Raw genomic sequence first — 144179 nt, 5'->3', positions numbered from 1 at the left:
AGTATTCTAACGTTCTCATTTTATAAACATTACTGTTGGATGGAGAAGTGAGCAATTGGTGGATTGGCCATACTAAATTGCCATTAGTGTCCAAAGTTAGGTGGGGTTACAGGATCCGGGTGGAGGTGTGGGCTTAAGTGGGGTGCTCTTTCCAAGGGCTGGTACAGACCCGATGGGTCAAATGGCCTCCTTCTTGACTGTAAATTCTATGATTCGATGGTGCAAGACTAATAATCTTTATTAGTGCCACAAGTAGGCAATGAAGTTACTGCAATGAAATTCCCCTAGTCGCCACACTCTGGCACCTGTTTGGGTGCACAGAGAGAATTCAAAGCGTCCAATTCGCCTAACCAGCACGACTTTCGGGACTCGTGGGAGGAAACTGGAGCACCCGGAGGAAACCCACGCAGGCAAGGGGAGAGCACAGACAGTGACCCAAGCCGGGAATCAAACCCGGGTCCCTGGTGCTGTGAAGCAACAGTGCTAACCACTGTGCTACTTGTTCATGGGGGTAATGTGAGGTTTTCTTTGTTGTGTTATAGTTTCCTTGTCATTATCTTTCCCATCAGTACAACAGGTTCTGCTGCAGTTTATCTATGGTGTGTTGCATTAAAAGAGAGCTGAATTGCTCCGTACTGGGAACCTTGGAAAACATTGTAAAATCACTGTTGGAATAGAATCACTGTGCCCTTGTAGTTGATGTCCTGGAAAATAACAGCAGTAGCAGGTCTCACATGAGATTTCAGATACTGACAAACAGTCCATCGCTTGATGCTGAGTTCATTTTATTTTTTTCAGCTCACCCGTGGGTTTTTCGAGATGCAAACAGTGGAGACAAATTGCTTATAAATCAGGATGAGATATATTTTCCATCGTCTGCACAATATGATGAAGATGGTCCTATTTACATGCCTATTTATGTTATAGTTCCAGGTAAATACAGCAGAAATAGCTTCATGTTTAGCTGAACTCACATCAATCACACATGACTGATAGTGGACCTGCTCTCCGATCTACTGTCAATGATGGAAACGTCTGCATTATCTGAATACCATGCTTGATGGGCAAAATGGTGATTTAATTTAGTACTGAACATTTTTCCAGCCATTACATTGAAATATTTCTCTAGCAAGTTAAAAATCGCCCCTCACAGTTCCATTATAATTCAGTTGGTAAATTATTGTGTAATTTCACCATTCAGACCTAAAATCCCAGATTGAATCCATTATTTTTAGCCTGTTCCTGCTCCCAATGAACTGATTTCGTCCTATCTCAACTCTATTTTTTTGCTCCTTGTCCAGTTTCTTCTTTCTTCATCCATGGCTCTTTCGATGGCCTCGTCACTTCAGCCATTTCCTGTTTTCTGGCCTTAACTGCTTCATGCTCACAATGGACATCCAAGTCCTCTACACCTCCTTTCCACATCAAGACGGTTTGAAAGCTCTCCTCTCCTTCCTTGAATGGAGGCCCAAGTATTTCCTCCTTATCTAATTTGAACCCTTCCAGGGTCAACGTTTCCTCGTCTTCACTTGGTCGAAACACTTGGTCGACATGGCCCACCTCCTTTCCAAGAGCCAGGCCCAACAGTGCATCCTTTCTTTTGGACTGGTCGCACACTGCTGCAGACAAATTTCCTGAACACAATCTAGGAACGTTTCGCCCTCTGCGCCCTTTACGTTACCACTGTCCCAGTCTATATTCAGGTAATTAAAGTCTCCCATTAAAACCCTCTCTATAATGTTTGCATCTCTCTGCAATTTCCCTGCAGATTTGTTCTGTATCCTTCTCACTAGCTGGCAGTCTATAGACTACATCGAGCAGTGTAATTGTACCCTTTTTGTTCCTTAGCTCCGCCAAATTGATTCTGCCCCTGATCCCTCTACGATATCCTCTTTCTCCAGCATTGCATGCTCTCCCTAAGCAGTACCTTGTACCCAGGAATATTTAACACCCAATCCTGCCCTTCCTTGAGTCAGGTTTCTGTTATCACCACAACATCATATTTCCACATACAATCTGCACCTGTAACTCCTCAATCATATTTACTATACTTTGTGCATTCACAGCCATGCACAGTAACTATGATTTAAACGTCATAACTTTCTCCCTTACTCCAACTTAATTTATTATCTTACTATTTTCTAATTTGGCGCTTTCTGCATCTCCTAGTATTTTGTGCCTCCTGTATTCCTCTCTAATATGTCGTCTTGGTTCCCACAGCCCTGTGAGTTAGGTGGAAGTGTTCCCCACAATATTAGCAAAACGCCCTGCAAGGTATTCAGTCCCACCTCTGTTTCCCATCTCTGTCGCATCTGTTTGGATGACACAACTTTCCACACCGGTACTTCTGAGATACCTTCCTTTTACCTCAACCAATGATTCTCCGCACAGTGGTTGATGGGGCATTTCACCATGTCCGTTTGATTTCATGAAATTCTGCTCTCAGCCCTTCCTCTCCCTCCCAGAACCATGATACGGTTTGCTTGTCCCCACCCCACCAGCCTTCCACGTTCAAAGAGGTCACCCTCTGCCATTTCCGCCTCATCTAACATGATGCCACGATCAAATGCCACTGGCAACCCCCCCCCCCCCTCCCCCCCACTCCCCACAACTCACTTTCATCATTCCAAAGGGATATCCCTCCTCATAAACCTGGTCCACCTCTCAACACCCATTTCCATGGACACACAAGAGATTAAACTCCTGCCCTTTTATCTATACCCTTCTCACAGTTTAAAGCCCCAAATGCTCCTTCCGAGTCAAAAAAATATATTAATTTTGGCTTCTTTCAATTTTCGGGGAAGATGGTTCCATAGTGGCAATATCACTAAACTAATAATGCAGAGGTCCAGGCTAATGCCCTACAACAACTTGTGAAATTTAAATTCCATTGATATTTATCAATTTATCAATTGTCATAAAATCTCATCTGGTCACTAATGTCCAGGGTCGGAAATGTGCCATCCTTACCTGGTTGGGCCTACATTTGACTCCAGATCCACAGTAATGGGCAGGATTCTCCCTTTTGGGGGACTAAGTCCCCACGCCCGCCGGAAAGCGGGCGAGAATCACTCCGGACCTTTTCCTCGAAAGTCCGGGATGATTCTCTGTTTTCCAGGGAGCTAGCAGGACCCCGGCGTGCGTCCCGCGGCTCTGGCTGCCGGCGGGGCCCTGCTGTCCAGACCGCGCATGGTGGCCGCACAGCGGGCCCACGCAGACGAAGATGGGTCGCTCCCAGATCGCGATGGCCCGTCGATCGGTGACCCCGATCACGGGCCTGCCCGTCATAGAGGCCCCCCCCCCCCCCGGGTGTCCAATCCCCCCCCCCCACCACCACCACCATAACGCCCACATCAGCCGCGACTCCGAGTTCACGCCGGGTGGAATCACATTAGAACCATGCCGACGAGCACTCGGCCTGTCAAGCGCGATGAAACGCCGGGGTGGGGGGCCTTTTCCAACGACCCCCGACTGGCGCCACATCGATCACGCGAACGGCGACGATTCTCCAGTCGCCGGAGAATCGCGTGCTGGCGTGGGAGCCTATTTTGGGTAATTCCCCGCCCCAAGGCGAGCGCGATTTCGCCGTGGAGGGTCGGAGAATCCCGCCCATGGTTTACTCTTAACTGTCCTCAGAAAGATTTCCGGTTGCGGCTGTGCCTGGGTAGGTCGCACGTTTGGCAGCTCCCGCCAAAAACAGACTTTTGGGCCCTTTTGAGGAGCCCCAGCGGCGCTTGGACGGCGATTCCCGGTGTGGGAAGGCAGCAGTAAGATTCCCCTAGCATTGTATGGAGTGGACCAGGAGTGGAGAGATTTTTTAAAAAAAAGTGGTTTTGGAGAAGAGAGGAGAGCTGGTGTGGAAAAGTAAGATGGCGGCGGGTGGAGACCAAGCAGCATGGGCGCAATGTTCGCGGGAGGAGCAGGAGTTCCTGAAAAGCTGCTTTGCGGAGCTGAAAGCAGAAATGCTGGCCCCAATTAAGGCGTCGATAGAAAAGCTGGTGGAGACCCAGAAGGCCCAAGGAGCGGCGATCTGAGAGATGTAGCAGAAAGCCTCTGAAAACGCGGACGCGATACTGGGCCTGGCGGTGAAAGTGGAGGCGCACGAGGCGCTGTACAGGAAGTAGCAGGAAAAGTTTGAGGACCTGGAGAATAGGTCGAGGAGGAAGAATCTCCGGATTCTGGGTCTCCCTGAAGGGGTGGAGGGGTCCGATGTTGGGGCATATGTAGCCACAATGCTGAACACGTTAATGGGCGCGGGAGCCTTCCCGCGGCCCTTGGAGCTGGGTGGGGCTCACAGAGTCCTGGCAAGGAGGCCTAAAGCCAATGAGCCTCACAAGGGCTGTACTGGTGAGGTTTCACCGCTTCATGGACAGGGAGTGCGTCCTGAGATAGGCGAAGAAGGAACGGAGCAGCAGGTGGGAGAATACGGAGATCCGTATTTATCAAGACTGAGATCCGGAGCTGGCTAAGAAGAGGGCTGTATTCAACCGGGCCAAGGCGGTGCTCCACCGAAAGAGGGTGAAGTTCGTGCTGTTGCAGCCAGCGCGATTGTGGGTCACGTTTCAAGATCGCCACCACTATTTTGATGCGCCGGATGAGGCGTGGACCTTTATACAAAACGAGAAGTTGGACTCGAACTAAGGGTTTGATGTGGGGTTGGGTTTGTTTTTTCGTTTTTGTGTGGGAAAGCTGGGGAGTGGGAAGGGGTGAGTGGTTGTGATATGTGGGTTTTGTGCGTCTGTGGGAATCGGTACTGTTTTGTAGGGGCCGGTCCCCGTGTGCGAAGGGGGGAGGGGGGGGGGGGGGGGCAAGAGGCCCTGGGTCGTGGGGAACTGGGGTGAGGTTGTAGGAGAAAGGAGCTGCGCCATAGGGGGCAGATCAGATGAGGCTGAGAAAGGGATGGGTAGGGCAGGTCTTTCATTCAGGTCTGGATGCGAAGAATAGAGGGGTTGCAATATTGGTGGGGAAGCGGGTGTCGTTCGAGGTGCTGAGTATTGTGGCGGATAATGGGGGTCGATACGTGATGGTGAGTGGTAGGTTGCAGGGGACCCGGGTGGTACTGGTGAATGTGTATGCCCTGCAGGGTTTATGAAGCGCATGTTGAGTCGGATCCCGGATCTGGAAGCGGGGAGCTTGATAACGGGGGGGGGGGACTTTAATACGGTGCTGGGCCCAGCACTGGACCGATCCAGGTCAAGGACGGGTAAGAGGCCAGCTGCGGCTAAGGTGCTAAGGGGGTTTATGGACCAGATGGGGGGAGTGGATCCGTGGAGGTTTGCCAGGCCGGTGGCCGGAGAATTCTCTTTTTTTATCCCATGTACATAAGGCCTATTCACGGATAGACTTATTTGTGGTGAGTAGGGCACTGATCCCAAGACTGGAGTGAGCGGAATATTCGGCCATAGCGATTTCGGACCACGCCCGGCACTGGGTGGAGTTGGAGTTGGGGGAGGAGAGGGACCAGCGCCCACTGTGGCGACTGGATGTGGGACTGTTGGTGGATAAGGAGGTTTGTGGGCAGGTCCGGGGATGTATTCAGAGATACATAGAGGCCAATGGTAATGGGGAGGTGCAGGTGGGCATGGTTTGGGAGGCTCTGAAGGCGGTGGTTAGGGGAGAGCTAATTTCAATTAGGGCTCACAGGGAGAAGAGAGAGAGGGTGGAGAGGGAGAGGTTGGTGGGGAAGATAGTAAGGGTGGACAGGAGCTATGCAGAGGCCCCCGAATAGGGGCTGCTGAGGAAGCGATGGAACCTCCAAATGGAATTTGATTTATTGACCACGGGGAAGGCAGAGGCTCAGTGGAGGAAAATGCAGGGGGCGGTGTATGAGTGTGGGGAGAAGGCGAGTCAGATGCTGGCGCATCAGCTATGTAAGAGGGAGGCGGCGAGGGAGATTGGAGGAATCAGGGATGGGGGGGAATACGGTGTGGAGTGCGGTTAAAATAAATGAGGTATTTAGGGATTTCTATGGGGACCTGTACAAGTCAGAGCCCCCGGAGGGGGGAGAGGGGATGCGGCGGTTCTTAGATCAACTGAGGTTCCCGAGGGTGGAGGAAGAGCAGGCGGCTGGCCTGGGGGCCCCGATGGGGCTGGAGGTGCTGGTTAAGGGATTGGGGAGCATGCAGGCAGGCAAGGCCCCGGGACCGGATGGGTTCCCGGTTGAATTTTATAGGAAGTATGTGGATCTGTTGGGCCCGTTGCTGGTGAGAACCTTCAATGAGGCGAGGGAGGAAGGGACTCTGGCCCCGACGGTCTCGGGCGCTGTTCTCGCTGATTCTCAAGCGGGACAAGGACCCACTGCAGTGCGGTTCGTATAGGCCGATCTCGCTCCTTAACGTAGATGCCAAGTTGCTGGCGAAGGTCCTCGCTTTGAGGATTGTGTCCCGGGAGTGATACATGACGACCAGGCGGGGTTCGTGAGGCAGTTAAATGCGAATGTGCGGAGGCTCCTGAACGTGATTATGATCCCCTCTGTGGTGGGGGGGGGGGGGGGGGGACCGGCAGAGATCGGAATATTTCAGATTGTACCGGGGGATGAGACAGGGGTGTCCCCTGTCCCCTTTGCTGTTTGCGCTGGCAATTGAGCCGCTGACCATGGCATTAAGGGAGCCTAGGAACCGGAGGGTGTTGGTCCGTGGAGGGGAGGAACACCAGGTGTCGTTGTATGCTGATGACCTGTTGTTATATATTGCAGATCCAGTGGAGGGGATGGCGGAGGTTATGCGGATCCTTGGGGAGTTTGGGGACTTCTCGGTCTACAAGCTCAACGTGGGGAAGAGTGAGCTCTTTGTAGTGCATGCGGGGGGCCAGGAAAGGCGGCTAGAGGAGCTGCCGTTGAAGAGGGTGGAGAGGAGCCGTCGATACCTGGGTATCCAGGTAGCTAGGAGCTGGGAGGCCCTGCATAAGCTTAATTTGGCATGGTTAGTGGACCAGCTGGAGGAAGACTTTAGGAGATGGGATGTGTTGCCACTTTCCCTGGCAGGTAGGGTGCAGTCGGTCAAGATGACGGTCCTCCCGAGGTTCTTGTTCGTGTTCCAGTGCCTGCCCATCCTAATCCCCAAGGTTTTTTTCAAGCGGGTAGGTAGTATTATGGGGTATGTATGGGCGAGCAAGACCCCGAGGGTGAAGAGGGTGTTTCTGGAGCACAGTCGGGACAGGGGCGGGCTGGCACTGCTGAATCTGTGTGGTTATTAATGGGCAGCGAATGTGCCGATGATCCGTAAATGGGTAATGGAGGGAGAGGGGGCGGCGTGGAAGAGGCTAGAGGCGGCATCTTGTGTGGGTACTAGCTTGGGGGCACTGGTGACGGCACCACTGACACGGTACACCACGAGCTCGTGGTGGCGGCGACATTGAAGATCTGGGGGCAGTGGAGGCGACATAGGTGTGAGGTGGGGGCTTCAGTTTGGTCCCCGATACGGGATAATCATAGGTTTGTGCCGGGCAGGATGGATGGGGGGTTCCTAAGTTGGCATCGGGCAGGAATTAAAAGGATGGGGGACCTGTTCATAGATGGGACTTTTGCTAGCCTGGGGGCGCTGGAGGAGAAATTTGGGTTGCCTCCCGGGAACACTTTTAGATATATGCAAGTGAGGGCATTTGTGAGACGGCAGGTGAGGATTCAGGACAGGGTGATTTCGGGTGTATGGGTGGAGAAGGCAAGGTCTCGGCGATTTATCAGGAGCTGCAGGAAGCGGAGGAGGCCTCGGTGAAGGAGTTGAAGGGCAAGTGGGAGCAGGAGCTTGGGGAGGAGCTGGATGAGGGTCTGTGGGCTGATGCTCTGGGCAGGGTTAATTCCTCCTCCTCTTGCGTCAGGCTCAGTCTAATACAGTTCAAAGTAGTACATAGGGTGCACATGACAGGGGCGAGAATGAGTAGGTTTTTTGGGGTGGAGAACAGATGTTCGGTGAGCCCAGCAAATCACGCCCATATGTTCTGGACGTGACCGTCGCTGGAGGGGTTTTGGAGGGGCTTTGCGAGTGCTATGTCCAAAGTTGTTAACACCCGGGTCAAGCTGAGCTGGGGGATAGCACTGTTTGGGGTATCAGATGAGCCGCAGGAGCCGAAAGAGGCCGGAGTTCTGGCCTTTGCGTCCCTGGTAGCCCGGCGGAGGATCCTACTAATGTGGAGAGATACAAAGCCCCCAAGCCTAGAAGCTTGGATCAATGACATGGCAGGGTTCATTAAGTTGGGGAGGATAAAGTTTGCCTTGTGAGGGTCTGTGCAGGGGTTCTCCAGGCGGTGGCAACCGTTCCTAGACTTTCTCGCGGAACGCTCGGTGGATAGTCGAAACAGCAGCAACCCGGTGGGGGGGGGGGGTTTGGTTTATGTTTTTGTTAAAAGGGGGCGTTTCCCCCACTTTTGTATTTATTTGTTAAATGGGGTTAATGTATCTTGGTTTGATTTCCTATGTACAATTTTTTTTTTCCTTTCTGGAGTGCTTGGTTGAAAATTGTTGAAAATTTTGAATAAACATATATATTTTTTAAACTCCTCAGAAATGGCCTCGCAAGCCACTCATTTCAGGGGCAATTAAGGATGGGTAACAAATCCTGGCCTTGCCAGTGTCACCCACCTCCCATGAAAAAGTAAAAGAAATGACTATATTGTGTCCACTGCACACAATGTGGTCTTATTTCAGAGACCAAACACCGACTGGATGACCGCTTTGCGGGATACCTCCATTCAGTCCATGAACTTCCTGCTCATCGTCATTTCAATCCTCTACCCTGCTCCCACTCTGACCTTGGCCGTGTTCCGGTGAAGCTCAATGGAAGCTCGAGGAACGACAACTACTCTTTCTGCTGGGTACTTTACAGCCACTGTGGACTCAATATCAAATTCAACAATATTATAACCTCTGCTTTGATTTGTATCCCTATACTTTGCATTCGGACATCCGCCATTCACACCTCATCAAGACACATCTTTTCTTTCTTCTTCTGTTACCGCTCCCTTTCTGTCACCTCCAACCCCCTCCCTCCCACCTCCCGCTATCATTTGATCAAAACCTATTATATTTCTAGCTTTTCTCAGTTCTGATGAAAGGTCGCAGACCTGAAATGTTCATTGTGTTTTCTCCCCACAGGAACTTCTTGAGTATTTCCAGCGTTTGCTCTTTTTGTTATTTCTAATGCAAGCAGGGGTATTTCAAATTATCTCTGCCCAGGGCTAGGCTGAGAAAAATCAGCCAAAGTTTCCACATCTCTTTGATACCAGTGATGACTTCAAATAGGTAGTAAATGTTTTTTTTTTAAAAAAGTCTCATTACTGAAAATCGATCTAGCTATGTCCCAAGATCAGAAAGAAAAATAATTTTTATATATATATATATATATATATATATTATATATTCCTGGTTTGCCCAATTCCTCAGGCTCCGCAGCCGGCTAAAAGATATTTTGAGTATGGTCCTGTACCTTCGGCTCACTGCCAAATGAGAACTGTTTCCATTCCAGCCTTATTCCTCAGGATTGGCTGTCAGCTGCAGATTCATCCCAAAGACATCCAGTCCAGATCAGAAAGGGTTTTTGTTTGTTGCTGCCTTGGGTATCACTGCCACACAGGCAGACATGGAACAGCGTGAACTAACTCTCAGAAAGTAAACCATTCAGGTTATCGACAAGAGTGCTGACATTGAAGCCAAATTCAGAACTATCTCTGATGGCTTTTTATCAAACATATGAAAGTGGGGGCGGGTAGAATTTCCATGGGATTACTCCCGATTTCCTTGTCATAAATGTGGTAGAGGTTAGACAGAAATGGCATTAAAAAGGCAAGATGTGGGGGAACTTTATCATGGAGAAGAACATAAAAGATTCCTTTCACTAAATATATACTTTTAGGAAAAGAATAAGCTTTGTTAATTACTGGAATCTAGCAGCCAACAAATAGCCAGAAGCAAAACCTTGACCAATGTAAAAATAGGAGGATCTATTTCCTCACTTGCCTGGACATTGAAGATAAATAGATGAACTCTCCATCGTTGGGCTGAGATAACCCAAGTCATTGCAAACTATGATTGAACAATGAATAGCAGAGTATTGACCTCTTTAAACTGCTTACTGGGAATGTCCAGCATTTTCTGTTTTGAGTCCATGGCTTTGTTTAGTTATTGGCCCTTAGAATTGTTTGAGGTCACGAGTCCTTCGTTTGCACCATTGGTTGACAATCCTGAATCTATTTTAAAACAATGCAAGTTAAATCCACTCATCCCAGCGTGTAATAAATTATATTTCTTTGCAGTATATTCACTGAAGGATCGTTGTTTGCAATGCGTTCGTAAACAAGTAAAGTCAGAAGATTATACTAAGTTGGAAATACCAAAATCGTTGCAAGCCGATCTCAAGAATTCTCCCGGTCTGCTGAGGGAAATTGAAAACCTAAGCATGAAGTACAGGAACAGTTAATGATTCCAAACTACACCATTTCTATTCACCATTGAAAACCTAAGCATGAAGTACAGGAACAGTTAATGATTCCAAACTACACCATTTCTATTCGGAACAGATGATAACGTTTCATTTTGCCATCTCGATCTTGTTTTAGCATTTAAGATTAACCTGGCTTTATTCCCGCCATTGCTCCTTTGTTAATGTAGGTTTGCTCTGTGCAAATTGTCTGCTGTGTCTCCTATGTTACAACAGTGACTACGCTTCGAAACTATTTCATTGGCTTCCAAGGGCTTTGAAATGTCGGACAGGCCTGAAAAATACAAGTCTTCCCTTTTTTTTTTTAGATATCTTAAACTGAGTAACTTTGTTTTGCTGGAGTTTTCTAAATTTAGAACGCTTTGCTGAAAGATTTAATATTTAAGGACATTTAGAGTCTCCTGAGCATTCTGGGCCACGCTATTCCTCCTGCTCTGTTCTTACCAAAGAAGTGAGCAGCAAAGTTGCACTCAAAGTCTGATTAACCCAATCGTATAACCAATAGAGCGGTCAGACGCTGGGCATTTTGACTGCTTGTTGAAGATTAGCAGCCAGGAAGCCATTTGACCCAAAGAACCGATGGGAGGCTGCAAGAGAATGGGAGCACTTGCTTTATGACCACACCGTAGAACCATAGAATCGCGCAGAAGAAGGAAATTCAGCTCATCGAGTCTGAACCGACCCTCTGAGAGAGCATACTAACTGCCCCCCACCCCCCAGTAACCCCACCTAATCACATCTTTGGACACAAAGGGGCAATCTTAGACATGGCCAATCCACCTAACCTGCACATCCCCGTCATCCTCAATCTGTCTGATTGGAGGGGTTCCTGCACTCCCCATGGAAATTCCACCTCAACTTTTAATATGTTTGTGTAAAAGACATAGCGATAGTTATGAATAATAAAGATGTTCTGAACTCAAGGAGGAAAAATATTAGGCCACAGCATTAGAGCTAAATATAATTCCCACAATAATGGCCCATCCTCATCTCATGAGCCAATGGATCAACAAAGCAATCTTCAGTTATTGATTGTTTTTGACACTAATATTGGGCCTGATTTTAACTCTGCAATTGGATGGGCTGTGATTATGTTAAAATTGAACCTTTTGAGTCAGTTCTTCATGGGGAGCAGATATTATACCATAACTATGTCAACTTCTTCCTTTTTCACCTGTTCTTTTTCTGGAAGTGAATGTTCTTGCCCTAGGATACCATCTACTTGAATACGAACATATGCGACCCAATCAGTTTTTGGAAGTGTTTCTTATTTTGGGTCCTATCAATAACCTTCAATTGTGTTTCGTGAGTCTTTCGAAAAATGTTTATCACCAATGAGTTCAATGAAAATGTGATTTATCAGCTTTTATATTTTCACGGCTTTGTATTGTGTAATGTCTATGTTTCAATACCTGTTGGAACGGCTGCATAGTGTCACTGGCACATTCGATTAGAACATTCTTCTACTTGCTTGGCTTCTGTCTGCTGTCTCTCATGAGGTCACATTACTCTGACTAAAACACACCACACAAATTCAAATTTCTGGTATAAAATTATCTCTCCCCTCAACAGGTCGCCCCACCGTCAACAACAATGTGCATTCATGTAGTGCCTTTAAAGTGGTAAAATATCCCAAGGCACTTCACAGGAGTGTTACTGAGCAGTGACAAAGTCATCCAGACTCGAAACTCCATTCACTCTCCACAGGCGCTGCCAGACCTGCTGAGATTGTCCAGCGTTCTTGTTTGGGATCATAGCGATCGGCAGTCATTTGCTTTTGTCGGATTATATAAAGTGGCTGATAAAAGAGGGTGCTGAGAATTTGTCTTGAAAAGGAGTGCACTGCAGATTGGCTGATCAGATGAAGTCCCCCCTGTTCATCCCTTGGATTAATCCATTGTGCAATTGTGTAAATGTTGAGAACTCTGGTCACTTTCTCTGCCACAGCCTGAGCTTTTCTTGCTTTAAACATTGGCTACACGTCGAGCTGCAGCAAGGAGCAGCTCCCCATTGATTCAGAAATTAAACTCAAACTTCCTGAGGCAAATCTCCCGAACGGATTCAGGAAACATGACTAGTTTGACACGTCATCAGGACAGGGCTTGAATAATCATTCTGACAGCATGGTCTAAGGTGAGCTCGGTGGATCCATCAGTGGAAGCAAATGGGCTCAGCTGTTTGTGCAAACACTTCAGAAGTAATCCCATAAGCTTGCTCTTGTCCCATAACCCTGTACATTCCTGAACTTCAGGGAAAAGAAACAGAATCTGAATTTGTTTAAACTCCTTAAGGATATCGGCAAGCTGGGATTTTGGCTGGGATTTTCAGATGTCATGTCAGAGGTCCTGGAAGGGAGGGTGACTCCAAGTCCAGAGATGGCAATATATGGAGTGTCGGAAGTTTTGGCCTTTGCCTCCCTTTTTGCTGGGATGGAGGGACTCGGAGCCTCCAAAGTCGGGGGGTTTGGGTCAGTGACATGGCAGGGTTTCTTAGGCGAGAGAAGATTACGTTTGCCTTAAGGGGTTCATTACAGGGGTTCACTCGGAGGTGGCAGCCATTCATCAACTTCTTCAAGGAGAATTGATCGCCAGCCGGGGGGAGTGGGCGTGGGAGGGGAGGCGTGGAAATGGAAGAATAAGGGCAGGGAATCTAAAGAATGGGTAGTTCGGATTTAGGGCTGGGGAAGTTGGGTATGTTATTGTGTTTTATTTTGAGTGTGATGGATCTCTTGTTTATAATGTGAAAATGTTAAAATTATAAATGCCTCAATAAAATATTTTCTAAAAAAAAAAAGAATATAGGCAAGCTGTACCCTGCTTACCAGGACTTCCAGGAAGACAATGAAGGGTCGTGGAATGCAGTTCGGAAGAGGGAAGGTGTATCGGACATAATAATAATATTTATTAGTGTCACAAGTAGGCTTACATTAACACTGCAATGAAGTTACTGTGAAAATCCCCTCGTCTCCACACTCCAGCGCCTGTTTGGGTACATTGAGGGAGAATTCAGAATGTCCAATTCACCTAACAAAGGGGCTGGTTTAGCACAGGGCTAAATTGCTGGCTTTGAAAGCAGACCAAGGCAGGCCAGCAGCACGGTTCAATTCCCGTACCACCCTCCCCGAACAGGTGCCGGAATGTGGCGACGAGGGGCTTTTCACAGTAACTTCACAGTAACTTGTGACAATAAGCGATTTTCATTTTTCATTTTCATTTCAAACACGTCTTTTGGGACTTGTGGGAAGAAACCGGAGCACCCGGAGGAAACCCACGCAGACACGGGGAGAACGTGCACGGACAGTGACCCAAGCCGGAATCGAACCCGGGTCCCTGGCGCTGTGAAGCAAAAGTGCTAACCACTGTGTTACCGTGCCACCCAGCTGAGGGTGAATATTTGAATTGGATTGCCTCAGAATACAGGATAAAAGAGCACGAGGGGAATGGCAGAGATGGAGGATGAAAGAGCACGAGGAGAATTAAAACAGCGTGGAAAGAAAGAGGAAAGTGATGTCACAGGAAAGTGGTACAAGGTAATTGCTCCCTGTGTGAAAGCAGAGGCAAGAGGAGCAGCAGCCAAACTATGGCCCAGCTCCTCCAAACTCGCAAATCGCCCTCCCAGGAACACATCTATCATTTCCTTAATCCCCCTCTCTTCCCATCCCCGAAATCTTGCATCCATCTTCCCCGGCTCGAATCTATGATTCCACCTGATTGGTATCCCTCCCCGCCAACCCAGCTCCCAACCTAAAATGCTGTCTAAACAGGTTCCAGATCTTTAACTTGGCCACCACCATCGGACTCACTGTCTACTTCCCTGGGGCCACCGGGAGTGGCACCATAGCCAGCACCTGCAACCCCGACCTCTTGCAAGAGCCCGGCTCCATCCTCACACACAAAGTCCCTCTCCATCCCTGCTCCAGCCCTGAACCTTCTCTCCATTTGCCACCCAATAATAATACAATAAATTAGGAAGGCCTAACCACCCCCCTCCCCCACCTGCCATCCTCTCTGCAATATCACCTTCCTAATGCTGGCCACCTTCCCCGCCCAAACAAACAAGATCAGCCTGTCTGCCCCCCTTTGAAACAAAAACAGGAATCGCGGAAAAACCCATCTTCACTGCCTGTGACAGAGGAAGATTGTCCCACCTCAGCAAATCAGCCTTCACCCGCCCCATCAAGCTAATGATGTTGAACTTCCGAAGCCCAATCCCATCCCAGCTGAACCCCAAATATCTAAAATGAGACACCACCAGGTAAAATGGCAGTCCCAACGGCTGTGCCCCCCCCCCACCCACCACATCCGCTCCCACTCCTGGAGGGGACCCCATTATACTCCCCACTGAAGAGCTCGACACATCAAACGCCTTATTAATCTGTTCGGGAGTCACCACCAACCCCTCCCTCCGCCATAATCACCCACCCAAACAATCTCCCTCACTGCGACTTCCCTCTGGAGCTGACCTGCCAACATGCGACCTGCCTTCTCCCCATATTCATAGGCAGCTCCCCTCGCCCTTCTCAATTGACGCACCGCTTTCCCCATGGATAACCGGTCAAACCTCACCTGTAACTCTTTGTTCTTTGCCAGGAGGTCCCCCGAGTACCTCCCATAGCCTCTTCTATCAGCCGCTGGCATTCCTCCCTCTCTTAACCTTAAACGAGATCACCTCCCCCCCCCTCACCACCGCCTTCAGAGCCTCCCAGACCACAAACCCAGGGACCTAAGGGACCACAAAGATGTCTGCATCACCAGTGCCACGACTGGAACCGACGATTGTCGGACTGCCCACCGACTGATTCGCTCCACTATCTCCACCACCCTGGCCCCAAACCGGCAGAAGCAGAAAAATCTCTGCCGCAGGAGATTCAATGTCACTGAACTCAATGACCCTGAGAAGAAAGAGCTACTCCGGAGCCAACCTGACGACAGTCAAGGAGCCAGAGCCGCAGACTGTCCACAGTGCCTGGTGCACCTTAAAAGCCATCTCAGTCAGCACCTGCGAGGAGACGCTTGCGCTCTTGACCAGGAAACACCTGGTTCGATGAGAACGATCGGGAGATCCAGGATCTCCTTGGCTGCAAACGCAAGGCATTCCTGAACTGACAGCTCCATCAAACTTAAGTAGAGGAAACAAACCTACAGGCAACTGAAGACTGAGATGCAACAGCAAACACGTGACCTAAACAACAGATGGTGGATGGTAAGGGTGCAGGAGATTGAGCAACTCAACGGCAGCCACAGTGTGCGCGACATTTTCAGCACAATTAAAATCATCTACGGTCCAACTACCCAGGGACCCAACCCAGTGAGAGCCAAAAATGGAGACAAAGAGGCAGTCAGCGCCCACTGGAGAGAGTGCTACGAGTACCTCCTCAACTAAAACACTGCCGACTTCCGGTTGCGGCAATGCGGAGCTAAGCCGCGCGTTTCGGCAGCTCCCGCGATAACGGACTTTCGGGCTCTCCAGAGGAGCCCCAACGGAACTTTTTTGATTTGATCCCGTGTGGGAAGGTGCAGTAAGGTCCCCGCTTACGGTATATGGCCGAGATCAGCGGTGGAGCGACGAGAAGAGGCTTTGGAGCAGCGGCAAAAATGAGGGGGTAAAAAGCAAGATGGCGGAGGGCAGAGATCGAGCAGCACGGGGGCCGGACCAGCAGGAGTTCCTTAAGAGCTGTGTGGAGGAGCTTAAAAAGGAGGTGCTGGCACCAATGCTGTTGGCGATCGAGGGGCTGAAGGAGACCCAGAAGACCCAGGCGGTGGAGCTTCGTGAGGTGAAAGATAAAATGAATGATAACGAGGACGAGATCCTGGGCCTGGCGGTAAAAATGGAGGCGCACGAGGCGGTGCACAGGAGGTGGGCCGAGAGAATCGAGGTCCTGGAGAACAGGCCGAGGAGGAAAAACCTCCGGATTCTGGGTCTTCCCGAAGGAGTGGAGGGAGCTGATGCCGGGGCGTATGTGAGTACGATGCTCCATTCGCTGATGGGAGCGGAGGCCTCTCCGACCCCCCTGGAGTTGGATGGGGCTCACCGGGTCCTGGCGAGGAGACCCAAAGAGGTGGCAAAGAGGAGAGCTGGCTTCAACCGGGCCAAGGCGGTGCTGCATAAAAAGAGTCAGGTTCGGCATACTGCAGCCTGCGCGACTGTGGGTCACTCATCAGGACCGACAACATTATTTTGAAACGCCAGAAGAGGCTTGGACCTTTATTCAGATGGAAAAACTGGACTCGAACTGAGGGGATGTGGTTGTGGGGAGAGATGTTGGTTGTATATGGGGTTGTAAATAGGGGTAAAGAATACTTCATGGTTGGGATGATGGGGATGTGGGTAGAGTTCTGGTTGAAATTCCTAAAATTCCTTTTTTCTTTTCTGTAGACGAGATGATGGTGATGGGGAATGTGGGCGTCGGTGCTGGAGGGAGGTGAGACTCTGGGATGAGGGAACTGGGATAATGGCCGCAACAGGAGCTGCGCCACAGGGGGGCGGGGCTGGTTCAGGAAAGCGCGGGCTTTTTCCCGCGCAAAAAAGGGGGGGGTGGAGGAAGGTAAGGCGGAGGAGAGACTCCCACGGGGGAGATCAACGGGAAGGCGGGGGAAGCCGGGGTCATCAGAAGACAGCTGACTCACAGAAGTAATATGGGGGGAGCAAAAGAGCTAGACATGGATCGGGCGGGGGGGAGGGAAGGGGGGGATTTTAGGGTTGCTGCTGCACTGTCCGAGGGGGAGCTGAAAATGGAAGAGGTGGTCGGGACGAGGGTTCCCCGCCTGGGGGGCTGGAGGGTGCGGGACGCGCGAGCACGGGACTGGCCTAAGATAGGAGATGGCTGGTCGGCAGGGAGGGGGGTGGGGGGGCGCGGCGGGGGTGGTAACCCCCCAATCCGGCTGATCACGTGGAATGTGAGAGGCCTAAATGAGCCAGTTAAGAGGGCCCGAGTGTTCGCGCACCTAAAGGGACTGAAGGCAGACGTCGTCATGCTTCAGGAGACACATCTGAAGGTGGCAGATCAGGTCAGGTTAAGGAAGGGATGGGTAGGACAGGTGTTCCATTCGGGGCTGGATGCGAAGAATAGAGGGGTGGCAATACTGGTGGGAAAGCGGGTGTCGTTTGAGGCCAAGAACATAGTAGCGGACAAGGGAGACCGATACGTGATGGTGAGTAGTAGGTTGCAGGCGACGGAGGTGGTACTGGTGAATGTATATGCCCCAAACTGGCACGATGCTGGATTCATGATGCTGGATGTTGGGGCGTATTCCAGACCTGGAGGTAGGGAGCTTGATAATGGGTGGGGATTTTAACACGGTGCTGGACCCAGCATTAGATCACTCCAGATCTAGAACAGGGAAGAGGCCGGCTGCGGCCAAGGTGCTTAGGGGGTTTATGGACCAGATGGGGGGCGTAGATCCGTGGAGATTTGCCAGGCCTTTGGCCAGAGAATTTTCTTTTTTCTCCCAGGTACATAAGGCCTACTCCCGGATAGATTTTTTGGTTTTGGGCAGGGCACTGATCCCGAAAGTGGAGGGAACGGAGTATTCGGCCATAGCCATTTCAGACTATGCCCCGCACTGGGTGGAGCTAGAGCTGGAGGAGGAGAGGGACCAACGCCCGTTGTGGAGGTTGGATGTGGGACTGCTGGCAGACGAGGAAGTGTGCGGGAGGGTGCGAGGGTGTATCGAAAGGCACCTGGAGGCCAACGACAACGGGGAGGTGCAGGTGGGAGTAGTATGGGAGGCGCTGAAGGCGGTGGTCAGGGGAGAGTTAATCTCCATCAGGGCTCACAGGGTGAAGAGAGAGGGCAGGGAAAGGGAGAGGTTAGTGGGGGAAATTTTAAGGGTGGACAGGAGCTATGCAGAGGCTCCTGATGAGGGACTATTCGGGGAGAGACGAAGTCTCCAGACGGAGTTCGACCTGTTGACCACAGGGAAGGCAGAGGCACAGTGGAGGAAGGCACAGGGGGCGATATATGAATATGAGGAGAAGGCGAGTCGGATGCTGGCACATCAGCTCCGTAAGAGGATGGCAGCGAGGGAAAAAGGCGGAGTCAAAGATGGCAGGGGAATTATGGTGCGGAGTGCGGGTAAAGTGAATGAGGCTTTTAAGGCCTTTTACGAGGAGCTGTATAGGTCCCAGCCCCCAGGGGGAAAAGAGGGGATGCAGCGATTCTTGGACCAATTGAGGTTCCCAAGGGTGGAGGAGCAGGAGGTGGCTGGTTTGGGGGTGCCAATTGGGGTGGAGGAGCTGGTTAAAGGACTGGGGAGCAAGCAGGCAGGGAAGGCCCCGGGGCCGGATGGGTACTCGGTGGAGTTATATAGGAAGTATGTAGACCTGTTAGCCCCGTTGCTGGTAAGGACCTTCAATGAAGCAAGGGAGAGGGGGCGTCGGAGGCGACGATCTCTTTGATCTTGAAGCGGGATAAGGACCCACTGCAATGTGGGTCGTATAGACCGATCTCGCTCCTTAACGTAGATGCTAAGTTGCTGGCAAAAATGTTGGCCACGAGGATTGAGGACTGTGTCCCGGGGGTGATTCACGAGGACCAGACGGGATTCGTAAAGGGTAGGCAGTTAAATACTAATGTGCGAAGGCTCCTAAATGTGATAATGATACCATCGGTGGAGGGAGAAGCGGAGATAGTGACAGCCATGGACACGGAGGCCTTTGATCGGGTAGAGTGGGAGTATCTCTGGGAAGTGTTGAGGAGGTTTGGGTTCGGGGGAGGGTTTATTAGTTGGGTTAAGCTCCTGTATAAAGCCCCGGTGGCGAGTGTGGTCACGAACCGGCGGAGGTCGGAGTATTTCCGGCTGTATCGAGGGATGAGGCAGGGTTGCCCCCTGTCCCCTCTGCTGTTCGCATTAGCAATTGAACCTTTGGCCATGGCGTTAAGGGAGTCGGGGAAATGGAAGGGGGTGGTTCGAGGGGGAGAGGAACATCGAGTGTCACTGTACGCAGACAACCTGTTGCTGTATGTGGCGGATCCAGTGGAGGGGATGGTTGAGGTAATGCAGATCCTACGGGAGTTTGGAGACTTTTCGGGCTATAAGCTCAATGTGGGAAAGACCGAGCTCTTTGTGATCCATCCGGGGGACCAGTGAAGAGGGACAGACGACCTACCATTGAGGAGGGCCGAAAGGAGCTTTCGATACTTGGGGATTCAGGTAGCTAGGAGCTGGGGGGCACTGCACAAACTTAATTTGTCGCGGTTGGTGGAACAGATGGAGGAGGATTTTAAAAAGTGGGACATGTTGCCACTCTCGCTGGTGGGTAGGGTAGAGTCGGTTAAAATGGTGGTCCTCCTGAAATTTTTGTATTCCAATGCCTCCCAATTTTGATCACTAAGGCCTTTTTTAAGCAGGAGCATTATGGGATTTGTGTGGGCAACCAAGACCCCAAGGGTAAGGAGGGGGCTCTTGGAGCGTAGCAGAGATAGAGGAGGGCTGGCGTTGCCGAATTTGGGTGGTTACTATTGGGCAGCCAACGTGGCAATGATCCGTAAGTGGGTGATAGAGGGAGAGGGGGCGGCGAGGAAGAGGTTGGAGATGCCGTCCTGCAAAGGAACGAGCCTGGGGGCGCTGGTGACGGCACCGCTGCCACACTCGCCGACAAGGTACACCACGAACCCGATGGTGGCGGCAACGCTAAAGATCTGGGGGCAGTGGAGACGGCACAGGGGTGCGACGGGAGCCTCGGTGTTGTCCCCGATCAGAGACAACCATCGGTTTGTCCCAGGAAGGATGGACGGGGGTTTCAGAGCTGGCATCGGGCAGGGTTTAGAAGAATGGGGGACCTGTTCATTGACGAGCTTAGGGGCGCTGGAGGAGACGTTTGGGCTACCCCCCGGGAAACGCTTTCAGGTACATGCAAGTGAGGGCGTTTGTGAGGCGGCAGGTGAGGGAATTTCCGCTACTCCCGGCACAGGGGATTCAAGATAGGGTGATTTTGGGCCTATGGGTCGGAGAGGGCAAGGTGTCGGCGATATACCAGGAGATGAAAGAAGAGGGGGAGGCTTTGGTAGAGGAGCTGAAAGGTAAATGGTAAGAGGAGTTGGGGGAGGAGATTGAGGAGGGGCTACGGGCTGATGCCCTAAGTAGGGTTAATTCCTCTTCCTCGTGTGCCAGGCTTAGGTGGTTCATAGAGCGCATATGACGGGTGCGAGGCTGAGTAGGTTCTTTGGGGTGGAGGACAGATGTGGGAGGTGCTCAGGAAGTCCAGCGAACCATGTGATAGTGAGATGAGGAATAGGGAGAGAGAGCATTTAAACACGTGGCTACAGGGATGGTGCAGGCGGGAGGGATTCAGATTTCTGGATAACTGGGGCTCTTTCTGGGGAAGGTGGGACCTCTACAGACAGGATGGTCTACATCTGAACCTGAGGGGCACAAATATCCTGGGGGGGAGATTTGTTAGTGCTCTTTGGGGGGGTTTAAACTAATGCAGCAGGGGCATGGGAACCTGGATTGTAGTTTTAGGGTAAGGGAGAATGAGAGTAGAGAGGTCAGGAGCACAGATTTGACGTCGCAGGAGGGGGCCAGTGTTCAGGCAGGTGGTTTGAAGTGTGTCTACTTCAATGCCAGGAGTATACGAAACAAGGTAGGGGAACTGGCAGCATGGGTTGGTACCTGGGACTTCGATGTTGTGGCCATTTCGGAGACATGGATAGAGCAGGGACAGGAATGGGTGTTGCAGGTTCCGGGGTTTAGGTGTTTTAGTAAGCTCAGAGAAGGAGGCAAAAGAGGGGGCGGTGTGGCGCTGCTAGTCAAGAGCAGTATTACAGTGGCGGAGAGGATGCTAGATGGGGACTCTTCTTCCGAGGTAGTATTGGCTGAAGTTAGAAACAGGAAAGGAGAGGTCACCCTGTTGGGAGTTTTTTATAGGCCTCCTAATAGTTCTAGGGATGTAGAGGAAAGGATGGCGAAGATGATTCTGGATATGAGCGAAAGTAACAGGGTAGTTATTATGGGAGACTTTAACTTTCCAAATATTGACTGGAAAAGATATAGTTCGAGTACAATAGATGGGTCGTTTTTTGTACAGTGTGTGCAGGAGGGTTTCCTGAAACAATATGTTGACAGGCCAACAAGACACGAGGCCACATTGGCCACAAGGGGTAAGTATACACCGCAGGGCAAGAGTTATAGCTGGGGGAAGGGCAATTATGATGCCATTAAACGTGACTTGGGGGGGATAGGGTGGAGAAGTAGGCTGCAAATGTTGGGCACACTGGATAAGTGGGGCTTGTTCAAGGATCAGCTACTGCGTGTTCTTGATAAGTATGTACCGGTCAGACAGGGAGGAAGGCGTCGAGCGAGGGAACCGTGGTTTACCAAGGAAGTGGAATCTCTTGTTAAGAGGAAGAAGAAGGCCTATGTGAAGATGAAATGTGAAGTTTCGGTTGGGGCGATGGATAGTTACAAGGTAGCGAGGAAGGATCTAAAGAGAGAGCTAAGACGAGCAAGGAGGGGACATGAGAAGTATTTGGCAGGAAGGATCAAGGAAAACCCAAAAGCTTTCTATAGGTATGTCAGGAATAAGCGAATGACTAGGGAAAGAGTAGGACCAGTCAAGGACAGGGATGGGAAATTGTGTGTGGAGTCTGAAGAGATAGGCGAGATACTAAATGAATATTTTTCGTCAGTATTCACTCAGGAAAAAGATAATGTTGTGGAGGAGAATGCTGAGCCGCAGGCTAATAGAATAGATGGCATTGAGGTACGTAGGGAAGAGGTGTTGGCAATTCTGGACAGGCTGAAAATAGATAAGTCCCCGGGACCTGATGGGATTTATCCTAGGATTCTCTGGGAGGCCAGGGAAGAGATTGCTGGACCTTTGGCTTTGATTTTTATGTCATCATTGGCTACAGGAATAGTGCCAGAGGACTGGAGGACAGCAAATGTGGTCCCTTTGTTCAAAAAGGGGAGCAGAGACAACCCCGGCAACTATAGACCAGTGAGCCTCACGTCTGTAGTGGGTAAAGTCTTGGAGGGGATTATAAGAGACAAGATTTATAATCATCTAGATAGGAATAATATGATCAGGGATAGTCAGCATGGCTTTGTGAAGGGTAGGTCATGCCTCACAAACCTTATTGAGTTCTTTGAGAAGGTGACTGAACAGGTAGACGAGGGTAGAGCAGTTGATGTGGTGTATATGGATTTCAGCAAAGCGTTTGATAATGTTCCCCGTGGTAGGCTATTGCAGAAAATACGGAGGCTGGGGATTGAGGGTGATTTAGAGATGTGGATCAGAAATTGGCTAGCTGAAAGAAGACAGAGGGTGGTGGTTGATGGGAAATGTTCAGAATGGAGTACAGTCACAAGTGGAGTACCACAAGGATCTGTTCTGGGGCCGTTGCTGTTTGTCATTTTTATCAATGACCTAGAGGAAGGCGCAGAAGGGTGGGTGAGTAAATTTGCAGACGATACTAAAGTCGGTGGTGTTGTCGATAGTGTGGAAGGATGTAGCAGGTTACAGAGGGATATAGATAAGCTGCAGAGCTGGGCTGAGAGGTGGCAAATGGAGTTTAATGTAGAGAAGTGTGAGGTGATTCACTTTGGAAGGAATAACAGGAATGCGGAATATTTGGCTAATGGTAAAGTTCTTGAAAGTGTGGATGAGCAGAGGGATCTAGGTGTCCATGTCCATAGATCCCTGAAAGTTGCCACCCAGGTTGATAGGGTTGTGAAGAAGGCCTATGGAGTGTTGGCCTTTATTGGTAGAGGGATTGAGTTCCGGAGTCGGGAGGTCATGTTGCAGCTGTACAGAACTCTGGTACGGCCGCATTTGGAGTATTGCGCACAGTTCTGGTCACCGCATTATAGGAAGGACGTGGAGGCTTTGGAGCGGGTGCAGAGGAGATTTACCAGGATGTTGCCTGGTATGGAGGGAAAATCTTATGAGGAAAGGCTGATGGACTTGAGGTTGTTTTCGTTGGAGAGAAGAAGGTTAAGAGGAGACTTAATAGAGGCATACAAAATGATCAGGGGGTTGGATAGGGTGGACAGTGAGAGCCTTCTCCCGCGGATGGAAATGGCTGGCACGAGGGGACATAACTTTAAACTGAGGGGTAATAGATATAGGACAGAGGTCAGAGGTAGGTTCTTTACGCAAAGAGTAGTGAGGCCGTGGAATGCCCTACCTGCTACAGTAGTGAACTCGCCAACATTGAGGGCATTTAAAAGTTTATTGGATAAACATATGGATGATAATGACATAGTGTAGGTTAGATGGCTTTTGTTTCGGTGCAACATCGTGGGCCGAAGGGCCTGTACTGCGCTGTATTGTTCTATGTTCTATGTCCATATGATTTGGTCATGCCCGGCACTGGAGGGGTTCTGGAGAGGAGTGGTGGGAACAGTATCTAAGGTGATGAAAGTCCGGGTCAAGCCAAGCTGGGGGCTATTTGGAGTAGTGGACGAGCCGGGAGTGCAGGAGGCGAAAGAAGCCGGCATTCTGGCCTTTGCGTCCCTAGTAGCCCGGCGAAGGATCTTGCTAATGTGGAAGGAGGCGAAGCCCGCCAGCGTGGAGGCCTGGATAAATGATATGGCTGGGTTTATCAAGTTGGAGAGGATAAAGTTTGCCTTGAGAGGGTCTGCGCAGGGGTTCTACAGGCGGTGGCAACCGTTCCTAGACCATCTCGCGGAGCGTTAGATGAAGGTCGGACAGCAGCAGCAGCAACCCAGGGGGGGTGGGACATCGTTGGTGGGGGGGGGGGGGGGGGAGAGGGAGGGGGAGAGGGAGGGGGAAGGGGGGTTTCTCTGGGGGGCATTTGAGCAAGAAAACACATGAATGATCCGGAAACTGACATGTACGGGAAGAATCCAATGTACAAAGTTCTGTATCTTATTGACTTGCCATGTTCATGTCTTGCCACGTGAGCTTTCTTTCTTTTCTTTGTTACGGGGGCGGGGCGGGGTTGTTTGTATGGTGGAAAATATAGTTGAAAAATTCTTAATAAAAACATATTTTAAAAATAACTAAAACACTGCCTTCCACGCAACTCCATTCCGCAACTCCATCTCAGCGCAACTCCAGCTTGCCGCGAGCTCGAAAAAGTCATCCGACACCTCCACGAAGGCGCCAATCACCTCAAGCATCACAGGGTGGAGCACGCGGAGGCAAAGCATAAACAGCGGAAAGAGAGCGCAAAACCCAGAGCGCTCCACCCACCCGTCTGATCAAATAACACCTGCCAAACCTGTGGCAGTGTCTGCAGATCCAGGATTGGACTATTAACTATTGCTAAGTTTGCAGATGATACAAAGATCTGTAGAGGGATAGGTAGTATGGAGGCAGTAGGGGGGGCTGCAGAAGGACTTGGACAGGCTAGTAGAACAGGCAAAGAAGTGGCAGATGGAATACAATGTGGATAAGTGTGAGGTTATGCACTTTGGAAGGAGGAATGGAGGCATAGACTATTTTCTAAATGGCCAAATGCTTTGGAAATCAAATGAACAAAGGGACTTGGGGAGTCCTTGTTCAAGATTCTCTTAAGGTTAACGTGCAGGCAGTTAAAAAGGCAAATGCAATGTTAGCATTCTTGTCGAGAGGGCTAGAATATGTGCACTTCTGAGTCTGTATAAGGCTTTAGTTATAGTACAGTGCAGTAGGAGGCCATTCGGCCCATCGAGTCTGCACCGACCCACTTAAGCCCTCACATCCACCTTATCCCCATAACCCAATAACCCTTCCTAACCTTTTTTTTGAACACTAAGGGCAATTTAACATAGCCAATCCACCTGACCTGCATGTCTTTGGACTGTGGGAGGAAACCGGAGCACTTGGATGAAACCCACGCAGACACGGGGAGAACGTGCAGACTCCAGACAGACAGTGACCCAGCGGGGAATCGAACAAGGGACCCTGGCGCTGTGAAGTCACTGTGCTATCCACTTGTGTTACCGTGCTGCCCGTCAGACCCCATTTGGTGTATTGTGAGCAGTTTTGGGCCCCGTATCTCAAGAAGGATGTGCTGGTCTTGGAAAGGGTCCAGAGGAGGTCCACAAGAATGATCCCTGGAATGAAGAGCTTGTCATATGAGGAACGGTTGAGGACTCAGGGTCTGTACTCGTTGGGAGTTTAGAAGGACAAGGGGGAATCTTATTGAAACTTACAGGATACTGCGAGGCTGGATAAAGTGGACTTGGAGAGGATGTTTCTACTTGTAGGAAAAACTAGAACCAGAGGACACAATCTTTGACTAAAGGGACGATCCTTCAAAACAGAGATGAGGAGGAATTTTTTCAGTCAGAGGGTGGTGAATCTGTGGAAGTCTTTGCTGCAGAAGGCTGTGGAGGCCAAATTGAGTCTATTTAAGTCAGAGATAGATAGGTTCTTGATTAATAAGGGGATCAGGGGTTATGGGGAGAAGGCAGGAGAATGGGGATGAGAAAAATATCAGCCATGATTGAATGGTGGAGCAGACTCAATACCATGTTAGATGGTGCATTTAGCCAGCCAACCACCAGTGGGAGCCCTCTACCCATGTCTAAAATAAATACATCCACAAGGTTGCAGAATAATAGGCTACCAAAGTAATGCCTGTAGGGAGCATTAGAAGGTTTAGAGGTTTAGAAATGCATGAGCTTGACTGAGTTCTTATCAGTGGCCCCATACTTTCTCATGTGACAGACTTGCAAAGGCAAATAAACAATAAAAAGAACAGAAATTGGATATGCTTGTAGTGAACCCACACACATTGAGATTCTGATCTCTAATTGAAGATTAAAATATGAAAAATAATCAAGCTGAAATTGTAAACAGTTTTTATTGTCACATTGTACGATAGCAACAGATAAGACAGCAATTATGAAGAATTTTAGATCTTTTTGTCCAACACCACCTTTAGTGCTTTGATTTGTTTTCCTTCAATTGCCCATCAAGATTAGATCATGATGCATTTAATGTTGGTCTTCAATGACAGGAAAACACATTGAACACAGCAATACTTCAAGATTTGACCTCCAGTACTTATACCACGTTTATTTTAAAACCTATTTACATACGGTAGGTCTTCTCACATTGCACATAATATAAAATGTTTTTAAACATCTTAATTTAAGAATAAATTATAACAAAATGGTCAGCATGGAATTTAACCTTTTCATTCTTTCCTGCTCCCTTTTGGTTTGCCGTGAACACTTTTGCTTATGTGGGGAAAATGGACCGTGGGGGTCCTCTCGGTCGGCCCGTACAATCCTAAATTCCTTGCCGCTGCCGATTTTCTGGGAGGTTTAACGCTTGGGAAAGGGCTGAATGCCTGAATCTTCAAAGTGCTAGTTCTGTGCCCTGGGTCTGAAGTTCCCTTTTCAGAATCTGAAGAATCAGACGAGTGCCTTTGGCTCGGCGACGGGCTGGGTGGCTCAGTTGCTGCGGCGGTCTCACTCTGGCTTAAATCTAGTCCTTTTAGCCGGTGCTCAATCACATTCACATTGTCATTGTCATCCCTGTAAAGCGGCTCGGAAGATTGCCCATCTGCCTGCGCCGACACTCGATCCTCGATGCTTTTGCTCTCTGCTTCCGTGCACTCTGTTGAGCTCAGAGACGATTCTTCCACTGGTTTATTACTTTTTTCTTCCGTCGCCTGGCTCGGCTCCTCCATTAGTCCGATGGTGTCGCTGTAGCTCAGCTGGGTCTTGGACCTCGCCAGGTTTTTCCGATGAACGCGAATGTGAGTGCGCCAGGGCGAGTTGAGCTTTGACTTTATGTCGTCCTGTGGGGCTTTCGCCCCAGGCACATGAATAACAGCATTCCTGGTGATCATGTTCGTCGTCCTCAGCTTCTTCCCGAGAAGCAAGTGATTCATCATTGGCGTCTGATTGATCTGTGAAGGCAGAATGGTGGTGGAAGGCCCTTCACCTGTGAAACACACAATTTAAAAAAAAAACAATCCCCTGGTTAATAAACGACAGGGTTGGTCATAACCTCTGACTGCACAGCTCCACTTTCGCATTTCTCCCACAGACTCTCAAAATAAGCCACAGCAGGGTCACAAAGTTCACATTGAACCTTCAAATAAAAACATAAATCACATATTTATTATGCATTACATTGTAATTTCATAAGCTTTGGACGAACTTTTAAACAAGGTGTAGTCGGAGTAAGGGCAGGTTTAATTCAGATCCTGCTGGGCACAAGTCCATAACACCTAGGTGCCTGCAATTCAACATGAGTTGGCAGTTGCACTCCAGTACACAAAGAAAATTCACATTATCATAGTGCTCCTTTGAGGTTAGACCGTAAGACGTCGGAGCAGAAGTAGGCCATAGACTGTGATCCTCCATTCAATGAGATCATGGCTCGCCTGATATCGTCCTCAACTCCACTTTCCCGCCATATCCCTATAACCCTCGATTCCCTTACTGATTAAAAATCTGTCTACCTCAGCCTTGAACATACTTAATGACCCAGCCTCTTTGCAGTAAAGGCATCCACAGATTCACCACCCTCCGAGAGAAGAAATTCCTCCTCACTGCTATCTTAAATGGGCGACCCCTTATTCTGAGATTTTGCCCTCTGGTCCTAGAGTCTCCCACAAGAGGAAACAGCCTCTCAGCATCTATCCTGCCAAGCCTCCAGAGATTCCTACATGTCTCAATAAGGTCACCTCTCATTCTTCTAAACTCCAATGAGTACAGGCTCAACCTCTCCTCATCACAAAATTCCCTCATACCCAGGATCAACCTAATGAACCTGCTCTGTGTTGCCTCAATGCCAGTATATCTTTCCTTAGATAAGGGGACCAAAACTGTTCACAGTATTCCAGGTATGGTTTAGCTCGTGTCTTATATAGTTCTAGCAGGACATCCTTATTTATTCCCTTTGAAATAAAGGCCACCATTCCTTTTGCCTTCCCAATTACCTGCTGAACTTGCATGCTAGCTTTTGGTGATTTAAGCATGAGGACCCCCAAATCCATCTGTGCTGCAGTATTCTGCAGTATTTCTCCAGTTAAACAATATTCAGCCCATTTATTCTTCCTACCAAAGTGCATCACTTCACATTTTCCAACATTGCATTCCATCTGCCAAGCTTTTGTCCACTCGTGGGTAGATTGAAAAGGTAGTTATTCAGGGACCCTGGGCTTTGTAAATAGAAGAACAGAGCATAAATACATGGATGTTATGAGGAACATTTGTAAAACACTGGTTCAACCTCAGCTGGCATATTATGCCCAATTTTGGGCACCACACTTTAGCAGGACTATGAAGGCTTTGAAGAGGATGCAACAAAGAGTTAGGAGAAGAGTTCTGGGGATGGGAGACTTTCGAGGATAGATTGGCGAAGTTGGGGCTATTCGGCGAAGGTAGATAGAGGTGCTTAAAATCACAAGACGTCTGCACAGAGCAGATGGTAAGAAAATGTTCCCATTGGTGAAGGAATCGAGATGCAGAGGACTCCATTTTAAATCTGATTTCAGAGGAACCAAAGGTAACATGAGGAAAAGCTTTTTTTAATGCAGAGAATGGTTAGGATCTGGAACGCTCTGCCTGAGGATGTGGTGGGAGGCAGATTCAATCAGAACTTTCAAAAAAGAATTGGATAATTATCCAAACAGGATATATTGCAGGATTATGGAGAAAAGGCAGGGGACTGTAACTAGCCGAGTACCTTTTACAGAGAGTCAGCAGGTAGAGATTCAGACCACAGACTGATGGCATTTTCTGAATGCGCATTGAAGCTACACTTAAAAACTGGGAACAATAGGGGCGTTGTTATCCATTTGCACTGAAGGGGTATGGGACGAGACATGAAACCTACTTTCAAAAGGAAAGAAAAATGGCAGCAGGTCTGATGAGCAACTCTTCTAAGCAACCTGTAGATAGGTGGATTGATCAGGAGCAAAAAACCTTTCTCAGAACAGGATGGAGGTGAATAATGACTTGTTAATAACAGTACAGGAAGCCATTCAGCCCATCGAGTCTGCACCAACCCTCTTAAAGGGCACCCTATCCCAGTAACCCAACCTAACCTTTTGGACACTAAGGGAAAATCTTTGCATGGCCATTCCAGGGAAGCTGCACATCTTTGGACTGTGGGAGGTTTTGGGAGCACCCGGAGGAAAGCCACGCAGACACGGGGAGAATGTACAAACTCCGCCCAGACAGTAACCCAAGGTTGGAATTGAGCCCGGGTCCTTGGTGCTGTGAGCACCAGTGCTAACCACTGTGCCACCGTGCTGCCCATATCTTCTTACGGGATCCCCTCCGCAACTATAGGAGTGCAATAATGTGAGAAGTAGGTACGGTTATTATTTCATGAGGTCACCTGAAAATGTTAAAATGGATCAGTACACGTGATTGCAACAAACATCATAGCAAGTGGTTTTAAAAAACATATGATTAAGCGGTCGAACTTATTTAAGCACTCATATTGTCAGACCAGTAGACTTGATGATTCATTATTCTGCTATGAGTTGCTTCCAGAACAAAATGAGAAAACAAAGTGCTTGGCTGAAGGGAGGAAGGAAGAAAGAGAGGAAGGAAGAAAGAGACAGTAGAGAAGTGCAGGGCAGGAAAAGAAAAGATTAATTCACATGAAGATGTTTCCATATCTAGTCCCTCAATATATTGTGATATGAAACAATGAAATCAAAATAAAATCATGAAACACTAACTTCTTCCAATAGCATTATTCAGCTGGTCTCTGGGATCTGGGATGATCCCAGAATTAATTTTGTCTTCTGTTCCTAATGAAAGAAACAGAACATTTAAAAATTGGACAAAGAGGGTTAGTCTGAACAGTGTTTATATTGCAAATAAGGTAACCAGAAGTCCTCCTTATGTTGAAACTGGTGTTATGCTTCTGAAAATGCCTGGTTCCAAATGCCCTCCTGTCTTTTTAAACGGGTATTTTGTGAATGCGTTTTTGCAATCGGACCTTTTTATTTTCCCTTTCCCTGCCATGAAGATCACCCACCTCCGAGTGAGCAAGTTCCACAGTCCAGGACCTTATCCAAATGACCAGTCCTCATTCATGAGCCCAGGCAGCAAGTCTCAACAACCAGGCTGTGTTACAGCCAGGCTTAATCTTGTTCCCCCAACGTCCATATATATGCATTTTCTAACATGCAGAGTCACCAAATCGCAATTAGAATTAATCCCTTCTGCTTAATTGACACTGTGGCCAATCTAGCACTAACCCATCACAGACTGGATATTGAACCAATGACCTTTTGGTCTAGATGACTTAGCCGCACATTTACTGGCGCTTTTATCCAGTAGGTCATTGGGAGGGAGTTCATGGTATATTTCAACATGGTTATCTTCAGTCACTTAAGGAAAATTCCAATCTAAGCTATCAGTTGCTGAAGTCACCTCATTAACCTCATAGAATCATAGAAGTTTACAGCATGGAAACAGGCCCTTCGGCCTAACCAGTCCATGCCACCCAGTTTTTACCATTAAGCTAGTCCCAGTTGCCCGCACTTGGCCCATAACCCTCTATACCCATCTTACCCATGTAACTATCTAAATGCTTTTTAAAAGACACAATTGTACCCGCCTCTACTACTACCTAACCGAGTAAGACAGCAGCATAAACAAATAGAAAGCTTTTTCTAGGGTCGGAGGTCTTGGACTGCGAAGTTAACTGCCACAGGAGCCTATGGAAAACTTTTGTATCTTCTGCACACTCTCTTGTATTCCGCAAGTGTAGTGGACAGTTCCAACCTCTGTCACTACCATGAACCGTTACTCTCACTGTCTGGAAAACTAGCAAAAACTGACCAACAACCTCAAAAACGTGGATACAATTACCCAGGAGCAGGTCACACTCAAATAACCCTGATGTTAAAGCAAATAATCACGTGGAATTTTATTCAGAAGTGGTCGGCTTATCCAAAATCTCAAAGGGAAAATGAGAAATTGAAGGCAAAACCCTGAGTATTTTTCAAATGCAGCACCCCGGTTCATTTTAAGCATTTTTATACTTCAAAATATGTAGGTTTTTAAACTAAAGAAAAGAAATACCATTTCTATCACATATGTCAGGGTTACTTTCTGATACCAAATTTCCCACTGTCCCTGTTCACAGAGGCACTCTACTCCTCCAGAAGCAGTTGCAGTGACAACGTATTCAGTCAACTCCCCCTCCCCATCATTTCACAGAGACAATTATAGTCTTCTCCTTTGAGCCCAAGCTCATACAGGAACAGGTCTCCTTTTCCCATCTAACATTGCACTTTCCTTCTCCACAAACTCAGTGAAGCACCATTCCCGGTTTCTCGACATTTATCCTAAAGATCTCAGGATCAGTCCATTTCCCTCTCATTGCCATCCATTCCCGTTTCCCCTCTATTGCAATCCATTTCCCCACCTTTAATGTTATCCAGGTCCCCATTCCATCACCCTTCCATGCCAATGTTATTGCATATGTTATTGCCAATTAACCTTCTGGAAAATCTTGAGCTATGAAATTGACTGATGAGCCAACATTTGGATTCATGTATTATTCATTATATTGATATAAGGGACTGAGGCTAAATTTATGAGATGCCTGAAGGCCTATTGTTTTCTGGTACAATCATTAATCACATCCTGACACTGTTAGTTTGGCTCCATGTCGTGTTGCTTTCTCTCGTCTCATCTTGCTTTTCTCTTTCCCAGAGAAAAGAGCCCAGCCGGTGCAGCCCTTCCTGACAGTTGCACCTTAGAACACAGAACATAGAACAATACAGCGCAGTACAGGCCCTTCGGCCCACGATGTTCCACCGAAACAAAAGCCATCTAACCTACACTATGCCATTATCATCCATATGTTTATCCAATAAACTTTTAAATGCCCTCAATGTTGGCGAGTTCACTACTGTAGCAGGTAGGGCATTCCACGGCCTCACTACTCTTTGCGTAAAGAACCTACCTCTGACCTCTGTCCTATATCTATTACCCCTCAGTTTAAAGTTATGTCCCCTCGTGCCAGCCATATCCATCCGCGGGAGAAGGCTCTCACTGTCCACCCTATCCAACCCCCTGATCATTTTGTATGCCTCTATTAAGTCTCCTCTTAACCTTCTTCTCTCCAACGAAAACAACCTCAAGTCCGTCAGCCTTTCCTCATAAGATTTTCCCTCCATACCAGGCAACATCCTGGTAAATCTCCTCTGCACCCGCTCCAAAGCCTCCACGTCCTTCCTATAATGCGGTGACCAGAACTGTACGCAATACTCCAAATGCGGCCGGACCAGAGTTCTGTACAGCTGCAACATGACCTCCCGACTCCGGAACTCAATCCCTCTACCAATAAAGGCCAACACTCCATAGGCCTTCTTCACAACCCTATCAACCTGGGTGGCAACTTTCAGGGATCTATGTACATGGACACCTAGATCCCTCTGCTCATCCACACTTTCAAGAACTTTGCCATTAGCCAAATATTCCGCATTCCTGTTATTCCTTCCAAAGTGAATCACCTCACACTTCTCTACATTAAACTCCATTTGCCACCTCTCAGCCCAGCTCTGCAGCTTATCTATATCCCTCTGTAACCTGCTACATCCTTCCACACTATCGACAACACCACCGACTTTAGTATCGTCTGCAAATTTACTCACCCACCCTTCTGCGCCTTCCTCTAGGTCATTGATAAAAATGACAAACAGCAACGGCCCCAGAACAGATCCTTGTGGTACTCCACTTGTGACTGTACTCCATTCTGAACATTTCCCATCAACCACCACCCTCTGTCTTCTTTCAGCTAGCCAATTTCTGATCCACATCTCTAAATCACCCTCAATCCCCAGCCTCCGTATTTTTTGCAATAGCCTACCGTGGGGAACCTTATCAAACGCTTTGCTGAAATCCATATACACCACATCAACTGCTCTACCCTCGTCTACCTGTTCAGTCACCTTCTCAAAGAACTCAATAAGGTTTGTGAGGCATGACCTACCCTTCACAAAGCCATGCTGACTATCCCTGATCATATTATTCCTATCTAGATGATTATAAATCTTGTCCCTTATAATCCCCTCCAAGACTTTACCCACTACAGACGTGAGGCTCACCGGTCTATAGTTGCCGGGGTTGTCTCTGCTCCCCTTTTTGAACAAAGGGACCACATTTGCTGTCCTCCAGTCCTCTGGCACTATTCCTGTAGCCAATGATGACATAAAAATCAAAGCCAAAGGTCCAGCAATCTCTTCCCTGGCCTCCCATAGAATCCTAGGATAAATCCCATCAGGTCCCGGGGACTTATCTATTTTCAGCCTGTCCAGAATTGCCAACACCTCTTCCCTACGTACCTCAATGCCATCTATTCTATTAGCCTGGGGCTCAGCATTCTCCTCCACAACATTATCTTTTTCCTGAGTGAATACTGACGAAAAATATTCATTTAGTATCTCGCCTATCTCTTCAGACTCCACACACAATTTCCCATCCCTGTCCTTGACTGGTCCTACTCTTTCCCTAGTCATTCGCTTATTCCTGACATACCTATAGAAAGCTTTTGGGTTTTCCTTGATCCTTCCTGCCAAATACTTCTCATGTCCCCTCCTTGCTCGTCTTAGCTCTCTCTTTAGATCCTTCCTCGCTACCTTGTAACTATCCATCGCCCCAACCGAAACTTCACATTTCATCTTCACATAGGCCTTCTTCTTCCTCTTAACAAGAGATTCCACTTCCTTGGTAAACCACGGTTCCCTCGCTCGACGCCTTCCTCCCTGTCTGACCGGTACATACTTATCAAGAACACGCAGTAGCTGATCCTTGAACAAGCCCCACTTATCCAGTGTGCCCAACATTTGCAGCCTACTTCTCCACCCTATCCCCCCCAAGTCACGTTTAATGGCATCATAATTGCCCTTCCCCCAGCTATAACTCTTGCCCTGCGGTGTATACTTATCCCTTTCCATCATTAACGTAAACATCACCGAATTGTGGTCACTGTCCCCAAAGTGCTCTCCTACCTCCAAATCCAACACCTGGCCTGGTTCATTACCCAAAACCAAATCCAACGTGGCCTCGCCTCTTGTTGGCCTGTCAACATATTGTTTCAGGAAACCCTCCTGCACACACTGTACAAAAAACGACCCATCTATTGTACTCGAACTATATCTTTTCCAGTCAATATTTGGAAAGTTAAAGTCTCCCATAATAACTACCCTGTTACTTTCGCTCATATCCAGAATCATCTTCGCCATCCTTTCCTCTACATCCCTAGAACTATTAGGAGGCCTATAAAAAACTCCCAACAGGGTGACCTCTCCTTTCCTGTTTCTAACTTCAGCCAATACTACCTCGGAAGAAGAGTCCCCATCTAGCATCCTCTCCGCCACTGTAATACTGCTCTTGACTAGCAGCGCCACACCTCCCCCTCTTTTGCCTCCTTCTCTGAGCTTACTAAAACACCTAAACCCCGGAACCTGCAACATCCATTCCTGTCCCTGCTCTATCCATGTCTCCGAAATGGCCACAACATCGAAGTCCCAGATACCAACCCACGCTGCCAGTTCCCCTACCTTGTTTCGTATACTCCTGGCATTGAAGTAGACACACTTCAAACCACCTACCTGAACGCTGGCCCCCTCCTGCGACGTCAAATCTGTGCTCCTGACCTCTTTACTCTCATTCTCCCTTACCCTAAAACTACAATCCAGGTTCCCATGCCCCTGCTGCATTAGTTTAAACCCCCCCAAAGAGCACTAACAAATCTCCCCCCCCAGGATATTTGTGCCCCTCAGGTTCAGATGTAGACCATCCTGTCTGTAGAGGTCCCACCTTCCCCAGAAAGAGCCCCAGTTATCCAAAAATCTGAAACCCTCCCGCCTGCACCATCCCTGTAGCCACGTGTTTAAATGCTCTCTCTCCCTATTCCTCATCTCACTATCACGTGGCACGGGCAACAACCCAGAGATAACAACTCTGTTTGTTCTAGTTCTGAGCTTCCATCCTAGTTCCCTGAAAGCCTGCCTGACATCCTTGTCCCCTTTCCTACCTATGTCGTTGGTGCCAATGTGGACCACGACTTGGGGCTGCTCCCCCTCCCCCCTAAGGACCCGGAAAACACGATCCTTCACAAGGATGTAACTAAAATTGAAAGTCTTTTCTCCTCTGTCTACAATGCTTCAGCAAAGACCACAGCTGCACACAGTACTACAAGCATGCTGTAACCAAGACGCTTCTAACCCCTCCACTCCTTCATCCCTTCCTCTCCCTCTCTTCCCCAACTTATTCGGGGGGGGGGTTGTTGAAGTCCCTCATGATTCTGTGCTGTTACTCATTTCATCCTTCCTTGCTTCTCCTGAATAGTTAGAAATCTACTCCGTGCTATTTTGTTGCTTAAATATATCAAAGCCATAATTGAAAGCAAGGCATAGAAGCTCCAATTGGGACTGGAGCTGTACTGAAGCTTCACGTTCAGTTGTCTTCTGGTGACATAACTGGTGATTAAAGGGTGCGATGACCTGGTGTCCTCACATACTCAACAAGCATGTTGGCATTTGAGTTGTGTGCGACCAAACAATGCTAATAACCAGTTAGCCACCTAACTGAACCTTCATCCCTTATCGCCACAAATATCAATAGTAGTTTCTAGCTTTCCGAAGTGGTCAGTAAGCAGTAAAAATGGAAACACGGCACAGAGCCAAACTAACAGTGTCAGGATGTGATTAATGATTGTAACAGAAAACAATAGGCCTTCAGGCATCTCATAAATTTAGCCTCAGTCCCTGATATCAATATAATGAATAATACATTAATCCAAATGTTGGCTCATCAGTCAATTTCATAGCTCAAGATTTTCCAGAAGGTTAATTAACAATAACATATGCAATGTTGGCATTGGAAATGCAGGCTTTACGACAGCATGAACTTTTTCATTTTTTTTCAGTATTTTCCCTTTCACAAATGAGAGGCAGTCATATTTACCAACATAAATGCAGGTAGGTGAGTTTGCCTTTTATAAACTAAATGTCTGTCGACATCCTGGAGCCGCTGCTGTGGTTCTGAGTGATACTTCACCTGCATTGATGAAGATGAGCTGGGCCTGTTGTTCCTGTTGCTTCTTCTTTATCCGGATATACTGTCGCCTCAGCGCATTGATGTCAGTTGTCATGCGTTCCATCATCATGCTGTTAAAAACAGAGTGGTGCTCACTGCGGCTTGCATCGATAGCCCCGGGGCTGAGCTCTGCGATGTTGCTCGATTTCAGGATTTGCTGATCCTGCTGATCTGGAGAAACCACAATGAGAAAAATGGAAACGTTTAAATCTCTGCATCATATTATTCCTCTCAGGTGTAGGCTCAATGCAAGGACAAACTGCAGATTTCATCAGTAATGTGCAAACATTTATGGTTCCTTGCACTGCACCATAGAGACAGAGAATAAGAAAAATGTGATTGCAAATGCAATATTTCTGCAGCCATTAAAATGTACTGTAGATGCTGCTGTGCAAATTTCACATTTACACAAGCTGGTATTGGTGACAAGGCTCGATTAACATCCGTTATTCCATTTCACATGAACAGAAAAAGCAAATCATCTGCATGAAATAGCAACTTGTTCTACGACACGAGTTGAAATAATTCAGCTTTTATAAATGTCCCAGCTGTTTTGAAATATTCGCTCTCAGTTCAGTGTGTTGACCTTGCAAACAATGACAATAGATTTTTTTTCTATTGAATATGTTACGTGATTAAAAGCGACGTAAAGTATGCCCATGAATTGCCTCCTGTCATCTCCTGCTCCACAGCAGTTCCTTTGGCAGAGACCCCATTCGCATGAGCCCTGGCCTGCTTACCTGACAATGACTGCTGGGATCTATCTTTACAGGATCTGGGTCAGCAGAGATTTCCGCCATAAATTTCCTGAGAACTGCTTCTACTCCTCTGCTGGAAGTACAATAGAAATCCTGTTTACAAGTTTTAATGACGTTTCTGCCCAACCTTTGTGGAGTCACAGCGATCCATTCAAGAGGAAAGTCCTGGCCACTGAAGCAAATGTATGTTGCTTGCTGCACGAACAATTGGCAGTGACCAGGCAGAAAAGGGCATCTTGTACAACAGCTAACTGCAGTGTTGAACCTGGGTACAAGATGCAATTACCACTGTAATGCAAGTACCACCTGCACAGAAGTAAGAGCGATGTTTAAGAAAGGTACTTCCTCATAAAAACATTAATTCCACTTTAGCTGGCATCAATGGAAGTATCTGCTGTGCCATTGTAGATTCATAGAATCCTTACAATGCAGAAGGAGGCCATTCGGCCAATTGAGTCTGCACTGACCCTCGAAAAGAGTACCCCACCTAAGCCCACTCCGCTGCCCTTTCCCCGCAGCCCCACCTAAAACTTTGGACACTATGGGACAGCCTGACATAGTCATATTCACCGAATCATACCATGCAGATAATTCACCAGACACCACCATCTGAGCCTGGGTATGTACCGTCCACTGGAAGGACAGAACCCTGGTGGAACACTGGTATATAGTTAGTAGGCAGTTACCCTGCGAGTTCTCAACATTGACTCCAGACCCCATGAGATTTCATGATATCACATCAAACCTCCTGTTTATAACCAGCTGACTGTGCACTGCGACCCACCTGATGAATGTCTCCTTGAGAACAAAATTTGGGGGGAAGTACTGAAGATGTCAAGGGCACAAAATGCACCGAGTGGGTGATTTCAATATCCATCAGCAAGTATTGCTAGGCAATGCCAATACTGACCAAGTAGCTGAGAACTAAAGGACATATCAGCTAGACTGGGTCTGCGGCAGGTGATAAGGGAACCATTAAGAGGGGAAAACCTCCTTGACCTTAAACTCACCAATTTACCTCTCAGAGATGCATCTGTCCATGACAGTCTATGTAGGAGTGATCACCGCACAGACCTTGTGGAGACAAAGGGCTCGATCTAACGGCTGCGCGCGGCTCCGTGCGAGCCGATTAGATTGCAGAAGAAACCAAATTCAGGAACCGTGCCGGGCACTGATCGGTTTCCAACCTAACCAGCCCCCTCCCGTTGGCGAGAACCGGATTTAATTGTGACATGATGAAAAATCAATAATCACCAATTAAGGCCAATCTTGTTAATGGGAAGGACCCCCTATCGAAGGGTATCCCGTGATCTAATCGTCCCCCCAGTGAGCGGTCACGCGGGTGCTGATTCGCACTATTCCACACTGATGTGGGCCAAGCGTCATGGCACTGGTGGTCTCCCAGGCCACAGGACATCCCTGGGTGGTTGGGGACACGTCAGGGTGGCACCCCGGCTCTTCCTCTGGCACCCGGGCACCTTGGCACTGTCAGACTGGCACCTTGGCACTGATACCCTGGTACTGACAAAGTGCCCAGGTGGCACTGCCAGGCTGGCAGAAGCACTGCCAGGGTGGCAGTGCCAGGGTCCCTGGGTATCAGAATGGCACTGCCAAGGGTCAGGATCTGAGGGGGGGCAATGCACAGGAAAGGAGGTCATGAGGGAGGGTATGAAGGGTGGGGGGTTGAAGTGTGGGTATGAAGGGGCCTCTGGGAAGTTGGGGGGTAGAAGGTGGGGGCCATGAAAGGGGGGGCCCTGAAAGTGGGTGCAGGAAGGTCTGAAAAGGGGGGCCCCCAGCGACCCCATAGAGGGGTGTCCTCATTTGGGGGCAGGGAGGGGTAATGGCCATGTTTCTAGGGAGTGACATTGCCTCTGTGGGGTGTTGTGTGGGGAACTTGCTGACGGAGCTGGTGGGGAAACCTCCAGCAAAACTGGCCACAAATGACACTTAGAAATTAACGGAAAAATTTCTCTGTCGCATCTTCATATTGAGGATATCCTCCATCATGTTCTGTGGCAGGTGACCTCCTGGTGTGGGGGATCCGACTCCGGGGGGGGGGGGGGGGGTCGTCCACAGTGGCCAGGCCCACGATTGGGGCCAACCGAACGGCGGGCGGGCTAATTGTGGGGTTGGGGGGGGGGGGGGGGGGGGGCTACGTTCCTCCGCGCCGGGTCTCTGTAGGGCTCCACCATATTCCTCGGGGGCCAGTGCGGAAACGGCAACCCATGCGCATGCGGGGACCCACGGCGCATGTGGCATATATGCGCGGACCCGCGCCGCCCATATCGGCAGCTGGAGCTGCGTGAGGCACCCTGTGCGGTGCAGGATCGCTGCTCCTAGCGGCCAGATGACACCGACGTAAAACGCTCCGGCATTTACGACGGCGTCAACACTTAGCCCCATTGTTGGAGAATCCCGCCCCATACTCCGAGCCAAGTTGTTCCAGTGCATCTACAACACTGGCATCTACACAGCTTTACACATTTTGGGAAGTTACCCAGTTAAGCCCAACCCACTAATGGCAGGGTAAATCCAACCTGGCCGATTACCGGCCCATCAATCTACTCTCAATCATCAGTAAAGTGATGGACGGGGCCATCAAAAGTACTATCAAGTGACACTTACTCAGCAATAGCCTGCTCTCTGACGCCGAGTCTGATTCCACCAGAGCCACTCAGCTCCTGACCTCATTACTGTCGTGGGTCAAACACAGACAAACAAGCTCAACTCCAGAGGTGAGGTGAGAGTGACTGTCTTTGACATCAAAGCAACGTTTGACCGAGCATGACTTCAAGGAGCCATAGCACAACCGAAGACAATGGAAATCAGTGGGAAAATTCTCCACTGGTTAGAGTCAGACTAGGCACATAGGAAGATGGTTGTGGTTATCGGAGGCCAATCATTTCATCCCAGGACATCACTGCAAGTGTTCCGAGACCCAACCATCTTCAGCTGCTTCATCAATGATCTTCCCTCCATCACAAAGTCAGAATTGAGGATGTTCGCTGATGATTGCACAATGTTCAGCACCAATCATGACTCCTCCGATACTGATGCAGTCTGTGTCCATATACAATAAGACCTGGACAATATTCAGGCTTTGGGTGATATTTGGCAAAGAACATTTCCACCACACAAGTGCCAGGCAATGACCATCTCCAACAAGAATCTAACCATCTCCCCTTGACATTCAATGGCATTACTATCGCTGAATTCCCTAATAGCAACATTCTGGGCGAGGTGGGTGGGTGAGGGGGGAGGGCGTTACCATTGATCAGAAGCTGACCAGGACCACCCATTGAACCAGTGCATACTGTGGCTACAAGAGCAGGTCACGGGTTGGGAATTCTGTAACTCAACCCCTGACTCCCCAAGACGTGTCCACAGTCTACAAAGCACAAGGCTGGAGTGTAATGGAATACTCTCCACTTGCCTGGATGAGTGCAGCTCCAACAACACTCAAGATGCTTGACACAATCCCTGACAGCCCACTTGATTGGTGCCCCATCCACCACCTTAAACATTCACTCCCTCCAACACCAACGCACAGTAGCAGCAGAATGTATCATCGAGAAGATGCACTGCAGCAACTCATCAAGGATCCTTTGACAGGACCTTCCAAACCCATGACCACTACCACCGAGAAGGACAAGGGCTGCAGACTCATGGGAACAGCCACCATCCTTACTGGGACAATATCACCGTCCCTTCACTTGATTAAATGCTGGAACTCCCTCCCTAACAGCATCGTGAGTGTACCTACACCACAGGTACTGCTGCAGTTCAGAATGGCAGTTCACAACCCACCTTCTCAAGGACAAATAAAGGTGGGCAATAAATGCTGACCTGATCAATGATGCCCACATCTCTTGAACAAATGAAAATAAATCTGAATTGGTTCAATTTAGGGCATTTAATTTCGACTTTGTTTTAATCATTAAATTGATACCATTGTTGAATTGTTAAGTTCATATTTTCCAAACCAACCTTTTTGCTGTTATCCCTTCAATGTTTTCAGTTTTTAGAAAGATCATCAAGAGTTAAATTAAAGATTACCTTTGACTTGTTTCTGATATTTCTGCAGCTCTGGTACAAGAAGGCTGAATGGTCCCAGACAGCCAACCGCAGAAGCGATTATATCCTCATCATCCAAATCAATCTCTTCATCACTGTCTTTTGTTTTACTGAGATTCCTGTAATAAATATCAGGGGAAGGGAAGGACAATTCAATTTAAATCAAATAGTGTGATCCAAAAATGTTGCAATCTCAAATGGTACAAAACATGAGGCAGATCAGAATATTTTTTTTTTAAATCACCCATTCTGTTGAGTGAAAGACTCCCAGTGCAGCTGTGATGCTATATTTTAAGATCCGTTTATTTCTGGCTAACTTTTAATTCAGAAGTATAGTTTGTGGTTGTGGTAACTTGGCCAGAAAGTGGTAGCCGAAACGCATTGTTAATAAAGTTAATAAGGGCGGCACGGTGATGCAGTGGTTCGCACTGCTGCCTACAGCGCTGAGGTCCCAGGTTCGATCCTGGCCCGGGTCACTGTCCGTGTGGAGTTTGCACATTCTCCCCGTGGGTCTCACCTCACAACCCAAAGATGTGCAGATTAGGTGGATTGGCCACGCTAAATTTCCCCTTAATTGGAAAAAATAATTGGGTACTCTAAATTTATATTTAAAAAAAAGAAAAAATATAAGTCAATAAAGTTAATTCTCTTTAATATATACATTAAAAAACCAAAGTTCAAAATACAGTTAAACATCAAAATAACAATAACTGAATGGAATTGGAACTAATGACAATTATATATAAAATTACACAGGAACCAACAACAACTAATGATGTCACAGCACTTACTGATGACATCAGCAATGGATTTAAATAAGAAGATGCATAATAATAACATTCCAAAGCACTGGTCATTCAAAGTTACATTGGTTATGGGAGTAAAACAGTGCGAAAGCTCAGATAATTGAACTTATCTCAAATATATCCCATCAATAGCAACTTTAACTTCTCTCGTACAAGGGACAAAGCAGAGGCCACAGGAGCTTCGAACGAGGTAGCGGAATGGTGGAAGCAACATATTCTGCAAGTCGCAAGAATTTGATGGTATATTAAGGTTGCAAACATCTTTTTCCAATGTGAATATTTAGAATAGCCAATAATCAAACTTTGTACCAATTGCGAGATAGCTCTTCGGCTGAACATTATCCAATGATCACAGCATTTGTGTGCAATGAAAAATCTCCCTTACCGTTGTGATTCAGATGACTTCACAGGGGCTGGAAATGGATTGATATTGTAAGTGTATTTCTCCCTCAGTTCAGCCAGTTGTGGAAAGGGGAATGGGGCCATTGAATAAAGGGTCTATGACACAATAAAATGAAAGATGATGCCTCAGGTGGGCTTTCAACTCATGCAGCATGCAAGTTAACACGTTAGTATAACAGATTCGAAATTCCTCTCTTGTTCGGCACAAATACGCTCTTTAAATTCTTAATATTTATGTTTAGAAATATCAGTGGAGTGGTGAAAATAAAGAGATTCCCTTCCTCCAATAGTTTCTCCTCAGAGACCAACCTGCGGGATGACTGATCACCCCCTCATTTCCTTGTCCTGGCGAATTCTTGATTTTATAGAATCACTACAGTGCAGAAGGAGGCCATTCGGCCCATCGAGTCAGCACCAACCCTCCAGAAGAGCACCCTAACCAGGTGCCCGCCCTAAACCTGCAACGCCATTTAACCTGCATATCTCTGGACACTAAGGGACAATTTATCATCGCCAATCGACCTAACCTGCACATCTTTGGACTGTGGGAGGAAACTGGAGCACCCACAGGAAACCCACGCAGACACGGGGAGGAAGTGCAAACTCCAGACAGTCACACAAGGTCGGAATTGAACCTGGGTTCCTGGTGCTGTGAGGCAGCAATGCTAACCACTGTGCCACCTTGCCACTCTATTGTGCCACCGTGCTGCCCTATATTCATGGTGGTAGCAATAAAGGATGCATGAAAACAAGAAGTAAAAAACTTAATCTGGTAACCGACTTGCCCAATGAGTCAGGATAATGGGATATGAAAACATGATTTGACTTTGAGGACCTTGATATTATCCGCATATACCATTGAGGTGTAATGAGCACAAAAGGAAAGGGCTAAATTATGAGGTCATGTTACTTAGAGTAGGCTCGTAATCCTGTACATATAAAAGATAAAGACATAATGTAACTGAGGTGTTTAAATGATTCAGGATCTGATGGGGAGGATGAAAATTAATTTCTTTGTCAGGGAGTCTAGAATCATAGAAAAGTTACAGCACAGGAGGAGGCCATTCATTCCATCTTGTTCATGCCAGCCCGAGGACACACAGGTACCCTTTCTAGAACCAAGGGAGCTTAAAATCAGGGGCGGGATTCTCCGACCCCCCGCCGGGTCGGAGAATCGCCAGGGGCTGGCGTGAACCCCGCCCCCCGGCGGTTGCCGAATTCTCCGGCACCGGATATTTGGCGGGGGCGGGAATCGCGCCGCGCCGGTTTGCGAGCCCCCCCCCCGCAATTCTCCAGCCCGGATGTGCCGAAGTCCCGCTGCTGGAATGCCTGTCCCGCCGGCGTGGATTAACCCACCTCTCTTACTGGCGGGACAAGGCGGCGCGGGCGGGCTCCGGGGTCCTGGGGTGGGCGCGGGGCAACCTGGCACCGGGGGGTGCCCCCACGGTGGCCTGGCCCGTGATCGGGGCCCACCGATCCGCGGGCGGGCCGGTGCCATGGGGGCACTTTTTTCCTTCCACCTTCGCCACGGTTTCCACCATGGCGGAGGCGGAAGAGACCCTCTCCACTGCGCATGCGTGGGGATGCCATGAGCGGCCGCTGACGCTCCCGCGGATGCGCCGCCCGGCAAAGTCATTTCCGAGCCAGTTGGCGGGGCACCAAAAGCCTTTCCCGCCAGCTGGCAGGGCGGAAATCAGTCCGGCGTGGGCCTAGCCCCTCATGTTAGGGCTCGGCCGCTCAAGATGCGGAGGATTCCGCACCTTTGGGGCGGCTCGATGCCGGACTGATTCGCGCCGTTTTTGGCGCCGGTCAGCGGACATCGCGCCGATTGCGGAGAATTCCGCCCCTGAGCTGTTCAGGGGTTATGTCACAAAACACTTCATCAAACAAAGGGTAGAGAAAATTTGGAATTCCCAACCCCAAAAAGCCATTAAGACTGGGTAAAGATGTACTATTCTATAATGCAAGATAGATTATTGATAGGCAAGAGGATGCAGGATTATGGAACCAAAGTTATGGATCAGCCAGACATTGCCACCGTGTAAATGATTTTGGTAGTGTTCCCAAAATACTGGGGACACATGCATCTTTCTTTGCAGAGAATTATGGCCAAAAATTTAGGATCCAGTTGTTTGGAAAGATGAACTGGTGCAGATAAAATCTGTAGCTTTTTGATTTATGCCTCATAATTGCTCTGGGAGATGTAAGAATATCTGCCTTAACAATATGTGTTTTGATCTTGGATTCCCATCAAAATCAAACCAGACTATCCCACTGGAGCTGGCGAATGGGCTGAATGGGGCTCCATTGATAACCCCAGCTGATGGTTTCCAGAACTCAATGACGCTCTTCTATTTAGTTGCTAAGGGAGGCAGCAATGTGTACCATCTACAAGATGCTCTGCATGAACTTTCCAAGGCTCCTTAGACAGCACCTCCCAAACCCACCCAGTTAGAAGGACAAGGGCGTCAGACACATGGGAACACCATCATCTGAAAGTTCTCCTCCAGGCCACTCACCATCCTGAATTGGAACTAAATCGCTTTTTCTTCACTTGTCGCTCGATCAAAATCCTGGAACTCTCTTCCAAGCAGCACTGTGGGTGTACCTGCACCAGGTGGACTGCAAGAGTTCAAGAAGGGGGCTCGCCAACACCTTCTCAAGGGCAACTAGATGAGCAACACAGTGCAGACATCCCATGAAAGAATAAAAAAAGAATGGACTGCCTGAGAAAGTGACGGAGGCAGATTCAATCGAGGCTTTGGAAAGATAATTGGATAAATATCCGAGGAGGGGAATCGGGAGAGCCACAGAGACAAGGCTGTGGAGTGGGCCTAGGTGAGATCTCTTGCAGAAAGTCGACACAGACACAATGAGCTGTACGGATCCTTCTGCACTGTAATCATCTTGAATCTCCTCTGCGAGATTGGAACTTGGCAACTCAGAAGACGGTTAAGCAGTTGTGATGTTGCATAATGCATCAAGCCAAACATAAAGTACAATGCTTAAAATTTCATAGAAATATTCCCGGTCATTCTTCATTCAGCCAATGTGCGGCACAAGTCAATTATTTAAAAAATTATGCACAATGTGGATTAGAGTGAAAATTGCTTGAAGCTAAAAACTAACATAAGACACATTAAAATGGAAATAGTGAATGGGTCATTCAAGAACTATTCCTTACATCATCTTGCTCCTGCTTAATGTACAGAAGCAAACGGCGACTGAATAAGTAACTGTTTTTAGGAAACAGGATTCCAGGAATTTGGCTGGTGTACTGCAGATCAAATTCCACAATTTCTTCTATTTCCCTCTGACAAATGAATTACCAATTCCAATGAGATACTCTGAACAATGATATACAAAAGGGCTGATTTTCCCAAGAGTCAAGGCCACCAGCTTATAGGAGCAAATCAAAGTTAATTTCCTTATTTGGTTGCTGTAGTTTGGGCTTTACAAGCCATTATTCAATCTATTTTCCATCAAAATGAGTTGCCTTGGTAAGGGGGTTTGCACAATCATTAGATCATTGATAGAAACACAAAGATTAATCTACTGCTTGCTGCATTTCTAGAGCAAAATCTGCCCTAGAAATAATAGGAGGTTAAGACCATAAGAAATAGGAACATGAGTAGGCTGTTCGGCCCCTTGAGCCTCCTCCTTCAATAGAACAAAGAACAAAGAAAAGTACAGTACAGGAACAGGCCCTTTGGCCCTCCAAGCCTGTGCCGACCATGCTGCCCGTCTAACTAAAATCTTCTACACTTCCTGGGTCCGTATCCCTCTATTCCCATTCTATTCATGTATTTGTCAAGATGCCCGTTAAATGTCACTATCGTCCCTGCTTCCACCACCTCCTCCGGCAGCGAGTTCGAGGCACCCACTACCCTCTGTGTAAAAAAACTTACCTCGTACATCTACTCTAAACCTTGCCCCTTGCACCTTAAACCTATGCCCTCTAGTAATTGACCCCTCTACCCTGGAAAAAGCCTCTGACTCTCCACTCTGTCTATGCCCCTCATAATTTTGCAGACCTCTATCAGGTCGCCCCTCAACTTTGTCGTTCCAGTGAGAAAAAACCGAGTTTATTCATCCACTCCTCATAGCTAATGCTCTCCATACCAGACAACATCCTGGTAAATCTCTTCTGCACCCTCTCTAAAGCCTCCACATCCTTCTGGTAGTGTGGCGACCAGAATTGAACACGATACTCCAAGTGTGGCCGAACTAAGATTCTATACAGCTGCAACATGACTTGCCAATTCTTATACTCAATGCCCAGCCAATGAAGGCAAGCATGCCGTATGCCTTCTTGACTACCTTCTCCACCTGTGTTGCCCCTTTCAATGACCTGTGGACCTGTACACTTATATCTCTCTAACTGTCAATACTCTTGAGGATTCTACCATTCACTGTATATTCTCTACCTGCATTAGACCTTACAAAATGCATTACCTCACAATTGTCCGGATTAAACTCCATCTGCCATCTCTCCGCCCAAGTCTCCAAACGATCTAAATCCTGCTGTATCCTCTGACAGTCCTCATCGCTATCCGCAATTCCACCAACCTTTGTGTCGTCTGCTAACTTACTAATCAGACCAGTTATATTTTCCTCCAAATCATTTATATATACTACGAACAGCAAAGGTCCCAGCACTGATCCCTGCGGAACGCCACTAGTCACAGCCCTCCAATCAGAAAAGCACCCTTCCATTGCTACTCTCTGCCTTCTATGACCTAGCTAGTTCTGTATCCATCTTGCCAGCTCACCCCTGATCCCGTGTGACTTCACCTTTTGTGGCTGATCCGATATTCCTCATGTCCACTTTCCTGCCCTTTCCCTTAACCCTTGATCCCTTTACTGATCGAGAATCTATCTATCTCAGCCTTAAATATACACTAGGATTCTGCCCCCACAGCTCTCTGTGGCAAGGAGTTCCAAAGACTCACAACCCACTGAGAGAATAAATTCCTCCTCATCTCAGTCTTAATTTGGCACCCCTTTATTCTGAGACTATGTCCTCTGGTCCTGGACTCTCGCATAAGGGGAAACATCCGCTCAGCATTTACCCTCAGCCCCTTAAGAATCCTATATGTTTCAATGAGGTCACCTCATTTCTCTAAATTCCAAAGAGTAGAGTCCCAACCTGCTTAACGTTTGCTCAAAAGACAATCTCTCCATACTGGGGATCCTATGTCATTGGTACCGATGTGTACCATGACCACTGGCTGTTCACTCTCCCCCTCCAGAATGCCCTGTAGCCGCACTGAGATACCCTTGAACCCTTGGCGGCATGGTGGCACAGTGGTTTCACTGTTGACTCACAACACCAGGGACCCGGGTTCAATTTCAAGCCTTGGGTGACTGTGTGGAGTTTGCACATTCTACCTGTGGCTCTGTGGGTTTCCTCCCGGTGCTCCGGTTTCCTCCCACAGTCCAAAGATGTGCGGGTTAGGTGGATTGGCCATGGCAAAATTGCCCCTTGGGTGTCCAAAGATGCGCAGGTGAGGTTGGGTTACGTGGATAGGGTGGGGGAGTGGGGGAGTAGGGTGCTCTTTCAGAGGGCCAGTGCAGACTTGATGGGCCGAATGGCCTCCTTATGCACTGTCGGGGTTCTATGGATCTCTTGATTCTAGCACCAGGGAGGCAACATTTGCGGCCACAGAAATACCTATCTATTTCTCTTACAATCGAATCCCCTACACCCACAGCACTCCCACACTTTTTAAATATTCCATTTACAGATACGCATATCAAAATTCTTAAATGTAACATTAGCCCTTCACTCCGTCCTGATTCTCCTCATACGCTTGAGGAAAGATTAGCTCTGACATTTCCGAAGCATTTCATCGTACTGAGCCTGGCTGTCAGATTAGTGACCCAACAACAACAAAATTAATACTGAACTGTAAACATTTGCTAAGTGTGTCAAACTGATTCACAAGTAATGTCACATCACAATCCATTCAAATGATCTTTCTCTTCCATAGGGCTGTTGAAAATCTCCCTGCATGGCTTTAGTATTTGCGTTGAAAATGTGCTCAATTGGATCAATTTCCTACTATCAAGAAAGAATGACGCACTGCCCCACAATTAAGGTGCCAAAATTGTTTAGCCAGATAGAGACAACACATTATTATTTCCTCGATTGAAAAGTTACATTTTACCTTTTTTATGACCGATCTACTCACTGGTCCGTGATCTGTGGCTTTTACTCTCTAGTATTTTCCCCCCAGAATAATGGAACATTGCTGAGTAGCTAGCTGTTTCAAAAGCCTAAAGGGCAGGCGTCTGTTTTCTGTGAAAACACTGCCACGTATATCTCAGGAAACCATGCTCCCTTTGAAGAGAAATGGCTTGTTTGCTCTGGGCTGATGATATGGCTGTCATCATTACTGACAATCTCCAGCGTACAGAAGTCACAGGCTAATAATTATTCAGAAAACCATTCGACAAGTGTTCTTTGCTTTTTTAACCTATTTCAGCAGATAACGTTCTTTGACTGTAATAAATCCAGGTTTTATAAAATAAAGCTTTTTTTCTTGTTACCGCTCTCCCCTCCATTCATGAAAGTCATCACTCACACAGGGGTACGCCTGCAATGGTGATGGCAGTATCAGTATTGCATATTCTAGTCGTGAGTCCCTAAACAGTTACTGCAAGTTAGGATAGTCAGTAATGGTGGCCAGCCCAGTCAAGCTTGGTTGGTCATTTCTTAGCCAATCTTCACACACGTGGGCTGGGAGTTTACACACGGCCAGGGTCTCCCTGCCATAAATGTCGGTGGTGAGCCCAGCTGGCAACTGACTTTTCCCGAAGTTCCTTCATGGTTGGTGGGCTGATAATGGGGTGGAAGTGGGCCTTTGCCCCCATCGGGATGACTGTCCTGTCTCCAAGAGTTGCCAGCGCCTTCGCAACGTCACTGAGAATGCTGGCCACTGCTGGGCCTGTATCAAGTCCCCAACACCAATGATTGCTGATGCAAAGTTAAGTGAGTGTGTGTGTGTGTGGGGGTCTCGCCGAGGCCATGATAGCAAACTTGAGCAAGGAGATGGGGCGGTGCTGGGTGGACAAGCCATGTTGTGGTGTGGGGGGGGTGGGGGGGGGGGGGCAGGAAGGGAAACATGGTGGGGGGGGGGTGAGAGGTGAAGGCCATGGGGAGGCCTCCAATGAGGGTCCAGAGGTCCTGTAAAGGGGTGCCCCTTCCACAATCTATGCCCGCCCATGAGCCTGAACAGTGAAAACTATTGGACTTCACACCTTGTTCCGGCCTCTGGCCACCATGAGCTGTATTGGGGTGGGGAATAATTGGAGTTGAGGGTGCAAAGAGGCTTTAATTGGCACTTGAGGGCATCAATTGGTTCATGAGTTTGCTGACCGTCCAACATCTCACCGGGTCCGCGTAAATTTCTCAACGGCAAATGCCGGAAATGGCACCCAGGGCCTTGCCCCAATATTAGGCATGCCCTCCACTTGCCAACCTACCCCAAGGCACAGGGAGTAAAATTCAGCTAAAACTTCATGCTAGAAGTCACTGCAGTAATTAATAGCAGAATTCCTGCCTGGATATTTCCCTCTGAAGATAGCATACAGGCCTGTCCAGATCAGCCATCTCAGGAAAACTTAGACATCGCTGAATTCTAACCATTGGGCTGTTGAGAGAACTCAGGATTTTTTTAAAAATCAAAGTGGGCATTTAAAAAAAATTGTTATTCACCATTCATATTTTAGTGTATATTAGACCAAATAGTTGTGAGCACTTAGAGCACTCCAGGGCTGCACGTGGCACAGTGGTTAGCACTGGGACTGCGGTGCTGAGGCCCCGGGTTCGAATCCTGGCCCTGGGTCACTGCCTGTGTGGAGTTTGCACATTCACCCGTGTCTGCGTGGGTTTCACCCCCACAACCCAAAGAGGTGCAGTTTAGGCGGATTGGTCACGCTAAATTGCCCCTTAATTGGACAAAAATAATAATTGGGTATTCTAAATTTATAGAAAAAAAAAGATTAGAGCACTCCTATTTTAGGCATTTAGCTTCAACAATGAACATCCCATGTTACTCATTGTGCAGCAGTTCGCAGAGTAAAGTTAGCTTGATTTAACTCCAACCAAGTTCCAGCCTTGGAAGAGCACTCTCCACTACACCAGTACGTAATTTTCCATTTCTTATGAACACCATACTAATGGTAACTCTGTGAGTATGCGATATTCTTATTTTGTAGTACAATGTTCATCAAGAGATCTTGTGGCGCAGTGGGCAACGTCCCTGCCTCTAAGCCAGAAGCTCCAGCTACGAGTTCCACTCCAGGACTTGATGGCCAAGGAAGTTGCACCCATAACATGGCCAAATAGGTTGAATATCAACCTGCAAAACCTTTCCTTCAAATGCCATTGACAGGCGGTAAGAGCAGGAGAGACTCCTGGTCAGCCATACCTGAAGTGGAGTGGCGCCCCTCAAGCTATAAGCCCTCTGCCAGCGACGCGAGGAAAAACCTCGTGCTGGAAGCAGATAGAAAGTCTACCAGTAGACCACCAGGTGCGTGAAGAGAAACAACAGTACTCATTAAAGCTGGATTTAAGCTGCCTAAATTCCTTTCACGTCTGACTGGCTTTGTCAATAATAAAGGGTGGTCTTTTACCCATTAGCCTAGAATGGATTCAACCCAGATCGTAAGAGCGTAGGAAATAGGAGCAAGAGTAAACCATACAGCCCCTCGAGTTTGCTCCGCTATTCATTACAAATATGACTGATCATCTCTTCAAATCAAATTCCTACCCACTCCCTGAATTCCCTGGAAGATCAAAACACTGCCTACCCCAACTTTGAATACACTCAACGATGGAGAAATCCAAAGATTCAGAACCCTCTAAGTGAAAACTTTTCTCCTCATCTCAGTCCAAAGTGATTGACCCCTTATCTCCTGAGGCTGTGACACCCCCCCCCCCTCCTCCCTCCCCTCCATACTCTAGATTGTCCAGTCAGGGGAAAACAACCTCTCACCCCCTAATTCAAAGAAAGGCCCAATTTACTTAGCCTCTCATCATTGAACCATCCTCTTATCCCAGGATCCACTCCAGTAAACCTCCGCTATTCCACACAGTATTCCTGGTGTGGTTCCACCAAAACCCTATGCAATTGTAAGGCTTCTTTATCCTTGTACTCTAACCTCCTACATTAAACGCCAATGTGTCGTTTTACTTCCAAATTGCTTGCTAACAGTGTGTTCTTTTCACGAGTGCATTCAAGCCACTCTGAACATCAACATTAAAAAGTTTCGAGCCTTTTAAAAAATATATTCTGATTTTCTATTCATCCAGCCAAAGTGAATAAATTCACATTTCTCCACACTATTCTCCATCTCCCATCTTGTTATCCACTCTGGAAGCGTCCTTCCTGTTTATTTCCTTTGTTCCCAATTCTTTTATTTTATTTTTATTATTTTGGCCCGTGGAACCATAATCGGGATGTGCCAATAAGCGGGAGACTCATAGTTGAAACAGCTTGTTTATCAGGACACTGTGGGCGGGATTCTCCGACCCCCCGCCAAATTCTCTGGCACCGGATATTCGGCGGGGGCAGGAATCGCGCCGCGCCGGTTGGCGCCCCCCCCCCACCCCCCCGGCGATTCTCCGGCCCGCAATGGGCTGAAGTCCCGCTGCTGTCAACCCACGCCAGCCGGCGTGGATTGAACCACCTTTGGGACGGCGGCGCGGGCGGGCTCCGGGGTCCTGGGGGGGGGTGCCCCCACGGTGGCCTGGCCCGCGATCGGGGCCCACCGATCCGCGGGCGGGCCTGTGCCGTGGGGGCACTCTTTTCCTTTCGCCTTCGCCATGGTCTCCACCATGGCGGAGGCATAAGAGACCCCCTCCACTGCGCATGCGCGGGAATGCCGTGAGCGGCCGCTGACGCTCCCGTGCATGCGCCGCATGGCAAAGTCTGTTTCGCGCCAGCTGGCGGGGCACCAAAGGCCTTTCCCGTCAACTGGCGGGGTGGAAATCAGTCCGGCTCAGGCCGAGCCCCTCAAGGTGAGGGCTCGGCTACTCAAGATGCGGAGACTTCCGCACCTTTGGGGCGGCGCGATGCCGGACTGATTTGTGCCGTTTTTGGCGCCGGTCGGCGGACATCGCGCCGATATCGGAGAATCCCGCTCAGTGTTCCCAGATGTGATTGGGAGAGTAGAAGCCAGACTCCTCGGCACCGGGTGGATCTTAGGAACCAGCTCTGGAGGCAGTCAGATTGGTTGATTAACTGGCATCCGGTGGATTGGCCAAGGCCGTGTTCTGCCTGACAACCGTCAGTGATTGGTTCCTGCGTGATACTTTCTGAGAGAACTGGGCAGATCTTGTAAGTGAAAGGAATGCTTTCTCTCTCTCTCCTTTGCTGAAGTAAGAGAACTGCTCTATTGTTCTGAAAGCCTGGCACATTCTCTGATGTAAATCTGAACTAACGCTGACTCTGCAGAAAAGGTAGACAACCTTGCCAGAGAAAATCATCTCAAGCCTAAAAGGAAGGAAATACCAAAACGAAAGCCTGAACTTTAGAAAGACATTAACTGGAAGTCATCCCAGAGCATCAAAGATCCTTATCCTTTTATTTTCAATATATCTTTTCCTCTTTCTGCCACCCTTTCCCCTATGTGTTGTTTGTCTGTGTGTGTGTGTATTGTGAATGAGTCAAGTTAGAAAAGGGAGGTTGGGAAAGTTGTCGTATTAATCAGTTACACATTCATAGAATTTACAGCATGGAGACAGGTCCTTCGGCCCAAACTGGTCCATGCCAACCAAAAGGTCCATCTAAGCTAACCCCATTTGCTTGCATTTGGTCCACATCCCTCAGAACCGTTCTGTCTGTTTAATTATAATACTGTCCATAATAAAAGGTGAGCTGTGTTTTGAAGCTATAAACCTGGTGACTGTAGTTTATTGGACTCAACCAAGGACCTTGGATATTTAAATAAAATCTAATTTCACCTGTGATGCGACCCCGGGACCAGTGGGGCTGGAATTGACCGCGCACAAGCCCAGAGTGTTGTGACAACTCACTCAGTCTGTTTCTCTCTATTTGCAGGTTCTTTGTATCCTCCTCATAGCTTACTTCACCGAGCTCAACAAACATGGATACATTACCCTCCGTCTCTTAGTTTAAGTCAATATTGATTGTGAATAGCTGAGGTCCTACAGTGATTCTTGTAACATCCACTTACAGCCCGTCAAGGTGAAAATTATCCATTAAATTCCTACTTTCTGTTTCCTGTCCATGAACCAATCTTCCAGCTGTAGGTCCTTATCACCTATTAACATAGTGCAGCACTTTACTGAATACCTTTTGTAAATCCACGTGTCCTTCTACTGGCTCTTTATCCACCTGACTAGTTATATCCTCAAAGGGGAGGGGTGGCACAGTGGTATTACCATCCAAAGGCCCAGGGACACGCTCTGTGGACACGGGTTCAAATCCTACCATGGCAGATGGTGAAATTTGAAGTCAATAAAAACCTAGAATTAATGGCAATTCCTTTCCAAATATCCTGAAGGATGCCCGGTATTTGAAATCTCCTTGAGACAAACATCTAAAACAACACCACAGGGTTCAAATATCTCAAGTTGCTAAGTGGACGCAAACGTGTTCAGGAAGATTTTCTTTGTTTGGCCCTTTCAGAGAAATGGTCACCACGTTCCATTGGAAAGCATTTACACTGCCTGCAAAAACTGCAAACAGAGGAAACCTTCAGGGAAGCCCGGGGATGTTGTTACAAGTGGTGACTGGAGGAATGCGAAAAAAGTAGGAGCAAAATTACCGACCTGCATCAGCTCATTGCAGTCAATCAGACTGTCCTCCAGCATCCCTTCAGTCAGTTTTCCCATGGTGCTGTAGAACTCGTCCGCACTTTGGCAGCTTTCAATTCTTCTGTTAAAATAAAAGAAAATCCCCCCCTATCATTACATTGACTATAAATAAAGATAACTGATTATTTTTTTCATGGTATACATTCACTATGTTTCCACATGGACAATGTACTGCCAGTTTCAGCCTGACATGAATAGCGCCAAGTGGATGCTGACTGCCGCCGTGCTGCCGACAGATCATAAAAGAGTTTACCGAGGGATTGAGATAGGGCAGGCGAGTGGGCAATAATTTGGCAGATGGAGTGTATTGTGCCAAAATGTAAACTTGTCCACTTTGGCAGGAAGAACAGAAAAGCAGTGTATTATTTGAATGGAGAGCGATTGCAGGACTCCACGGTACTGAGTGATTAGACTTTCCCGGTACATGAATCACAAACAATTGATATGCAGGTGCGGTAAATGGTTAGGGTGGCAAATGGACTGTTGTGCATTGCAAAGGGAATGGAAATAAAAATAAAAATAAAAGAATAGGGGATTTTGTCACAGTTGCGAAATCACATTGGAGTGTACATTTCTGGTCTCCAGACTTAAGGAAGAATAGAATTGCATTGAAAGCAGTTCAGAGAAGGTGTGCTTGACTAATTCTTGGGATAAAGAGGTTATTTTATGATGACAGATTGAGCAGATTGGGTCTATACCCATTGGAGTTTAGAAGTATCAGAGGTGACCTTATTTATCTTGAGGGGGCTTGAAAGGATGTTCCCCCTTATGGGGAGAGTCTAGAGTCGGGAATCACAGTTTAAAAATTGGGGACGAGATCTTCCGGCTGTTCGTGCCAGCGGGATCTTCCTATGTGCACCCCTACCGTTGGTGTACCGGCGGCGGGGGGGGGTGGATTCAATGGGAGATCACTCCAACAGTGGCGGGGCTGGATGATCCCGCCACCGGCCAACACCAGGCCTCCTCCCACTACTGAAAGTCACGTTGTGAGGAGGCCAGAGAATCGCGCCCCAGGAGTCTACCATTTACGATTGAGATGAGCAGAATGTTGGTTTTTAGAGTATGTGGAATTTTCTTCTCTTGGGAGCAGTGGAGCTGATTATTGAATATGTTCAAGGTTAAGTCAGATAGAGTCTTGATTAATAATGGAGTCAAGAATGGTGGGAGACAGGCAGGAAAGTGGAGTTGAGGCCACAATCAGATCAGCCATGATCTTATCGAATGACAGTGCAGGCTGTAGGGACCTACTCCTGCTCCTGATCCTTGTGCATACTTGTGCTCTTGTGGGTGGAAAACCAACAGGGAAAGTAGCAGCAGGTAGGGATTGATATTTGTAGAAGCTACAGAGATTCATGCAGTCATCCAATTGTATCTTTAGTCAAAGAACAAACTTGATGGCTGTGAAAGATGATGGTGTGGAAACAAATCACAATAGCCAAATAAATTTCTTCATCAAAACTATGATAAGGAGGTGGGAACATCCCTTTTTTGATTTATCCTTTAATGCTACACATTTAGTAAGTTACCTTAACCCCAGCCTGAAATCATCGAAAAGAGACATAACCTTTTTTTTTTGTAAATTATAACAGATCTCTACTGTCCCAATTGGCTAGGTGTAGTCAGAGCAGATTTTCAGGGCTATGGGGGAAGAACTGGGCAGCAGGTAGCATTGTGGATAGCACAATTGCTTCACAGCTCCAGGGACCCAGGTTCAATTCCGGCTTGGGTCACTATCTGTGTGGAGTCTGCACATTCTCCCCGTGTGTGAGTGGGTTTCTTCCGGGTGCTCCGGTTTCCTCCCACAGTCCAAAGATGTGGTTAGGTGGATTGGCCATGATAAATTGCCCTTAGTGTCCAAAATTGTCCTCAGTATTGGGTGGGGTTACTGGGTTATGGGGATAGGGTGGAGGTGTTGACCTTCGGTAGGGTGCTCTTTCCAAGAGCCGGTGCAGACTCGATGGGCCGAATGGCCTCCTTCTGCACTGCAAATTCTATGATAATCTATGATAAACTGGAGAGTAGGATTAATTGGGCAGCATTTACAAAGAGCTGGCAAAAAAGAGTTTGTTTTCAAAAATAGAGTGACTGTCACAATATCTGACTGTCATCGAAGAGAATTAGTACTTTGATTAGCACTTAACAATTTCCCTCAGCTGGTCAGTCAGTACTAATCGACGTTGAACACCACTGGGGAGAAGCACTGCGGATAGGAAGGGCACAAAATGCACTCCACTACCCATCTCTAAGAATGGCTCAATAGAACCACCACTGACTAAGCTGGCCAAGTCCTGAAGGGCACATCCGTCAGACTGGGCCTGCAGCAGCTGGTGAGAGAACTGACAAAAGGGGGAAAACCTACTTGACCACTGAATCTGTCCTTGACAATAATGTTGACCAACCCCACAGACCTTGTGGAGATGATGTCCCATCTTTACACTGGGGAAACTCTCTGTTGTGTGCAACTACCAGGAACAAAATAAAATAGACTAAGGACAGATCTAGCATTTCAAAACTGGCCATCCATGATACACCGTGGGGCATCTCAGGCAGCATAATTGTATTCAATCATGATCTGTCAACTCCAAGTTTAGCACAGCCCTCACTCTCCCGGTACAACCAAACTAGGCGATCAGACCTGGTTCCGTGAGAAGTGTAGCAGAGTACACCAGCAACACCATCAGACATACCTAAAAATGAGGTGCCAACCTGGTGAAGATAAGGCACAGGACTAGAAGCACGCTAAACAGCAGAAGCATCAGACCTTAGAAGAGCTAAGCCCACAATCAGGTCTCTGCAGTCCTGGCTCCTGACATCCATCCCCATGCTCAATGATGGAGGAGCCCAGCACACAACAGTGTAAAAGACAAGGCTGAAGCACGGTAGCATAGCGGATAGCACAATTGCTTCACAGCTCCAGGGTCCCAGGTACGATTCCAGGCTTGGGTCACTGTCTGTGCACTGTCTGCCACGTTCTCCCCGTGTGTGCGTGGGTTTCCTCCGGGTGCTCCGGTTTCCTCCCACAGTCCAAAGATGTGCAGGTTAGGTGGATTGGCTAAATTGTCCTTAGTGTCCAAAAATTGCCCTTAGTGTTGGGTGGGGTTACTGGGTTATGGGGATAGGGTGGAGATGTGGGCCTGGGTAGGGTGCTCTTTCCAAGAGCCGGTGCAGACTCGATGGGCTGAATGGCCTCCTTCTGTACTGTAAATTCTATGATTTGCAATCATCATCCAGAGGTGCTGAATGGATGATTCATTGGGAAGTCCCCCAGAATCGCAGATGCTAATCTTCAACCAATTCAATTCACTTCAGGTGATATTAAGAGAAGGTTGAAGGTGCAGCAAAGACCAAAAGTCCTAACAACATCCTGACTGTAGTACTGAAGACTTGTGCTTGAGAACTAATCGCACACTTAGCCAAGATGTTCCAGTACTGCTGCAACATTGGTCTATCCAACAGTTTTGAAAATTGCCCAGGTATGTGATGTCCACAAAAAGCAGGACAACTCCAATCCAGGAAATGATTTACTACACCATCAGTCTACTCTTGATCACCAGCAGTCCATGACTGTAAGTGACAAAATCTGGACAACATTCAGACTTGGACTAATAAGCGACAAGTAACATTCAAACCGCCACGTTGCAGAGAATCCAAACATCTCCTCTTGACATTCAATGGCATTGCCATCGCTGAATGTCCCACTATCAACTTCCTGGGGGGGGCGGGCGGGGAGGTTACCATTGACCAGAAACTGAACTGGACCAGCCATATAAATGGTTCATTAGATTCACTAGATTGATCCCAGAGGTGAGGGGTCTGTTGTATGACGAAAGATTGAACGGTTTAGGCCTATACTCTCTATAGTTTAGATGAATGAGGAGAGATCAAATTGAGGTGTACAAGGTGATAAAAGGTATGGATAAAGTAGACATGGAGAGGATGCTTCCTCTTGTGGGGCATTCTAGAACGAGATAAGAGATAGCACATTTAAAACAGTGTTGAGGAGAATCTACTCCCAAAGGGTTGTGAATCTGTGGAATTCGCTACCCCAGAGTGCTGGGACAATGAGTAAATTTAAGGAGTTAGACAAATTTTTATTTGGTAATGCGTTGAAGGGTTATTGAGAACGGGCAGGACGCTATGGGCCGGTGGCGCACTGGATAACGCGCCTGACAACGGATCTGGAGAACGGGCAGGACGGTGCAGTTAAGGCCAGGATGGGATCAGCTATGGTCGAACGGCGGAGCAGACTCGATGGGGCAAATGGCCTAATTCTGCTCCTATATCTAATGAACTTATAAATACTGTGGCTACAAGAGCAGCTGAGAGGCCCCGAATATTGCACCGAGTGCCACACCTCCTGACTCCTCCAAGCCTGTCCATGACTGGAAGCAGGAAAATCTGGACAATATTCAGACTTAGACTGATAAATGACAAGTTACATTCACACCACTTAAGTGCCAGGTAATGACCATCTACAATGAGAGGGAATCCAACCATCTCCCCTTAACAAGCAATGGCATTACCACCTCTAAATCCAACACCTTCAATATCCTGGGGTTTACCATTGATCAGAAAGTTAACTTAGGGTGGCATGGTGGCACAGTGGTTAGCATTGCTGCCTCACAGCGCCAGGAACCAGGGTTCGATTCCAACCTCGGGTAACTGTGTGTGTGAAGTTTGCACATTCTCCCCGTGTCTGCGTGAATTTCCCCCGGGTGCTCCATTTCCTCCCACAATCCAAAGATGTGCAAATTAAGTGGATTGGCCAGTGGGCAAAGCGTTCCTGGCATTTTGACAAGTATGCACAGCATTTGTGTGTTTCAAATAGCAATCACTAAAGCTCAATGATAATTTTTGTAAATGGAACCTTGATAAGGAAATGCAGTTATCAGAGTAATAGGAGGGGAAAAAAGTGAAAAACTTCTTGCAATTTGTACTTTTATATTCTCCAAGCTTCACTTAGCTAGAATGATGAGCAACTGCACTGCACCTTCCCTGTACAATATTCTCATCAGAAATATTGGGCGGGATTCTCCCGCAATTGGCAGGCAAGGCCGGTGCCAAGAACGGCGCGAACCGCTCCGGCGTCGGGCCAACTGGAAGTTGCAGAATCCTCCGTGCCTCTGGGGGCTAGGCCGGCGGCGGAGGGGTTGGCGCCACACCAACCGGCAGTGAAGGGCCGGCGAGTTGGCGCATGCGCAGAACGGCCGCCGTGTTTCTTGCACATGCGCAGGGGGGTTCTTCTCCACGCCGGCCATGGCGGAGCTCTACAGAGGCCAGCGCAGAAGGAAGGAGTGCCCCCACGGCACAGGCTCGATCGCGGCCAGGCCACTGTGGGCCACTGTGCCCCCCCCCCCCCCCGGGGCTGGAACCCCCTGCGCCCCAGTGAGGACTCACCTAGCCGGCCTACAAGCCAGGTCCCGCCGTGATGGACCATGTCCATTTCACGCCGGCGGTACTGGCCAGAAACTGTCAGCCGCTCGGCCTATCAGGGCCCGGAGAATTGCCGTTGGCAGCGGCCCCCCACCGGCGCGGCGTAAACCCCGCCCCTGCCCGAAAACCTCCGCCGGAGAATACGGCAGCCAACGTCGGAGCAGGATTCACGTCGCCCCCCCCCCCCCCCCCCCCCCCGGGGATTCTCCGACCCGGCAGGGGGTCGGAGAATCCCACCCATTGAATCTGTATGATAACAATTTGTCAACAATCTGGCAAAAAGACTCAAATTACCAATGTAGTGTAATGCCTTTTTTTCTGAGGCTGAAAAACAGTATAGGTTTAATTTATTGGATGTTATAGATACACTTACTCTACAAAGAAATTATATTTCCTATAATTGCATGAGATCTTTAGCCAAAATATTTGACTGTTAACAGAGATTTCCCAAAAAAATGTTTTTATTATGGCTTTACTTTGATCCATCTTAAACAAACAAAAGTCAGTAAGTCTAGCAAAATATGTTTCCAGAGGTTCAAGGGAAATGAGCATTTCCTTGTGATTATTTTCTCTTCAGCCCAAGCTCTGGAAATTTAACAGCTGCTACTTTAGTAAGCCCTCACACCAAAAACAAAGGGTGGAACGGATTTTTCTCTAATGCTGTCACTGGCTTCATTTTTTACAAAGACTTTGCCATATACAATCCCCAAAAACCCCCAAGACAAATCGATTTCCACAGAGGCTGTCTGAACTGCTGAGCATTTCCAGCAATTTTTGTTTTTAATTCAGATTTCCACCATCCACATTCGCTGCACAAGTTGATTGCTGAGTTAGTGGAGTGTTTTTGTTTCCTGAGAGGTTGCAAAGTCACAGTGATCTTTCTATTGCTGTTTCAAGTCAGATTAAAGTAGGTCAATAGAGTTGTCATCTATTCCATGTTGGTTTATATTTTCTCAGCCATGTCTTATTTCGTACAGCATTCTTTCACGGGATGTAGGGGTCACTGGTGAGGTAAAACTTCCCTCACTGCAATTGAGAAGGTGGTGGTGCCTTCTTGAACTGCTCCAGTCCACAGTTGTAGGTACACCCACAGTGCTGTTAGCGAAGGAGGTCCACAATTTTGACCCAGCCGATAGTGAAGGAATGGCAATATAGTTCCAAGTCAGGATGGTGAGTGGCTTGCAGGGGGACTACCAGGTGGAGGTGGCCCCTTGCGTCAGCTGCCCTTGTTCTTCTAGGTGGTTGAGGTCGTAGGTTTTGGAAGATGCTGTCGAAGGAGCCTTGGTCAGTTGCCGCAGTGCATCTTGCAGATGGTACACACTGCTGCCACTGTTCGTCAGTGGTGGGAGGTGTGGATGTTGAAAGTGGTGGATGGGGTGCCAGTCAAGCAGGCTTCTTTGTCCTGGGTGGTGTTGTGTTTCATGAGTGTTGTTGGAGCTGTGCTCATCAGGCAAGTGGAAAGAATTCCTTCACACTCCTGACTTGTGCCTTGTAGATGGTGGACAGGTTTTCGGGCGCCAGAGGCAGCCTGAACTGGTAGCACAGTGGTTAACACTGTTGTTTCACAGTGTGAGATCCCAGGTTCGATTCCCAGCTTGGGTCACTGTCTGTGGGGAGTCTGCACGTTCTCCCCGTGTCTGCGTGGGTTTCCTCCAGGTGCTCCGGTTTTCTCCCACAAGTCTCGAAACACATGCTTGTTAGGTAATTTGGACATTCTGAATTCTCCCTCTGTGTACCCAAACAGGTGCCGGAATGTGGCCACTAGGGGCTTTTCACAGTAACTTCATTGCATGTTAATGTAAGCTTACTTGTGACAATAAAGATTATTATTATTACTTCGAGCAATTTTTTTTTTTTGTTTTTATTTCAGATTTCCAACATCCACAGTCTTTTGCTACTACTGCACAACTGATTGCTCAGATAGCGAAGTGTTTTTTTATTCTCAGAGGTTGGAAGGTCACAGTGACCTTTCTATTGCTGTTTCAAGTCAGATTAAAGTAGGTCAATAGAATTTACATTTGTCTTTTATTCCGTGTTGGTTTACATTTTCTCAGCCACGCCTTATTTTCTGGTACAGCATTTTTTTAAATTCCGAATAATTCCCAGCCTCTGACCTGCTCTTGTAGCCGATAGTATTTATATGACTGATCCAATTCAGTTTCTGTTCAATGGTAATCCCCGGGATGTTAAATGTGGATTCAGTGATGGTAGTACCATTTGAATGTCAAGGGGCAATAGTCAGATCCTCTCTTGTTGGGGGCAGTCATTGCCTGGCATGTTAATTTTTTTAATTGTTTGCTTTTTTATGTTCAGTGAATCGATATCACCTAGGGTGAGCCAGCTGTTTGAAGGAGTGGAGGATGTCTGTGAACAATGCGGGAGGGGCCCTGCGAACGATGTGCATATGTTTTGGGCCTACCCAAAGCTGGAACGGTTTTGGAGGAAGGTGTCCAGCACCATTTTGGGGGTTATACGTGGAATCTAGTCCTCTCGCAGCCATATTCAGGGTGTCAGGCCAGCCGGAGCTGCAGGTGGATGTGGGGCAGAGGTTTTAGCCTTTGCCTTGCTGATTGCTCGTAGGTGGGTCTTGTTGGGTTAAGAGGTCAGCTTCTCCAACCTGTGCCTTGGTGTGGCAGAGGATCTGCTGGAGTTTCTGACCCTGGAAGTGGTGAAGTTTGCTCTGAGGGGGGCGAGTGATGGGTTTTCCAATTGTTGGGGTTTGTTCATCATGTATTTTCAGGAGTTGGTTACTGTTGACTGTTGAGGGAGGAGGGGGTTTGGGTGGGCTGCGTTTTTTTGTGGGGAAGTTTTGTATGGTAAAATTGTTGAAAATTTGTTGAATAAATATACTTCTTAAAAAAACACTTTCATGGTCACTATTACTGAGACTAGCTTTTTAGTTCCAGATTTATAAACTGAAATTTAAATTTCACCAGCTGCTGCAATGTGATTCAAACCCATGCCCTGAGAGCACTAGCTTGGGCCGCCTCTGGATTACTGGTCTAGCGACATTACGACTACACTGTCGTTCGTCTCTGCCCGTTTAGTTTTGTTTAGTCAAATCAAAAATGACCAAACGGGAGATAAAATGCAGAATTGAGTGGACTGAGAGGAAAATAGATGTTTCTCTGGGAGGCGGGGAGAGAGCTAGCAGGAGGGAAAATAGATGTTTCTATGTGGGGGAAGGTAGAAGAGGGGGGATTGGGCATTTCCAAGGGAAAATGGGGAAGGAGAGAGGTCGACACGAGAAAATGGTTTTCACACAAATCTTAAATTTAGTACCTCTTTCTTACACTTTGCCCAGGCTAAACAAAGGTAAATCACAGAATTGCTTGCAGTTTGTAACTTACTCTCCAAGTTTTGCCCAGATCACCAGGGCTACTCGTAGGATCACCTCAGATCCTTCAAAGAACACAGAGTCCCAGATGCGTAGCACAGTGTGATTAGGAAGGCAGGTAGCAAATAAAGTTAGGAACCACTGCATGGTGAACACATTGGTCAGGGGCGGCTCATAGCTGCCTGTCAAAGAAAGAACCACAGTACGAACAGATTAAATATACATATTATCACAGTTAAGGCAAAACGTCATGTTCTCAAATCAAGTAATGAAAGTATCTTTCCATATACCAAGATATTATTACTTGGAAACTTTTATTAAATTTAAGAGATCAAAATATGGTGTACACTTTTCTTGACAGTCCAGAAATATTTAATCTGGTAATGAAAACATTGCATTTATTTAAAAAATTTTAAATAACTTCAGGAATTTAAAATTATCTTTTTAAAAAATCACATGACAGGTATCAATTGAAATAATTTTATTCAAAAATTCGAATTCATCTAAATATTTTTTGTTTGGAGTTTTGGCCCCTCCTTATAGTGACAGTCATTGAGCTAAAAAGCTGAATATCGCGGAAAAGACTCCCCTTGATCAGAAAGTGCTTCAGATTGCCCCTTTTGTCAGCTTAGTAACACTCAAAGTCCATCCAGGGCGGGGTTTTATGGTTAAAAACGATAGGCTGCCCACCCCCCCCCCCCCCCCCCCCCGCCCACCAACCATGTCCCTCCGACCCCTGACGTCCTCCGGTCTCTGATGATAGAGAAGGTGGCCCCCAGTGCTAAAATATGAAGCTCACCTGTCCTTTTGAAAAAGGACAATGATCAAGCTAATAGGCTCGTTAAAAAGCCAATTGTCTGCAATTTGTTTGTTACCTGATGCACGATCAATTGCACAAAGACTTGAGTTGGGTACAACTGAGGCTTTATTGCTCTAAGATGTGTGGCCTCCCACAGCAGCTGGCAAAATGGCTGCAGCATGGAGGACACACATATTTATACTCTGCCTACTGGGCGTAGTCAGCAGGCAGGGACTACCAACGTACCTGTAGTACAGGCCCTACCGTCCATCACCTAATAGAGGCACAACAGTGGTTTACCACATTCACCCCCTGTTAAAATTGAGTCCGGCGGGGGTGGTGGAGAACTATATACAACAAATGGTTTTCTTTTTTACATTTACATTTACAATATTTGACAGAGAGAAAAAAATATCTTTTGAAGTCCAGTGGACCAGTTAGAGGTTTAACCGGTCCGGGGCCTTGATGTGCCGCTGGGAGCGACGTTCTGGTGGCGGCGATGTAGATGCTGGTCTGATGTCAGGTGCCTCCGGGAGCATGCCAAAATCCTCTTCATCCTCGGTCCTGGGCAGGGGGAGGACGGATGGTCCCAGGGGTGGTTGCTGCTGGGAGCGCCTGGGGAGGGGAGGGTGTTGCCGGGCTGGGGGGGGGGGGCTGTGTGTGTGTGGAACCTGCTGGTGCCAGGGCTCTGAGGGAGACAGTATTCTGGCGGCTGTCGGGGTACGCCATGTAGGTATACTGGGGGTTTGCATGGCGCAATTGCACCCTTTCCAACAATGGGTCCGCTTTGTGGAGTCGGACATGCCGACGGAGTAAGACGGGTCCTGGAGCTGCGAGCCAAGTCGGGATGTGGACTATCTGGGGAAGGCAAAAAGACGTTCATGGAGTGTGTTGTTAGTGACGGTGCACAGTAGTGACCGAATGGAGTGTAGTGCATCAGTGAGGACCTCCTGCCAGCGGGAGGCCGGGAGGTTCCTGGACCTTAGGGCCAGTTGGACGGCCCTCCACACCGTCCCGTTCTCCCTCTCTACCTGTCCGTTTCCCCGGGGGTTGTAGCTGGTCGTTCTGCTGGAGGTGATACCCCTGCTGAGCAGGAACTGACGCAGCTCATCACTCATGAAGGAGGATCCCCTGTCACTGTGGATGTCGGCGGGGAAACCGAACAGAGCGAAGATTGTGTTGAGGGCTTTGATGACGGTAGCAGACGTCATATTGGGGCATGGGATGGCGAAGGGGAATCTGGAGTACTCATTGAACACACTGAGAAAATACGTGTTACGGTTGGTAGAGGTGAGGGGCCCTTTGAAATCCACACTGAGGCGCTCGAAAGGGCGGGAGGCCTTCACCAGGCACGCACGGTCCGGCCGGTAGAAGTGCGGCTTGCACTCCGCACAGACCTGGCAGTCCCTGGTGATTGTCCATACTTCCTCGATGGAGTAGGGCAGATTGCGGCCTTTATGAAATGGTACAACCGTGTGACTCCCGGGTGACAAAGGCTGTCGTGCAGGGTCCGGAGTCGGTCTACTTGTGCGCTGGCACAAGTACCTTGGGAGAGGGCGTCTGGAGGCTCGTTGAGCTTGCCGGGGCGATACAACATCTCGTAATTGTAGGTGGAGGGCTCGATCCTCCACCTCACGATCTTATCATTCTTGATCGTGCCCTGCTGTGTGTTATTGAACATGAAGGCTACCGACGTTTGGTCAGTGAGGAGAGTGAATCTCCTGCCGGCCAGGTAATGCCTCCAATGCCGCACAGCTTCAACGATATCTAGGGCCTCTTTTTCGACGGATGAGTGCCGAATTTCTGAGGCGTGAAGGATGTGGGAACAGAATGCCACGGGTCTGCCTGCCTGATTGAGGGTGGCGGCTAGGGCGACGTCTGATGCGTCGCTCTCTACTTGAAAGGGCAGTGTCCCTTCTACTGCGTGCATCCCGGCCTTGGCGATATCGGCTCTGATACGGGCGAAGGCCTGTTGTGCCTCGGCCGTCAGGGGAAAATGGGTTGACTGTATGAGTGGGCGGGCCTTGTCCGCATAGTTTGGGACACACTGAGCGAAGTACGTAAAGAACACCAGGCAGCGTTTGAGGGCCTTGGGGCAGTGGAGGAGGGGGAGCTCCATGAGGGGGCGCATGCGGTCGGGATGGGGCCCCAGAACTCCGTTCTGGACCACATAGCCAAGTATGGCTAAGCGGGTCGTGCTAAACACGCACTTTCTCGGTGCGGAGAAATTTGGCAAGTTTGGCATCGTGGTCCTGCTGATCATGGCCGCAGATGGTGACGTTGTCTAGGTACGGAAAGGTGGCCCGCAAACCGTACCGGTCGACCATTCGGTTCATCTCCCTTTGGAAGACCGAGACCCCGTTGGTGATGCCGAAGGGAACCGTGAGGAAGTGATAGAGGCGGCCATCTGCCTCGAAGGCAGTGTATGGACGATCCGATTTACGATTGGGGAGTTGGTGGTAGGCGAATTTGAGGCCTACCGTTGAGAAGACCCGGTACTGTGCAATCTAATTGACTATATCAGATATGCGTGGGAGGGGGTACGTATCGAGCTGCGTGTACCGATTGATGGTCTGGCTGTAGTCCACGACCATTCTGTGTTTCTCCCCAGTTTTAACTACTACCATTTGGGCTCTCCAGGGGCTGTTGCTGACCTCGATGATGCCTTCCCGAAGCAGCCGCTGGACCTCGGACCTGATGAAGGTCCTGTCCTGGGTGCTGTACCGTCTGCTCCTGGTGGCGACGGGTTTGCAATCCGAGGTTAGATTTGCGAAGAGGGAAGGCGGATCGACCTTTAGGGTCGCGAGGCCGCAAACAGTGCGGGGTGGTAGGGGCTGGCCGAATTTCAGGGTTAGGCTCTGGAGGTTGCACTGGAAGTCCAGGCCGAGTAGTAGGGCAGCGCAGAGGTTAGGGAGGACGTAGAGGCGAAGCCGCTGAATTCTACACCCTGGACCGTGAGTGTGACCGTACAGTACCCCCAGATTGCCACGGAATGGGGTCCGGAGGCCAGGGAGATTCTTTGGTTGGCGGGGTGTACCGCGCGGGAGCAGCGCCTTACCGTATCCGGGTGGATGAAGCTTTCAGTGTCCCGGAGTCCAGCAGGCAAGAGGTCACGTGTCTGTTGATTTTAACGCTGGTCGATGCGGTGGCCAGGTTGTGTGGACGAGACTGGTCGATGGTCACTGAGGCGAGTCATGGTCGGTAGTCGCTGGTGTCGGATGATGGGGAGCCCGGGGAGCACAGGTCCTGGAACGCTGGCCATGTGCAGCCCATGTGCTGTGGGGGAGACAAGATGGCGGCGCCTGAAGATCTTGAGGAGGACAAAATGATGGTGCCCATGGGCCGCATGTGGCGGGGGTTGAACAAGGTGGCGGCGCCCATGGGCCGCACGTGTTGCTCGGAGGGGAAGATGGCGGCGCCCACTGGCCGCGCTTGGTCTGGGGAGGTGAAGATGGCGGCGCCCACTGGCCGCGCTTGGTCTGGGGAGGTGAAGATGGCGGCGCCCATTGTCCGTAAACGAGGAGGGTGATAGCGGCGACTGCGCGGGCCTGGCACACCGCGGTGAAGTGCCCCTTCTTGCCGCAAGCCTTACAAAGAGCCGGGCAGCGTTGGCGGGGGTGTTTCTGCTGGCCGCAAAAGCAACATCGGGGACCCCCCCCCCCCGGGTTTCACTGGCTGGCGCGTGGCGCAGGCGTATTGGCTGGGTAAGGCCCCCGTTGGGCGACCGTCTGTGGGGTCCACGATGCGTAGGAGGGGTGGGCTGCGAAGCTGGGGGTGTAGGCATGAACGTTGCGCGAGGCGACCGTCATAGAGAACGCTTGTTTGTTTGTCTCTGCTAGGTCGAGCGTGGCCCCTTCTAACAGTCACTGGCATATGAGGTCCGACCCAATCCCCGTAACAAACGCGTCCCGCATAATGAGGTTTGGATGTTCAGTGGCCGTAACGGCCTGACAGTCACAGTCCCGGACAAGTGGGATTAGAGCCCGCCAGAAGTCTTCTATGGACTCACCAGGGAGTTGAGAGCGAGTGGCGAGTATGTGCCTGGCGAAGAGCGTGTTCGTCTTCTGAGAATAATTCTCTTTAAGAAGCATGGTTTTGGCGTAGTTCGGCGCGTCCTTGATTAGCGGAAAGACGCTGGAGCTCAACCTTGAGTCCAGGATCTGTATCTTCTGAGCCTCCGAGACAGGCCTGGGCGCTGAGTTGATGTATGCCTCGAAACAAGCTAGACAGTGCTGAAAGTCCTTTTTGGTGTCGCTTGAATGCGGATCCAGCTGCAGGCGATCCGGTTTGATATGGCGGTCCACCTTTTGAAAATCTTAGAGCAATAAATTGATGCACGATCAATTGCACAAAGACTTGAGTTGGATACAACTGAGGCTTTATTGCTCTACGATTTGTGGCCTCCCACAGCAGCTGGCAAAATGGCTGCAGCATGGAGGACACACATATTTAAACTCCGCCTACTGGGCATTGCCAGCAGGCAGGGACTACCAACGTACCTGTAGCACAGGTCCTACCGTACATCACCTAATCGAGGTGCAACAGTGGTTTACCACATTACCCACTACAGATGGGACCATGGCTTAAGTAGCAACAGAGTCTGCGGAAGGTGGCAGCGTTCGACTGTTAGCGGACCTAATTTTTTCTACATATATCAATCAACACATTCCATGCACGACTTTCCTTTCTCAGCATAAAGTCCTTTCTCTGAAGAAGAATAAAGCACAGTGGAGAGAGAAAACTTGGCCAGAAATGAAAAATGATTTCTGATGAAACTGAAAAGAAATGTACCTGCACTTTCTTTGTTGGCACCCTTTTGGAGGTTATCAAGGTACCGAGCGAGCTCAGGTAGTTTTATCCGCAGGAGATCTCGAAAGACAGCCATATCCACTGATAATGCACGTAGATTATTGGCAAAATAACTCTCAGGGAGTACTTTGTCAATCAAGTAAATCATTACCTACATATTAAAGAAAGACAAAAGAAAACAGGATAAGTATTAATCTATGAAGTCCACATAAGAAAGCAACATTTAGGCAGAATTTTCTGCTTCTCCCAACGGTGGCCGACTGGGACACTAAATTGGTGTGATGGAAAAAGTCAGTTTCCTGCCAGCAGGAATTTAGTTTGGTGTTTTGTTCTCCCAACTCTGGTGTCTGGTTTAAGGCGGGTCGGATTTCCCACTGATCTATGTTGGGAACCAGATTTGCATTTATTTCCATCTCAGGAATGCTCATTAAAAGGCCAACTCACCAAAATGACATTCCCCCCCCCCCCCCCCCCCCGGTCTGAATTATGTGCCCCGTCAGCAGTTAATTAGAATACTTTATCTCCTGACTGTGTATAAGCAGCTCACAACTAGTGGCCTTCATTTCATCGATGAGTTTGAGGTATGTCGATTCTGCTTTCACCTACCTTTAAAAGTGTTGCTGAGCGATATCGGGTGTCGGTGTCACAATCTGCACAAAGCTGGACACTGCAGGCAATACCAGTGGGGGAGGCAGAGCCAGGACTATGGGGTGGCCAAGGGACAGGGTAGTAAAGACCTTCCTGGGGCAAGAGTTATAAGATTGTTCAAGGAAGAGTCAGATTGTCCTGGGGCTGAGGCCACACTGTCGAGGCATATTCAAATTAGATATAGCTCTTGGGGTTAAAGCGATCAAGGGATAGGGGGGGCTATTGAACTCCATGATCAGTCATGATCATAATGATTGGAGGAGCAGGCTCGAAGGGCTGATGGACCAGGGAACCAAATGTGCTATCTTCAAATTTGCAGATGATACCAAGTTGGGTGGGAGGGTGAACTGTGAGGCGGATGCAGAGATGCTTCAGCAGGATTTGGACAGGCTGAGTGAGTGGCATTTGATTGGCAGATGTTGTATAATGTGGATAAATGTAAGATTATCCACTTCGGCAACAAAATCGGAGGCAGATTATTATTTGAATGGGTGTAAATTGAGAGAGGTCGATACACAGCAAGACCTTGACGCCCTTGTGCATCAGTCGCTGAAAGTAAGCGCACAGGTACAGCAGGCAGTACAGAAGACAACTGGTATGTTGGCCTTCAAAGCATTTGAGTATAGGAATAGAGATATTTTGCTGCAATTGTATAGGGCATTGGTGAGGCCACACCTGGAGTATTGTGTGCAGTTTCTGTGTCCTTATCTGAGGAAGGATGTTCCTGTTATGGAGGAAGAGCAGCGAAGATTTACCAGGCTGATTCCTGGGATGGCGGGACTGTCATATTAGGAGAGACTAAGTTGGTTAGGATTATATCCATTGGAGTTTAGAAGAGTGAGAGGGGATCTCATATAAACTTATAAAATATAAACTAGAGTAGACAGGATAGATTCAGAAAGAATGTTCCCGATGGAGTGAGCTTGGCTCATTTAGTAATGGGCCACATTCAGGCAAGAATCCATTATGTGTAGGTGCTACAGTGGACATGGTCTTAACTGGCATCAGATCCTTCCATAAACATGTCAGAATGGATGTTGGGTCAAAAGATCAATGACCACATCTGCTGTTCAGAGGCAGCATGAAGCCTACAGGCCTTTATGTTCCCAATACAACGGTCATGACATTCAAGGCACTATGCTTGCATACATGACATAAGTGCAAGTATTGGGTATCGATTGTTATTGTCAAGGCAGTGGGGGATAACCAACACAAGGCTGCCTTTTGATGTTAATGAGCACCCTCACTGTGAATGCACAGCCGCATCTCAGGGGAAAGTCATCCTGCAATGTGTGACCGGATGTGATGTGTAGACTGAGGAGAAAGTCAAGGGCTAGGAACTGCATTCCTGCCTTTTAAATTGGGAGAATTGACTGCTCAATTATATCCACTCTCAGATACAAGGGGCTGGATTCTCCGTCAGCGGGATCCTCCATTTTGCCGGCAGCACACTCATGCCCGCGGATTTCCCGATGGCGTGGGCTGCTGAGACGAAAAATCCCACTGTCGGCGGGGAAGGGGGAATGAGAATCCCGCTCAAGGGAATGTGAATCCCGCCCAAAGAAGTGAAGAATGCTTTGGGGGGGGGGGATGGTCAGGAGGTGAGTTACTCACCGTTCCATTCCTAGCCTTTAGCCTACTCTGGTAGCCACAGTATTAATGTGGCTAGTCCAGTACAGTTTTTGATTAATGGTAAACCCCAAGATGTTGATTGTGGGGGATTCAGCGATGGTAATGCCAGTGAATGTCAAGGGGCAATAGTTCGATCCTCTCTTGTAGGAGATGGTCATTGCCTGGCACTTGTGTGGCGTGAATGTAACTTGCCACTTGTCAGCCCAAGCTTGGATATTGTCCAGATCTTGCTGCATTTGGACATGGACTGCTTCATTTTCTGACGAGTCGCGAATAATGTTGAACATTGTGCAGTCATCTCTGACATCCCCACTTCTGACCTTATGATGGAAGGCTGAAGATGGTTGGGGCTAGGACACTATTCTGAGAAACTCCTGCAGTGATGTCCTGGAGCTGAGATGATTGACCTCCAACCACCACAACCATCGTCCTTTGTGCCAGGTATGACTCCAACCAGCAGAAAATTTCCCCCCTGATTCCCTGAATGCTGCCTTGATGTCAAGTGCAGTCACTCTTAATTCACCTCTGGCATTCAGCTCTTTTGGCCATGTTTGAACCAAGGCTGTATTGAGGTCTAGAGCTGAGTGACCTTGACGGAACCCAACGGAGCATCTGTGAGCAGTTTATTGCTAAGTAAATGCTGCTTGATAGCACTGTTGATGACTCCTTCCATCACTTTGCTTCTGCTTGTGACAATAAGTGATTATTATTATGATGGAGAGTAGGTTGATGGGGTGGTAATTGGCTGAGTTGGAGTTTGTCCTGTTTCTTGTGTACAGGACACATCTGGGCAATTTTCCACATTGCCAGGTAGATGCTAGCGTTGTAGCTGTACTGGAACAGCTTGGCTAGGGGTGCGGCACATTCTGGAGATTAAGTCTTCAGTACTATTGCCAGAATATTGTCAGGGCTTATAACTTTTGCATTATCCAGTGCCTTCAGCCATTTCTTGACGTCATGTGGAATTAATTGTATTGGCTGAAGACTGACATGTGATGCTGGGGAGCTCTAGAGGAGACCGAGATGGATCATCCACTCGGCATCTCTGGCTGAAGATTGTTGCGAATGCCTCAGCCTTGCCTTTTGCATAGTTGGGCTCCTCCATCACTGAGGATGGGGATATTTGTGGAGCCTCCTCCTCCAGTGTGTTGGTTAGTTGTCCACCACCATTCATGGTTGGATGTTGCAGGACTGCAGAACTTAGATCTGATACGATAGATTACTTGTACAATCGCTAACTCTGTCTATTACTTGCTGCTTATGCTGTTTGGCACACAAGTAGTCCTCCGATGTAGTTTCACACTTCCCTTTTGTTTAGGTATGCTTGGTGTTGCTCCTGGCATGCTGTCTCGTATTCTTTATTGAATCAGGGCTGATCCCCTGGCTTGGTGGTAGTGGCGGAGTGGGGGATATGTCAGGCCATGAGGTTACAGATTGTTGTTGAGTACAATTCTGCTGCTGCTGATGTCTCACAGCACCTCATCGATGGCCAGTGTTGGATTGCTAGATCTATTTGAAGTCTATCCCATTTAGCACGATGGTAGTGCCACACAACACGATGGACGGTAACCTCAATGTGAAGATGGGACCTTGTCTCCACAAGGACTGTGTGGTGGTCACTCGTTCTGATACTGTCAGGGACAGATGCATCTACAGCAGCAAGAAGTGAGGATGAGGTCAAGTATGTTCTTCCCTCTTGTTGGTTCCATCACCACCTGCTGCAGTCCCAGTCTAGCAGTTATTTCCTTTAGGATCTGGCCAGCTCGGTCTGTGCTGGTACCACTGAGCCACTCTTGATGATAGACATGGACGTGCCCCACCCAGGGTATATTTTGTGCTTGGCCACCCTCTGCACTTACTCCAAGTAGTGTTCAACATGGAGTAGTACTGATTCATCAGCTGATGGTGGACAGTGCGTGGTCATCAGCAGGAGGTTACCTTGCCGACGTTTAACGTGAAGCCATGAGACTTCATGGGGCCCAGAGTTGATGTTGAAGACTCCCAGGGCAACTCCCTCCCGACCGTATACCACTGTGCTGCCACCTCTGCTGGGTCTGTCCTGCCCGTGAGACAGGACATACCCAGGAATGGTGATCGTGGTGGCTGGGACATCGTCTGTAAGGTCTGATTCTGTGAGAATGACTATGTCAGGCTATTGCTCGACTAGTCTGTTAGACAGCTCTCCCAACTTTGGCACAAGGCCACAGATGTTAGTAAGGAGGACTTTGCAGGTTTGGCAGGGCTCGGTTTGCCATTGCTGTTACTGGTGCCTAGTGCGATGCAGGGTGTTCCATCCGGGGTTTCATTCATTTTTTGTGTCGCGTACCAGTTGAATACAACTAAGTGGTTTGCTAGGCTATTTCATAGGGCATTTAAGAGTCAACCACGTGTAGGCCAGACCAGGTACTGCAAAGTTCCTTCCCTAAAGGACATTAGTGGACTAGATGGGTTTTACAACAATCAAAAATGGTTTCATGGCCATCATCAAACTTTTCATTCCAGTTATTTTGTTGAGGTTAACCTATCTGTCCTAATTCAAACTAATTATTACCCTGGGTCTCTGGGTCACTAGTGCAGCGACAATACCAACTCCACCACCACCTACCCTCAACAATGCCTCCTTGACACTCAACTACCAACAATAAAAGCTGAAATTGCTAGATGATTAGTGTATGATTCAGTTTAAGTCACCACATTGTCAATAAAATGTCAATAAACATGAGCTGATAAAGGTCACAGTAAAAGAAGTGTGAAGCTTCAGCCTGAAGATAAAACAAGAATCCGATCTGAACCGTACATCTTTGTGTTACAGTACCAATTTCTCTGACTAAGTAGATCTAATCAGCAAATCTGTATCAATGCAGTTAGAATTCGCAAAAATGTGATGGAGCACTATATATATTGGAATTTTCTGCTTTCTTTAACGGCATCAACAAATTTGTTCTGCATCATTGGAGTTACCTTCAGTGCGTCTCCTTCATTCCCTTCCATTACTTCCAATATAAGCGCAGCAAGTACATTGAAGCCTTGGCAATAGCCTACAAATTTGTTCCAGCGAGCATATGCAAGAAGGACTCGCTTCAGCATCACACGATCCTGCTCAGCTTCTTGTCCGCAGTAAGAACTGCAACCGGTTCTGTGAAGATCCTGGAAGCAAACAATTCTAAGTATAAGTGAATCTTTATCTACATTCTACGGCCGTATCTTGAAGGGTTCAGAACAATGACCAATTTATGAGCCTCTCTTTGTCCCCCGCACAATAATGTTAATAAATCTGTAAAGGCTTTGTTGGTAAATGTGTTTTTAGATTGTTATAATTCCTATAGAGATGGATAACTTTCAACAAGAGATTTGAATTCCCAGCTGCCAACTTAAATCTCACAAGGTTTCGGGCAGGATTCTCCCAATCGGTGACTAAGTGCCAGCAGGGAAACCAGAGTGGTTCCTGCTGGAGCTCGGAGCGACCCTGGTGTGCCATGCAATGGCACTTACAAAGGTTTTTACACTCAATCGGGTTTTCAGTGCCATTCCATGGCACACCCTGCTTCTTGCTGGACCTGAGAAGGGCAGGGTTCAATCTCTCTGACAGATCCCGCTCCCCTGGGATCGGAATGCCACTTTTAAAGGGCACACCAATATCAGAATGCTGCTGCAGCCTGCCCCATCCCCACCACCACCGATCGCTGGCAAGTGTCACGCCCTCAGTAGCCCCTCTCGCCCCTCCTCATTCCTCCCCTTGGGGCAGCATGGTAGCATTGTGGATAGCACAATTGCTTCACAGCTCCAGGGTCCCAGGTTCGAGTCCGGCTTGGGTCACTGTCTGTGCGGAGTCTGCACATCCTCCCTGTGTGTGCGTGGGTTTTCTCCGGGTGCTCCGGTTTCCTCCCACAGTCCAAAGATGTGCAGGTTAGGTGGATTGGCCATGATAAATTGCCCTTAGTGTCCAAAATTGCCCTTAGTGTTGGGTGGGGTTGCTGGGTTATGGGGATAGGGTGGAGGTGTTGACCTTGGGTAGGGTGCTCTTTCCAAGAGCCGGTGCAGACTCGATGGGCCGAATGGCCTCCTTCTGCACTGTAAATTCTATAATTCTATAAACCCCTTTCACTCCTCTCACCCTCCCTTCAGGACACCCCTCATTTCACACCTTGCCCCCCCCCACCCTCCCATCTCACCCTTCAGTCCCCCAATTCCCCCCTTCAGGTCGCACCCCTTGGCAGTGCTAACCTGGCAGCTTGTAGTCTGAGGGATTGCAAGGGGCTAGGTAATCTCCCTACAGGTGCCTCCAGGTTGTCTATCAGGGTCCTTCATCAGAGGTGGAGATCAGGGAGACTTGCGCTGGGCTGGAGGGGATCCGGTTGCAGATCTTTCTTGGGATGGGGCTCATTTGGCTGCTTTTCCCATTTACAGCCTTTAAACCCCTTAAACAGTCAGCCAGTATCTAAAACTTAAAGTTCTCTCATAACAAAGTGAAAGTGTTCCCATTTGAACCCCAAAACCGTTTAAACAATCTGTCAGTATGCCAAGTACAAAGGTCTGTTAAGATGAAGGTAAAAGTAGTCCCTTTAATGAGATTGAAGCCTTTGAAATGATTTCTCACAGTCAATTTCATTGCCCTTTAAAGTATTGAAGACTCTGTGCCTAGAAGGCTAAAAGCTTTGAACTGCATCGTTTACATACAATTTCAGCACCATTGCCTCCTAAAATCTTTTTGATCGACAGGCATTTTCAAAGGGGGGATTAAGATTGTTTATTTAAATATCTCTGCAGGGATCCATTAAATCAGGGGAGCAGGTGGTTTTCCTACCACAGTTTTTTTTTAAAGACTGCCTTTTTGTTGTCAAGTGCTGCCTAGAAAGAGCAGGTGCTGTCCTACATTTACCAAGACCATGGCTGATCTGATTGTAACCTCCCACCTACTCCTAATAACTTTTCACGCCCTAATTCATCAAGAATCTATCCAGCTCTTCCTGAAAAATATTTAAATTCTCTGTTTCCTCTGCCTTATAAGGAAGGGAGTTCCAAAGACCCACTATCCTCTGAGAAAAATTAATTATCCTAATCTCTGTCTTAAATGGGCGACCTCTTCTTTTTAAACATTGTCCCAAGTTCTTCCACAAGAACCAACTCTTCTAATCTTTAGTGAATAAAACCTAACCCCTCCAACCTTTCCTCATAAGATAACCCGCCCATTCCTGGTATTCGTCTAGTAAAGCTTCTCTGAACTATTTCTAATGTTTTCTTCCTTTACATTCTTCCTTAATTAAAGATTGAGGGCCGGTTTAACTCAGCTGGCTGGATAGCTGGTTTTTGATGCAGAGCGAGGCCAACAACGTGGGTTCAACTCCCGTACCGGCTGAGGTTATTCATAAAGGCCCCGTCTTCCCAACCTTGGTTAAATCCTCAGGTTAAATCACCACCCCTCAAAAGGGGAAAAGCAGCCAATGGTCACCTGGGACTATGGCGACTTTACTTACGAAAGAAAGATGTTTGGAGCTGCTGTCTTTTGTCTAAGCGTTGGATTAAGTTCACATCTGCCTGCACAAGTGAACGAGAAAGTTCCCATGAAATTTTTCAAAGATGACTAAGTCTCAGTGTCCAGGCCAACATGTATCTCACAATGAATCTCACCAAAAAGTGTATCTGCTACTGGCTGTATGGTAATTACATTACATTTCAAAAGGACTTATGGCTGAAAGCATTTGGAGGATGCTTGAGGTTGTGAAAGGTTCTGTATAATTGTAGGATTATTTTATTTGCACACTAATTGAAGTTGAAGTCTTTCGAGCAAACGGAGTGATTTCATCATTGGCAATGATTGCTTTTAGATAAATTCACTTTTAAGCAATTGGATATTTCATTGGCAATTGCTCAGATAACTTCAAATTTTACCCAAATCAGCCCAAGAGCCAGCACAATTAGTATAAAAGAGAAAGAAGGATCCAATCGGGTCAGTTATTCGTCAGGATAATAAGGTTAAATTTATGTAATTGAGTCTTAATTGCCCTCAGAGCAATTATGGATGGAAAATTAACCCTGCTTTGCTAATGTCATACATTCTATGAACAAACTTTACAACAACTAAAAGTATCACCAACGTGGAGTTATACAGACATCCCTGAATCAAGGTTAAAAAGAAAAAAGGTCCTGATTTGCATTTTTCAATTGATGTCAGTACGTTCACAGATACTCTGCATTTCAACCTTCATGTAACAAAAAAGCAAATTCTAAATGCCAAACCATGGAAGTGGGAGACCAGCAGTGTTATTTACGCAAGTACTGATACATGTTTCGCAGCAGTAGCCATCACAATGCACGTCATGGAAGGACACTGTTGTTAGGTTACCCTGACATCCTTTGAATGCTTTCCTTTCCGGATACTGAACCTGGAGTTACCGTGGGTATTAACAGCTTACAGTGAATACAAACAAACATGCAGCAGTTATTTGTATTTTGACAGCTGGATAATAATAATAATACCTGTAAGCAAACAAAGATAAGCAAACAAGGCAAAATTTGAATACGAGGATGATCAATTGTCCATGAAATCATTTCGTCTTCATATGAATGTACAGCTATTGGAAATATTAAATGATGATTGTGAGAGTTTTTTGCTGGAAAGATAATGGCCTAGAGATTCAATTGTCCCTGGAAACTAGCATGGAGAGAGCAGGACATGCACAACATGCACCTGTACAGGTGGTCCCAGGCAACCAAGTAAATATATGTTGGGAATTCATTTAGAAGAAGATTTTTAAAAAATTCTTTCATGGAATGCAGTCATCACTGGCAAGGCCAGCATTTGCTGCCCATCTCTAATTGCCCTTGGACCGAGTGGTCTGCAAGGCCATTTTAGATGACAGCAAAGAGTCAGCTGGATCTGGAGTCACATGTAGGCCAGACCAGGTAAGGTCAGCAGATTTCTTTTCCCAAAGGAAATGAGTGAACGAGATGCATTTTACAACAATTGTGATAGCTTTATGGTCATATTTCTGAATCTAGCTTTATATTCCAGGTTTTAATTAATTGAATTTAAATTCTACCAGCAATTAACCCATGTCCCTCGAGCATTAGCCTGGGCCTCTGGATTAGCAGTCTAATAATATTACCACTACACCATCATCTTCCCGAGGAAATACCCAGACGGACAGCCAGCATTACCTGTGCTATCCATTGGCTAGATACCCTGTCTGAGATCAGGGTAGCCAGAGGGAAGAATTCAGACATTTCTAACACCACTTAAAGAAACTTAGCACCCAGGTCATGGTTAAAATGCCAACATTAATTCAATGACATAACAGAGTTATCAAAATAAGAAAACAACTCCCTTACTCGCTGCTCAAACCTTCAGCACTTCCAGCTTTATACTGAAAATACTCCCATTCCCCCACTTTTCTTCACTCTTGTGTGTATTGAGATAGGGCTAATTAGGAATCTTAGAGTAAAGAATTCTCTTGCTGTCCTTCATTCTCCACTTCTACAGCCAGATCTACCAGCCACTCAAGAATGAAGTAAAACTGTTTTGAAGGTAGTGGGCAATGTTAATTCATAAAAGAGAACAATTAGAAAACAATGTGCATTCGATTTCTTTCACAAAACGGATGGGGAGTGAGAGGAGGAATTGCTCAGTGAATCATTCCAAAACCTTCAAAAAACATTCCAAATAAATCCAAAGTTTCCAGTTTCTCACAGTCACAAGCGTTAAATCAATAGACACAATACCAATAAATGTCTTAATGTACACATCCATCATTATAAATGTTCAAATTATCTTGCGTGAAGGATATAAGTTCGACTTCAAAATTGGAAAACGTATCAAGAAAATTGTCAAAAACAAAACGTTTTAAAGTCAATATATTCCCAGTCCCCCTAGATATACAGTATATCCACATGTCAATTACTGCTGCGCATGCATATGTATGCACAGGGTTAGATTTGGCATTACCTTCACTATTTGAATGCCCATAGAATCATCATCAGGGTTGCTCCTATCATTAAAAGCAAAACGCATAGTCTTCTCCCAGTCAATTGAGATGCTGTGCAAGTACTGATCTGCTAGAGTCAGCCAAACCTGAAGGGGAATAGATACTACAATAAATAATACAGCTCATTAAAATTCAAGAAGCTTTAACAGATACACTAGAACTATCAGGATCTGAGCAGCTAAACTTTTTGTGTCAGAGATGAAAGCAAAGAGCGCCCTTGTTTTAATGCTCAGCTCCTTGAGCTTTCAGAAAAATGCAATAGTTAGCAAAATTTGGAAATAAATTTGATATTTAAATTTGTATCCATCATGATCACTCAGTTGTATAAAGTTTATTTTAATGAAAGTACAGCAATGTTGCGTTATATCAAAACGAATATGTCCTGTAAATAGGCCACAATTGATTTCAGTGTCAATGTGGTCTGCCTTTTTCACCCTTTGCTTCATAAAGTCTCATTAGATCAATGTAGTTGGCAACATGATGAAAGGAATGTGTTAACCTTATGAAGGGACAACTTATGTTTATATATTACATGTAATATAGACAAGCAACCACAGAAGCTTAGTCAGAAATTATTACCAAGCCAAAGCAGGAGATATTAGGAGGTGTGACTATTCTAATTAAAACATTTTATATTTATAGGGTGGCACAGTGCGCAGTGGTTAGCACTGCTGCCTCACGGCGCCGAGGACCCGGGTTCGATCCGGACCCCGGGTCACTGTCCATGTGGAGTTTGCACATCCTTCCCATGTCTGCGTGGGTCTCACCCCCACAATCAAAAAATGTACAAGGTAGGTGGATTTGCCACGCTAATTGCCCCTTAATCGAAAAAAACATTTTACATTTACAAAAGGCTTAACTGGTATGAAAATACAACAATCAGTAAATATTCACTTGTTCATAAAATTTGGTGACTGCTGACCACATTGCTGTGAAATGGCCTAAACTATGAAAGCTTTGTATTTGGTAAATTGTATCCTTTCCAATCATTTAATTTAAATTTAAAACATCACTGGACTGATTACTTTTTGCTCCATACAATTGCACTATTTCCAGATGTGTAATGCATTCCGCATTTATAAAGTGCATTGCAATGATTTTAAATTCTTGTTCCCGAGTGGAACTAGGTTGCGTACTGAATTAATCATTCTGCTGTGTCACAGCACATTTAATGGCAACTGATAGTATTTAAATAACCAAGTTAGTTCTGGACAATAAATGTTTCGGCCAAAATTATTCTGAACAGAGCACAGTTAGAGTAAATTCAAAAGATACAAAAGTGCTTTAAACGCTGAAAATCTGGAAATGCAATTAACATTTAAGCACTAAATTCTCTTTGCACATCATGGCTCAGAGTAACAATGAGTAATTTACATGTGAAGTCATTCGGGGCAACACTGACTTCCAAGATGGTGCTTAAACCAGTATAAAGATGGTGATAACTACCACTGTTGTTAACCAGTCCTGTACTTAATGTCCTACTATAGCTACTCATGAAGATTCAGAAAGATCTCCTTCAGCACTGTAACCCACTGCTTTTGAATGAGATTTTTGCTGTTGCTCTATGAGTTTTTCACACTCGGTGACATATTGTTGCTTTATAGTAACACTTGGATGAAGTAATCTCCTTAAATTTCAATGGTGATGATATTGTGTATGGCAATAGAAAAATAAGCTAGAGATAAGTAAAATAGTCCACATTTAAAATTAGCATGTCACTTCTGGTGGCAGCTTTGAGTTGAACGGTCACACGAAAGGCAGCTTTCATCTAAGAATCTCGACTACGGCCTTTTAACCCCAACAAATAGGCACCAAAATTACCTATAACCACCCCCCTTCCGGTTTAACCTCCCATCGGCCGCACTGCCAAGCAGGATGGGAAGGAACCAGCCCCCCAGCCGAAAAGCCAGTAGAGACGAAGGGAGGGATACCTCAGCCTGGGAGCAGGGAACTGTACGTGGAGGTACAGAATCGGTGAGGGCCAACCCCACACAGCTCCCAGTGCAGACCCAGGCGCTGATGGACAAATTGACCAGCTTCATCACCCCTGAGCTCCAGAGACACAGGGAGGAGATGAGAAGAGACTTCCTGGTAGCCTTTAAGACGGCAGTGGAAGCCGCGGCCGCCCCCATGAAGGAGGCAATGGACAATATGGAGCAGTGGTTGAGGTCCAGGAGATGACAGCTAGGGACCTCAAAAAAAGCCACCAGGGACCAAGGGCACCGGATTGCGGCAATTGAGGCCGAGGTTGCGAGCCTTGTCAGAACTCAGAAAGGGCTGAAGGACAAAATCGACGACCAGGAGAACAGATCGCGTTGGCAGAAGCTGAGAATTGTGGAAGTTGCCGGAAGGAATGGAGGGGAGAAACTATAAGAATACATAGCAGCGATGCTCGGGAAGCTGGTCGGCGAGGAGGGCTTCACCAAACCCCCGGAGGAAGACCATGCCCATAGGTCACTTCAGCAGCAGCCCAGGGCTGGGGAACCACTGCAGGCGATAACCGTGTGGCTCCACAGGTATCAAGACAAAGAGCGGATCCTGAGGTGCAGCAAGGGCAACAAGTGGGAAGGATATTCCATCCACTTGTACCAGGACATTGGTGCAGACCTGGCCAAGCGCTGGACAGAATTCAACAGTGCCAAATCCGCACTCTACCAAGGTGGGGTGCAGTTTGGTATGCTCCACCCTGCCAAATTATGGGTCACATGTCAGGATAAAGAGCATTACTTTGACAGCCCAGAGGAAGCCAACAAATCTGTACAGAAAAATGGATTAGGCAAACAACGATAGAGAGCAGAGGCCAGAACACAGACTGTAAGAGGTTGAGAGGGGCAGGAATGAACACAAATAGAGGCACGGAGAGAGCGGGGATGGGGGTGGGGGGGATGAGGTAGTCAGGGGGGTTATATAGGGGAAACCGACTGTTAGGGGAGCCGCTACACTAGAGAGCAGGCTGGTGTACGGGAGTAGAGAGGAGGAGACAGCGGTACACCTCTCGGGGGAGGGGGTGGGTAGAATCTGGCGAAGGGGAAGGGAAAAACAGAGCTTCAGGGGAAACAAAGGGCGAACAAAGAGGTGGTCGGGCAAGTCAGAGAAGGGGGTAAAGCCAAGGAGAGGCTAGAAGGGGGGAGCAAAAGGATAGTGGGGTATCAGAGGGGAAACAGGGGGAAGGGAGGAGGGAGGGTAGAGCGCTGGTTGCAACGTGTCAGACGTGGCAGACGGTGAAAACGAGAAAATAGTCGGCGGTCATCTTGAATAGCCCATGAACAAGGGCAGACCCAGACGATCAAAATGAACGTACGGCCTAGGTTCCTCTTCATATTCTGATCACTTCTGATCTTCATTCCAAAGTCCTTCTTCATCAGGGTTGTTAAGTTAATCATGGCCTTCATTTGGGGGTCAAGAGTCCCTAGGATTCGCAACACCATCTGATAGAGAGGGCGACAAGTGGGAGGCCTGATCCTACCAAACCTCCAATTCTACCACTGGGCGGCCAACGTGGAGTGGCTGAGGGGTGGCGAAAGGAACTGGAGGCAGACTGAGTCCTAATGGAGGAGGCCTCCTGCACAGGGATGTTTCTCTGAGCACTGGCCACCAGTCCATTCCCCACCATACACATACTCCAGGGGTCCGGTGGTAGTGGTCACACTAAGGATATGGAACCAGTTCAAGCTTGGCGCGATGTCTATAAAGGCCCCCATATGCAACAGCCATGTTTACACCGGCAAGGGTAGGCACCATATTTGGGACATGGCGGGAGGACAGAGGGGCACTGTCATGTACATGGGCGATAGACTGCTGACCCTGGGATAACTCTCGGAGAGGCTCAGCTGCGTGATTTCCTCCACGAGGAGAAAGAAAACGTTCCCCAGAGATCCGGACACACATTTCTGGACACAATGGTAGGGCTGGACTGGTAGGGGATGACAAATGCGGCAACATCTACGGGTGACTCATGGAAAAGGTCAGGACCCCACTGAACGAGACCAGGCAGAAATGGGAGGAGGACCTGGACATGCAGATAGGGGGAGGACTCTGGATCGAGGCGCAGCACGGAATCAACTCCTCCTGCGTTGGGCTAAGCCTGGTGCAGCTCAAGGTGGTGCACAGAGCGCACCTTACTAAGCCACACATAAGCGGGTTCTTCCCGGAGGTGGAAGATAAGTGCAAGCGGTGTCAGGGGGTCCCGGCCGACCACACCCACATGTTCTGGTCCTGCCCCAGACTCAGGGAGTTCTGAACGGACTTTTTCAAGGCCATGTCCAAGGTGGTGGGGTCGAGATGGAGCTGTGTCTGTCTGTGGTGGTCTTCGGGGTGTCAGAGCATCCAGAGCTCAGAAGAGGGAAGGGGGCGGACGCCCTGGCCTTCGCCTCACTAATCGACAGGCCGAGACCTCTGTTGGGCTGGAAGTCAGCAGCACCACCCAGGGCTTTGGAATGACTCTCAAATTTGGCCGAGTTCCTGCAACTAGAAAAAATAAAATTCTCGATAAGGGGATCCGAAGAGAGATTCCACGACACATGGAAGAAGTTCAGAAACCTTGTATTAGACCAGTTTGCAACCAGTAACAAACTAGGGGGAGGGGGGGGGGGTGACCTGTGGTTCATGTGGATTATTATTGTTGTATCTGTATTGTTCTGCAAAGTTTGGACATTAAGTGCAAAATGCCAATAAAAATATTTTTCAAAACGAAATGAGCATGTCAATTTTTAAAATCATTTTTATTCTTTAGTTGGAACATAATGTGAATACAATATATAACAAGATATGGGCAGCACGGTAGCATTGTGGATAGCACAATTGCGTCACAGCTCCAGGGTCCCAGTTTCGATTCCAGCTTGGGTCACTGTCTGTGCGGAGTCTGTACATCCTCCCCCTGTGTGCGTGGGTTCCCTCCGGGTGCTCCGGTTTCCTCCCACACTCCAAAGATGTGCAGGTTAGGTGGATTGGCCATGATAAATTGCCCCTAGTGTCCAAAATTGCCCTTAGTGTTGGGTGGGGTTACTGGGTTATGGGGATCAGGTGGAGGTGTTGACCTTGGGTAGGGTGCTCTTTCCAAGAGCCGGTGCAGTCTAGATGGGCCGAATGGCCTCCTTCTTGCTGTAAATTCTATGTTAAAAATATCCTACAGGACATCTTTTATAGTCCACTCAGCACTGAGATTTCATCCATAAATACATTAGTCATCATTTATAAATTGTGGAATAAAACCTCATCAAGCCTTTGTAATATATATCTTCGCAAGTCACAAATTACAAAAGAACTTTCGATCAAATCTGAAGGATATTTGCGAGAGATTATTGCTCATTGTAATTCTATCTAAAGTAACTCTGATATTTGTAATCTTAGTCAATTTTAATAGTCTTTTACCCAGCTTATGTAAATTCCTTTGTGATATGCAGCTTTGAAAGAGAATTGACCATGTGTAAATAGTTTTGGTAGTAACAGAAACAGATGTAAAGAGCACCCAGACACAGCCTCCACAATTGAGAATGATTTACCCTTTTCCTCCAATCCTTTGGAATTCCCGTTGGTAACCGAGCAACGGCTTTCAGAGCATCATACCACTAAAAACAAAGAATAAGTATGAATTAATTCTCCAAAAATGTCTTCAGGGAAGTTTCATATTATAATTTTCAGCAACTATTATCTATGAAGTAAAATCAAATTATTTGACTAATTTGTCTCCCCCCCCCCCCCCCCCCCACCGTGCTTCAGAAGGTAGCCATTTATTCTGGTGTTTTTTTTAAACTCACTTGTGCGATGTGGGCATCGCAGGTTAATCCAGCATTTATTGCCCAACGCTAACTGCCCTTCAGAAGATGGTGGTGAGTTGCCTGCTTGAACCGCTGCAGTCCCTAAGGTGTAAGTACATCCACAGTGTTGTTAGAGAGGGAGTTCCAGGTTTTAGCCCCAACAACATGAAGGAACGGCGATATATTTCCAAGTCAGGATGGTGAGTGGCTTGGAGGGGAGCCTCCAGGTAGTGGGGTTCCCAGGTATCTGCTGCTCTTGTCCTTCTAGATGGTAAAGTAGTTGTGGGTTTGGAAGGTACTGTCTAAGGAACCTTGGTGAATTACTGCAATGCATCTTGTAGATGACACACACGGCTGTCACAGTTCGTCGATGCTGGAGAGTTTGAATGTTTGTGTAAGGGGGAGCAATCAAGCAGGCTGCTTTGTCCTGGACTGTGTCAAGATTCTGGAGTGTTGTTGGAGCTGCACTCATCCAGGCAAGTGGAGAGTCTTCCATCACACTCCTGACTTGTGCCTTGTAGATGGTGGACAGGCTTTGGGGGTCAGGAAGTGAGTTATTCACCATAGGATTCCTAGCATTTGACCTGCCCTGGAAGCCACAGTATTAATATGGTTAGTCCAGTTCAGTTTCTGATCAATGGTAACCCCCAAGATGTTCGATTGTGGGGAATTCAGCAACGCTAATGCCATTGAATGTCAAGGGGGCGATGGTTAGATCCTCTCTTGTAGGAGATGGTCATTGCCTGGCATTGTGTGGTGTGAATGTAACTTGCTACTTGTCAGACCAAGCCTGGATATTGTCCAGGTCTTGTAGCATTTGGGTATGGACTGCTTCATTATCTGTGGAGTTGCAAATGGTGCTGAACATTGTGCAGTCATCTGAGAACGACCCCACTTTTGACCTTATGATGGAAGGGAGGTCATTCATGAAGTAGCAGAAGATGGTTGGGCCGAGGACACTATCCCGAGGAACTCCGGTAATGATGTCCTGGAGTTGAGATGATTGACCTCCAACCACCACAACCATCTTCCTTTGTGTCAGGTATGACTCCAACCAGCGCAGAGTTTTCCCCCTGATTCCCATTGACTCTAGTTTAGCCAAGGCTCCTTGATGCCATATTCAGTCAAATGCTGCGTTGATGTCAAGGGCAGTCACTCCCACCTCACCTCTGGCATTCAACTCTTTCATCCATGTTTGAACCAAAGCTGTAATGAGGTCAGGAGTGTAAATTATAATCATGCATGCCGTTAGCCCTGCAATGTTTGCTGAAGTTGTCATTTTTCAGGTGTGAATCTAAACAGTGAATGCTTACAAACTATTTGACCATGTGAGCATCATAGCGAAACACTCTCTGGTCCCAGTGAATGTGCACTTTTCTATCTGGAGATGATTGGGCTGTCCACAGACTCTGCCTGGTTTTTGGTCCATGGACAATGATGGCAACTGCAGCACTCCCACTGCTGGTCTAGGAGATTATTAGAGAATTCAAAATAGACTGAACATTGAGCTTTCCTGGTGTCTTGGCTCAGCCAGCACATGGTGTAGCACTTTTACCTCATCCGACATTGGGCAACATTTTATTGAAGAAGGCTAATTTTCAACTCGAAAATTGAAATGACATTTAAAAAACAGCAACACTCCCATATAATTCATATTTATTTGGTGGCTCTATCAGAAGAAGCTCTTTTGGTAACCATCTGGAATTTCAAAGTTGTGGAATTTAGAACACCCAAGCTGCACAGGTTGGGCAGGATTTTATGGCATACTGTGGTTCCAGCCAAACACCCCTCAACCTCCCCCCCAATAACCCCAACCCACTCTAACCCTGGCCAGCTAATGTTTGTGGCGGTGGTTTGGGGTGAGCCCATCCAGGTAAAGGTTAGCCGTTAATAGACTGCAGAAAGGACTTCAGCCCCACAGGGATAGGAGGGCCTGCCTCAGAGGGTTACTGAGCAACACTGGGAGTGGTGGTCATTGCTGGTACTGCATTTGAGGCTTGAACTGCACAGCATTGTGACTTTCTCAATGTTTGGAGGATGGTGAGGGGGTTGTGGCGCTGAAGTTTGAGAGGCCTTGGGGGAAGCGAACCAGGGGTCCCTCCAATAGATCCAGGGGCTCCCTGAAGAGAGATCCACCTGCCCTCCAACAGCCCATTTAGCACACTGGGCTATCGCTGGCTTTTAAAGCAGGCCAAGGCAGGCCAGCAGAGCGGTTCAATTCCTGTACCAGCCTCCCCGAACAGGCGCCAGAATGTGGCGACTAGGGGCTTTTCACAGTAACTTCATTTGAAGCCTACTTGTGACAATAAGCGATTTTCATTTCATTTTCATTTCATTTCATTTTCATTTCATTCCCATGTGGGGGAGTCTGCGGCAGGCCGTTTGGTGTGGGGCCCGTCTCGTCACTGGTTAAATCCAGGTGCTGACCACTTAAAGGTCTCAGTTGTCCCACTGGTGTCACTGATAAAATTGGAGTGGGCGCTGGGTGAGCAGGTACACAATGGGCAAGTCGCATCTCCCAAGTTCAATCTAGCTGGTTGGGGAGTGTACCATCCAGCTCATTGACTTGATCATTTATCTTATGATTTTCCATTCCATTTTTGCTCTGTTGGGGACATCAATATCAACCCTGTGAATTTAACCAACCGTATATGCTGTGTCTTTCCTGTTGGCGCTTGTAATAATTTTTCAAATTATTTTCTTGACAATGGAAAAATTAAATTAAAACTTATCTCAAGCCATTCCAACTGTTATTTCATGAATACGGAAAAGGTGTTGGATGATTTATATGAAAATCAAACTATGGTTGGGAACTTCCTAATAATACATGGAGCTAAGCATTTAATTATTCTGGTTCAGTCTTAATTGTTCACTGTTCAGCTCTGAGAATGACTTCATATATTCCAGAATAAGAAATAAAGATTGGCATTTCTTTTGTTTAAATAAATTTAGAGTACCCAATTCATTTTTTCCAATTAAGGGGCAAATTTAGCTTGTCCAATCCACCTAGCCTGCACATCTTTGGGTTGTGGGGGCGAAAGCCACGCAAACATGGGGTGAATGTGCAAACTCCACACGGACAGTGACCCAGAGCCGGAATTGAACCTGGGACGTTGGTGCCGTGAGATAGCAGTGCTAACCTCTGCGTCACCGTGCTGCCCCAAGATTGGCATTTCTATAGTGTCTCTCATGACCACCGGACATCTCAAAAGTGGTTACCAGCCAGTGAAGTAGTTTTTGATGAGTAGTCAGTGCTTCAATGTAGAAAACACCGCAGCCAATGTGTGCACAGCAAGCTCCCACAAACAACAATGTGATAATGACCAGATAATTTATTTGTGTGATGTTGATCAGGGAAGAAATATTGGTCAGGGCAAGTGGGTAAACTCCCCGTTCTTCTTTGAAAATGTGCCCTGTGATCTTTTACCTGAGACAGCAGGTGGGTTCTCAGTTTTGATGCCTCTTCTGAAAGACAGCACTTGGTGCTCAAGTTCTGGACTGGAACTTGAACTCAGAACCTTCGGACTCAGAAGCAAGAGTGCTACTGAAGTTAGAGCATAGATAATATCAAAACAACAATGGCACTGTCATCTGGTTCAGGCCTGTTTGATGCCAGCCTGTGACATAACTGTAAAATACTGATACTAAATCAGTATCTGCAGCATAGATTCTCCTCCAAACCACACAACACCCTGACTTTGAAATATATGGTTATTCTTTCACTGTCACGGAGTTAAAATCCTGGAACTCCCCTCCCTAACAGCCTTGTGGATGTACCTGCACCACATGGACTGAAGTGGTTCAAGAAGGCAGCTCACCATCACCTTCTTAAGGGTAATTAGAGATGGGAAATAAATGCTGTCCTAGCCAACGATGCCCACATCATTGCATGGATTTAAAAAATAGGTGCAGTCTGAAAGAGTTAAATAGTCCAATATTACATCAAACAATTTTTAAAAATTAAACATTTTTCATTGTCTGGATATGACGATCACTAGCATTCATTGCACATCCTTAATTGCCTTTGAGTAGGGGTCAGTACACTTTCTGCTTGAACTACTGAAGCATGTGTGGAGAATACCATTGGTTATGGAGTTTCAGGATTTTGAATTCACGTTGATGAGGAAATGGTTTATATATGTCCAGTTTAGCATGGTGCGGGGTTGGAGAGGATATCTGCAGCCCTTGCCTTCTAGTTGGTGGAGCTCACAGATTTGGAAGGTGCTGCCAAAGAAGCCATCGTGACTTTGCTGCAGCACATTTGCCAGCAAGTCAGTCATATCCATTTATGTGGCTGCTCCACCCAACCTGGTGGCTGCCCAGGTCTCCCTGCACAGCAGCATGACCTGCCTCATCATCTGCAGAATAGCCAGTAGACTGTTGACCTTTTGATGGAGGAATTGAAGATAATGAAGACTGGGAATTTTTCCACCTGGGCCTCCTGCAGTAAAGTCCTGTGATTAAGATGACTAGGCCCCCAACAACGTAAACAGGAATTTGAAAATTGTTCAAAATGACTTACCTGCTGAAATCCATGCTTGCTTACTGATGGTTGGATTGTAAATTTCAGTTTTGTATCAACTCCTGAAAGGGGACAAAGGACAATGTTAATGCGAAAAATGGATTAAATGTACAAACAGCCAAAGCATGTCCAGCTCTTGCATGGAAAAAAAACTGGCAAATTTGTTTCACACAATAGCTTGTCAGTTAAACTATGGGACCGTTTGCCCTGCTGTAACCCTGCATCATTAAAAGACACCAACAACGACCAATTATTGTCATCCCAACAGTATTTATTCGGTATTCTCGTAATGCAGCACGCCACCTGGCAGAGTAACAAAAGACAGGGCTTGTACACCATCGCGGTGCTGACTTGATATAGGGGGAAGGAACTAACTGCCTTCAGCTCGCCTGCGTTTTACACTCACAGGCTGGGACCAGAGGAGGTGCCGTGACCCACAGACCGGTCCCCCCCGCCATTGCGCTGTCCACAGATCCGCGGTGCTGAACATGCTGGAGGCCAGCATGAAATCACTGCTGTTTCAGCGAGGTTGATGTTTGTGGCGGATCCTTGTCATTACGGAAGGCCAATTGTGATCCCCCCCCCCCCCCCCCCCCCCGCCCCCATCACATTATCCAGAGCTCCTGTGTTCAGGGCTGGAAGCTGGGCAGGGGGAGGGAGGGGGGTTATTTGTGTGTTGCTGATAGCGTGTGTGTCGCCAGAACCTCCCTTTTGCGAGCAAACCATCTGTCCAACATCAGCACCATGCACACACATACCCCATCCCCACACACACAGACCCACACACACACAGAATCTCCACCCCAGGCCCCCCCCAACCCACACACCGATACACACAGGCCCACACACCAGACCCCCACACACAACCATACACACACAGACCCACACGCACACAGACCTCCTCCCACACACAGACCCAAACACACACACACAGACCCCCACACAGACAAACACAGTCATACACAGACCCCCCCCCACACACACACACAGACCCCTCATGCACGCACACACACACAGACCCCCCACACAGACCAACACACGCACAGACACGCACACACAACACCGTCACACACACAGACCCCCCCCCCAAACACACACACACAGACCCACACACGCAGACCCTCATGCACGCACAGACACACACACAGACACAGCGTTATCCCAGCTCCCTCCACACCTGCTTCCATTCCACCCCGCTTCATTCCTCCCCCTCCCCATGCCTGCGGAGGCTTCCTTTGGGCGGCTGTGTTTCCGCCAAGACCTTACTCCTGAAACCTAATCGGCTCAAACCTACTGCACACCCCCTGGGCTGACATTGTTAATACACAAACTGCAATTCCCCATCTCAACCAGTAATCCCTTTGATCTCGATAATGGGGGGGGGATCTGTAAATCTGCTGATTGCAGCTATTCGTTCTCCTTATACCAAATGTAAAAGGCTGATTCTATTTTTTAAACCTTAATAACAGATTGCTCGCAGGCCAAGTACAGTTTTGATTATCATACCCATGACACACCTACACTGCGCCTGTTAAGATTTACAACACGTCGGACGGTAGGGCATTTAAATCCCCTTTTAAAAAGTCCTGGTTTGATTGTTTTTTTTTAAACAGAGGCTTCACCTGGTTCGAGTGTGCAGAGCAGCCGGGGGGCAGTCCTAGCGATGCAGCTCCTCTTCCTCAGCACATTGCTGATGATGTTGGTCATACCGGTGGTGTTTTGCCTTTTCAGGCATTTGCCAGCGCGTTTGCCTGAAGACAGGGAGTGTTTACCCTTTTTCATTGCGAATCCTGGTCCAAAGGCAACCGACCACGAAATCTTTATTCCCCAGAAAGGGATGTGCGTCGACTGCTCTCGCTAGACGCTGGGTCCCATTCAATGATCATTCCAGGGGTATTTTTTTTGTTGTAATAGGTGTATACAGGAGGGGCTGTGCATCTACACGTCAATCAAAGGCAGCCCCTGTCCGTGGTCCGTGGAAGATTGTTGTGAATTGACCCCTGTGAGCGTCTCCCTTTGTCCAGAGAGAGATTGAACTGCAGAGCAGCATTGCTGACTCCGGCTCTGATTCACTGCAGTCTCTGTAACCGCCCACCTTCACACAGCATCAGCCCATGGGGATCATTGACTGACAAAACCCAGCCACACCTTCCTGGCTGCCGGTCCGTGCAAAAAACACGCCGGGGGTGGAAATGAAAAGAGACACTCCGAGACAAAGAGAGACCACAAGCCGCAGTCAAATCTCACGCAGTTTGGGAGCTGCCCCACTCTGGTGTCCAGATCATCGGTGTCTGAGCGAGACCGGCAAAACATTTTAAAACAAAAACCTCCTTTGGGAATACGTGTTACACACAAATGTAGGAACAATCGGCATTTTAAAACGAGTACTGCTCCCAAGAAATGAAATGATTTCCCTGATCGCTGAATTTAACGGTGATTTTAAGGGAATTATCCCGCCTGAATTGAGTTTCCTGAACAGTTCCTGTAAGAGTCTCAATCCTGATCACTTGACCTCTCCCAACAGTGACAATGGCTCATTTTACTTCCTGCCACCGCTTTGGAAAAGGTGAGCAATTAGAATTGCAAAATCTGTGCATAACAGTCTTATCTCTGTTTCTGCAACCCAGCTGAAAATCTCTTAAATGCTGCTTTATGATGGCAACAGATTTTTTTGATGCAGAGTGCCTGTCTGAACAGGTCTTCCAAATACATTTTGCACTCAACAAAGCCGTTTCCATTTGCTCACCATCCCACTTGTATTGGGTTGGATTGCAACAGTCAGGAGCTCGAGTAGGATATGGTCCTGTCCACTTAGTGTTGGTTTCAGGGTCAGAGTGGGGTAGTCTGTGGTATAAACATCTGGGCGTGCCGGTCCAAGTTCCCTAAAAGTGGCAACACAAGTGGCCAAGGTGATGAAGAAGGCATTTGGCATGCTTGCCTTCATCAGCCGGGGCATTGAGTACAAGAGTTGAGAAATCATGTTGCAGCTATATAGAACCTTGGTTAGGCCGCATTTGGAGTATTGAGTGCAGTTCTGGTCACCACATTATCAGAAGGACGTGGAAACTTTGGAGAAGGTGCAAAGATGGTTCACCAGGATGTTGCCTGGTCACAAGGGTGTTGGCTATGAGGAGAGGTTGAATAAACTAGGATTGTTTTCGCGGGAAAGATGGAGGCTGAGGGGAGATCTGATAGAGGTCTACATAATTATGAGAGGCATAGACAGGGTGGATAGTCAGAAGCTTTTTCCAGTGGTGGAAGTGTCAATTACAAGGGGGCACAGGTTCAAGGTGAGAGGGGGAAAGTTTAATGGAGGTGTGTGGGGTAAGTTTTGATGCAGAGAGTTTTTGACACCTGGAATGCGCTGCCAGAGGATGTGGTGGAAGTAGGTATATGAGCAACATTTAAGAGGCATCTGGATGGATACATGAATAGGGAGGAAATAGAGGGATACGGACCGAGAAGAGCAGAAGGTTTGTTTTTTAGTTAGAGCATCATGATTAGCACAGGCTTGGAGGAACGACGGGTCTGTTCCTGTGCTGTACTTCTCTTTCTTCTTTGTTCAAAACCTTTGTGCCCATTGGGACTGGGCAAGGTACGTTCCTATGTTATAGTCCAAACGCGTACAGAACAATAAATCTCCAACTGTCCATCGATACTTGGCGGGTAGGAGGCATTAGGCATACCTGCCTGTGAGAAAGCCTTTAAAGTACCTGCATGTTTTATAGATAAATGGTTTTAGTTCTTTTACAGGGAGAACCAGCAGATGTGTATTTGGATTTTCAGAAGGTTTTTCATAAAATCCCACAAAAGCGGTTAATGCGCAAATTTAAAGCACCTGAGATTTGGGGGTAATATATTGGCATGGATTGAGAATTGGCTAGCAGGGTGGAAACAGACGATGGATGATGACTAGTGGGGTCCCATAGGGAGCAGTGCTTAGGCCTCAGCTACTCGCAATGATTTGAATTAGGCAACCAAATGTAATATTTCCAAGTTTGCTGTTGGCAATACTTGGTGGGAATGTGAGTAGTGAAGACGATAAGAAGCTTCAAGGCGATTCAGGTAAATTGAGTGGGCAAATAGATAGCAGGTGCATTATATCATGGACAAGTGCGAAGTTATCTAGTTATCTACTTCGGTAGGAAAAACAGAATGGCAGAGTATTATTTAAATGGTGATAGATTGAGAAATGATGACGTACGACAGAATCTGGGTGCAGCAAGCAGTTAGGAGGGCGAATGGTCCTTCATTGTCAGAGGATTTGAGTACAGGTGCAAGGATGTCTTACTGCAGCTGTATAGGACCTTGGTGAGATCTGGAGTATTGTGTGCAGTTTTGGTCTTCTACCTAAGAAAGGACATACAAGGCCATAGGGGGAGTGCAGCGAAGGTTCACCTGTCTGATTCTTGTGATGGCAGGATTGTCATAGGAGGAGAGATTGGGTCACTGGGCCTGTATTCACTGCCGTTTAGACGAATGAGAGGTGATCTCATTGAAACATTTAAAATTCTGACAGGGCTGGACAGACTGGATGAAGGGATGTTGTTTCCTCTTGCTGGGGGGGTCTAGGAAAAGGGGTCACAATCAACGGATATGGGGTAGGCCATTTAAGACTCAGATTAGGAGAAACCTCTTCACTCAAAGGGTGTCAAACCTGTGGGATTCTCTACCACAGAAGGCTGTGGAGACCAAGTCACTGAATATACTTAAGAAGGAAATAGATAGATTACTAACCTCCAAAGGTATCAAGGGGTATGGGTGGAGTGTGGGAGTATGGTGTTGAAATAGAAGATCAGCCATGATCATGTTGAATGGTGGAGAGGGTTGAAGAGCTGAATGGCCCACTCCTGCTCCTATTTTCAATGTTTCTTTGTTTCTACAGATCTTTTTGTATGTTTTAAGTTTTTATTCATTCTGCTACTTAGGTATCCATGAGCCTTTGTGCCAATTTTTACATTTTTATCATTTGCCTTGCAATCTCTTGAATGGATCAAATTGATTACAAAACAGAGATCGTCTGAGCTGATTTGTGAAAGCTAAACATTGGAGTACATAGTGTTGGCAAACTGGTCACGCGAACCAAGGGGTAATTTTACTCTACTGCCCGCAACCACATTCCCACAAATGAAGGGAAAGCAGAAACCAAACTTGGAAAAATGTTGTGCTCGTGGTGGAGCTCATGGAATCATAGAATTTACAGTGCAGTAGGAGGCCATTTGGCCCATCGAGTCTGCACTGGCCCTTGGAAAGAGCATTCCACCCTTTACAGTGCAGAAGAAGGCCATTTGCCCATCGAGTCTGCAATGGCCCTTGGAAAGAGCATTCCACCCAAGCCCACACCTCCACCCTATCCCCATAACCCAGTAACCCCGCCCAACCTTTTCTGGACACTAAGGGCAATTTAGCATGGCCAATCCAGCTAACTTGCACATCTTCGGACTGTGGGAGGAAACCCACACAGACACGGGGAGAACATGAAGACTCCGCACAGAACAGTGACCCAAGCCGGGAATCGAACCTGGGACCCTGGAGCTGTGAAGCAACTGTGCTAACCACTGTGCTACTGTACTGGACACAATGTTCATTAGATACAGGGTAGTTTCAGAGACTTAGGGAATTGCAAATGTTACAGACTTGTTCAAACAAGATTGTAAGGAAAAAAACCACCAATTACAAGCCAACCAGTTTAACCTGGTCAGTGGGAAAAGAGAAATGACATTCTGGGGCAAAATAAGTCACTTTTAAAATATATTTTACAGGATATGTGCTTTGCTGGCTAGGCCAGCTTTTTATTTCCCATCCCTTGATGCCCTTGAGAAGATGGTGGTGAGCTACCTTCTTGGATTGTTGCAGCCCGTGAGGTACAGATACACCCACTGTGCTGTTAGGGAGGGAGTTCCAACTTCCGGGTGCGGCGATGACCAGCTGAGTCGCACGTTTCAGCAGCTCCCGGTGAAACGGACTTTTGGGCTCTTGATAGGAGCCCCAACGGCAATTTTGACGGCTAAAAACACTGTGCGGTAAACCAGAAGGGAATCCCCCCTGGATACGGATGAAAAAAGGAGGAGAAAGTGGCCGGATTGCAGTGGATCCTTTAGAACAGCGGCAAGGAAGGCAAGCAAAAACCAAGATGGCGTCGGAAGGTGGCAGTTTAACATGGGGCCCTGAACAACAAGAGTTCTTGAAATGCTGTGTGGAAGAGCTTAAAAAGGAAATGAAGAAAGAGCTGTTGGCCCCGATACTACAGGCGATCGAAGGGCTAAAGGAGGAACAAAAGACCCAGGAGCGGGAGCTTCGGGTCGTGAAGGCAAAGGCAGCCGAGAATGAGGACGACATACAGGGCCTGGTGGTGAAGACGGAGACGCATGAGGCACATCAGAAACGATGTGTGAAAAGGTTGGAGGCACTGGAGAACAACGCAAGGAGGAACAACCTGAGGATTCTTGGTCTTCCTGAAGGTGTGGAGGGAGCGGACGTCGGGGCATATGTGAGCACGATGCTGCACTCGTTAATGGGAGCGGAGGCCCCGGCGGGTCCGTTGGAGGTGGAGGGAGCATACCGAGTGATGGCGCGAGGGCCGAGAGCAGGAGAAATTCCCAGAGCCATAGTGGTGAGATTCCTCCGTTTTAAGGATAGAGAAATGGTCCTTAGATGGGCAAAGAAAACTCGGAGCAGTAAATGGGAGAACGCGGTGATCCGCGTTTATCAAGACTGGAGTGCGGAGGTGGCGAGAAGGAGGGCGAGCTTTAATCGGGCCAAGGCGGTGCTTCATAAAAAGAAGATAAAATTTGGAATGCTGCAAGCGGCAAGACTGTGGGTCACATATCGAGGGAGGCACCACTACTTTGAGACGGCGGATGAAGCATAGACTTTTATTGTGGAAGAAAAACTGGAATGAGCGGGTTATTAAAAAGAACGTTCGAACAAAGTGGTGGGGCGAATGTGGGGGCAAAGAGGGGTTTTATGCACTAATCCTGCGATGTGGTAACTTTTCTCTCTCCCACAGGTGGTGATGGGGGGAGGAGGGGAGGTGGAGGAGATGGGGCGTTGGCCATTGGGGGCGGGGCCAAGGGAGAAGCGCGGGCTTGGTTCCCGCGCTATGATAATCATGGCGGGAATAGAGAAGCAGGAAGGAGGGGGCGTCGCACGGTGCGAGCCAAGGTCATGGGGGAAAGCCGAGATCGGCCAGAGTTTGCTGACTTCTGGGAGCAACATGGGGGGAGTAATTACGCTAGCGGGGGATCTAGCGGGGGGGGGGGGGGGGTGGGAGGGGGGAATTACTGGGTTGCTGCTGCTGGGGAGAGGGGGGAGCTGGTATGGGAGAGGATGGGCGGGGGGGCACCGCCTGGGGGAGATACAGCTGCGTGGGAACCGGGTGAGGAGCTGGAAAAAGGGGATGGCTAATCGACAAGGGGGGGGGGGGGTAGGAACCCCCCCAACCCGGCTGATCACGTGGAACGTGAGAGGGCTGAACGGGCCGATAAAGAGGGCACGGGTACTCGCACACCTTAAGAAACTTAAGGCAGATGTGGTTATGTTACAGGAAACGCACCTGAAACTGATAGACCAGGTTAGGCTACGCAAAGGATGGGTGGGGCAGGTGTTCCATTCGGGGCTAGATGCGAAAAACAGGGGGGTGGCTATATTAGTGGGGAAGCGGGTAATGTTCGAGGCAAAGACTATAGTGGCGGATAACGGGGGCAGATACGTGATGGTGAGTGGCAAACTACAGGGGGAGACGGTGGTTTTGGTAAACGTATATGCCCCGAACTGGGATGATGCCAATTTTATGAGGCGGATGCTAGGACGCATTCCGGACCTAGAGATGGGAAAGCTGATAATGGGGGGAGATTTTAATACGGTGTTGGAACCAGGGCTGGATAGGTCGAAGTCCAGGACTGGAAGGAGGCCGGCAGCAGCCAAGGTACTTAAAGATTTTATGGAGCAGATGGGAGGTGTAGACCCGTGGAGATTTAGCAGACCTAGGAGTAAGGAGTTCTCGTTTTTCTCCTATGTCCATAAAGTCTACTCGCGAATAGACTTTTTTGTGCTGGGTAGGGCGTTGATCCCGAAGGTGAGGGGAACGGAGTATACGGCTATAGCCATTTCGGATCACGCTCCACACTGGGTGGACTTGGAGATAGGGGAGGAAACAGGAGGGCGCCCACCCTGGAGAATGGACATGGGACTAATGGCAGATGAGGGTGTGTGTCTAAGGGTGAGGGGGTGCATTGAAAAGTACTTGGAACTCAATGATAATGGGGAGGTCCAGGTGGGAGTGGTCTGGGAGGCGTTGAAGGCGGTGGTTAGAGGGGAGCTGATATCAATAAGGGCACATAAAGGGAAGCAGGAGAGTAAGGAACGGGAGCAGTTGCTGCAAGAACTTTTGAGGGTGGACAGACAATATGCGGAAGCACCGGAGGAGGGACTGTACAGGGAAAGGCAAAGGCTACATGTAGAATTTGACTTGCTGACTACGGGCACTGCAGAGGCACAATGGAGGAAGGCACAGGGTGTACAGTACGAATATGGGGAGAAGGCGAGCAGGTTGCTGGCACACCAATTGAGGAAAAGGGAAGCAGCGAGGGAAATAGGGGAAGTGAGGGATGAGGAAGGAGAGATGGAGCGGGGAGCGGAGAGACTGAATGGAGTGTTCAAGACATTTTATAGAAAATTATATGAAGCTCAACCCCCGGATGGGAGGGAGAGAATGATGGGCTTCTTGGATCGGCTGGAATTTCCCAAGGTGGAAGAGCAGGAAAGGGTGGGACTGGGAGCACAGATCGAGGTAGAAGAAGTGGTGAAAGGAATTAGGAGCATGCAGGCGGGAAAGGCCCCAGGACCGGATGGATTCCCAGTCGAATTCTATAGAAAATATGTGGACTTGCTCGCCCCGGTATTGACGAGGACCTTTAATGAGGCAAAGGAAAGGGGACAACTGCCCCCGACTATGTCTGAAGCAACGATATCGCTTCTCTTAAAGAAGGAAAAGGACCCGCTACAATGCGGGTCCTATAGACCTATTTCCCTCCTAAATGTAGATGCCAAGATCCTGGCCAAGGTAATGGCAATGAGAATAGAGGAATGTGTCCCGGGGGTGGTCCACGAGGACCAAACTGGGTTTGTGAAGGGGAGACAGCTGAACACGAATATACGGAGGCTGTTAGGGGTAATGATGATGGCCCCACCAGAGGGGGAAACGGAGATAGTAGTGGCGATGGATGCCGAGAAAGCATTTGATAGAGTGGAGTGGGATTATTTGTGGGAGGTGTTGAGGAGATTTGGTTTTGGAGAGGGGTATGTTAGATGGGTGCAGCTGTTGTATAGGGCCCCGATGGCGAGCGTGGTCACGAATGGACGGGGATCTGCATATTTTCGGCTCCATCGAGGGACAAGGCAGGGATGCCCTCTGTCCCCATTATTGTTTGCACTGGCGATTGAGCCCCTGGCGATAGCGTTGAGGGGTTCCAAGAAGTGGAGGGGAGTACTTAGAGGAGGAGAAGAACACCGGGTATCTTTGTATGCGGACGATTTGCTACTATACGTGGCAGACCCGGCGGAGGGGATGCCAGAAATAATGCGGATACTTGGGGAGTTTGGGGATTTTTCAGGGTATAAATTGAACATGGGGAAAAGTGAGTTGTTTGTGGTGCATCCAGGGGAGCAGAGTAGAGAAATAGAGGCCCTACCGTTGAGGAAGGTAACAGGGGACTTTCGTTACCTGGGGATCCAGATAGCCAAGAATTGGGGCACATTGCATAGGTTAAATTTAACGCTGTTGGTGGAACAAATGGAGGAGGATTTTAAGAGATGGGATATGGTATCCCTGTCACTGGCAGGGAGGGTGCAGGCGGTTAAGATGGTGGTCCTCCCGAGATTCCTCTTTGTGTTTCAGTGCCTCCCGGTGGTGATCACGAAGGCTTTTTTAAAAAGGATTGAAAAGAGCATCATGGGTTTTGTGTGGGCCGGGAAGACCCCGAGAGTGAGGAAGGGATTCTTACAGCGTAGCAGGGATAGGGGGGGCTGGCACTACCGAGCCTAAGTGAGTATTATTGGGCCGCTAATATTTCAATGGTGAGTAAGTGGATGGGAGAGGAGGAGGGAGCGGCGTGGAAGAGATTAGAGAGGGCGTCCTGTAGGGGGACTAGCCTACAGGCTATGGTGACAGCCCCATTGCCGTTCTCACCGAGGAACTCCACCACAAGCCTGGTGGTGGTGGCTACACTGAAGATTTGGGGACAGTGGAGACGGCATAGGGGAAAGACTGGAGCCTTGGGGGGGGGTCCCCGATAAGAAACAACCATAGGTTTGCCCCGGGGGGAATGGATGGGGGATATGGAATGTGGCAAAGAGCAGGAATAACGCAACTGAAAGATCTGTTTGTGGATGGAAAGTTCGCGAGTCTGGGAGCGCTGACCGAGAAATATGGGTTGCCCCAAGGGAATGCATTCAGGTATATGCAACTGAGGGCTTTTGCGAGGCAACAGGTGAGGGAATTCCCACAGCTCCCGACACAAGAGGTGCAGGACAGAGTGATCTCAAAGACATGGGTGGGGGATGGTAAGGTGTCAGATATATATAGGGAAATGAGGGACGAAGGGGAGACTATGGTAGATGAACTAAAAGGGAAATGGGAAGAAGAGCTGGGGGAGGAGATCGAGGAGGGGCTGTGGGCAGATGCCCTAAGCAGGGTAAACTCGTCGTCCTCGTGTGCCAGGCTAAGCCTGATTCAGTTTAAGGTATTACACAGGGCGCATATGACTGGAGCACGGCTCAGTAAATTTTTTGGGGTGGAGGATAGGTGTGCGAGGTGCTTGAGAAGCCCAGCGAATCATACCCATATGTTTTGGTCATGTCCGGCACTACAGGGGTTTTGGATGGGGGTGACAAAGGTGCTTTCAAAAGTAGTGGGGGTCCGGGTCGAACCAAGCTGGGGGTTGGCTATATTTGGGGTTGCACAAGAGCCGGGAGTGCAGGAGGCGAGAGAGGCCGATATTTTGGCCTTTGCGTCCCTAGTAGCCCGGCGCAGGATATTGTTAATGTGGAAAGAAGCCAAGCCCCCGGGGGTGGAGACCTGGATAAATGACATGGCAGGGTTTATAAAGCTAGAGCGGATTAAGTTCGTTCTAAGGGGGTCGGCTCAAGGGTTCACCAGGCGGTGGCCACCGTTCGTCGAATACCTCGCAGAAAGATAGATGGAATGGGAAAAAGAAGGCAGCAGCAGCAGCCCAGGATCGGGGGGTGGGGGGGGGGGGGGGGGGGGGGGGGAGGAGGAACCAGAAGGACTCTCAGGGTTGTTAATATATACTGTATAATATGTATAGGTCGTTGCGACAGATAATTATATATTGGACTGTTAAATTATATTTTTGGAGAGTGTTACTTGTGATAAGGCAGTTGCCAATTAGGGTTAGTTTTCATTTTTGTTATTTATTATTTATTCATTTTTTGTTTATAAAATAGGTCATTGTTATTTGTGTTGTTATAATATTGTGTAAAGGATGCACAATGTACTGTGTTGGTTGACCAAAAATTTTCAATAAAATATTTATTAAAAAATGGGAGGGAGTTCCAGGATATTGACCCAGTGACAGTAAGGGAACACCAATATATTTCCAAGTCAGGATTGTGAGTGATCGAGAGGGGAAGCTCCAGATGGTGGTGTTTCCGGATATTTGCTGCTTATATCCTTCTAGATGGTTGTGGTGGTGGGTTTGGAAGGTGCTGCCTAAGGAACCTTGATGAGTTCCTGCAGTGCATCTTGTAGATGGTACACACGGCTGCCACTGTTGGCCGATGGTGAAGGGAGTGAATGTTTGTGGAAGGGGTAGCAATTAAGTGGGCTCCTTTGTTCGGGATGGTATTGAGCTTCTTTGGTGTTGTTGGAGCTGCACTCACCCTGGCAAGTGGGGAGTATTCCATGACATTCCTGACTGGTGACTTGCAGATGGTGGACTCACCATAGAAATCCTAGCCTTTCACCTGCTCTGACAGCCACAGTATTTATATGGCCTAGGGGCTTTTCACAGTAACTTAATTGAAGCCTACATGTGACAATAAGCGATTATTATTATTATGGCCAGTCCAGTTCAGTTCCTGATCAATGGTAACCCCCAGGATGTTCATAGTGGGGGATTCAGCGATGGTAATGCCATTGAATGTCAAGGGGCAATGGTTAGATAGAACATAGAACTGTACAGCACAGTACAGGCCCTTCGGCCCACGATATTGTGCCGAACTAGTCTGAAACCAAGATCAAATCAACCGACTCCCGATCATTCTTGTGCACTCCATATGCCTATCCAATAACCACTTGAAAGTTCCTAAAGTGTCCGACTCCACTACCATAGCTGGGAGTGCGTTCCACGCCCCAACCACTCTCTGAGTAAAGAACCTACCTCTGACATCCCTCCTATATCTTCCACCATGAACCTTATAGTTATGCCCCCTTGTAACAGCTACATCCACCCGAGGAAAACGTCGCTGAACGTCCACTCTATCTATCCCTCTCATCATCTTATACACCTCAATTAAGTCACCTCTCATCCTCCTTCGCTCCAATGAGAAAAGCCCTGCCTCCTTCAACCTTTCCTCATAAGACCTACCCTCCAATCCAGGCAGCATCCTGGTAAATCTCCTTTGCATCCTTTCCAATGCTTCCACATCCTTCCTATAATGAGGTGACCAGAACTGCACACAATACTCCAAATGTGGTCTAAACAAGGTCTTGTACAGTTGCAGAATAACCTCATGGCTCTTAAACTCAATCCCCCTGTTAATAAATGCGAACACACTATATGCTTTCTTCACGGCTCTATCCACTTGGGTGGCAACTTTCAGAGATCTCTCTGCTCCTCCACATTCTTCAGAACCCTGCCGATAACCCTGTAATCCGCATTCAAATTTGTCCTACCAAAAGGAATCACCTCACATTTATCAGGGTTAAATTCCTTCTGCCACTTTTCAGCCCAGCTCTGCATCCTATCAATGTCTCTTTGCAGCCTACAACAGCCCTCCACATTATCCACTACTCCACCAATCTTGGTGTCATTAACAAATTTACTAACCCAATCTTAAACTCCATCATACAAGTCATTGCTAAAAATCACAAATAGCAGAGGACCCAGCACTGTGGTACACCGCTGGTGACTGGGCTCCAGGATGAAAATTTACCATCTACCACCACCCTCTTCTATGTGATAGTCAGTTACTGATCCAATCAGCCAAATTTCAATCTATGCCATGCCTCCTTACTTTCTGCATGAGCCGACCATGGGGCACCTTATCAAACGCCTTACTAAAATCCATGTATACAACATCAACTGCTCTACCTTCATCTATGTACTTAGTTACCTCCTCAAAGAATACAATCAAACTTGTGAGGCAAGACTTACCCTCACAAATCCGTGCTGACTATCCTGGATTAAGCTTTATCTTTCCAAATGATCATAAATCCTATCCCTCAGGACCCTTTCCAATAATTTACCTATGGCCTATAATTCCCAGGGTTATACCTATTCCCTTTCTTGAACAAGGGGACAACATTCGCCTCTCTCCAGTCTTCTGGCACTATTCCTGTAGACAGTGAGGACATAAAGATCAAAGCCAAAGACTCTGCAATCTCGTCCCTCGCCTCCCAAAGAATCCTAGGATATATCCCATCAGGCCCAGGGGACTTATCTATCCTCAGGCTTCTCAAAATTTCTAACACATCTTCCTTCTGAATATCTACCTCCTCTAGCCGACCAGCCTGTATCGCACTATCCTCCTCAACAACATAGCCCCTCTCCTTTGTGAACACTGAAGAAAAGTATTCATTTAGGGCCTCTCCTATATCTTCAGACTCCATGCACACGTTCCCACTACTGTCCTTGACTGGCCCTAACTTCACCTTGGTCATTCTTTTATTCCTCACAAAAGTGTAAAAAGCCTTGGGGTTTTCCTTGATCCTACCCACCAAGGACTTCTCATGACCCCTCCTGGCTCTCCTAAGCCCTTTCTTGAGCTCCTTCCTAGCTATCTTGTATCCTTCAAGTGCCCTAACTGAACCTTGTTTTCTCATCCTTACATAAGCCCCCTTCTCCCTCTTGACAAGACATTCAACCTCTTTTGTAAACCATGGTTCCCTCACTCGATCATTTCCTCCCTGCCTGACAGGGACATACATATCAAGGACATGCAATATTTGCTCCTTGAACAAGCTCCACATCTCAATTGTGCCTATCCCTGACAGTTCCTGTTTCCATCTTATGCTCCCCAATTCTTGCCTAATCGCATAGTAATTACCCTTCCCCCAGTTATAAACCTTGCCTTGCCGTATGTTCCTATCCCTCTCCATTGCTATAGTGAAAGTCACCGAATTGTGGTCACTATCTCCAAAGTGCTTTCCCACAACCAAATCTAACACTTGGCCCGGTTCATTACCCAGTACCAAATCCAATGTGGCCCCGCCTCTTGTCGGTCTATCCACATATTGTGTGAGGAAACCCTCCTGCACACACTGGATAAAAACAGCCCCATCCAAACTATTCGAATTATAGTGGTTCCAATCAATATTTGGAAAGTTAAAGTCACCCATTACAACTACCCTGTGACTACCGCACCTATCCAAAATCTGCATTGCAATCTTTCCACATCTCTGTTACTGTTTGGGGGCCTATAGAAAACTCCTAACAAAGTGACCGCTCCTTTCCTATTTCTAACTTCAGCCCACACTACCTCAGTAGAAAGATCCTCCTCAAACTGCCTTTCTGCAGCCATTATACTATCCTTGATTAACAATGCTACTCCTCCACCTCTTTCACCGCCTTCCCTAATCTTACTGAAACATCTAAGCCCGGAACCTCCAACAACCATTCCTGCTCCTGTTCTATCCACGTCTCCGTAATGGCCACAACATCGTAGTCCCAGGTACCAATCCATGCTTCAAGCTCAGCAACCTTATTCCTGATGCTCCTCGCATTGAAGGAGGCACACTTCAAACCACCTACATGCCTGCAGATCCACTCTTGTGACCTTGGTACCTTCCTCAGTACTGCACTACCCTCAACTTCCTGAACTCCAGCAATGCTATCTCCTAGAGTACAAATCAGTTTCCCATCCCCCTGCTAAATTAGTTTAAACCCCCTCGAAGAGCTGTCGCAAATTTCTCTCCCAGGATATTGGTGCCCCTCTGGTTCAGGTGTAACCGTCCTGTTTGTACAGGTCTCACCTTCCCAGAATGTGCTCCAATTATCCAAATAACTGAAACCCTCCATCCTACACCATCCCTGTGGCCACGTATTTAACTGCACTCTCACCCTGTTCCTAACCTCGCTAGCACATGGCACTGGCAGCAAATCAGAGATGACAACAGGGTCTGTCCTGGCTCTCAGCTTCCACCCTAGCTCCCTGAATTCCTGTTTTACATCCCCGTCCCTTTCCCTACCTATAGATCCTCTCTTGTTGGAGATGGTCATTGTCTGGCACTTATGTGACACAAATATTACTGATGGCGTGCTTGGAAAGTGGATTAATTCAGGAATGTCAGCATGGATTTCTTAAAGGCAAATCATGTTTAACCAAATTTATTGCCTCGTCAGAAAACCCATTCGAGAAGAGTAATGCAGATTAAGTGGTGTATGTTGACTTCCAAAAAGCTTTGATAAAGGGCTGCATAACAGGCTTGTCAGTAAACCTGAAGCCTTTGGAATCAATGGCCCAGTGTTGGCATGAGTATGAAGTGAGATTTAGTTTTACAAATGGGCGGCATGGTGGCACAGTGGTTAGCACTGCTGCCTCACGGCGCCGAGGACCCGGATTTGATCCATGCCCGGGTCACTGTCCGTGTGGAGTTTGCACATTCTCCCCGTGTCTGTGTGGGACTCATCCCTACAACCCAAAGATGTGCAGGGTAGGTGGACTGACCATGCTAAATTGCCCCTTAAATGGAAAAAAAAAAGAATTGGGTACTCTAAATGAAAAAAACATTTGGTTTTACAGGGCACAGTTTAAAAATTTGCCAACGACACAAAATTTGAAAGTATTATTATGATCTCAGTAGAGACCAGTCACATTATTCTTTTGTCATGTGAGAGTCCCTTTAAGAAAAGTGTGTTTTATCAAATGGCTGCAGTGATGTCATTGTGTGGGTGCAGCTGGGCTCTGCTCTGCTTTGTACTTTCGCTTTGAGCTGGAAGTTTTTTTTTTTGGCTCTGTGTTTTAGTTTCGTTTTCAGTTGGAGAGCTGCATTCAAACAAGAAGGCGTATATCTCTCTCTCTCTTAAGAATGTCTCCAGATCACTTGATGATTTCAAAGTGATACCTGTTTCTGTAAGGAATGCAAACCTACTGTCTTTGTTAAAAGGGTTTTTGGACATATGGATGTTGTTAGGAAAGTTACTCAGGGTTACCTATAGAATGCTGTATCTTTGGGGGGGGGGTATTGGTGTTGATAGTTGATTAGATGTTTACTGTGTGTTTATAAAATGTTAACTGGATTCATAGAATAAACATTGTTTTTGTTTAAAAATACTTTTAGTTCTCTGTTGCACCCCACCTGTAAAGAATGGGCCCTTGTGCTCTCCATAACCAAAATCTATTAAAAGTTGTGGGTCAGGTGAACTCCATGATATACTTGGGTGTTCTCTAAACTCTGGCCCATAATACCTTTTAGTTTGGAAATACAAAACTCAAGTATTTTCTCCTTCCTAGGCAAATGAGGGGCTGGATTCTACCGCCCTTCCCGCCGCAAGAATGCAATGGGCAAGACACAGGCAATGTAGATGTCCATTGACCTCGGGCGGTATTCTCCGGTCAGCGGGCAGACATGGCCGGAGAATCCTGCCCGAGGTATTTGGAGGTTTTTGCATCCTCTCAAATGGCTCAACTTTGCCTCTGCATGCTCCCGATGAAGTCTTTGGTGGTCTGAGCATTCCAGAATGAACCTTCTCCATTTTGGCCAGTCACAAACCAGGGCCCCCCATGAGTCAACAGGGACTTTTGATTTCTTAGGAGATGCTTTTCGGACATCGCCAAAGTGTTTCCATTCTCTTCCTGGGAGTGTCCTGCTGCAAACTAGCTCCGAGTAGGATAGGAATTCAAGAATCTGGAGTCAGGCTTAAGAACAACATGTCCTGTCCAGTGGGGCCGGTTCTACATGATTGGCACCTCGATGCTGGGCATGTTGGCTTGGGAGAGGATGCTGCTGTTGGACTGTCATACCTGAATTGGATTTGGGGGATCTTGTGAAGGCACCACTGGTGATACTCTAGTGCTTTGAGGTGTCTGCTATAGATTATTAAAGTTGCCAAAGAACATGGAAATGCAGGGATCAGTGCTGCCCATTTGCCATGGCATTAGCTGAACGCTGAACTGGCACACTGGAGGTGATGATAAATTACATCATCTGTGTTGGACTTTGTTAGTAGAAAACTCCCATGTTACAGACAATGGTCAACATTTTCCAGTTTTTCACTATAGATTTTCAATGATCGGGGGGGGGGGGGGGGGGGGGCTGTTTTGCCATGAGAGCTGGCTGGAAGAGGACCTTATAGTTTTTTGGGTGTTCAGTGAAAGTGTCATCTGTACATTGAAGTTCAATTACTGAGGTTGGAATGATTCTGGTTTTGGATTGGTCAGCTGAACAGTTTCTTGTTGAACTTGATTAGTAAGTTTGCAGACGACACAAAGGTTTGTGGAATTGCAGATAGCAATGAGGACCATTGGAGGATACAGCAGGATATAGATCAGTTGGAGACTTGGGCGGAGAGATGGCAGATGAAGTTTAATCTGGACAAATGAAATGAACCTTCTCTCTCAGTCTCTCTCCCCCTAGAAAGGCTGAGAGTGTGATATTTCTGAAACTACAGAAACCTGTCTGAATCTACAATAAAAACCATGAACCGAAAGTAAAGTTGAAGAGGAGTAAGGTGCTGGAAACAACCATCTGAAACAAATACTTTTTTCCTTTTACTTATGATTTTTACCCCTTTCTTCCCCTCTGTGTTTCGCTGATTTGTGTGTGTGTTTGTGTGCATATGGAGGGTGGGGGAGGGGTGAACTAAAGTGGGGAATTAGATTATAATTAACCAGTTGTATTTGCTGCACATTTCATTATAGTTCCTGTTACAAATAAATAATAATTCTGTTTACATTTACAAACCTGATGACTGTAATTATTGGGCAAGCAAGGGCCAAAGACTTTGGGTATTTGTGTAAGAATTATTGGTTAATTCACTTGTGTTATGACTCTGGGTCAAGTGGGGCTGGAATTGACCGTACATTGGCCCAGGGTGTTGTAACAATTAGCTTTTTCTTTTTAAAAAAATATGTTTAATCAAATTTTCCAACAACCATTTAACTTGATAACAACCCCATAACAAAAAGAAACACAAACACAACAGTCAAAAATTATACATTGGGTTTTCCCCGATACAGTAACCCCCCCCCCCCCCAAATGACATTCAAATGTACCCGTAGGGAAGCCCCCCCACCCACCCGAATTCCCCCCCCCCCTGCAAGAGACCCCCCCCTCCCCCCCATGGGCTGCTGCTGACCTCCTCCTAACGCTCCGCGAGATCGTCTAGGAATGGTTGCCACCGCCTGAAGAACCCCTGCACAAACACTTGTAAGGCAAACTATATCCTCTCCAGCTTAATGAACCCTGCCATGACATTTATCCAGGCTTCCACACTGGGGGGCTTTGAGTCCTTCCATAATAGCAAGATCCTCCGCTGGGCTACCAGGGACGCAAAGGCCAGGATACCGCCTCTTTCGCCTCCTGCACTCCCAGCTCGTCCGTTACCCCAAATAGTGCCAACCCCCAACTCGGCTTGACCTGGACTTTCACCACCTTGGACATAGTCCTCGCGAAACCCCTCCAAAACCCATCCAGTGCCAGGCACGACCAGAACATGTGGACGTGGTTCGCCGGGCTTCCCGAGCACCTCCCACATCTATCCTCCACCCCAAAGAACCTACTCAACTTCACCCCTGTCATATGCGCTCTGTGAGTAATCTTGAATTGTATTAGGCTGAGCCTGGCGCAAGAGGAGGAAGAATTAACCCTACTCAGGGCATCAGCCCGCAGACCCTCATCTATCTCCTCCCCAAGCTCCTCCTCCCACTTGCCCTTTAACTCCTCTACCGAGTCCTCCTCTTCTTTCAGCTCCTGGTAGATCGCCGAAACCCTGCCTTCTCCAACCCATACACCCGAAATCACCCTGTCCTGAGTCCCCTGTGCCGGGAGCAGCGGGAGTTCCCTCACCTGCCGCCTCACAAACGCCCTCACTTGCATACACCTGAAAGCATTTCCGGGGGATAACCCAAACTTCTCTTCCAGCGCCCCTAGGCCCGCAAACGTCCCATCTATAAACAGGTCCCCCATTCTTACAATTAGCGTTGTCAACTTCCTTCTCGACTGATACTGCTCTTCCTGCTACATGTGTAATTATCAAGTTAAATGGTTGTAGTAATAAATTCCATCTAAAGAATCTTGCATTTTGATCTTTAAACTTCTCCAAAAACTTCACTATATGATGGTCTGTATAAACAATTGTCTGTGATGAATTGTTGCAACATAAATGTCAGCATTGGTCGCCAAATAATAAAGCAAATTCGGCAATGCTAGGTCCCCTCACTGTCTATCACTTTGAAGAACCACTCTACGGATCCTCGGAGTCTTGCCCACCCACATAAACGATGGAATGAACATGTTGACTCTAACGAAAAAAGCTTTAGAGAGGAAAATACGAAGACATTGAAATTTTTAAAAAACCTAGGAAGAATATTAATTTTTAATAGATTGGACTCTGCCTGCCAGGAACAGAGGAAGGTTCTCCCATTTTTGCAGATCGGACTTAACCTTGTCCACCAGACTGGCGAAATTTAATTTATGAAACCGGGCCGAATTACGGGCCACCTGTACTCCCAAATACGTGAGGTTAGAGCAGGCCAAGTGAAAAGGCAACACCTCTAAATTGGCTCCCCTCCCTGGGGGGTTAACCGGAAAACATTCACTCTTCTCCAGATTTAGCTTGTAGTCTGAAAATGAACCAATAGCTCCATTATATCACCCATAGTGGAGACCGGGTCTGTAACATAAAGCAGCAGATTGTCTGCATATAGGTACACCCTATGCTCCACTCCTCCCCTCTTTATCCCCTTCCACTTACCCAAAGCCCTCAACGCTATGGCTTAGGGCTCAATCACAAATACAAATAAGAGGGGGACATCGGACACCCCTGTTTAGTTCCCCTTTTCAAATGGAAGTACCCCAGCTCTAGGTGCGAACACTAGCCAAGGGGGCCCCATAAAACAATCGTAGCCATGAAATTCAGCTCAAGACCGAACCTCTCCAGAACTTTGAACAGGTACCTCCACTCCACCCTGTCGAATGCCTTCTCAACATCTAAAGACACTATTACCTCCGGCGCTGACTCCTCGGATGTTCAACAGCCTCCAGATAGTGGCTGACAGTTGCTGGCCCTTGACAAAGCCTGTCTGATCCCCCACTATCAGCTCAGGGAGACAAGATTCCAGCCTTACCGCCAATACCATAGCCAATATCTTGGCATTAATAATTAGCAGCGAGTTAGGTCTGTATGACCCACACTCCATCGGGTCCTTATCTTTTTTTTAACAGTCGTGGCGTGGAGGCCTTTGAGAGTGTAGCAGGCAGGGACTCCCATGACAGAAATTCGTTTAACATGTATACCAACAATGAACCAACATTAAAACAGGTCCAACAGGCTGCAGCCGCCACCCCCCCCCCCCCCCCCCCCCCCCCCCCCCACCATGCTCCCATTCATGAGCTAAAACTTTAATGCTGGTGAGGTAGCCTCCCCCTGGTCCGAAAAAGAGAATCAAGTGCCCCTACCCATTCCATTTACCAGAATACAACACAATTCAGCACCCCTTCCAAAAGTACGTTCCCACCAGGAGTCATATATTTCCAAATATAAGAGAAATATTTCCTTAAACAATATCCCACAAAAACAGTTTTCCTCTCATCCCCCACCATACAACTTGTACCAAAATAACCTCCCACCCCAAAAAAACAAACCAATGAAATCACATCAAATATATACAAAATACAGAATACAAAATCCCCCCCAAACCCCTTCCCATAAGCAGCCATAAGCAGTCCACACAGAGCCCGTTTAACTCAACTATGCTCTGCAACAAAGGCTGCTGCTTCTTCCGAAGTATCGAAACATTGGTCCTTTGACCTGAAGGTAGCACGCAGGCTCGCAGGGTACACTACTCCAAACCTCACTCCACTCTTGTATAACGCTGCTTTGGCCTTATTGAAGGCTGCCCGCTTCTTCGCCAGCTTCTGATATATTCTGACATGGCTTCCTTCCCATATCAGGTCCCGATTCACCTTGGCCCATTTCAGGACCCACTCCTTCTCTTAGAAGCTGTGGCTATCACTGTTCGTGGTGGCTCGTTCACCTGAGGCTTCTGCCGGAGTGTAGCATGGGCCCAATCCAACTTTGGGCGCCAGTACACCCTCCCCCATCATCTTATCGAAAATCTGTGAATGGGTATTAAAGCTGCTGGTTTGATTACGCTTGAGGTTTTCCTATTGTCTGACATGTGTGGCATGTATGGCAAAATTCAACTACATCCTTAAGCAGTTCAGTCCAATAAAAATATTTTTGTATTTTTGCTTGAGCTTTCCTCACTCCTAAATCATCCCCTACTGGAACTTCATGCGTATCCTTGAAAACTTATTTTCTATAACCCACCGATAATATAATTTGATCAACGTCTGCCCATTTCTCATCTGCCTGAATATGCAAAGGTCGCCACTTTCTCAGTAATACAGCATTTCTTATGCAATAGCACTCCAATATACAATCAGATTCTACTGCTGTGTATGCTTTCTGATACAACTGCTTTATCTCCAAATCCTTCTGTTGTAATTCCAGCAATTTTTCTGAACTAAAAATATCGGTTTCATCCTCCACCTTCCTCACCCTTTCAGGTAAAGTCAACTGCAGCCTGTCCATCAAATCCAAAAGCTTTGCTTCAACTGCCCTTTCTAAACCACCCAGTGTGAGTTCTTCCACACCCAGGAAACTGCTAGCCACAGAGCCATTTCACAAATCACTCTCTATTTAACCTGACAGAATTTAACACCTGAAAAAAAAAGCGCCAGTTCCTCACACATGCTGTATTTAACTTTAATAATTCCAAATCAAACTAGGAATTGTACTCTTTAATCCTGGACAAGTTCCCAATTTTGTTAGGATATCAGACCAGACCCGAACATTTGTTATGATACTGGAAGCGAACCCCTTACAATTTTTTTAATTTCTAAAACCATGAGGAAAGGCTACTTCACCCAGGGGTGATGACTCTGACCAATAGGCACCTTTTTATGTTAAAACAAACTTGAATTTAAACATAGAATTAACCACATTAACATTCAAGAAATAGCCTTGCAATTTCAGTTAAACAATTCTAAAATAAAAGGAAGACTTTAACTTACTGTGATCCTGCAGAACCCAAGCTGAGCATCAGTAAGCAAGTTATTGTTAAGTGCCGTTTGATAGCACTTCCATCACATTACTAATGATTGAGAGTAGACTGATAGGGCAGTAATTGGCCGGGTTGGATATGTCCTGCTTTTTGTATACAGGACATACTGGGCAATTTTCCACATTGCCAGGTAGATGCCACTGTTGTGGCAGTACTGGGACAGCTTGGCTAGGGGCACAGCAAGTTCTGGAGCACAAGTACTATATCCAAAATACTGTCAGGGGGCATAGCCTTTGCAATATCCAGTGCCTTCAGCAAATTCTTGATATCACATGGGGTTGGCTGAAGACTGGCATCTGAGATGCTGGGAACATCTGGGAGACAGAGATGGGTCATCCACTTGGCACTTCTAAAACATTGGGTAGCACGGCAGCACCATCGAGTCTGCACCGGCCCTTGGAAAGAGCACCCCACTCAAGCTACACACCTCCTCCACCCCATCCCCTTAACCCAGTAACGCCAATGAACCTTTTTTTTTGGACACTAAGGGAAATTTAGCATAGCCAATCCACCTAACCTGCACATCTGTGGACTGTGGGAGGAAACTGGAGCACCCGGAGGAAACACACGCACACACGGGGAGAACTCCACACAGACAATGATCCAAGCCGGGAATCGAACCTGGGACAATTACCGTCCTATCAGTCTGCTCTCTGTAGCTATGAGGATAGATTGGAGAGGTTGGGACTGTTTTCTTTGCAGAAAAGAAAGCTGAGAGGAGACTTGATGGCAGTGCTCAAAATCCTAAGGCGGCATTACAAGGTAAATATTTAGAAACTGTCCCCGCTCAAGAGAGCAGCAAGAGCTAGAGGCACAGAAAAGGTGGGACCTGTGAGGGAGGAAGACGGCTTTTGCACTATGTTTATATTTGAATGTACATTGTTTCTTCTGTTGTTATAAAATCATAAATACCTCAATAAAAATGTTTATTAAAAAAAAGAGCGAGAGGGCACAGATTCAAAATAATTGGCAAAAGTTGGAAACAAATCTTCACCCAGATGATGGTTGGAGTCAAGAATGAACTGCCTGAGAGAGTGGGGGAAGCAGCGTCGATCGAGGTATTCAAAAGGGAATTGTTTTGATTTCTGAAAAGAAAGAATGTGCAAGGTTACAGAGGTAAGGTAGGGCAGTAGGTACAGGTAGATTGCTCTTTCAGAGAGACAGTGCAGACTCGATGGGCCAAATGGCCTCTTTATTGCACAATAAAGATTCTGTGCTTCTGAGGTTGGAGAAACTGGAGTTGTTTCCTGGAGGGCGAGAGGAGATTCGTTGAAGGTGTTCAAAATTACGGGCGATCTGGACAGAATAAGAAATTGTTCCTATTGGCAGAACATTGAGAACCAGAAGTCACAGATTGAAGGTGATTGACAAAAGATCCAAAGGCAACACGGGGAAAGATTTATTTGCTTCCCCAGAAAATGGTTACGATCTGAAATGCAATGTTTGGCAGGGTAAAAGAGGTAAATTCACATCCCCCTTTTTGTTTTTGGGTTCCCTTGGCTTGCCCCAATAAAATCCCACCCCTCCCCCACAGGGTTACCTGTCCCTTATTCAGTTTTGCTTCCACTAAACACTGGCCTTTGCTCTCCTATTGAGACATTTTGTTATCTCATCTTTATGCCACTATTAACACTTCCTCAGTCCTTAATGGCGCCACTAACACCTCCTTTGTTTTATCTCCATAACATCTTTGGCAAATTCTCCTGAGCTCTGAGCTATCCCTGACTTTCCATTTTGCCGCAACCCCTCTCCATTACATTTCAATCCCTCTTTAGTTCTGTAGAAGGTCACACATGTCATGTTCTATAGACTGGCTGAAGTGAATGATAAACTACAGAACATATAGTTTGAATAATTTATTATGGAACAATTGCGTGATGAGATAACTCAGATAAATAAAATAATAAAATATTAACACTAATCAACTATTGTAGAACTACAGCAAAATACATCTATCCTCCAGCACGACCTACTACCAACTTCAATAGCGCTGATACTCTTTGATTGCTCAGACCTTCTCCTTGCAAAATGATCCCTGCCATTATAGATGGCATATGTTTTTCCATAAGCAGCAGGGCATTGCCGTGGCAAATGCCGTTTGCCACATCGCAGACATAAAATGGAGGATTGGGTTGGCCGTTCAAAATAGCCGCCTGCACTGGGAGCACGTTTCTTATTCATCTGCATCACCACACTAATGGAATCTACTGCCTATTCTGCCTTCGTGCCAAAATGCCTGAGATTCAACGTGTTGAGCTGCTTTGCAGCAAGCTCACTGGCGTGACATATTTGAATTGCATTTTCAAGTTGCACTCTGTTTTCCGCAGAAGCCGCTCGCGCACTTTATCATTGGATAACTATCTGATCGCGTATCATTGATGACTGGAGAGTGCTGAAGTTGGACAACTGCGCCTTCAATCGCAAGTCAGTGAGGAAGCTATCGAATGCCTCTCCCACGTTGTGGGTGCGTGTACAGAATATATAACACTCAAAGGTCTCATTTATTTTAAGGGAGCAATGCTGGTCGAATTGTTTAAGCACTTCTTCGAAGCTTTTGCTGTCAGCCTCGTTTTCAAAGACAAAAGTGTTGAAAATTTCAATTGCTTGGGGGACCTGCTACAGTGAACAGCAACATAATACTCCTCTCATCGGGCTGTGACTGCAGACCAAGGGCTGCAACATAAACGGTTGCTTAAACGCCCTCCAATTCTCGTCTACATAACCGGTAATCCGGAACTATTGAGGTGCCTTGATGCCTTCCACCCCAGGCTTCGAAATTTTACCGCGTGTTGAGCACCAGATGCCAGTAGCTTGCAAGGTTAGTAACAAAGATGAGTTTTCTTCCTTTTTTTTTAATAAACATTTTATTGAGGTATTTTTTGTCATTGTAACAGCAGCAATATAAACAATCCAAAGCTTTGCGCAGGTGAAGGAGACACAGCCTGAGTGAGACATATCCAGAGTGGGAATTGGAACTTGGTAATTTGGTGCAGAGGTAACCAGGAAAGGTAAGTGGTAAGTCTAATTCTGCTGTTTTTCAGTTAAAAGTGCAGTGTATAGCTTAGTGTCTGATTGGCTGAAGCTGCCCCCACCCTAATTGATGAGAGGTAGTTATCTGTCAGTCACCTGAGGCCTGTTTAGTGGCACAAGGGTGTACATTGTATTGTTCTGTTTGAAGCTTAAGTAGTGTGAGTCACCCTGGTTAGCCGAGGTCTGTATAAAAGACAGACAGAAAGCGCACTCAGTAAGCTCTGCGCAGGTCAAGGAGACACAGCTGGAGTGAGACACATCCAGAGTGGGAATTGGAACTTGGTAATTTGGTACATTGTTAAACTAATTAAACATAATTAATTACTTACTTAATTATAATTTAGAGGGGTATCTAAGCCAGAGATCGGAGAGTACTGTATTTAGCTTTCACATTTATAGTGGAAATCTAGTGCTAGGAAACATATAGTTAACAGTAACTTTTTACATTTTTTAATAATTTAATTTACTAATTAATTAGCGCAATGTCAATTAGAGGAGTGCAGTGCTCTGACTGTGAGATGTGGCAGATCCGGGAGGCTTCCAGCGTCCCGGATGGCTTCATCTGCAGAAAGTGCACCCAACTGGAGCTCCTCACAGACCGCATGGTTCGGTTGGAGCAGCAGTTGGATGCACCTAGGAGCATGCAGGTGGCCGAAAGCGTCATAGATAGGAGTTATAGCGATGTGGTCACACCCAAGGTGCAGGCAGAGAAATGGGTGACCACCAGAAGGGGCAGGCAGTCAGTGCAGGAATCCCCTGTGGTTGTCCCCCTCTTGAACAGGTATACCCCTTTGGATACTGTCGGGAGGGATAGCCTATCAGGGGAAACAGCAGCAGCCAGAGCAGTGGCACCATGGCTGGCTCTGATGTTCAGCAGGGAGGGTCAAAGCGCAGAAGAGCAATAGTCAGAGGGGACTCTATAGTCAGGGGCACAGATAGGCGCTTCTGTGGACGTGAAAGAGACTCCAGGATGGTATGTTGCCTCCCTGGTGCCAGGGTCCAGGATGACTCAGAACGGGTAGTGGGCATCCTGAAGGGGGAGGGCAAACAGGCAGAGGTTGTTGTACATATTGGCACTAACGACACAGGCAGGAAGGGGTATGAGGTCCTGCAGCTGGAGTTCAGGGAGCTAGGCAGAAAGTTAAAAGACTGGATCTCTAGGGTTGTAATTTCAGGATTACTCCCTGTGCCACGTGCCAGTGAGGCTAGAAATAGGAAGATAGAGCCGCGAAACACGTGGCTAAACAGCTGGTGTAGGAGGGAGGGTTTCCGTTATCTGGACCACTGGGAGATCTTCTGGGGAGGGTGTGACCTGTATAAGAAGGACGGGTTGCATCCAAACTGGAGTGGCATAAATAACCTGGCCGCGAGGTTTGCTAGTGTCACACGGGAGGGTTTAAACTAGTATGGCAGGGGGGTGGGTACCGGAGCAATAGGTCAGAAGGTGAAAGCATTGATGGAGAACTAGGGAATAGGGCCAGTATGGCTCTGAGGAAGAGCAGACAGGGAGATGTTGCTGAAAACAGCGGGTCTGGTGGCCTGAAGTGCATATGTTTTAATGCAAGAAGTATTACGGGTAAGGCAGATGAACTTAGAGCTTGGATTAGTACTTGGAACTATGATGTTGTTGCCATTACAGAGACCTGGTTGAGGGAAGGACAGGATTGGCACCTAAATATTGCAGGATTTAGATGTTTCAGGCGGGATAGAGGGGGATGTAAAAGGGGTGGCGAAGTTGTGTTACTGGTTAGAGAGAATATCACAGCTGTACTGTGGGAGGACACCTCAGAGGGCAGCGAGGCTATATGGGCAGAGATCAGGAATAAGAAGGGGGCAGTCACAATGTTGGGGGTTTACTACAGGCCTCCCAACAGCCAGCAGGAGATAGAGGAGCACATAGGTAGACAGATTTTTGAAATGAGTAAAAACAACAGGTTTGTTGTGATGGGAGACTTCAACTTCCCCAATATTGACTGGGACTCACTTAGTGCTAGGGGCTTGGACGGGGCAGAGTTTGTAAGGAACATCCAGGAGGGCTTCTTAAAACAATATGTAGATAGTCCAACTAGGGAAGGGGCTGTACTGGACCTGGTATTGGGGAATGAGCCCAGCCAGGTGGTAGAAGTTTCAGTAGGGGAGCATTTCAGGAACAGTGACCACAATTCAGTACGTTTTAAAGTGCTGGTGGACAAGGATAAGAGTGGTCCTAGGGTGAATGTGCTAAATTGGGGGAAGGCTAATTATAACAATATTAGGCGGGAACTGAAGAACCTAGATTGGGGGCGGATGTTTGAGGGTAAATCAACATCTGACATGTGGGACGCTTTCAAATGTCAGTTGAAAGGAATTCAGGACCGGCATGTTCCTGTGCAGAAGAAGGATAAATACGGCAAATTTCGGGAACCCTGGATAACGAGAGATATTGTAGGCCTCGTCAAAAAAAAGAAAGGAGGCATTTGTCAGGGCTAAAAGGCTGGGAACAGACAAAGCCTGTGTGGAATATAAGGAAAGTAGGAAGGAACTTAAGCAAGGAGTCAGGAGGGCTAAAAGGGGTCACGAAAAGCCATTGGCAAATAGGGTTAAGGAAAATCCCAAGGCTTTTTACACGTACATAAAAAGCAAGAGGGTAGCCAGGGAAAGTGTTGGCGCACTGAAGGATAGGCAAGGGAATCTGTGTGTGGAGCCAGTGGAAATGGGCGCGGTACTAAATGAATACTTTGCATTAGTATTCACCAAAGAAGGAATTGGTGGATGTTGAGTCTGGAGAAGGGTGTGGAGATAGCCTGGGTCACATTGAGATCCAAAAAGACGAGGTGTTGGGCGTCTTGAAAAATATTAAGGTAGATAAGTCCCCAGGGCATGATGGAATCAACCCCAGAATACAAAAGAGGCTGGACAGGAAATTGCTGCGGCCTTGACAGAAATCTTTGGATCCTCACAGTCTTTAGGTGATGTCCCGGAGGACTGGAGAATAGCCATTGTTCCTTTGTAGCAAGGGTAATCCAGGGAACTACAGGCCAGTGAGCCTTATGTCAGTGGTAGGGAAATTACTGCAGAGAATTCTTCGAGACAGAGGTCACAAAGATGATTGATGCAGGTAGGGCAGTGGATGTTGTCTATATGGACTTCAGAAAGGCCTTTGACAAGGTCACTCATGGCAGACTTGTACAAAAGGTGAAGTCACATGGGATCAGGGGTGAGCTGGCCAGATGGATACAGAACGGGCTAGGTCACAGAAGGCAGAGAGTAGCAATGGAAGGGTGCTTTTCTGATTGGAGGGCTGTGACTAGTGGTGTTCCGCAGGGATCAATGCTGGGACCTTTGCTGTTCGTAGTATATATAAATGATTTGGAGGAAAATGTAACTGGTCAGATTAGTACGTTTGCAGACGACACAAAGGCTGGTGGAATTGCGGTTAGTGGTGAGGACTGTCAGAGGATACAGCAGAATTTAGATCGTTGGGAGACTTGGGCGGAGAGATGGCAGATGGAGTTTAATCCGGACAAATGTGAGGTAATGCATTTTGGAAGGTCTAATGCAGGTAGGGAACATACAGTGAATGGTAGAACCCTCAAGAGTATTGACAGTCAGCGAGATCTAGGTGTACAGGTTCACAGGTCACTGAAAGGGGCAACACAGGTGGAGAAGGTAATCAAGAAGGCATACAGCATGCTTGCCTTCATTGGCCAGGGCATTGAGTATAAGAATTGGCAAGTCATGTTGCAGCTGTATAGAACCTTAGTTAGGCCACACTTGGAGTAGTGTTCAATTCTGGTCGCCACACTACCAGAAGGATGTGGAGGCTTTAGAGAGGGTGCAGAAGAGATTTACCAAGATGTTGCCTTGTATGGAGGGCATTAGCTATGAGGAGTGGTTGAATAAACTCGGTTTGTTCTCACTGGAACGACGGAGGTTGAGGGGCGACCTGATAGAGGTCTACAAAATTATGAGGGGCATAGACAGAGTGGATAGTCACCCTAACTTGAAGGTGTACCTGAGCAAGAGACCCTAACTGTTCAAGTGAAGACAAGCATCCAGCAGAGGGCAGTGGAGCAGAGCTGCTGATTGGCTGTCGCGGGGGAAATTTGCATACGCCGTTGTGCTCACCCTAACTTGAAGGTGGTTTGTGGAGGAGCTGTTGTCAAGTGACATTTAAACCCGAAACACTTCTTCAGTGTTCCCTCCTTACCCCCTCCTCTAACCAAAACTTCAAAGTTGCAGGAGTGTACCGGCAGGTAGGAAGGTGGTTTAAAGTGTGTCTTCTTTCATGCCAGGAGCATCCGAAATGAGGTGGGTTGGTACCTGGGACTTCGATGTTGTGGCCATTTCGGAGACATGGATAGAGCAGGGACAGGAATGGTTGTTGCAGGTGCTGGGATTTAGATATTTCAGTAAGCGCAGGGAAGGTGGTAAAAGAGGGGGAGGGGTGGCATTGTTAGTCAAGGACAGTATTACGGTGGCAGAAAGGACGTTTGATGAGGACTTGTCTACTGAGGTAGTATGGGCTGAGGTTAGAAACAGGAAAGGAGAGGTCACCCTGTTAGGGGTTTTCTATAGGCCTCCGAAAAGTTCCAGAGGAACTTGTAGAGGAAAGGATTGCAAAGATGATTCTGGATAGGAGCGAAAGCAACAGGGTAGTCGTTATGGGGGACTTTAACTTTCCAAATATTGACTGGAAACGCTATAGTTCAACTACTTTAGATGGGTCCGTTTTTGTCCAATATGTGCAGGAGGGTTTCCTGACACAGCATGTAGATAGGCCAACGAGAGGCGAGGCCATATTGGATTTGGTACTGGGTAATGAACCAGGACAGGTGTTAGATTTGGAGGTAGGTGAGCACTTTGGTGATAGTGACCACAATTCGATTACGTTTACTTTAGTGATGGAAAGGGATAGGTCTCTACGTCAGGGCAAGAGTTATATATGGGGGAAAGGCAATTATGATGCGATGAGGTAAGACTTAGGATGCATCGGATGGAGAGGAAAACTGCAGGGGATGGGTACAATGGAAATGTGGAGCTTGTTCAAGGAACAGTTACTGCGTGTCCTTGATAAGTATGCACCTGTCAGGCAGGGAGGAAGTGGTCGAGCAAGGGAACCGTGGTTTACTAAAGCAGTCGAAACACTTGTCAAAAGGAAGAACGAGGCTTATGTAAAGATGAGGCATGAAGGTTCAGTTAGGGCGCTCGAGAGTTACAAGTTAGCTAGGAAGGACCTAAAGAGAGAGCTAAGAAGAGCCAGGAGGGGACATGAGAAGTCTTTGGCAGGTAGGATCAAGGATAACCCTAAAGCTTTCTATAGAAATGTCAGGAATAAACGAATGACTAGGGTAAGAGTAGGGCCAGTCAAGGACAGTAGTGGGAAGTTGTGCTTGGAGTCCGAGGAGATAGGAGAGGTGCTAAATGAATATTTTTCGTCAGTATTCACATGGGAAAAAGACAATGTTGTCGAGGAGAATACTGAGATTCAGGCTACTAGACTAGAAGGGCTTGAGGTTCATAAGGAGGAGGTGTTAGCAATTCTGGAAAGTGTGAAAATAGATAAGTCCCCTGGGCCGGATGGGATTTATCCTAGGATTCTCTGGGAAGCTAGGGAGGAGATTGCTGAGCCTTTGGCTTTGATCTTTAAGTCATCTTTGTCTACAGGAATAGTGCCAGAAAACTGGAGGACAGCAAATGAAAAAATGAAAATCGCTTATTGTCACGAGTAGGCTTCAATGAAGTTACTGTGAAAAGCCCCTAGTCGCCACATTCCGGCGTCTGTCCGGGGAGGCTGGTACGGGAATCGAACCGTGCTGCTGGCCTGCCTTGGTCTGCTTTAAAAGCCAGCGATTTAGCCCAGTGTGCTAAACCAGCCCCTTGTTCAAGAAGGGGAGTAGAGACAACCGCGGTAACTATAGACCAGTGAGCCTTACTTGTGTTGTGGGCAAAATCTTGGAAAGGTTTATAAGAGATAGGATGTATAATCATCTGGAAAAGAATAATTTGATTAGAGATAGTCAACACGGTTTTGTGAAGGGTAGGTCATGCCTCACAAACCTTATTGAGTTCTTTGAGAAGGTGACCAAACAGGTGGATGAGGGTAAAGCAGTTGATGTGATGTATATGGATTTCAGTAAAGCGTTTGATAAGGTTTCCACGGTAGGTTACTGCAGAAAATACGGAGGCATGGGATTCAGGGTGATTTAGCAGATTGGATCAGAAATTGGCTAGCTGGAAGAAGACAAAGGGTGGTGGTTGATGGGAAATGTTCAGACTGGAGTCCAGTTACTAGTGGTGTACCACAAGGATCTGTTTTGGGGCCACTGCTGTTTGTCATTTTTATAAATGACCTGGAGGAGGGCGTAGAAGGATGGGTGAGTAAATTTGCAGATGACACTGAAGTCGGTGGAGTTGTGGACAGTGCGGAAGGATGTTACAAGTTACAGAGGGACATAGATAAGCTGCAGCGCTGGGCTGAGAGGCGGCAAACGGAGTTTAATGCAGAAAAGTGTGAGGCGATTCATTTTGGAAGGAATAACAGGAAGACAGAGTACTGGGCTAATGGTAAGATTCTTGGCAGTGTGGATGAGCAGAGAGATCTCGGTGTCCATGTGCATAGATCCCTGAAAGTTGTCACCCAGGTTGAGAGGGTTGTTAAGATGGCGTACGGTGTGTTAGCTTTTATTGGTAGAGGGATTGAGTTTCGGAGCCATGAGGTCATGTTGCAGCTGTACAAAACTCTGGTGCGGCCGCATTTGGAGTATTGCGTGCAATTCTGGTCGCCGCATTATAGGAAGGATGTGGAAGCATTGGAAACGGTGCAGAGGAGATTTACCAGAATGTTGCCTGGTATGGAGGGAAGATCTTATGAGGAAAGGCTGAGGGACTTGAGGCTGTTTTCGTTAGAGAGAAGAAGGTTAAGAGGTGACTTAATTGAGGCATACAAGGTGATCAGAGGATTGGATAGGGTGGACAGTGAGAGCCTTCTTCCTCGGATGGTGATGTCTAGCACGAGGGGACATAGCTTTAAATTGAGGGGAGATAGATATAGGACAGATGTCAGAGGTACGTTCTTTACTCAGAGAGTAGTAAGGGCGTGGAATGCCATGCCTGCAACAGTAGTGGACTCGCCAACACTAAGGGCATTCAAATGGTCATTGGATAGACATATGGACGATAAGGGAATAGTGTAGATGGGCTTTAGAGTGGTTTCACAGGTCGGTGCAACATCGAGGGCCGAAGGGCCTGTACTGCGCTGTAATGTTCTATGTTCTATGAGGCTTTTTCCCAGGGTAGAGGGGTCAATTACTAGGGGGCATAGGTTTAAGGTGCAAGGGGCAAGATTTAGAGTAGATGTACGAGAGCAAGTTTTCTACACAGATGGTAGTGGGTCCTGGAATTCGCTGCCGGAGGAGGTGGTGGAAGCAGCGACGATAGTGATATTTAAGGGGCATCTTGACAAATACATGAATAGGATGGGAATAGAGGGATACGGACCCAGGAAATGTAGAAGATTTTAGTTTAGACGGGCAGCATGGTCGGCACAGGCTTGGAGGGACGAAGGGCCTGTCCCTGAGCTGTACAATTCTTTGTTCTTTGTTCTAACGTACATAAAAATATAAACATAGTGCAAATACCACCTCCCTCCCCCACAGGTCCCACCATTACTTAACCCCCTAATCTACACTAACCTAACCCCCTCGCCCCCCCCCCCCCCCCCCTTCTGCTGACGATTAATTATCTACGAAGAAGATGATGAATGGTTGTCACCTCTGGGCGAACCCTAACAGTGACCCTCTCATGGCGAACTTAATTTTCTCCAGGCAGGGAAAACCAGCCATGTCCGATAGCCAGGTCTCCGACTTGGGGGCCTCGAGTCCCTCCATGCTAGTAATATCCGCCTCCGGGCTACCAGGGAAGCAAAGGCCAGAACGTCTGCCTCTTTCTCCTCCTGGATTCCCGGATCCAGTGACACCCCGAAAATCACCACCTCTGGATTCAATGCAACCTTTGTATTTAATACCTTGGACATGACATCAGCAAACCCCTGCCAAAATCCCCTCAGCTTTGGACATGCCCAGAACATGTGGACATGGTTCGCTGGTCCTCCCGCACATTTTGCGCACCTTTCCTTCACCCCAAAGAATCTGCTCATCTGGGCCACTGTCATGTGAGCCTGGTGAACGACCTTGAATTGAATCAGGCCGAGTCTGGCACATGTTGCTGTCGTGTTGACTCTACTCAATGCGTCCGCCCAAAGGCCCTCCTCTATCTCTCCCCCCAGCTCCTCCTCCCACTTTTGCTTCAGCTCCTCGGTCTGCGTCTCCTCCGATCCCATATGCTCCTTATATATGTCCGAAACGCTCCCCTCTCCTATCCATCCTCTAGAAACAACCCTGTCCTGAATCCCCTTCATGGCAGGAGTGGGAAGGTTGGTACCTGTCTACGCAGAAAGTCCCGCACCTGCAGATATCGAAATTAGTTTCCCCCCGCCAACGCAAACTTCTCCTCCAGCGCCCTCATATTCGGAAAGCTCCCCTCTTTAAACAAGTCCCCCATCCTCTCAATCCCTGCTCTCCGCCATATTCGGAACCCCCCGTCCATCCCCCCCGGAGCAAACCGGTGATTGTCACAGATTGGGGCCCAGATCAATGCTCCCACTACTCCCACATGCCGCCTCCACTGGCCCCAGACTCTCAGGGCCGCCACCACCACTGGACTGGTGGACCGTGCCGGCGGGAACGGCAGAGGCGCAGTTACCAACGCCCCCAAACTGGTGCTCTTACATGAAGCCGCCTCCAGACACACCCATGCCGACCCCTCCCCCACCACCCACTTCCTAATCATGGCTATGTTAGCCACCCAGTATTAATTGCTAAAGTTCGGCAGCGCCAGCCCGCCCTCACCCCGACTCCGCTCCAGCATTACCCTCCTCACTCGCAGGGACTTGCCCCCCCCCCCCATACAAAGCCCGCTATAACTTTATTGACCCGCTTAAAAAAGGACAACGGAATGAAGATGGGGAGACATTGAAATACAAACAGGAATCTCGGGAGGACCGTCATTTTCACCATTTGGACTCTACCAGCTAGAGACAATGGGAGCACATCCCATCTCTGGAAATCATCTTTCATCTGATCCACCAACTGGGCTAAGTTCAATTTATGTAGCCGATCCCAATCCTGCGCCACTTGGATACCTAGGTACCTGAAACTGTCCCCAGCCACTCTAAACGGCAGTTCCCCCAGTCGCCTCTCCTGACCCCTCACCTGGACCGCAAACATCTCGCTCTTCCCCATATTAAACTTATACCCAGAAAACCGGCCGAATTCCCCTAAAATTCCCATGATTTCTTCCATCCCCTCAGTTGGATCTGAAACATACAGAAGCAGGTCATCCGCATACAGCGAGACTCTGTGCTCCACCCCCCCCCCCCCGGACCAGCCCCTTGAGGCCCTCAGAGCAATTGCCAGCGGCTCTATAGCCAGCGCAAACAGCAGTGGGGAGAGAGGGCATCCCCGTCTCGTCCCCCGGTGCAGTCTAAAATAGTCCGAAGTCATCCTGTTCATCCGTACACTTGCCACAGGAGCCTGGTACAACAACCTGACCCAGTCAATAAAGACCCTCCCAATTCCGAACCGCCCCAGAACCTCCCATAAATAATCCCACTCAACTCGGTCAAAACCTTTTTCCGCATCCATCGCAACAACTACCCCCCCACCTCCCTACTTTCCGGAGGCATCATGATCATGTTTAACAGCCTTCTTACATTGGCCACCAGCTGCCTGCCCTTAACGAACCCCATCTGATCCTCCACAATGGCTTTCAGTACACAATCCTCAATCCTGGTGGATAAAATTTTGGCCAGCAGTTTGGCGTCTACTTTCAACAGGGAAATCGGCCTATAAAACCAACACAGCTCCGGGTTCTTGTCACGTTTCAGGATAAGCAAAATCATGGCCTGTGACATCATCTGGGGCAGAACCCCCCTTTCCCTTGCCTCATTAAATACCTTCATCAGCACCGATCCCAATTTCCCAGAGAACTTTTCATAGAACTCCACTGGGTACCCGTCCGGTCCCTGGGCCTTACCCGACTGCATGGCCTTCAAGCCCTCCAGTACCTCTTCCAACCCGATCGGGGCCCCCAGCCCTTCTACCAGCTCCCCGTCCACCTTCGTGAAGGTCAGCCCCTCCAGGAAGTGCCTCATCCCCTCCAGCCCCGCAAGATGTTCCGACCTGTACAACCTGCTGTACAAATCCCGAAACGCCTTACTCACCCCTGCCGAGTCCCCAACTAAGTTCCCATTCCCGTCAATAACTTTCCCTATTTCTCTAGCTGCCTCCCTCTTTCTGAGCTGCTGTGCAAGCATCCTGCTAGCCTTCTCACCATGCTCGTATATCGCTCCCCTCACCTTTCTGAGCTGTTCTACTGCCCTCCCTGTGGTTAACAAGCCGAACTCCGCCTGTAGCCTCCATCGTTCCCTTAAAAGCCCTATCTCTGGAGTATCCTGTTGACTTGTAAAATCTCTTTCACCAGTTGGTCCATCTCTGCCCTTTCCGTCCTATCCCTGTGAACACGGATCGAGATCACCTCTCCTCTCACCACAGCCTTCAGCGCTTCCCAGACCACCGCTGCTGAAACCTCCCTCGTATCATTTACCTGCAGGTAATTTTGTATGCATTTCCACAACCTTTCGCACACTGCTTCATCCGCCAATAGCCATGCGTTTTCTTCCTTATCCTTCAAAGTTATCTTTAGTGGTTCGGGTTTTTTTGTACAGAATCTTCAAGTTCTTAGTAAATCATCTATCCTGGTACCATGTCATTTTCTGTAGACTGGCCAAGTGAATGATGAATGACACACCATCTAGTTTAAATAATTTTTCATGGAACAACTGTATGATAAGATAACTAGGATAAATAAAATAATAAAGTATTAACAATAATTAACTATTGTAGAACTACTGCAAAATATGTCTATCCTCCAGCACAACCTACTCCCAACTCCCCAGCCACAGGGTCACATGGTGGGTTTACACAGCCACCTAATGGTCGGAGGTCATGCATAACATTATGTACCAACTTGCCTTATGCATATCATCACAATATGGACTTGAATTGTTAAATCTGCTTCTCTCTCTTGTCATGAGAATGTCGCTTTAAGAAATGGTTAGCTGCACATGTTACTGCAGTGATGTCAGAGTGTGGGTGGAGCTGAGCTTTGGTTCTGCTTTTTAGTTTCACTTTGAGAAAAGCTTGGGTGTGTCTGTCATTTTGGTTTCGTTTTGCAGTGTGTTGCAGCTGAAGTCAGCCAAAGCAGCTGTACTGTTGATCTCTCTGCCATGAAGGACTATCTCTTGATCATTTGGCGAATTCAGAAATTTTAATGTTTTCAGTATTGAATGTAAACCCTGATGTGCTTCTGTTTAAAGGTTTGTTAAGTCTTTTGGATGTTAAAAGGACAGCTTAAAGGATTACTTAGTGTGTATTCTTTGGGGGTTATCTTTGCATACACATCAGGAATCCTGGCAGATGCGGAACGGCGCAATGTGCAAATCGAAAGAGAGGGCCTGGCCGTGATATATATATATATTAGATCTTTTTAAGCAGGGCAATGCAATCCCTCCCATCGCCTCAGCTCGAACCCAATGCCGGGCACTATTGTGGTGGCTAATGCGTACCCCTTCAAACACTGCCCAGGAACGCACATAGCCAATGCTGACACCCTGAGTTGCCTACCGTTGCCCACAAGCTCATCCCCCACCAGTAATGGACAAAGTTGGCACGACTTCAAATTTTATGGATAGCCTGCCTGTATCTGACAAGCAAATCCAGACATTGACCCAGAAGGACTCCACGCTGGCAAACCTACGCCATGTGATCTTCGGCAGTGAAATTCAAGGACACCCTACAGAGGACCTAAAGGCCTTCCTAACTAAACACCAAGAATTCAGCATGGAAGATAGCATCATCCTGTTGGGAGCCAAGTGGTCATCCGTCGCCCAGTCCAGCACCTGACGCTGAAGGGGTTACATAATGGTAACCCAGGGATCTCCAAAATGAAGATGCTCACAAGGAGCTACGTCTCGTGGCCTCTGTTTGACTTTGATATTGAAAATTTGGTAAAATAGTGCCCGCCGTGTCAGGAAAATCAGAAGCTCCCACCATTGGCCATGCTACACCCGTGGGAATGGCCAGGGAGATCTTGGGTACGGGTACAAACGGACTTCGCTGGCCTGTTATGGGGGTCAATGATTTTAATCTTGGTAGTCAAGTCTAAATCGATGGCCATTTATCGGATGTCCACCATGACTTCCAACACCACCATAGAGAAACTCCAGCAGTCATTTTGTACCCATGAGATACCGAGGTCCTCGTGTCCGACAATAGTACCTCCTTCATCAACAGCGAGTTCCAGGTGTTCACAAAATCAAATGGGATGAAACACATCCAAATGACGCCATACAACCCATCTTCTAATGGCCTGGCTGAACGGGCAGTCCAAACATTTAAAAGCAGCATGAAGAAACAGACCTCCAGCTCACTTGACATCAAATTGGCTCGGTTTCTCTTTGATTATAGGACCATGCCACAGACTACAACAGTTTCGCCAGCGGAACTGCTGATAGGCCAACATTTGCGCCAGCCAAAACAAGAGGCTCAGAACAAAAATTACGATACCCAATAGGACCTTCAGGCTGGGAGATACCATCTATGTTCATAATTTCAGAGATGGATCCACATGGATCCCAGGAGTGTGGTGGAAAAGACCACCATTGTGTCATACAACGTCAAGACCAGGAAGAAGATGGTTAATAAAACAAGTGGACTATCCCGGGAGCAGAGAACACTCAACTGCGGAAACTACCCTGGGCAGAGCGACACCCTCAACATCCTTGGAACCTACCTCCAGGTAGAGACTCAACACATGTTAAACCCAAGAGTCATTCCCCCAAGAGGACGAAGACACGGACTCAGAAATGGAGACTGAGGTGACTGAACCGCAGCCGGAAGTCACCATCGAGGAAGAGCCCACATCGGTGGCCATTTGAAACTTGGCTTTGAAGTGACCATTCCCCATCCGCTTCACGCCCCCAGATCCATCTCCGCTGACGATGGATTCAAGGCCGTGTGTAAAGAGGCAAAGGAGGCCTCATCATTGTGGGAGTGAGGGGGAGGATCTAGACTTGGGGAGGTGGGGTGTGTGAAAATACTCACGAGGCCAATGGGGAATCACTCAATGATCTACACATGGGGTCGTGGAGTACAAGATCACATGGTAGTGAGAGGAGGCCCACCCTGCTGGAACCCGTTACCAAGCCTTTTAAATGCCGTCCCAAACCAGAGGTTCTGTTGCTCCGACTGGGGCACTTGTGTTGTACACAGCAGGTGCGGCTTTACTTTTGAGTTTGGAATAAAAATATTTAAAGCTTCATCTTCGTGTCTCCTGGATTGCTAGAATCAGCCATTTCTTGAGATGTGTTGGCAATCTCTAACACCCAACTTTCATCTTCCCAGAGCTAAAAAAGCTGCATCTAAAATTTAAAATGAACCATGAACTAAATATTCACAACGCCAATGAAGAGGGCATGCAATGGTAATCAGGAGACAGCATTGTTTTCTTTGCTGTACCTGCCAAGATGGCTCCAACATTTTCTGCAAGACCTCGGCAACCTACATGGAATTGACTGTGGGAACATCTCTTCTCAGGCTTTGTGTTAATACAGGGAGGTTAATGGTGAGCAGTGTCTTCGTCTGTGGCTGCAATGCAGCAAAGGGACTATACAGATAATGCCTTCTAGCGGGCATATTGTTGTACTAGCCTATTGGATGGTGTTGCGAAGTGACCCAGCAGAACAATTCTCTGTTTAAACACTGTTAACAGAGATTCTGATGAAAGGACCGATTCCTGAAACATTAACCTTCCCTCTTCACAGATGCTGCAGATTTGCTGAGTATTTCCTGCATTTTCTGTTTTTATTTCTTTCTAAATGTTTGTTTCCCCGTTTGTTCCCAATTGTGACACTCTCTTAACTATTTTTGTCCCTCTAGAATTGGCTTGCCCCCGATCTGTCACTCCTACCGTGGTGCAAACGATTTGGGAACTGTTATTTTTCCTTGAAATTCAGGAGTCTTAAAGCAGTGCAAAGCAAATCAGAACTGATTTACACTTCAAGATAAGCTACAGTATGCTAGCATAGTGATTACATTATTGCGCCTGAACTAACAAATGGGAAACATGAGTTCAAATTCCAGCACTGGGGAATTTAAATTCAATTAATTGAATAAAATCTGGAATAATAATCTGATAACATGACACTATTGGATTGTTGGAAAAGCCTATCTAGTTCACTAACGTGAGGGAAGCAAATCTGGCATCCTCATCTGCTGTGGTCTATATGTGATTCCAGACCCACAGCAATATGGTTGACTCGTAACTGCGCTAACAAGTCATTCAATTGTATCCATATAGGCTGCTCAGCATCAGCTTCTCAAGGGCAAATAGGGATGGCCAATGAATGTTGGCATTACCCTACATGAATAACTAAATGAACACCAGCTCCAATGTCTCTCTGATTGGGAATTCGAATCAATATACGTTCATGTCTAGTCCATTTTGTTTTCTTAGCAACATAATCTGGTTTATGTGAACTTTAATTCTCCTTTAGGAATCGTCTTTCTTTCAGGAACAAGAATTGAAAATCTGTCTTACTTTTCTGTATGGCTTATGCAGCTGGATGAATATTCTATCCATAAAGCCAAAAAAACTGCAAAAGGTAAATGTTTTTCTAGTTAACTTAAGACAATATGACTATAACCGGGATCAACTAGTTGCTGTAGTAACCAGGATATAAATCCAAAGATTTTAATCAAGTCTCCTAAATCACAAAGGCAGCAAATGTAATTTATTTAGGTCTAACTCCAATGTAAAATTCCTGGCTCAGAAGTAATCTACTTGCATTTTACTTTTTCTGAAGTTCCATTGGATGCTATAAAATAGACTCAAACCAGTTTTTTTCCCACTGCCCCCATAAAGTAGCACAGTTTCCGTCCAATCTCTTTCTTCCTCTTTCCCCTTCACTGACCAAAATGATTTGCCTAAGCTAATAGCTCACTGTGCAAACAAACCAACCTCTTATTTCAGCCCAAATACATAAAGCTGCTGCACACCTCATTTCTATGTTTGTTTTTAGAATTGGCTTGGCTATCTTCCAACATTAAAAGGTCCCTAAACTAGTAGTCAGCTGAAAGTGAGTTTTTAAAAATCTGTGTCTTATTTTTAACGTTTACAACTTGAACCTTAATACCATAATTCACCTGAGATAGCGAGATGAAATCCTTATTATATTTTAGTAAACTTTGAATATGCCATTTGGAACCTGACCTGTTCCATTCCAAAATTGCCATAAATCTGAGCATTTCTCTGAGGAGTCCAAAGCATGTTGTATTTTTTAATAACTGGACTGAAAAACAGCAATATACTCCAACCTGCGAACAGGTGCTTTTCTTGGAAACCTCTTTCTTAAAATCAGTGGGTGTGCATTTTTAATAGAAAGTCTTTCTTCCAGAATTGCAAATTTCAAGTTTGCAATCTCTGAAAATGCAAAGACTGGCCTCAAGAAATCTCAACTGGGCAGACATTATAAATAATTAATAGTCACCTCTCTTTTTTTAGGAAATCCTCATATGTAACATTTAAGGCTCATTTGCACTATTGCTAATGTTTCGAATTTTATGTGAATTATTACTGGGGATCTCTTCTCATCACGGTCCAGCTTTCTTTGTTTGGTATTACTCTAAAATCCCCTGTTACTGCAACCTTCCTAAGCCTTCCAACATGTTTTTTTACACTGGGTGGTTAAAGATTCCATAGCACTTCCACTGGAGGATGAAGAGTCCATCTGGTGTCCTTTGCAACATTTCCCCCATAATCAAATTAACTACTCACCCAACCCATTACATTTTGTGCAAGTTGCTAGGAAAGAATGGTGCCCGTGTTTATATTCCTGACAGTTGCTGCATTACAAAAGTCAGTAGGGATCATTTTACTTTGGATGAAAGTTTACATTGCACAATTATCAGCCTGAGCACCCATTTAACACCTCTCTTAGTTTTTATTTCCATGAAGGAAATAAAAAAATTGGGTGAAGTAAAACAGGCTGTTTCACACTATCCCACAAAGTTAAAAGGGGCCCCCCCTATGTAAAGTGTTTTAATATAGGTCATGAAATGAAATGAAAATCGCTTATTGTCACAAGTAGGCTTCAAATGAAGTTACTGTGAAAAGCCCCTAGTCACCACATTCCGGCGCCTGTTCGGGGAGGCTGGTATGGGAATTGAACCGTGCTGCTGGCCTGCCTTGGTCTGCGATTTAGTCCTGTGCTAACAAGCCCCTTATTGTCATTGGTCACTGACATTGACAGGATCTCTATAAATGGAATTATCTTTTTCCCCATAAAATATTTTAGCTTAATGCACAAATCAGAATAGTTTTCCTAATATTTTTCCACTTTAATTAAGTATATGCTCCTGATGATGTAATACAGCAATCATGTATTGTTTTAGCAACAGAATTCATTACATTGCATTCCTAAATTGTAACTGCCATCTGAGCCTGGCTGGGAATAACTAAAATATTGTTAACCTTTTTCTCTCTCCTTTCATCACCTCTTAAACATTTGGCTCACAATACATTCTCATGAACAAATGTTAGAAATGGCTACTGTTCAAGTGAATTTTAAAAAAAAAGAATATCATTCATGGGATATGGGCGTCACTGGCTGGGTCAGCATTTAATGCCCACCCCCTGAGGGCATTTAAGAGTCAACCACATTGCTGTCGTTTTGGAGTCACAAGTGGGCCAGACCAGGTAATGTTCACAGATTTTCCGGGTCGCCAGAGCATGACTCTGGTTCTCTGGATTACTAGTTCAGCAGCAATGCCACAACGCCACTGCCTCTCCTTAATCCTTATTCCATTTGTTGCGATTCCCCAGTTGGAACGACTGCAATTCATTGCACATTTACAGTTCCCTTTCTACTGCCTACTGAAGTATAAATATATATCATCAACTACATTACAATCACCATCGCCAATTGACATCTCTAATTGTGCATATAGGCAGTTGGATTGAACATATACTGAGCAGAAACTAAAACTGCCAAATGATGCATTGGTAAGTCATTCTGAAATGTCCAGTTTCAAATCAATTACTTCATTGGGCCTCATCCTTTAGAAATAATCTTTCAGAAATATTTTTCAATATGTTTAAAATGATTGTTTTCTCTGTTGAGAATATATATATATATGTGCACGCTGAGTATATATATGTGCACATCAGATGTAGCCACTGCCCAGTCAGAGGTTTGAAAATATCACAAAGTTCAGCTTATGTTCATTGGAAACTGATGGTGACACTGAAATATCCTAAATATTACTGCACGTATTCCAGGCTACTGAAAGCATTTAATACAGGTGCTCTCTAATATCAAATGTCTTCCTATCATTTAATTGTATGCAACATTGAGCATTTTTTCCACAAAGTAGTTACTGAAATCATTGAAAATGTCTTATTACAAAGACAACGCTTCTTTGTGCAATATATCCAATGCTACATTATACAAATAAGTATTTGTCCTAACCAAATATTTTTTTAAATCTTCTTGTATCACAAAAACACTATTATCACAAAACCATTGTAAGGAGTCTTAACATTTTGAACAGGACCCATTACAGTATCTGTGTTATAATCAATTACCGTAATAGGGTGATAATACAATGCTTAGAAAAAATTCTTCAAAACTATTTGTCGATGTACTATGTACTATGTACTTTTTTGCATTCACTGCAACTATCTACCATTTTTTTTCTACTCTGTATGTACTGTGAACGTTTCCGTGGCTGCAGAAAAATACTTTTCACTGTACTTTAGTGTTGTGTTATGTACTCTGGGATAATACAGGCTGCAACTCGATGCAGCTTTGAGCAAAAGATACTCCAGGCGTTGAAGTAAGTTCAATGTGATTTATTGAACCATTAGCACAGTTCTCTATGAGTTTGACTCTCCTGCTAATCTTGCTGTAGTAACTCAGTCTAACTAACCAGTCTGCTCTAAGCCACGTGGTGGGTGTGATGTTTCTGATCTGCCCCTGTCCTACTCTCTAAGTGTCGCCTGTGGAAAGAGACAGAGCATGTGTGCCCTGTCCTTTTAAATGGGTTGTGTAATGCCCCCTTGTGGTAGTGTCACCTCTGGGTGTCTTGACTGCCCATTGGACTTGTCCTATTCTATGTGTTCATTAGCTGCATGTCATGATGTCTCTGGTGCTCCCTCTAGTGTTTACTTACTTGTACTGTAATTACATTAACCCCTTGTGTATTTACAGTGATGCATATCACCACATTTGGTACATGTGACAATAAATAAATCAAATCAAAATCAAAAAGGGCTGACACTTGTACTTTTCCTCAAGTAATGAAAAGTAGTTGTAGAATGATCTAATGTCAGAGTTTGTATTCAATGTTACAGAAGGAAGAAAGAATATAATAATGAAAGGCCTCAAGTCCAGCAAAAAAGATATGAGAAGAAAATGTTGAAAAATAAAAATAATCACAGGAGGGTAATCAAGATCATTGATAGTAATTTTTCGATTAAATGTACAATTCAGCCATTATGTAAATACTTATTTTGTTTAAAATGTATTTTTAGTGTATCTGAAAAGAGTATTTCTTCAGCATTCAGTGAAGTGCTGCATTAAATTTATAAGTGAGCAAACTTATTAATACATGCAAAAACAATTGATGAAAAACCTGTTCATTGCCAAGACTGAATGAATCAATTTTCCATTGATCTTAAAAGGTAAAAATACTGATTTGAACTATCAGAGTGAATAAAATACAAGTTTTATCATATTTACCTTACCTCAGCCACGCTGCATGTTAATAAAACAGATAATTAAAATGTTAACTTCGGAAATGTTTAATATATATCCCAAACAGAAAGCATGGGATAAGCATTTTGCAATACTCTGAATCATTATTACTATAAATACAAAGTATAAATTTGAGAACAGGATAAAGTGGTTGATCTTTTGTTTATGATGAATGAATATTAAAATTCAATTGTATGTCTCAGTTTTGTATAATGGATGTGTGTTTTAAACTACCAATGTTTAAGGCTTCATTTATATTCCCTCTGAATAAGGTATATCAGAACTGCTTCCTGCTATCCCCAATTAAAGATCTCTTTAATATGCTCCAGATTCTAAAAATTGAACCTCTAGCTTTGCTGTCATGCATATTGCTAAGTACCGCACCATCAGTTTATAGCATATTGAATTCAAGGCTATTTGATACAACGTCAGAGCTGTGGGAAGATAGCTAACTGAACTGTCAAGGAGAAGCTGGTAAGACAAAGAGAGCTGTGCACATGGATTGGCAAACAAATTACAAGTTTATTCGTTCTACAGCATTTAAGCTAGAGATTTGACTTCCAAATCAGTCACAGTATAAACGAGGTACAGAAATTCTCTCTAGATTTGTATCTAGATTTTCTGCTGTGGGGAATTATGAGAATTCTCAACACTTATTTGAGAATAAAATGTCATGCTTTCCATGTCATAATTAGATCTATAAATTATAAATGTTTAAAAGCTGTTCTGGAATATTTTTGTATGATGTTAATGAAACCATGAGGGGGATCTCATAGAAACGTATAAAATTCTAACAGGACTAGACCGGGTAGATGCAGAAAGGATGTTCCTGATGGTGGGGGTGACCAGAACCAGGGGTCACAGTCTGAGGCTATGGGGTCGACCATTTAGGACAGAGATGAAAAGAAATTTCTTGTGAGCCTCATGGAGTAATTGAGGCCAAAGCATTGTATGTTTTCAAGCAGCAAATACACATAACACTTGTGGTGAAGGGGATCAAAGGATATGGCGGAGCTGGTGGGATTAAGCTATTGAGTTGGATGATCAGACATGATCATAATGAATGGCGGAGCAGGCTCGAAGGGCTGAATGGCCTCCTCCTGCTCCTATTTTCTATGTTTCTATAATAAAGAAAGACCCAAACTTAAGCTTTTGAAAGTATATTGAAAGACATGCTGGGGGCTGGTTTAGCACAGGGCTAAATCGCTGGCTTTGAAAGCAAACCAAGGCAGGTCAGCAGCACGGTTCAATTCCCGTACCAGCCTCCCCGAACAGCCGCCGGAATGTGGCGACTAGGGGCTTTTCACAGTAACTTCATTTGAAGCCTACTTGTGACAATAAGCGATTTTCATTTCATTTCATTTTCATGCAATTAAAATGTGAATGAAAAGCACCAAACTCATTATTTCTCAAAAACTGTTTGAAATTAAAGCATGGAATTGCTGTTTAAAAGTACAGCTGTCAAACCATTCTTCCCGTTTGCAACATTTCCATTTGTTGCAGTAAAATTGCCTTCCAAAATGTGATACATTTTCAATCAGCTGATTTTTTTTCCTTTTCCATTTAATAGCTGTTACCATTATTCTCGCACTCCTTTACAAACAACACTACTTAATTTACTGGTCCATTTGATAACAGTCATATTGAAATGAAAGAAACCTGATGTAAAGATTTCCCCATAATTCTGAATTATCAAAAGGTAAATATGATACTGTACTTACTTTAAACATAGAAAATATGCTGTAACTGATTTGTTCAGCCACTAGCCGGACTGTATATAAATTATGTAAAAGCAGAGTGTTTACCGTTGAGGTAATGAGCTGATCCCATTAAGTTGTACAGTAATATCAAAAGACATGGAAATATCAAACCATTCATGTAATTGCCCAACTTGCTAATTTACACACTTCAAATATTATATGCTTGTGAAGGTTTGGAGGCATTATGAGATAAGGTGCTAAATAAATGTAAATATTATATAACATGCAGCAAGGGGAAATTGAGTGCTACATATTTTAGATACACTTACGCCTTTTCTGCGAGACTGCTTGCAAACACGCTGTCACAATATCGCTGTTCTTCTGTAGTTTGTGTGAAAGATTGTCTTTTCTCCTTAATTGGCGAACCAGCTTTGCAGACTGCACAGCAATTCTGTATTTTAGCTCTTCTACAATGCGCTTCAGCTCGTCTACATCTGTTATCAAGAAAAGAAAATTGCATTTGGAAGCACAATGTCTAGATAATTTTAATTACTGCAGAATTCTGGTAATAAGTTCTGCACATTGACTCTTATCAATTTTTACAGGTGCACCATAGAAAGCATCCTATCTGGCTGCATCACAGCTTGGTATGGCACTGCTTGTCCCAAGACCGTAAGAAACGACTGAGAGTCATGAACACAGCCGAGTTCAAAAATGGCTTCTTCCCCATTGCTACCAGACTCCTGAATGACCCTCTTATGGACTGAACTGATCTCTCCATGCATCTTCTCTACTGACTAGCACTACACTCTGTGTGCTTCACCTGATGTCTATGTCTTTGTATTTACATTGTGTATTTATCGTATGTCCTATGTTTTTCATGTATGGAACGATCTATCTGGACTGTACACAGAACAATACTATTCACTGTACCTCGGTACATGTAACAATAAATCCAAATCCCTTGAGTCCCACTAACATTATTTAGAATGCTTGAAATTGTTTCAACATTATCTCCACTGTTACATCTGGTAAAATAGCTCATATTTTCAGATTTTCTTTTAAACTTCCAAATGCTACCATGCTCAGTATGGAAGTCATTGATGAAGAGATGACACCTAACTGCACTGGGAAACCAGAGAGAGCTAGAGGTACAAATCAAGTCCAATCACTGACCTAAATTATTGCTAGGGATTGTTCTCAATTCTGAAATTCCTGTTGCAGGTGCATAACATTTAAAAGAAGCAAACTCCAGAGGCACACCTTCAAATATTAGTGACAGCTGCTCTGATCTGAATAAAATTAAAATAATCTTTGTCACAAGTTACTGTGAAAAGCCCCAAGTCGCCACATTCCGGCGCCTGTTGGGGACACAGAGGGAGAATTCAGAGACTAACTCACTGTCGAGACCGGGACCTCAGTCCGTCATTTCCCCATTTCCATTATCGGTTCAACTGATGGGATGTAATTTAGTGGGAAGAGGAGGACACAGTTTTGACAATCAGATTTTCAGGCGCAATATGTTGAGTTTTAATGCAGGCCCATTAGTGTTACATTTCAGGGATGTGTAAACCTGTCCACGGAAGCTGTCTGTCTGAATGGACACGTTTACCCTCAATTAGCCGTGAGCTCGCTGCTGCCCACGCAAGTGTTTCAGCATTCCAGTTCATTTCCTGACATTAATGGCACAGAAAGATTCGATTATTCGCCTTTACACAGAGCACTGTGTAACACCGCGACGAAGTGGACAAATCGATGTTTTAGAGACTAAACAACGAAGACTGTCTCCAACCCCCCCCCCTCCCCTCTCCTCTCCCTTTTCGTTTTTAACAAGCTGCGGCAATAAAGCTAAATATAAACGCTTGAACTTAAGATATTTTCCAACTCTGAGCTCCTGCGACCCAGGGGCTGGGCCACCTCATTAACCAGTCCCAAATCAAACACGCATCTCAGAATGCCCATGACCTCTTCCTGGCTGTTAGATTTCAGTAACAGTGGTTTGGGAGGCTAGGGTTTGGCTGTCAACTGTCACGTACACTTTTCGTTGGCGTCTGTATATTTGCTGACAATATTTTGCTGCTTAAGGTCAAACAATTTATCCTCGGGTACTTTATGGGGCGTAATTAGTTAACAGTAATAATTGGTTCCTAAGTACGATTTACCGCTCCAATCTTCAGATATTCAAAACACACTGAAAGTTATACTGGCCCACTAATCTTCGCATTGATGTACCCACTTGCACCGATGCATTGCAGGGTTAAGGGGGCACCTGATTAGAGGAAGTTATCCACAGTGGGCACAAATTATTTTTTTAAACAATACCTTTTTGGGCAAGGTACTGCATCTGGTGTTTTGTCGAGTACTGTTCCTGGAATTCCTGCAGGAACATAGATCCTGAGTTGCTCCTTCCCAGGAAAGCATCGGAGCTCGAGGTCTCCGTTGAACTGTCCACACTGTCGATGCTGCGGCCGCTGTAGGCGCAGGAGTCATAGAGCTCGGTCAGTAGGCAGTCCACAATGGAAGAGGGTTTCCTGCAAGCGGAGTTTGCTGCGGGGGATCCCGCCGCCCTCGCCCACTGGTGTGCTGGCCTTAACGTCGAGGGTGACAGGGCGATGTTTGCGCTGTCCGTGGGCAGGAAGGGGCCTTGGGCTGCCGTTCTCTGGCAATCGGCGAACGGCAGCCACGGCGGGGAGCCGGGCACCCCTCCGTCCGATATCCAACCACCCGCTCCTCCGGGCCAGTTTCCGTTGGAGTTGTCGATTTCGGAGAGCTCGTTTTGGGGGAGGTGTAGAGGTGCAGCCATTCTTTCGCCGCTGAGTTGTTGCAAACTCCCCCCAGCCCAGCTCCTGGCCAGGGCAGGAGGGAGGTTCAGGTAGAACGGGAGCTAGTTCCGGGTCCTCTCCATTCTGCTGTCAGGGGAGGCAGTCTCCTACACACCCCTCAATGCATCATGTCCCCTGGCTTCAGACTATATCCATATTCCACTTCAGCTAGAACGCTTCGTTTTAATGAGCCCTTGTTGGATGCACCTTGCAGAACTTTGCACTGATGTGATCCTTGTTGAAATCGTGGATCTTCAACTTCCCCCACCAGCTCCGTGGTACATTCTGTCTCTCACAGGTAGATTTTGTAGCTAACTGCAGTAACACAAACCAGGATACAATGTTACAAAAAAATACAAAGCAGTAATTGAACAAATTCATAGGCAAACCTGCTTCGTGTTTTCAATCAAGAGAGATTTTTCAGGAAAATTGTCCTGTCAGATCTTGTACATTTAAAAAAAATGTATTTTATTACAAACATGTGTCAAAACAGATTACAACAAATAAACACCCCGGGAAACGCACTTCCCAGCAATCAACTATACAGTCTGAGTGAGAAATGGTAAATTTTAGTAACTCGTTAACAATCTTCAAAATGAAGCGTAGTTTAAGCTTAATATGCAATCCTTATTCTGTTTTAAAATAGTTTAAATTAGGTATCGACTACATATTAAATTAAGCCACGTTTCATTTGAATGGTTTTAATATACACATTGAAATGAGAGAAAACTGAACAAAACATTGCCTCCTCCAGCTGCCAGCGATTTATAGGGTTTCTTTTTTAAAACAGGGAAATCCCACAATTTAAAATAAGTTTTCTGCACAGCCGAGTCACGATTAATTATAATATATATGTTTTTTTAAACCTTCATCAGACAAACCTTTCAACTCCACTCATTTAAAATTTAGCAAATATGTTTGAAAGCAAAATAAGTTCACTCTGATCCGAATAAATGACTCAGATATTTGGTGAAACCACTGCGCAGAAATGAGGTGACATTGTGCTGGAGAATGCTGTCTGTGCTCTGTCTAGCAGAGAGCAACAAACGTGAGTTTCTTACGCCAGCGTTCCGTCAGTGATTTGTGTGTGATGCTCTGGTGTGCTGGGCGTGTTGCTTTTCAGTGTGCAACACGATTTTAATCTCTCCCTCGCTTTTGCTCATTAGAGGTTTGTTTTGACTTCACTCAGGAAATCGGTCGTCATTACCTCTGAAGGTTGGGGATAGTTCCTTCCTTGCTGAAACTCCCACTTGCCAACTAAAGTCTCTTCACACTTAAGAATAAATCTCTTCACATAAGCTTCAGTTAAAAAAAAAATGATGATGTCACTGGACTAGACTGATGATCTGTGGATAAAAGCAAATTACTGCGGATGCTGGGATCTGGAACAGAAACAGCAATTGCTGGATAATTTCAGCAGGCCTGACAGCATCTGTGTGGAGAGAGAAGGGGTCTGGATGAATGACTCTGTCAAAGCTGGAGAGAACTGGGAATTGGATGATATTTCTCCTGTTGTGGGAGGGGTGTGTGTGTGTGGGGGGGGGGGGGGGGGGGGAGAGAGCAGCGGGGCTGCATTGAGAGCCAGCAATAGTTTGAGATTGACAACGATGTCGTGGACAAAAAGACAAAGAGAATGTAAATAATGTTATCATGGCTAAGAAGGGCGCTGATAGTGGCACATTAAGAGATCAGAATGTGTTAATGGCAGAACAAAGGTAAGCAGCATGTCAAAGGACAACCTGGAACGCAGAACACATGGTCCTAGTGGGATGGAGGGAGGGGAGGCAATGGTGAGGGGAAAATGGATCGATGGAAGAACTGGAAATAAATTGATATAAATAAATAAAATTGGGGTGAAGGTGGAGGAGAGAGTTCACAGTCTGAAGTTGTTGAACTCAATGTTAAGTCCGAAAGCAGTAATGTGCTTAATCGGAAGAGGAGGTGCTGTTCCTCCAGTTTGCAATGGGCTTCACTGGAACATTGCAGGAGGCCAAGGATAGATACCCTTCTCAGCCAAAGATTCCCTTTGTCTTTTTATCCACCCACCACAACTTTGTCAATACTGTCCAACTCTGTCCAGCCTCAGCTCATCTACTTGTTGTTACTTTCAGACTTGTCTATTCCAATGCACTCTTGACCAACCTCCACATTCCACCCTCCATAAACTATCTTTTCTGGCATCAAGTCCTGTTAACTCATCATATTTGTGTACACTGATCTACATTGACTCCTAATTAAACGATAGCTCCATTTTTAAAATTCTCATCCATGTTTTCAAATCCCTCGTGCTTCCACCTCTGTAATCTCCTCCTGCCCCGCAACATTCAGAGATATCTGAGCTCATCTATTGCTGACATGATGAGCAGCCCCAATTTTCATTGTTCCATCATTGAATGACATTCAGCTGGTAAGGCTCTAAGCTATGGAACTCCCTCTTTAGAACTTTCTGTCTTGTTACCTCTCTTTAAGACATTTATTAAAATCTATCACTTTGATCAAGTTTTTGGTCATCTGCCCTCATATTTCTTTTGTGGCTTGGTTCAAACTTTGCTTTATATTGCTCTGTTAACTGCCTTAGGCATATTTTGTTACATTAAAAGTGTTATATAACTGTAAGTTATTGTTGGAATCCAGTGGGAATTATGGGGAAATCGGTCATAGTATTCATCATACTGAAAAACATAGAACATAGAAAATACAGCACAGAACAGGCCCTTCGGCCCACGATGTTCTGCCGAACCTTTGTCCTAGATTAATCATAGATTATCATTGAATTTACAGTGCAGAAGGAGGCCATTCGGCCCTTCGAGTCTGCACCGGCCCTCGGAAAGAGCACCCCACCCAAACTCAACACCTTCACCCAACACCAAGGGCAATTTGGACATTAAGGGCAATTTATCATTGGCCAATTCACCTAACCCGCACATCTTTGGATTGTGGGAGGAAACCGGAGCACCCGGAGGAAACCCACGCAGACACGGGGAGGACGTGCAGACTCCGCACAGTCAGTGACCCAAGCCAGAATCGAACCTGGGACCCTGGAGCTGTGAAGCAATTGTGCTATCCACAATGCTACCGTGCTGCCCTTGAGAACAAATAAATCTACACTATATCATTTAACTGTAATCCATGTACCTATCCAATAGCTGCTTGAAGGTCCCTAATGTTTCCGACTCAACTACTTCCACAGGCAGTGCATTCCATGCCCCCATTACTCTCTGGGTAAAGAACATACCTCTGATATCCCTCCTATATCTTCCACCTTTCACCTTAAATTTATGTCCCCTTGTAATGGTTTGTTCCACCCGGGGAAAAAGTCTCTGACTGTCTACTCTATCTATTCCCCTGATCATCTTATAAACCTCTATCAAGTCGCCCCTCATCCTTCTCCGTTCTAATGAGAAAAGGCCTAGCACCCTCAACCTTTCCTCGTAAGACCTACTCTCCATTCCAGGCAACATCCTGGTAAATCTTCTTTGCACCTTTTCCAAAGCTTCCACATCCTTCCTAAAATGAGGCGACCAGAACTGTACACAGTACTCCAAATGTGGCCAACCAAAGTTTTGTACAGCTGCATCATCACCTCACGGCTCTTAAATTCAATCCCTCTGTTAATGAACGCGAGCACACCATAGGCCTTCTTCACAGCTCTATCCACTTGAGTGGCAACTTTCAAAGATGTATGAACATAGACCCCAAGATCTCTCTGCTCCTCCACATTGCCAAGAACTCTACCGTTAACCCTGTATTCCGCATTCATATTTGTCCTTCCAAAATGGACAACCTCACACTTTTCAGGGTTAAACTCCATCTGCCACTTCTCAGCCCAGCTCTGCATCCTATCTATGTCTCTTTGCAGCTGACAACAGCCCTCCTTACTATCCACAACTCCACCAATCTTCGTATCGTCTGCAAATTTACTGACCCACCCTTCAACTCCCTCATCCAAGTCATTAATGAAAATCACAAACAGCAGAGGACCCAGAACTGATCCCTGCGGTACGCCACTGGTAACTGGATTCCAGGCTGAATATTTGCCATCCACCACCACTCTCTGACTTCTATCGGTTAGCCAGTTCGTTATCCAACTGGCCAAATTTCCCACTATCCCATGCCTCCTTACTTTCTGCATAAGCCTACCATGGGGAACTTTATCAAATGCCTTACTAAAATCCATGTACACTACATCCACTGCTTTACCTTCATCCACATGCTTGGTCACCTCCTCAAAGAATTCAATAAGATTTGTAAGGCAAGACCTACCCCTCACAAATCCGTGCTGACTATCCCTAATCAAGCAGTGTCTTTCCAGATGCTCGGAAATCCTATCCTTCAGTACCCTTTCCATTACTTTGCCTACCACCGAAGTAAGACTAACTGGCCTGTAATTCCCAGGGTTATCCCTAGTCCCTTTTTTGAACAGGGGCACGACAGTCGCCACTCTCCAATCCCCTGGTACCACCCCTGTTGACAGTGAGGACGAAAAGATCATTGCCAACGGCTCTGCAATTTCATCTCTTGCTTGCCATAGAATCCTTGGATATATCCCGTCAGGCCCGGGGGACTTGTCTATCCTCAAGTTTTTCAAAATGCCCAACACATCTTCCTTCCTAACAAGTATTTCCTCGAGCTTACCAATCTGTTTCACACTGTCCACTCCAACAATATCGCCCCTCTCATTTGTAAATACAGAAGAAAAGTACTCGTTCAAGACCTCTCCTATCTCTTCAGACTCAATACACAATCTCCCGCTACTGTCCTTGATCGGACCTACCCTCGCTCTAGTCATTCTCATATTTCTCACATATGTGTAAAAGGCCTTGGGGTTTTCCTTGATCCTACCCGCCAAAGATTGTTCATGCCCTCTCTTAGCTCTCCTAATCCCTTTCTTCAGTTCCCTCCTGGCTATCTTGTATCCCTCCAATGCCCTGTCTGAACCTTGTTTCCTCAGCCTTACATAAGTCACCTTTTTCCTCTTAACAAGACATTCAACCTCTCTTGTCAACCATGGTTCCCTCACTCGACCATCTCTTCCCTGCCTGACAGGGACATACATATCAAGGACACGTAGCACCTGTTCCTTGAACAAGTTCCACATTTCACTTGTGTCCTTCCCTGCCAGCCTATGTTCCCAACTTATGCACTTCAATTCTTGTCTGACAACATCGTATTTACCCTTCCCCCAATTGTAAACCTTGCCCTGTTGCACGTACCTATCCCTCTCCATTACTAAAGTGAAAGTCACAGAATTGTGGTCACTATCTCCAAAATGCTCCCCCACTAACAAATCTATCACTTGCCCTGGCTCATTACCCAGTACTAAATCCAATATTGCCCCTCCTCTGGTCGGACAATCTACATACTGCGTTAGAAAAGCTTCCTGGACACACTGCACAAACACCACCCCATCCAAACTATTTGATCTAAAGAGTTTCCACTCAATATTTGGGAAGTTAAAGTCGCCCATGACTACTACCCTATGACTTCTGCACCTTTCCAAAATCTGTTTCCCAATCTGTTCCTCCACATCTCTGCTACTATTGGGGGGCCTATAGAAAACTCCTAACAAGGTGACTGCTCCTTTCCTATTTCTGACTTCAACCCATACTACCTCAGTAGGCTGATACTCCTCGAACTGCCTTTCTGCAGCTGTTATACTATCTCTAATTAATAATGCCCCCCCCCCCACCTCTTTTACCACCCTCCCTAATCTTATTGAAACATCTATAACCAGGGACCTCCAACAACCATTTCTGCCCCTCTTCTATCCAAGTTTCCGTGATGGCCACCACATCGTAGTCCCAAGTACCGGTCCATGCCTTAAGTTCACCCACCTTATTCCTGATGCTTCTTGCGTTGAAGTATACACACTTCACCCCCTCTCCGTGCCTGCAGGTACTCTCCTTTGTCAGTGTTCCCTTCCCCACTGCCTCATTACACGCTTTGGCGTCCTGAATATC

At 46.9% G+C, this 144179-nt stretch overlaps 2 protein-coding genes across 5 annotated transcripts in view; one reads left to right on the top strand and one right to left on the bottom strand.

Annotated features, from left to right (window-relative positions):
* vhll (von Hippel-Lindau tumor suppressor like) overlaps window positions 1–11899 on the top strand; it is a 17969-nt gene extending 6070 nt beyond the window's left edge. The window contains exons 2-3 of the mRNA XM_072485173.1: window positions 799–933; window positions 10246–11899. Coding sequence (XP_072341274.1) covers window positions 799–933; window positions 10246–10409 — 299 coding nt within the window. The 3' untranslated portion in view covers window positions 10410–11899. The remainder of the gene's footprint in view (window positions 1–798; window positions 934–10245) is intronic.
* A 14269-nt stretch (window positions 11900–26168) lies between these two features.
* Window positions 26169–138308, bottom strand: tbc1d30 (TBC1 domain family, member 30). 4 transcript variants are annotated; one of them, XM_072485169.1, is made up of 14 exons: window positions 137720–138307; window positions 135727–135891; window positions 89225–89286; window positions 84448–84513; window positions 78907–79032; window positions 73926–74111; window positions 68667–68835; window positions 63090–63258; window positions 54262–54367; window positions 42442–42554; window positions 41233–41369; window positions 36380–36589; window positions 30037–30108; window positions 26169–27278 (listed from the first exon to the last, which is right to left on the bottom strand). In XM_072485169.1, the coding sequence occupies exons 1-14, from the start codon at window positions 138198–138200 to the stop codon at window positions 26524–26526; spliced, it is 2817 nt and encodes a 938-aa protein (XP_072341270.1). In that variant the 5' UTR covers window positions 138201–138307; the 3' UTR covers window positions 26169–26523. The 4 variants fall into 4 exon arrangements, with proteins under 4 accessions (XP_072341270.1, XP_072341271.1, XP_072341272.1 ...); XM_072485170.1 differs by lacking the exon at window positions 30037–30108 and having other exon boundaries at window positions 137720–138308; XM_072485171.1 differs by lacking the exons at window positions 135727–135891; window positions 137720–138307 and adding an exon at window positions 90847–91356.
* Between the last annotated feature and the right edge of the window lie 5871 nt (window positions 138309–144179).

This window comes from Scyliorhinus torazame, chromosome 19, assembly GCF_047496885.1.
Source record: "Scyliorhinus torazame isolate Kashiwa2021f chromosome 19, sScyTor2.1, whole genome shotgun sequence".
Taxonomy (NCBI): Eukaryota; Metazoa; Chordata; class Chondrichthyes; order Carcharhiniformes; family Scyliorhinidae; genus Scyliorhinus; species Scyliorhinus torazame.
The sequence above is the reverse complement of the archived record's forward strand: the minus strand, read 5'-3'. Positions and strand labels throughout refer to the sequence as shown.

Bases quoted from the DNA above. Each gene is read 5' to 3' on its own strand.
- tbc1d30 (XM_072485169.1), bottom strand. From the start codon at position 138,200: ATGGCTGCACCTCTACACCTCCCCCAAAACGAGCTCTCCGAAATCGAC. The intron at 89,287-135,726 runs GTAAGTGTATCT...GTCCCCTTTCAG, and splicing joins AGCAGTCTCGCAGAAAAGGC to GAGTTGATACAAAACTGAAA. The intron at 68,836-73,925 runs GTAACTCCAATG...TTTAATATGTAG, and splicing joins ATGAAGGAGACGCACTGAAG to GTAATGATTTACTTGATTGA.